At 44.1% G+C, this 144,179-nt stretch overlaps 2 protein-coding genes across 4 annotated transcripts; one reads left to right on the top strand and one right to left on the bottom strand.

Moving 5' to 3' along the window:
• Positions 1 to 40,226: 40,226 nt before the first annotated feature.
• NSUN2 (NOP2/Sun RNA methyltransferase 2) lies at positions 40,227 to 62,026 on the bottom strand. 2 transcript variants are annotated; one of them, XM_075585942.1, is made up of 20 exons: positions 62,003 to 62,026; positions 60,867 to 61,025; positions 60,043 to 60,200; positions 59,260 to 59,364; positions 58,991 to 59,096; positions 58,336 to 58,407; positions 57,782 to 57,866; positions 55,509 to 55,701; positions 53,620 to 53,694; positions 52,900 to 53,030; positions 52,551 to 52,624; positions 52,289 to 52,419; positions 51,112 to 51,208; positions 48,282 to 48,469; positions 47,676 to 47,768; positions 47,337 to 47,472; positions 46,044 to 46,124; positions 44,566 to 44,704; positions 43,449 to 43,488; positions 40,227 to 43,228 (listed from the first exon to the last, which is right to left on the bottom strand). In XM_075585942.1, the coding sequence occupies exons 1-20, from the start codon at positions 62,009 to 62,011 to the stop codon at positions 42,829 to 42,831; spliced, it is 2,472 nt and encodes an 823-aa protein (XP_075442057.1). In that variant the 5' UTR covers positions 62,012 to 62,026; the 3' UTR covers positions 40,227 to 42,828. The 2 variants fall into 2 exon arrangements, with proteins under 2 accessions (XP_075442057.1, XP_075442058.1); XM_075585943.1 differs by having other exon boundaries at positions 61,934 to 62,003.
• Positions 62,027 to 62,213: 187 nt separating this feature from the next.
• Positions 62,214 to 89,968, top strand: SRD5A1 (steroid 5 alpha-reductase 1). Of its 2 annotated transcripts, XM_075585944.1 has the most exons (5): positions 62,217 to 62,597; positions 73,549 to 73,715; positions 75,516 to 75,617; positions 88,690 to 88,840; positions 89,294 to 89,968. In XM_075585944.1, exons 1-5 carry the CDS (start codon positions 62,311 to 62,313, stop codon positions 89,358 to 89,360), a joined length of 774 nt encoding a protein of 257 aa, XP_075442059.1. In that variant the 5' UTR covers positions 62,217 to 62,310; the 3' UTR covers positions 89,361 to 89,968. The 2 variants fall into 2 exon arrangements, with proteins under 2 accessions (XP_075442060.1, XP_075442059.1); XM_075585945.1 differs by lacking the exon at positions 75,516 to 75,617 and having other exon boundaries at positions 62,214 to 62,597.
• The last annotated feature ends 54,211 nt before the right edge of the window (positions 89,969 to 144,179 follow it).

Below are 144,179 nucleotides of genomic sequence, written 5' to 3'. Positions count from 1 at the left end.
GATGCAATACATCACACGCGAGTTCCCGGATGGCCACCGTTTCTACCAGGATAACGATCCAAAGCACACCGCGTCAACAGCGCATATCCTTGAGCGCGGTATCAACTGGGTGAAGACGCCAGCGGAGTAAGTGCGGTAACCGTGTCTCATTTTTTCCCCATTGTTTTTACTGTGTACTGTATCTCTTAAACTAATTGTCCTTTTTTTCCAATGACAGATCGCCAGACTTCAATCCGATCGAAATGGTCTGGCATCAGCTGAAGGACCATATCTGGAAAGTGGTGAAACCCTCCAAAAAGGACGAGTTGTTGAAAGGCATAATGAGTTTTTGGAACGATGTACTCACCGTGGAACGCTGCAATAAATATATAGACCATATTGCGACTTTGTTGCCCATTGTGATCGCGCGTAATGGGCAAGCATCAGGAAAGTAGTTCTGTACTGTAGTATTGTAAGTACAGTATGATACAGTTAAGTATGGCACAGATTTTTTCGTTCCTAATAGTCAGAGTATACAGTAGTTACAGTTTTTTCTTTACAGAGAGAGCAGCACCAGCCATCTGGTTACATAGTATTTAACAGTAGTCAGAGTATACAGTAGTTCCAGTATAGACTAGTTTGACAGTACTACAGTAACTGCCTACTAACTGCTCAATTTTTTTCTTTCCAGAGAAAGCAGCACCAGCCATCTACAGTACAGTAGTACTACACATCACACAATGCCATAATACAGTACGCACATAACTTCACTAATTTTTTGTTTTCTTGTCGTTTCAGGAAAAAAGGGTGGCCTGGGGGTAGGTGGGGTGTTGTGTCCAGTCTAATCTGTTTGTACAGTCAAATGTACAGTAAATAAACAGCAGTAATGATGTTCACAAAACCTCTCCTCTCTCAATGAACTACTGTACTGTACACAGAATGAGGAACAAAATAAAGACGGAAATAATAATATTACTATATATATATATATATATATATATATATATTATACATTACAGTATATACTATTAAATCATATTCTTATATATACATTATTATTCATGTTTATCCATGTTTTACAAATGTTTTCTAAATGTTTATCCAATTTCAATCTGCCAGAAGAACTTAATAAAGACTGCATTATGTATTATTTGTATTTTTTGGTTCCTGATAAAATAAAATAAATATTTATTTACATTCCTGCTAATCATAATCATTGACAACACCGACCCCCCCCCCCCCCCACCCACAGTACACCAATGAATAAGAATGAATGACAAAACAACATGAATCAGTTAATGGTTTATTTAACTCTCAATTCTCACAATGCTGTGCAAATCAGATTTACATTTCAAATTCGAGAAGGTATTTTCCAAAGCGTTAACCGTAAACAAAGCCTCAAAGGGTTTGGGGGGGGGGGGGTGAGTCATGTGCAGTAATCAGCTAGCTCCCATCTCAAAGAGGAATACACGCAGGCGCAGTGAGGCTTTGTAGCTCGGCTATGGACGGATTAAGAACACAATGGCAATATTCAAAAAAGCAACGACTGTGGATGGGGGTTGGGTGACTCATGCGCAGTAAGCAGCAAGCTCCCATCTCAAAGAGGATTAGAGTACACGCAGGCGTAGTGAGGCGATTGACGCTCGGCTAGGGATGGATTAAAAACACAATGACTAACTTCAGAAAATTAATGACTCTGTGGAGGTGTCTGTCGATAAGAGTTTGTGTGTGCGTGGGGGAGGGATGAAGGATTAGTTGTGCAGCAGTTCAAAGAAATTACATAGAGTGGAGTACAGTACAGTAATTTCAAAAGGCAGTTCATCATAGTACTGTAATTTGATCCCTACACCCCCAAATACAGTACATAAAAAGCACACAAACCAACCATGTGCAGGCAAACGCACAGATTGAATATCGTAATATCAGGATTGTTTTTGCAGGCTTGTGGATAAAATAACAGTTAATAAATCATAATTAAAAAAAAAATTTGGGGGCACTCAAGCAAGCAGTGGTGGGTGAAGTTATAGGCGCATGAGCAGGAATCAACTAGCTCCCATCCAAAAGAGGAATACACACAGGCGCATAGAGAGGTGATGCTCTGTGCAAATCAAATTCGAGAAGGGATTTTCCAAAGCGTTGCCATAAACAAAGCCTCAAAGTTCCCATCTCAAAGAGAATTACACGCAGGCGCAGTGAGGCTTTGTAGCTCGGCTATGGACGGATTAACAACACAATGTCAAGATTCAGAAAATGAACGACTCTGTGGAGAGGGGGGGGTTGGGTGAGTCATGCGCAGTAAGCAGTTAGCTCCCATGTCAAAAAAGATTACACGCAGGCGCAGTAAGGCTTTGTAGCTCGGCTATGGACGGATTAAGAACACAATGTCAAGATTCAGAAAATGAAGCTCAAAGATAAAGACATACTTTAATTTCAAAAGACAGTTCATCATAATAATACACCCCCAAACACAGTACGTAAAAAGCACACAATTCAACCATGTGCAGTCAAACGCATAGGGTCGCAGTCAAAAGCTACAGCACAGATTGAATATCATAATACAATAAGATGGTTTTTGTAGGCTTGTGGAGAAAAAAAATTACAATAAATATTTTTTTAAATTTTTTTTTGGGTCACTCACGCAAGCAAGCAAGCAAGCAAGCAGCGGTGGGCGAAGTAACAGGCGCATGCGTAGTAATCACCTGCTGTCAAGGAGGAATGTGATTGAAACCAGACACACGTTCAAAGGAATGGTGTGGGAGAGATATACTGCATTGTAGAAAAGATAAGAAGTTGAAATACCCTGCAGTGCAGTTAATTATCCTGAGCGAGGGGAGAGCACTGTATATGCCGAAATGTGACACTGTTACAGTACTGTACACGCCTATGCATTTCAATAATTTTCAATGAGACATACTGTACAGCAGCACAGTACTGCAAATGCATGTATACTTTAAATATGCAAATTTACAATTATTGCGCGCGCACACACAGACTGTGTACTGACGTAGGTTGAACCGCGAAGGTATTAGACTTCCAAGACAACAGCTCGCAAACACCCCCCTGAGTTTTTACATGGCATTGCAGTATTGCAGACGGCGAGAATAAAATGCTAAAATCACGAGCGCTAAAATAACGCAGTTCACTCCGGGCGAAATAAACAGAAAACCGCACCTCACCGGGTTAATCTGAGAGCCGCGGATCTAGCCGACTTAGACTCAGGTCAGCCGCCACTGTAGTTTTGAAAGAACTTAAACTGGTGGAGGATGTGAGAGTCTCCGGTAGGTTGTTCCAGTTTTGGGGTGCACGGTAAGAGTAGAAGGAGCGGACGGATACTTTGTTGAGCCTTAGGACCATGAACAGTTTTTTGGAGTTAGATATCAGATGATAAGTGCTGCATGTGGTAGGGGGGAGGAGTTTGTTCAGATAGGTGGGTAGTTTGCCCAGAAAGTATTTAAAGGCAAGACAGGAAAGGTGAACTTTGCGCCTAGACTCGAGTGATGACCAATCTAGTTTTTTGATCATTTCGCAGTGATGTGTGTTGTAGTTGCATTGGATAACGAAATGACAAATTGAATTGTAGAGGGTGTCAAGTTTGCCAAGGTGGGTTTGGGGTGCCGAGCCATATACTATGTCTCCATAGTCGATAATTGGCATTAGCATCTGCTGTGCAATACGCTTTCTGACCAGCAGGCTTAGGGAGGATTTGTTCCTGTAAAGTACACCTAGCTTGGCATAGGTTTTGGATGTCAGGGTATCAATGTGCATCCCGAATGTTAAGTGGGAGTCAAACCATTTGCCCAGGTATTTAAAACTAGTAACAGGAGTTAGGGTGGTTGTTGCAGGGTACATGCAACTACACACGCAGGTTCTTTGGATAAGGCTTATTTATTTAGCCTTAGATTATACAGCACACAAAATAAAAATAGCTTTTCATCAGCAAACAAAAGAAAAAAAGCTGTGTGTGCTGAGCACGCGCATAGTAAGTGAAACTTCTTTGACTTTTGTCACAGAAATTGTATTTGTATTGGTGATGTTTTAATTAAAAATCAAAATACAATTTCATTGACAAAACGCAAATAAATTTGACTTAGAACATGCGTACACATCCCTTGTATTTGCACTAAGCGTGAATTCCTCGTGTGTGTGTGTGTGTGTGCGTGACTGTGTGTGTGTGCGTGTGACTGTGTGACTGTGCGTGTGACTGTGTGACTGTGCGTGTGACTGTGCGTGTTACTGTGTGACTGTGTGTGACTGTGCGCGTGACAGTGCACGGTGCACGTGACAGTGCGTGTGCGCGCGACTGACTGTGTGCGCGACTGACTGTGTGCGCGACTGACTGTGTGTGTGTGCGTGTGACTGTGTGTGTGTGCGTGTGACTGTGCGTGTGTGCGTGACCATGTGTGTGTGTGTGTGTGACCGTGTGCGTGCGTGTGACCGTGTGACGTATGCGCAGCCCCCCTGCACCTCACACATCCCCCTAACCTATTCACAGTCAGTGTGTGTATGTGTCAGTCGGTGTGTGTGTGTGTGTGTGTGTGTGTGTGTGTGTGTGTGTGTGTGTGTGTGTGTGTGTGTGTGTGTGTGTGTGTGTGTGTGTGTGTGTGTGTGTGTGTGTGTGTGTGTGCGTATGTGTGTCAGTCAGTGTGTGTGCGTATGTGTGTCAGTCAGTGTGTGTGTGTGTGTGTGTGTATATATATATGTATGTGTGTGTGTCTGTCACTGTATGTGTGTCTCTCTTTCTGTGTCCTGCCCCCTCTCTCTTGACTCCCCCCCCCCTCAAAGGCAGGCAGAGCTGCGGACCCGCGGCGGCTCTGTCTGAGACTCTCCTCCCCCCCTCTCCCTCACAGACAGGCAGAGCTGCGGACCCGCGGCGGCTCTGCCTGAGACTCTCCTCCCCCCCCCTCCCTCACAGACAGGCAGAGCTGCGGACCCGCGGCGGCTCTGCCTGAGTTTCTCCTCCCCCCCCCCCTCTCACAGACAGGCAGAGCTGCGGACCCGCGGCGGCTCTGCCTGAGTCTCTCCTCCCCCCCCCCTCTCACAGACAGGCAGAGCTGCGGACCCGTGGCGGCTCTGCCTGAGACACTCCTCCCCCCCTCCCCCCTCACAGACAGGCAGAGCTGCGGACCCACGGCGGCTCTGCCTGAGACGCCTACTCCCCTCACAGGCAGGCAGAGCTGCGGACCCGCGGCGGCTCTGCCTGAGTCTCTCCTCCCCCCCCACCCCCCGGCGAGACGCGGCCGCACCGGGCAGATACCTTAATAAAGGACCCCCCCCTCCGGAAGTGCTGCGTGGGCAGAGGGCAGAGGCAGTGTCGGCGGGGAAGGGGGGCAGCGTGTCATCGTCAGCGGGAGCTGGCTTCGAGGGGAGCGCTGCAGCGATCCCCTTCTGATGGTGCTGTGGGGAACGCAGCTCACTCTACCCCCCCCCCCCGTTCCATGCCTCGGCCGGGGGAGGTCAGCAGGAGTGGCGGCAATTAAATTTTGAGGGCTGCCGCCGCCGCATGTCAGCGGGTGGGGGGAGCAGAGCTTGTTAGGAGCTGCGGCGGCGGTTACCCTCCATGATCCCTGGGCTCCTCTCCTCGACCCCGGCGGCGCTCAGTCAGCGGGACGCAGGAAAGCGGAGGTAGGGAGGAGAGAGGCTGCGCGGCATGGCAGCGGCCGTTAGGAGCGGCGGTTATCGCCGCCGCATATGTCACGGTGTGTGGGGGGTGTGGGGCTCGGGGGGGGGGTGGGGGGTGATTGGGATTGGGAGCGGCGCCGGCGGCTATCGCCGCCGCCGCCGCCGCCGCCTCTGATTTGTGGAGCGGGTGTGATGTCAGTGTTGGGGTCGGGCTGAGCCAGAACACAGCCCGGCCTCAACTGCCAGCACTGACGTCACATCCGTTTCATCTCTGTCTCCACAATTCTTTTTTGCCCCATCACGAATGAGGTGCCACTAAGGAAGTTTCACTTCAAAAATTGCTTTTTTCTTCAGCAGACAAAACAAAACAGTTTCTCTTTAGTAGACAGTGTAAAAATAAGGCAGCTACCCTTTTCTATGCAGGAGACAGACAGTTCATAATTCATGTATTTTGCTAACAGACCTTGTATCAGTAATCTCTTCAGTAGCTTACTCCTCTCTCCTCAACAGCCAGCACCATGTGTCTACAGCCTGGGATTTTTAACACACCTTGATTAGGCAGCTGGGATCCAACTAATTGTCCTGAGGTTCCCAGCTGAAGTTAACCTAGTCACTGCTGCATTGCAGGCAAAACATATGTCTGCCAGGCATATAGCTGGTGGCTTTTATTTACCCTGTCACATTCCTCCCCTGTTAGTGTGTGGCTGGGGCTATGCACGGCTGAAGCCCGACCATCCACTCCTTCTCTAGAAAAGAAGTCAGCATTTGCGTTCTCTTTTCCCGGCCTGTGCTGAATCTCAAATGAGAAGGGTTGGAGGGCCATATACCACCTAGTCAATCTAGCATTGGAATCCTTCATACAATTTAACCACTTCAGTGGAGCATGGTCCGTCACCAAAGTAAAATGGACTCCTGCCAGGTAATGCCTCAAAGCCTCGATTGCCCACTTTACTGCGAGGCACTCCTTCTCAATCACTGAGTAGTTTTTTTCCCTCAGGAACAATTTCCTACTCAGGAAAAGAATAGGGTGTTCAACTCCCTCAAACTGTGTGACAACCCTACCCCAAGCCCTATCTCTGATGCATCTGTTTGCAATATAAAAGGGCTGTTGAAGTCTGGGCTTCTTAGGATGGGACCCTCTGATAGACACCTTTTTATGTCCTTAAAGGCTCTCTGACAATCCCTTGACCATACCACTTGTGTAGGGGCACACTTTTTTGTGAGGTCTGTTAAAGGGGCTGCCACTTCCGAATAGTTGGGAATGAACCACCGGTAGTACCCTGCTAAACCCAGCAGAGAGCGTACCTGCATTTTTGTTTGGGGGGTCGGAACTTCTTTCAGGGCAACTACCTTGTCGGCTAGTGGCCTTACTTTTCAACCTCCCACTGCATACCCTAAGTATTTGGTTTCCGCCTTACCCAGTGCACATTTCTTAGGGTTGGCTGTGAGCCCTGCCTCTCTTAGAGATTTGAGGACCGCTTTCAGCCTATTTAGATGGGCCCGCCAGTGTTTACTATAAATGACAATGTCATCTAGGTAGGCTGCGGCATAAGTCCTATGGGGCCTCAGCACCTTATCCATGAGTCTCTGAAATGTAGCTGGGGCTCCATGCAGTCCAAATGGCATTGTCACAAACTGCTATAAACCCATGGGAGTGGCAAAGGCTGTTTTGCACTTGGACTTTTCCTCTAAGGGTATTTGCCAGTATCCTTTTGTCAAGTCCAGAGTGGATATATATTCCGCGTAACCAAGGGCGTCAATTAATTCGTCCACCCTTGGCATCGGATATGCGTCAAACTTGGATACCGCATTAACCTTTCGGAGGTCCACACAAAATCTTACCTTGCCATCAGGTTTAGGGACCATAACTAGTGGACTGCACCACTCACTGCATGATTCCTCAATCACTCCTAAGTGTAACATTTCTTGTACCTCCTTCTCAACCAGGGCCCTACGACTTTCAGGCAATCTATAAGGACGAGAATGTACTTTTACCCCAGATGCTGTCTCGATTGCATGTGAAATTAAGTTAGTTTGCCCTGGTAAATCAGAAAAAACATCATGGAATTGGGTCATTATTGCTAACAAGTCCCCTTTTTGTTCAGAAGTCAACTGTTTACCCATTGGGATTTTATCGTCACTCACGATGTTCTACCGTGGAGGCTGAGGACCCAAATCTGTTTCCTCCTCCACTGGGTGAATGAATAGAGACCGCTGCATCTTCCAGGGTTTCAGCAAGTTCACATGGTAAATTTGCTTACCCTTCCTGGACCCTGGTTGAGCGATCTCGTAATCCACATCAGCCGTGCGGCGGAGTACTTCGAATGGGCCCTGCCATTTGGCCAGGAGTTTACTCTCGCAACTGGGTAATAATAACATCACCTGGTCTCCCGGGTGAAACACTTTCATGCGAGCATTCTGATTGTAATGTCTCTCCTGACTGTCCTGGGCTGATCTAAGATTCTCCTTAGCAAAAGTGGTGTTAGCGTTGGTTCTGATCTGGAGCTCAGTCACTGGAAGCTTTAAAAATTTAGTCTTGGTCCCAAATACCATTGTTACAGTCTTGTCGGTGTTTAAAAACAGTTTGTTTTGGGAAATCCAGTTTTCGAGTCTCAAAAAGTCAGACTGAAGTATGTGTTCAAGGTCAGAGAGGCTATGGCTGTGTGCATATAGGATTATGTCATCTGCATACATGTGTATTGAGGCTTCCTTACAAGCTGTGGGAAGATCATTGATGAACACTGAGAAGAGTAGGGGCCCCAGAACAGAGCCTTGCGGGACGCCACAGGGGATATCCAGGGGGTTGGAGTTAGAGCCTGAGATGGACACATGTTGGGATTTACCTGATAGGTAGGACTGAAACCAGTTTAAAGCATGCTTCCCTATTCCAGAGCTCTGGAGTTTGTTAAGCAGGATAGCATGATCAACAGTATCAAAAGCCTTTGCAAAATCTAGGAATATTGCACCAGTGAGTTGACCCCGTTCCATTCCACACTGGATTTCATTGCAAACTTTTAGCAGGGTAGTTACCGTGGAGTGTTTGGGGCAAAAGCCTGATTGAAATTGGCTAGGGAAATTTGTCTTGTTATAGTAATCGCTTAATTGGGAGTGGACACATTTTTCCATGACTTTGGATAGGATTGGGAGAAGGGAGATTGGCCTGTAGTTTGAGTGTTTTTGTCCCCACTTTTGAAGATTGGGACAACTCTGGCAGTTTTCCAGGTCTTAGGGATATGGCCTGCAGACAGGATAGAGTTGACTATGGAAGCAATTGGTTTGGCAATTGCTGGGGCACCAAGGCTTAGGAACCTAGATTGTAGTAGGTCAGGTCCACATTGGCTGCTTAGTTTTAATTTGAGGAGCGCTTGTGTAATCTCCTCTTCGGATACTGGGCCAAATTTAAAATTGTGGGCAGTGTTGGGAGGGGGTGGGGCTATATGGGTACTCCCAGGATGAGATTCAGGTTTGTGGTTTGGGTTGCGTTTCGCTAATAAGTTAGTAGCACACCCCACAAAGTAATCATTGAATGCATTTGCAATGTCGGTGGGGTTTGTCAGGGTAATATCCCCCTTAGTGATATTACTTAGCTGTTGATGGTTAGAAGGCTGAAATATGTTGTTGATAACCTTCCAGAAGTTAGCTGGGTTTGATGTATTCTGGAGGAGATTGTCAGAGTAATATTGTGCTTTTGCATGCCTTGTTTGCCTTATGCACATGTTCCGCAGGCATCTGTAGTGATTGAGATCCTTGGTAGTGCCAGTTACTTTGTAGCTTTTCCACAAGGCATCCCTGAACTGGTAGAGTGCTATAAGGTCAGTTGTAACCCATGGAAGGTGGGCCCCCGTACCCTTATTCAGCGTAGTGGAGCATGGGTATCACAGAGTTTTAAGAAATCGGACTGGAAATAGTTGAGCGCAGAATCAGGGTCGGGAATTAAATCGATTCTGTGCCAGGGCAGTTGGTAAGTTCATCCAGAAACTGTTGTGGGTTAAAGTTTCTTAATGTTCTAGTGAGGAGAACTTTAGGGCTTGATTGGGGCGGTTTAATTTTCCTTACACAGTACACTAGTGCATGGTCACTGAAAATGTCAGGAAGGATGCCAGAGGATTGGATTCTGCTGGGATTTGAGGAGAGAATCCAATCAAGCAAGAAATGGTTGTGCGATTTCAGGTTTGTCCATGTGGGTTGGGAAATGAGTTGCGATAGGTTAAGCGATTTGATTTATATCTGGATTTTGTGGTTTTTAGGGTCGAGCCAATTGAAGTTAAAATCCCCAAGAACTAGCAGCTCACTCTTCTCATTCAGAGAGGAAATGGAGCCAAGAAACTGGGTGATATCAGTCAGGGATTGTAGAGGGGCTTTAGGGGGGCGGTAGATGCCAGCAAGCAAGATGGGCTTAGAAAAGGGGAGGCATATTCTGCCAACTAGGATTTCAAAAGAGGGTGGGCTTAATGTGGCATGTCAGGAAGCACAAAGTTCAGCTGCACTTCCATGCTCCTAAGAAGACCAAAGAGCCCCTCAAGGGTGAGCCCAAGGGAGCATCCGCTCTGAAGGTTAAGGAACCCTATAGTGTGGAGGAGGACTCTCAATCTGAGCCACCTGCCGTTAAGTCCAAACCGTCAGGGAGAGTATCTCCTACCTTTAAGGCCCGCACTGCCCCCAGTGGCCTCATCTGCTACAACTGTGGTCAGAAAGGTCACTTCTCCAACGAATGCCCCGAGAAAGAAAAAAAACCTCCAACTAAGAATTTCCACCCTAACGTAATGATCTGCTGGGTGCACACCGCCGAAATCCCTGTCCCATCGGATGAAACCACTTCCCCACCCTCCGACGACCCTCCTGAGCAAAGCCCCAATGATGGAACCCCACCATTGGATGCTTACAGTCGGATAGGACCAGTCACTATCATCGCGTCATCATGGACGGTGTCAATTCATCAGCGTTGCTGGACACTGGGTCTCAAGTGACAATCGTGTACAGAGGGTTCTATAACCTACACCTTAAACACCGCCCATTGCAGTCGGCGGAGCATATGAAAGTGAGGGGGCTAAGTAATGAGGATTACCCCATTGATGGGATAGTGAAGATTCGACTGGAGATACTTCAGCTGAACACAGGCAAATCGCACCCTATGGATGTGGAGGCACTTGTATGCCCTGAGCCCCGAGAGCAGCCCAGCTACCCGATTATCCTGGGAACTTACACCAATATACTGTAGTGCAGGCAATAATAAGGGCCACCCTGCAAGAAGCCGGTGAACTGCCTCTGGATATCCTAACCCTCCATCCCATCCTGTTGGAGGAGTGTTGCAAGATATCTGCCCTTGACCGTCATGGAGAGCTCTTCAACCTGCAAGCAGGACTAACAGAGATTCCACCAGGGGCAGAGAAGCACATGGCCGCAATGTGCTGCTACCTCGACCGAGACGAGGCTGACCACCACGCCGGTGGAAGATGCCCAGCGAGGCTACAAGCTGATACCAGAAGTGCGAGAATGGACATCCAAGATTTCTGGATGAATTAAAGTTTTCGTCCAAAATATCTCTCCGTAACCCATGGCCTTCCAACAAGGACGAAGGTTGAGCTGCATATACCCCATCACTCCAGTGGAGACGATCCCTCAGATGAATGCTACTGCGGTGTCCGAACAGTCAGCCAAGCTGACATTCAACTTCAGAGACTCAACCCTACCGGCCAAATGGAAAGACCGGCTAATGGCCAAATTGGAAGAACGCCGGGCCGTATTCTGCATGAGTGAGATGGATGTGGGTTGAAGTCGGGTTGCAGTGACACTACACCCTTCCGAGAACGTTCTCGTCGCATCACCCCTCAGGATGTGGACGATGTAAGGGATGTCTTACAAGAGATGGAAACAGCGGGGGTTGTGACCGAATCCCAGAGTCCCTAAACCTCGGCCATCGTGGTGGTGATGAAGAAGAATGGGTCGGTAAGATTGTGTGTCGACTACCGGACACTGAACAACAGCACCGTACCGGACCAATACACTCTTTCAAGGATAGAGGAAATACTCAACGTGCTGAATGGGAGTCAGTGGTTTAGTGTTCTGGACTTGCGATCCGGGTACTACCAGGTACCGATGAGTGCAGAAGACCAGGAGAAGACCGCCTTCATCTGTCCCCTGGGCTTCTATCAATTTACACATATGCCTCAAGGCATCTGTGGAGCTCCCGCAAACTTCCAACGTCTAATGGAGAAAACCATGGGGGACATGAATCCTCTGGAATGCTTGGTGTACCTGGACGATATAATTGTCTTCGGTAAGACCTTAGAGGAACATGAAGAGCGGCTGCTAAAGGTGCTGGACGTCTCGGTCAAGAAGACCTGAAATTATCCCTTGATAAGTGTCGGTTCTGTCACACCTCAGTAACCTATGTGGGACATATTGTATCTGCCTATGGGATCGCCACTGATCCAGCGAAAGTGGAGGCCGAGGTGAATTGGCCGCGACCTGAGAACGTCATGGTATTACGCTCTTTCCTTGGCTTCTGCGGTTACTATTGCCGATTCATGGAGGGGTATTCCAGTAAGGCCAAACCCCTCAACAACCTCCTAAAAATATACCCAGAGGACACAGGGCGGAAGGTCACCTCTGCCAGACAACCATTCGATGATAAGTGTATGGCCGACTGCGAACGGGCCTTCCTGGGCCTGAAGAGGAGCTTAACTAAGGCACCTGTTCTAGCTTATGCCGACCCAGAACAGCCATACATCCTCCATGTAGACACGAGGCTTAGTGGCTTAGGTGCAGTCTTGCACCAGAAACACCCGGAGGGGGTCTGACCAGTAACCTACATCAGCCGCAGTTTGACTCCTAGCGAGCAAAATTATCCAGTACACAAGTTGGAGTTTCTCGCCCTCTAATTGACCATTGCAGACAAGCTCCATGACTACTTGTACGGGGTAACTTTCGACGTGAGGACGGATAATAATCCGCTCACATATACTGTATAAAAAAAAAAAAAAAGTAGAAAGGGATTGGAAATAGACCGCAATGTCCAAAAATGCATCATCAGCTCACCAGGTAGAAAGGCTTAAAAACATTTATTTAAACTAATTTTGTTTGTCCCTTTTTTCATTTTTATGTAGTTTAAATAAATGTTTTTAAGCCTTTCTACCTGGTGAGCTGATGGTGCATTTTTGAACATTGCGGTCTATTTCCAATCCCTTTCTACTTTTGCTTTGCCTTACGATTGGTCAGACGCACTGAGGATCAGAGGGTACGTTTTATGGGAGTTGGCGTTTATTATTTTCTCCCCTGTGGACCACACGGAGGGAGGGGAGTGTTTACCGGACGGACTTCAAGTGCTCTGACGCACTACCAGCACTCGGGAGCTCCACGCTGTTGATGTGAGGAGGCGCAGCTAATTTCAAGATCATCACGTCTACACTGCCAGCAGGACAGCCGAGCACAGAGCAAAGAGCGCTACAAGAGGGATCCACAGAGGTATTCATATTGTTTCTCTGTCACACACGTATCCCAGGTAGCGGTGTCCATTGGAGCTCCTTCACTGTCTGTTGCTGTCCTCAGTGATTTCTTCTATCAACTTTTATTCAACACATTTGTATTGACTTTCCCTCGTTGCTTACCTCAGTTGTCCATTACATTATACTATTATTTCTGTGACTCTCTGTTTTAGAGCTTTTAGTAGCTTTCCCACTGAATATTTCACATATACTCTATAGTAACATCCGCCAAACAGATGCTACCGGCCACCGATGGCTGGCGGCGTTATCAAACTACACATTCATGCTGAAATATAAACATGGACCCCTGAAAATTGGAGCAGATGCTCTATCTCAAAGACCAGGACTGACCACCACTCCAGATGATGACCTCTGGGAGGAGATCCCGAGACCAGGGATGAGAGCCACGTGCAACACGGCCACTGTCATAGAAGATAGAGTGGCCTTCTCAGTGTTGAGGGTTGTAGATTCCTTAGGATGCCAATCTAAAGCCATCCCCGCTACTTACTGTGACCCAGAAGGGATGAACAGGACATACTTGACATACTTGAAAATGAGAGGTAACTCTCAATGTATTACTTCCTGGTGAAATATTTTATAAATAAATAACGTCACCCATGATAAGACCATAGCATGGAAGGATATGGTTCAATATCAGATTCGGGACCCCGTAGCTGGTATCATCCGCCAGGCGGTCCAGAAGAACAAGCCTGCAATTCTCAAATGTGCCCCCGGCGACATGGTTGCCATCCTCATTAGAGAAGCCGACAAATTTGAAATAGACAACGGTTTGCTCGGGTGGTACAATACCCACCCGGATAGATGGCAACTGGTCTTGCCCCAGAATCTGCAATACATGGTTCTGAAGTCACTGCATGACGACCATGGCCATATCAGTGTAGAGAAGACCTTTGGGTTGGTCCGAGACCGATTTTTCTGGCCAAAGATGCGTGAGTCCATGGAGCGGCACTGTCGTTGGTGATCAAGGTGCATCCAGCGCAAGACTTTTCCTACCAGAGCCACACCCATGGCTCACTTGAAGAGCTTGGGTCCCATGGACTTTGTGTGTATGGACTCCCTCTGTATAGAGCCTGACGCCCGAGGTATCTGCAACGTGCTGGTCATCACGGACCATTACACGCGATATGCACAGGCCTTCCCAACCAAAGACTAGAAGGCCATCACGGTGGCGAATATACTGTGGGAAAGGTACTTTGTGCATTATGGTCTGCCCAACTGCCTTCATTCCGATCAAGGCCAGAATTTTGAAAGCAAACTAATCCGGGAGTTACTCAAAATCTTGGACATCACCAAGTCATGGGCAGCTCCGTACCATCTGGAGGGTGACGCTCTGCCGGAGCGATTCAAAAGGACGTTGCTGAACATGCTCAGCACATTGAAAGGCACTCAGAAGACAGAGTGGAGCTGACGTGGAAACCTTGGTACATGCGTACAACTGTACCCGACACGAGTCCACGGGATTCTCCCCATACTTCCTTATGTTTGGGCAAGAAGCCAGGCTGCCGGTGGATGTACGTCTGCAAGTTTCAACAGATGGGATACACAATGCAACGCATTTCAAATATGTGCAAAGGCTTCAGGAAAACCTGCAACAGGCTTACCAGCAAGACGAGAAGTCCGCCGCCCATCTCAATGCCAACAATAAGAAGAGATATGACCACGAGGTCAGACACCGGGATAATTGTCCTGGAGATGCCGTGCTTCTCCACAACCTCGGAATTCCTGGGAAACACAAACTAGCCGACTGTTGGCATGACGGTGCGTTCGAGGTCGAGTCACAAATGCCTGGCCTCCCGGTCTACCGAATAAAAGATGCGGACGGCCAGGTAAGGGTCTTGCACCGTAACCACCTTCTTCCTATCTCACAAGTGAGAGGCGATTAACCAGAGATACTGGCTGCACCACCGTACGGTGAGCCGAAACAATCCGTGAATAGTCAAGAGACTATAAATGAGACCACCAATGATCATCCAGATGGTGAAATGGCCGTCAACGAGACCCTAGAGGATCATGGATCCTATGGAGGGACCCTCTCAAAGGAGACCCCAAGGTCATGGAGCACCTCCCGGAGGAGCTACGGGTAAAGGACCTGACGCACAACTTCTACTAGGGTGGCTCCAACGAGCCAACCCCTGGATCCATGAAAAAAGTTTGGCAGAGAGCCAAAGATTGCGCCGCACCACAAACAAAAACAGGTGCAGAGGGTGTAATAAAATAAAATAATACGTAGGACGTACTATACGTCTCCTTAAACAAAGAATACAGGAACCCCTTAGACTCATTAGAAAGAGGAACCTCGATCATCCTGTTTCAAAACACGCTCAATGTGTTCAAAAGGTCATGCAAGTTGTTTACCTTTAAAGCTTTTGAACATGTCCTGTCCCCCCCTTATTAGGGGAGGAGACAGAGTCAATAAATTGGATAGAAGAGAAATGCACAGGATTTTCACTCTATGCACAAGGGTCCCATTAGGCTTAAATACAGACTAGGACCTTAGTAATTTCTTATGATTCTCCATTTCGTGATGTTCATTCCTCTTGGCCTCTTTCCCCCTCCCCCTTCCGCTCCCCTTCCCTCTCCCTCTCCTTCCCCCTTTCTCTCCCCCCCTCCCCCTCTTTCCCCCCTCTTACCCTCATCCCCCCTTCTCCCCTACCCCTCTTTTCTTCCCCCCTCCCCCCTCCTTTCCCTTTCCCTCTCTTTATTCTGCTCCCCACACCCCCCCTCTCTTCTTTTTTCCCCCCCTTTTTTCTTTCCTTCCCCATTTCCTTTTTCATTTGTTGCGCTACACCCTCTGCATTATTTGATGGATCTGCCCTAATAATACATAGTCTGTATTTACAATTTATAATTGATACTGTATGATTTTAGTTTGCCATATCATGGATTGGACTATTTTATGGGTATTTCAATCTATTGAATTTTTCCTTATAAGTGTAAATTGCTGCAGTGTGATGGTGTATATATGAACATACAAATGTAATGATTTAACTATTTTTTCTTCTTTTTTTTAAATTATAGTTGTATATCACTCTTAGTAGAACATAAATAAATGTTCTTTAGTTCACATTGCACAGACATGTATGTATTATTTTGACTCTGATATTCTAAACCAAAATTGGGATTATTGTCCATAGGAGGCATTAATACATAGTTTATAAATTAGAGCAATTTTGCTTATTATGATGAATTTGTGTATTTCAGTTATATAACACGCATCCTCCTCTGAACACATACATCAAGATTAATTATAGTAGTGGCAATTCATTGCACAAAGTTGTAGTGTTTGTCCCATCAATGTTATTGGATGAGTCATTTGTTCAGGATCATTTGTTAAAAGTTTTTCTTAAACACTTCAGTTTGGTTAAATATTAGATTGTTTTTAGTTTGTAGTATTCAAACTTTGTTTGAATTGGTGTTCCAATTTGTTGTTTTACAGTTTTTGATGGTTCAATTTGTTTGTTCATTTAAATAAAAGTTATTGTTGTTTTTAGTACCGGATGACGCTGGTGACATCATTACGCATGAATATGCAGCGCGAAAACGGGATGTTACTTCCCGTTGGGAATAAATCATTTTTATTACACCCTCTTCACCTGTTTTTGTTTGTGGTGCGGGACAATCTTTGGCTTCCTGCCAAACATTTTTCCTGTGGCTACTTCATGCAACGCACACCCCGGGAGACCAATGCCCTGCAAGTTTACAATTGTGGATACAACAAGACATCACACAGTGAGTAATATCTCATTTATAATAGAGATTCTTTCATTGTAAGGAGGTTGTCATAGTTACTGGCATATGGTTGACGCATTGCATGCTCTAGTTAGAGCTAGGGTCTAGCCTAGTAACATATTCCAATATATGAGAAAGGCGGTTACTCTACTGTATATACAGTATTTGCAGAATTTATACTTGCTAAAGGGTCAGTCTTTGTTTAAAGAAGGACTGTTACTATTATGTATCAAGGTTTTAACACAGACTACAATGTATCCCATCCCTTGAGCCCCAGTGTATCCCCTTGAAAGGATACTTTTTTCTCTGGATCCTCGAAGCCTGTGCTTCATGCCCCAAATAGACTATGTAGAGACATTCATACCCTCAATGGCAGAGGCTGAGCCTCAGGACTGTGTTTATTACTCCCCCGAGGGAGTTGCGGAAGAAACGGTCCCGACAGAGTCAAAGATTTAGGCATCCTCCAAATAGGATAGCCTATGATTCAATTGGGCCCCCCATTATGAGGCTCTGCAGTGGGCCTGTAGCAAAGTGAAATCCGTGATTACGATGTTCACTGAAATGCATAACCTTATGTAGAGTCATTATAAGTGTTAAGCTGTACTTTTGAAGACTGCATTTTTATTATATAATTTGATATGGCAATGAACATGTTCCCAAGCGAGGTCGTTCGGGTTTCACCAGGGGGAGAATGTATCAAATTCCCCCCTGTGCCCCCTTTTCATGAACCCCTTACCTCCACTGGTGCGCGGGAGGCTGCAGTGGTGCAGGTGCCGCCAGACATCAAGGCGGTCTCGTCGGTCGAGTGGGGGAGCGTGGCATTGGATGGGCTGGCGAGCCGGTCGCCAGGACTCTGCGGTAGCACTGGACTGTGAGGTGCCGCCATGTTTATGTGGTCGCGCATGCACAGTGCGGATGGAGGCAGCGGCGGCCATATAGAGGTTGCTGCTTACGCAAAGAGGATGTGCGCCTGCGCAGTGACCCTAGGAGCTGCGGATATTAGGGGAATAGGTTCTAAGGGAACTACAGTTCCCAGCAGCCCCTGGCTGCTATATCACATGACCCGCGACAGCCAATGGGGCTGCAACTGTTTCCCTGCCTACTGTTGATACATTTCACGCTACAGAAACCACGACAGTTGGAGCTGGAATGCCATCACGGTAGGGTGCATGTGCAAGTGACTGTGGCACCTGCACTAGGCCAGAGACCCCAATTAGGCCCCAGCTAGGCCCCGCCTCCCCTCAGCTTGTGGTTGCTGCAGGGACAGGCCCATATTATAGGGACACTGCCCTTGTAGCTTCAGAGTGAGGGATACAGACAGGAGCTGCTGCATCCTGATCATTGGTGGTTTGGGAACAGATCACCCTTCACATAGAGACTCATCAACGGTGGCACAGTCCAGGCGGGATACCACCCAACGTAGAGGCGGAGGCATTGCAGGTTACGGCAACGAATCCGTGGATCACATCATCATCTACAGCATTGCGGGCCTGGGTGTGAACACACCCGGCAGGTACCCAACTCCATGTGCACCAACAGCACTTTAATGGGCAGCGCTGTACCACACATTGGGTGGGGGGAATTGACCTTGTGGACACCGGGTTGGTTGGGTGCCCAAGGGCCCCTAGGTACTTTGGGGATGGTGACTCCATTGAGAGGGGGTGGAGTATTGGAAGGTACGGCCATGCGGGGCCTGGTGGGTAGGCTGTAGCTATATTTAGCTGCATATAGTAAAACTGTTCTGCTATACCAAGTGTGTATTATTTGTGTCCTGTAATGGGGAATTCCACATGCTAGAATCCTGTACAGGTGGAGGCGCTACCGAGCACCACTCAGGTTCATCCCAGATTCCAAGCAGCGCAGACTCAGATCTCCTGGGCACCATCATGTATTGCACCACCCATACACCCTAGCAATACATCTACCAGGCGGTGGGGGAAAGTGCGCTACACTAACAAATTAACCTTTTCATAGCTTGTTAGTACAGTTGAACCCTGTTATAATGCGGTCCTCGGGGTCCGCCCGATACGACCGCTTTATAACCAGGATCGCGTTAAAAAAACAAAAACTGGCTGCCGCAGTGAGGGGTTCCGCGTCCGTCGGAGGTGGAGAGCTGGGATAACTCTCCTAACTCTCCCTGAAGCCGGCAGTACAGGAGAAGCTGGTGAGTCTGGGCTGGGATGTCAGCTATCTATGTGTGTCCCCTGGCTAGGAACCAGCTCCCTTCTCTCCTCCCCGTGTTGGAGGTACAGGGAGGGAGCAGGGAAAGGTGTGTGTATGGGGGGATGGGATGTGCAGGGTGGGTGATGTGCAGGAAGGGGGGATGTGATGGGCAGGCAGGGGATGTTATGTGAAGGAAGGGGGGATGTGATGTGCAGGGGGGTGATGTACAGGCTGGGGGAGGGGTGATTTGCAGGAGGGAGGGGATGATGTGCAGGCTGGGAGAGTGATGTGCAGGCAGGGAGATGTGATGTGCAGGAAGGGGGATGTGATGTGCAGGGGGGGTGATGTGCAGGTAGGGGGGATTTGATGGGCAGGAAGTGGGGATTTGATGGGCAGGAAGTGGGGAATTGATGGGCAGGAAGGGGGGATTTGATGGGCAGTGGGGGATGGGATGTGATGTGCAGGGGGAGTGATGTGCAGGCAGGGGGATGTGATGGGCAGGGGGGATAGGATGTGATGGGCAGGGGATTATTGTGTGTGTGTAACCGTCCATCCGTTAGCAATAATGCTTTAAAAAAAAGCGCATCCGCGTTGTAGCGGACAGCACTATAACAGGGTTGAGCTGTATATGTTAGTATAAAGAGACAGCTGCTAGAACAAAGAACAAAGCATACATTCATTCTTGAAAGTTGTATGTCTGCTGTCTGTGGACCGGACCCAGACTTATTTTACTCCAATGTATTCCCACTTGTATGAAGTCAATTTGTATCTTTTGAATTCTGTAAACTTTGTCTCAACAGTTTCACAGAACATGCAAAATGAATCCTTAAATGTGAAACATTTTAAAGTGTAACATTGAAAATGTCTGGAGTTAAAATTGGAGGTGAAGAGTAGAGGAAGATCTGGACTCTGCACAACAACAACAACTCTGCAGCTGTGAAAACTTGACTTTCTAAAAGCTATGATTCTTTGTACTCTTACTATCTGGGAAGTCTCTCCTCCTGCATCTCACTATGCCCTCCCTATTGCTTTGTCTGTTTACTGTTTCCTCACTCCTTTGTGAGCGTTTCTGTTCTCTACAACTTCCTCACTCCCCATTGCACCATTGCACCATTATTTATACAGCACTCTCTCCCAACAACTTCTTTACCCCTCAATAGAAAAAACACACACACAAATCCTCTATTCACACTCTCTATCTACTCCTTCCTGCTGCTGGGGATCTCCCCTAAACCTGAACTAAGACATACACACCTGATCTCACCCACGCCTTCCTGCCACCTCTTCCCCTGTAAATGGTGTTAACCTTCTGATTTAATACTGACTAACCGTAAAACTCACCCCACGAGTTAAGCATCCCAACAGCCTGCACTCATGGTTACTGTCCCACACTCAGTCACTTCTACCACCCATTGTGGCCAAGCACTGCCATCTACAGCACTTATTCCCTCACCTGCTGTCAAACCTCTTAGATTGTAAACTCTTCAGGGCAGGGATTTACTTTCCTATTGTCTGATTTTGCTGCGCTTAATGTATTTTAATTCCCTGTACTGTATTCTTTATGAAGCTCTGAGTACACTTTTGACGCTATATATATAAAGACATACCATACAATGAAATGGATACTTCAGAGAAGCTGAATTTTTAACCCCAAAAATCTATCTACATCAATTAATCATCAACTGGAAGAAAATGAATAAATCATATATTATAGGTTATGTTGTTCCAAGCTCTTGTACTCGTATTGCTCCTGGAGAAATGCAGATTTGTTGTAGGATTAAAACCTTTTATGGGACTAATATTAGTTGTCTTCGTTAATTGAGTTATGGTGTACAGAGCTTTCATCTTTGAATGACAGTCACCTAAAAGGTATCACATCCTATAGTGATTATATACCTGAAAAACAGCACAGTGAAGCAGTACAATAAACAAACCCTACGAACACTAAAAGCTAAAAAGCTAAATCCCTCATTCAAAAATACATATTAGATCGAAACCTTCCCTAGACTAGATAAAAATAGTGATAAAAAGATGGTGTTAAACTGATGCAAAAACAATATTAGATTAATCAAAGAAAGAAAAGGTAATTCATAGCAATGGTATTTTTTTCTGTAGTTAATCTTGTGCAATGTTTTTACACCAGTTTTGCAGCTGGGAGACTTTCATAAATTACCTCCATGATCTGCCAAAGTATTTTGATGTGGGGCTTTAAAGGTGGCTTTTGTAATCTTTAACTCTTAGAGTATTTTTTTTTTTTAAAGTTATATATCTTTTAAGGGACATTTCTTTGCACTGACAATGGTTATAAAGCATTGGGATGGGTGGGAGAAACTTACATGAAATAACATAATAGAAGAAAAGAACAAAGAAATGTGCCAGATAAAATCGAAAGTAATTGGTCAAAATGTTATAAAGAAGGAAATTTAAGCTGCCATATGGAAGTGTTCATAACAAAGAGAGGTTGTACTTGGAGATATGCAATGACTTTAGGTAAAATGTAAATTTGACGTTAATAGGAAATACACATCCATTTTCCTTTTAGTTACATTATAATTGGAAGCAAGGTTTGATTTATTTTATCTCTAAAGATGGTAATAACTTCCTGTGGACTTCTGAGACAGCATTAATATGATCCAGAGAAATATAACCATTAATGTAGGTTACTAAATGTTATTCTAGGTCTGGGACATAGAGACGGACACCAGCGCTAACATTACAATTACGTTGAAAAGCTTTTATGTAATAAATATACCTCTTGTTCTATAACCAGCTGACCTTTGCTTCTTGCTACAAATATATATCCCAAGAGGTAGGGTCAAGAAAGCACCCCCGAATTATGCACTCATTGCCTAGTAAATGGTATATGGCATAATAGACTATATGGATGATTTCTGCTACGTGGTATACTATAGTCTGAAGGAGAGGGTTAAAATTGAAAATAATAAAGTTTTATTACATCTAATTCATTAAACACTCACATATTAAAAACAGATGATCCTCATAGTGGGGTCTGAGTAACCCTAAATCAGTACAAATGACTAATCCTTATTCATTAATTAATGTAGGGTCCTCACAATCTGAAGACATAGGAGTAAATATGACCCCTTAATATCCTGTACAGTAGCAGTAGTAATCACTGTGTGATAAGGGATAGTGACAATCTAATTGCTATACGGTATATGGGAGTGGATTGCTAGATAAACCAGGGGTAACACAGTATTGGGTATTACATATGATACTATTACTCTGATGGATGTACCATGGATCAGATTATATACTTGAATGTCATATCATGAACCCACTGTAAAGGGCATATATATCAAGCAACAGTCTAATGCTAATGAATCCCTCCCTGGTGTCCCATACCTGCTCAAATTAGCAAGTAAAAGTGTTACGATTGTGCTCGCCACAAACCCAGGCTCGGACCGCGGGGCTGAGGTGGGGTTATGAAATCACCGACTTTAGACCGCGCAGACTGGTCCGGAGTGCGAAGTTTGTAGTCAAACAGGCCGGATTCAGGATGGGAGAGAACAGCGTAGTCGTTGGACGACTCAGAGTCGGGAGAGGAGATATCTGGGTAGTCGTAGTCCAAGCAGGGAGACCAGTGCTGGCAAACCAATGCTTCAGCACAGGAGTCTGGGACAGGTCTCTGCGTGGAGTGTAGCAGCAGCAGACCTCAGGAACACAGGTACTCAGGCCTCTGCGTGTAGAGTATCAGCAGGCCTCTGGAACACAGTAACTCAGGCCTCTGTGTGTAGAGTATCAGCAGGCCTCTGGAACACAGGAACTCAGGCCTCTGCGTGTAGAGTATCAGCAGGCCTCTGGAACACAGTAACTCAGGCCTCTGTGTGTAGAGTATCAGCAGGCCTCTGGAACACAGGAACTCAGGCCTCTGCATGGAGAGTAGCAGCAGGCCTCTGGAACTAATAACAAGAACTCGAAAGGTTAGTACTCAAAGGAGACAAGCCAAGAGTCTTGTGGCTGAACACAGTAATATCCAGTGAAGGGTTATGCTCGGCACTAACTCAGTGCCGAAGCCCAGCACATAAAGGGCAGTGAGCCAATCACAGAGGGGAGGCGTGTGAGAATTCCTCCAATGACGGAGCACCGGCTTGGGCAGCAGAGAAAGCTAGCACAGGTGCTTATACTGTAGATTGCCAGAGGGAGTAACTAGAAACTGCACAGTTCTGCAAGGTTATAACCAAAAGCAGAACCGGATTCCTTACAAAAAGGAAGTACCGTTAGCCTCCTGCTATATATGGGTAAAAAACTCCTCCAGCAGGAGGCAAGAACGGAGCACAGCCGTGAAGTAAGCAAGGGTAACGGAGGTGGTGACTAAAAAACGTATTGGGCAAAAGTGTACAGCTGATGGATCCTCAGCTGATGGATCAGCTGTACACTTTTGCCCAATAAGTTTTTTTAGTCACCACCTCCGTTACCCTTGCTTGCTTCACGGCTGTGCTCCGTTCTTGCCTCCTGCTGGAGGAGTTTTCTACCCTTCCTTGCTGGACAGCACGCCGGGTGGTTGCTGCTTTCCTGGATGACATCACCGCCGGTCATGTGACCGCCCTATGCGACGGTGCAGTAGCGGGAGGGTTGGCGGTGCAACTCTAAACATTTGGAGGATCGAGACACGGCATCACCTTCTACAGAACCGTGAGTCATACCGAATGAAACACGATTGGTGCCCAGAGCTGGGCCAGTTGCTGAGAGAGACCACACATACATATTTATGATATTTTGCCGTTACTTATCTCGTGAAATTGATGATATACACGCATCAGCTACTATGCTGTTTCAGATGCACCTGATGGGCTAACTCTGCTTACCCGACTATACTATATATGGGTAAACACCACACTGCACCCACATGAAACACCTAGCGTAAATCTGTGTTTAGGCTTCTGATGAGTATGCCATCAGATTAATAGTATCATATGTAAAACCCAATACTGTGTTACCCCTGGTTTATCTAGCAGTCTACTCCCATATACCGTATAGCAATTAGATTGTCACTATCCCTTATCACACAGTGATTACTACTGCTACTGTACAGGATATTAAGGGGTCATATTTACTCCTATGTCTGCAGCTTGTGAGGACCCTACACTAATTAATGAATAAGGATTAGTCATTTGTACTGATTTAGGGTTACTCTGACTCCACTATGAGGATCATCTATGTTTTTAATATGTGAGTGTTTAATGAATTAGATGTAATAAAACGTTGTTATTTTCAATTTTAACCCTCTCCTTCAGACTATAGTATACCACGTAGCAGAAATCATCCATATAGGCTATTATGCCATATACCATTTACTAGGCCATGTGTGCATAATTCGGGGCTGCTTTCTTGACTCTACCTCTTGGGGTCCTTTGTTTTGTCATATATGTTTACCCTTTGCACCTGCATCTTTTAGGACCTTTTACAAAGGAGAGCAGTCTGATTCATCAGTTTTTGTACAAATATATATCCCAATTCTTTATCAAACCCAGCTAGGTGTAAATAATTGAGAATACAGTAGGAGAAAGCAGTGAGGCTACTAAAGTATTAACCAAGTAATAAAGATAAAAAAGTTCAATGTAATGTAAAGAAAAGTAAATGCTAAAACTAGATGTCTTGTTTTAAAAGCGGAAGGGTGGGAGATACAAGAATGTATTGGATTAATTGAATACTCTCCTAGTAGGAATAGCCCAGGTATATATACATTTAGCTGCGTGTGGTAGATAATATGGTACAAGGAATCTTAAATAGAGGTGGGAGGGGGGGAGATAAAGGTTAGGGATGTGAGCAGAATAAATGTGTCTATTGTAATTTCAGCGCTTAAATAGTTCTTTCCTGATATCATTTGCTGTGCTTCAGTAATTAACTTCATCATGATCCATCACAGAGAAGACATTTCTTAACTACACTAAATATCTGTGTGGATGTTTGAATGAATAGACCCCCTGCTAGGTAATGGTATCAATTTTACATTACATGTATACCGTTGCTGGCAGGACTGGTTATTAAAAATAAAATAATAATTTCTTATGTCATGGCTCTAAGCATCTCTAGGTAAATTTGATCAACTAAACTCATCTGAATGTGACATTGATTTTAAAGCAGTCAAACAGGAAAAATAGCATGTCTGCATCAAATATGAGCAATGTATTAAATAAATGTCTGACATTTGATGCAGGTGGTTAGCCAGAAAAGATCTGCCATAGACTCCTTACATACCAAAAGAAAAAAAAATACAGGACCAAACACAGAATGTAATTCACATTTTAATATCTGCATGACCTTACACCTCTCTAACTCTTGCTATAACACAAGCAGATGCACATTGGGAAAATAAGTGAAAAACAACTTGGTACATTGACAGCAAGAAGTGATTGAAGCTCTTTATAAGGAATTAGTGGTGCTATGCCTGTACTAAAATTTAGAATGATTTATACACTCTTGATTTTCTAGATATAGAAACAGAGTCTATTTAAAATGAATTTCTCTTTCTGTGAAAGAAAGTGGAAATGTTAGTGTATTCATTAAAAAATAGTGGTGCTTTGGTGTTTAAATATAAAAAAAGACGGCGTGTGTGCTTAGCACTCGCGTTCTAAGTGAAACTTCTTTGTGTTTTGTCACTGAAATTGTATTTTGATTTTGATGTTTTTGATTGAATGAAAGACTTTTGAGAGTATCATTTGTTGTTTTTATTTGTCTGCAGAAATGTTCATAGTATCAGTTGGAATACATGATACAATTGACATATGATAACAAAAGTAAGATACATTTATTTTGGATTGTAAAGTATCTAAATGCTGTTGAAAGCCTGCATCACCTGATCTTGTAGTTGGAATGGCTGGATTGATGTTGAGGGGGAAATTGAATGTTTCTTACATGAATGTAATAAGCAGCAGTGCTTCTTCAGAGTCGGTGTTTATATTAAAGTCGCCACTTAAAATGATGGGTATTTTATGATAATCTTTCTTCAATAAGGCTGCACCTTGAATAGAGTACGGTAGCAGAATGAAATGGATGAAGTCGATGATATTCTTCACTTTTACTGTGGCAGGTTTGCTTATAAAAGTACTGTGTGCTTGTGGTACTCCACTCACGACTTTAGCCTAACCTGAAAAAGTTCCATTTATGACAACGCTCTGTTGTCTGTCCTTTAACCAGTTTGCAATCCAGGTGCATATATTATTACTGAGTCCAATTTTCTTTATTTTGTATACCAACCTCTTGTGTGAAACCGTATCAAAAGCCTAAGTAGACCATATCAACTGCATTACCCTGGTCTAAATTCCTACTTACCTCCTCAAAGAAACAAATAAGGTTAGTTTGGCAAGATCTATCCTTCATAAATCCATGCTGACTATTACTAATAATTTTGTTTTCCATTAGGTATTCCTGAATATTATCCCGTATTAAACCTTCAAGTAGTTTCCCTACTATTGAAGTCAGGCTTACAGGTCTATAATTCCCCGGGTGTGACCTAGCTCCTTTTTTAAATATAGGCACCACATCTGCTTTACGCCAATCTTGTGGTACTGAGCCTGTGGAAATGGAGTCCTTGAATATTAAATATAATGGTTTTGCTATTACTGAGCTTAACTCCTTGAGAACTCTTGGATGTATGCCATCGGGGCCAGGTGCCTTATTTACTTTAATTTTTTCAAGTCGCTTATGAACTTCTTCCTCAGTTAACCAATTGGTCATTAATATGGAGGTTGTGGCTTCCTTCTGTGGCGCTACTATTGAACTTGATTCTTCCCTGGTAAACACAGAGGCAAAGAATTTGTTTAATACCTCTGCTTTTTCCTTATCTCCAATAATCTGCCTACCCATCTCACACTGAAAGGGTCCTATATTTTCTTTTCTCATTTTTTTGTTATTAAGGTACTTAAAGAACTTTTTAGGGTTGACCTTACTTTCTATTGCAATCTTTTTTTCATTATCCATTTTTGTTATTTAATTGCCCTTTTGCAATTTTTGTTACATTCCTTATAATTCTGATACGATGTCTCTGTCCCTTCTGACTTAAAGAATCTAAACGCCTTCCTCTTCTTGTCCATTTCCTCCCCTACCTGTTTATTTAGCCACATTGGTTTTGACTTATTTCTTTTATAGTTATTACCCAAGGGTATACACTGATAAGTGTTTTTCTAACAATGTTTTAAAGACTACCCATTTATCTTCTACATTTTTCCCTGCAAAAACATCATCCCATTGTATTACTACTAGATTAGACCTCAGTTTATTAAAATCTGCCTTTCTAAAGTTTAAAGTCTTTGTTGAACCCAAGTAATCTGTTTTTTGATAATTTATTTCAAATGAGACCATGTTTTGATCACTGTTACCCAAATGTTCCAGGACTTGATTATTTGTTATTACTTCTACATTGTTTGATATGACCAAATCCAGAACTGCCCCTCTCCTGGTTGGTTCCTCAATAATTTGGGTCATACAATTATCTTTAAGCACGCCCAAAAACCTGTTTCCTTTTGTTGTAATGCTAATCTCATTGCCCCAGTCTATGTCTGGATAATTAAAATCCCCCATTATGCAAACATGACCCAGTTTTGATGCCTGCTCCATTTGCAAAAGTATTTTAGCTTCCTCAATCTCACAGATATTTGGTGGTTTATAGCATATTCCCACAAACATTTTCTTTATACTTTTACCTCCACTGCTAATTTCTATCCACAAGGTCTCTACATTTTCATCATTCCCTTCATAGACATCATCCCTTATAATAGGTTTTAGATCTGGTTTAACATATAGACATATTCCACCTCCCCTTCTATTTGTTCGATCCTTCTGAAAAAGAGAATACCCCTTTAAATTAATTGTCCAGTCATGAGTTTCATCCCACCATGTTTCATTAATGCCTATGATATCATACTGCTCCCTTGTAGCTATTAATTCAAGCTCCCCCATTTTATCTGTCAGGCTTCTTGCATTAGCAAGCATGCATTTAAGTTATTTTTCAGCCTGTACTATTATCTTATCTGCTCCTTCCTTTCTGCTCCCACTTGGTTTAGTCTTTAGAAGTTTTCTAGTATTATCTCTATTTACTATGGGTATCTCACTGCTTGTCAAACTTGCACTTGCCCCCATTCTACCTCCATACCACCTTGTATCCTCACCTATTCCATTTAGTTCATTATCTGTTTCATTCCCCTCCCCCCTCCATCCTAGTTTAAAATCTCCTCCAACCTTTTTAGCATTCTTAATTACTTATGTGAATAATAATGAAATATTTAGCCTATTAGCCTCCCTCCTCCACCAAACATCGGTTATAGTACGAGTGCTTGAACTGGAGTTTGGTTGGAGAGGGAGGCTTATGTTGTGATCGGCAAAACTATGTGGTGACATTCATCCTTCTGACCCTGAGTGGTCTCAATGCAACTTTTTACTTCAGAATATATAAGTGTGGACCCATATGTTACCCTCCGATTTTGTGATATAAAATGGTGTTATTTTCTTTTTCTTTCTCTTTTTGAATATCTGTAGCATGGATAACAAATCCAAATTATCCCCGCAAGACCAGCTGATATTGGACTATACTCGTACGGCCTGATCTCTACTTATATTATACCTGGGACTGATCGAATACTAAGTATTCTTTTGCATGTACAAATGATAATGAACAAGATGGAGTACCATACGTATTTATTTATTGGCTGAGATGTTTTTGTCTCTTTGTGAACCTTAGGAAGATGGTAGAATTCCAGCACGGTGGGATGTTGGATGCTGCAAAATCTTAAATTCAAACTCAGATATAATACAATTATTTTTAGAATTGGAGAGCTGTAAATCATACATTTGCTCATATTGATCTGTAGAGTCTTTCTCCAGTAGCACATAATAATTTGTGTCTCCCAACAATCTTTAGGCTTCATTAATATAATCTGTTTTATCTTGTATGATAAGACTCTCACTTTTATCTGCTTGTTTTACAACAATATCAAGATTATCTTTACGTTCCTTTAGTGCCATTTTCTCACCTTTAGTCAGGTTGTCTCTCATTTTGGACTGTGATTGGCACGTGCTGTTAAATATCGCCAACACAAGAGTGTAAAATGAATTAATATAGCAACTCGTAGGGATAAAATAAAGACTTGGGCCGTAATGGAGAATGAACAATTGGGCTAGTGTAATAGGGGTAACAGAGACACTAATATCCAAGTGAAGAATAGTACATGCAACCTCTGCTATGGTATCTAATTCCTGTGAGTCAGATGGATCAGACTCCAATAATAAAGATTTCAAATTGAACAAATATCCCAAATCAGCTCTATCAAATGTTAAGCGATAATTTTATTTCTACCTAAGTAAAAAAAATTATAGTTGAATATAAAAAAATAAATAGTAGTACTGTATCCTAAATACTGTACCATCATCATACGTTGGCCACTGTGCTAAGAGATGCACGTTTCTACATCAAATGATGCCTAAATGTTTGCAGCACCCGGTTTTGGTAACAGTATACTTTTAAGATAAAATGAAGAATTAAGTAGAAATAGCCGTGTTAGTTCAATTGTTAGTCCAAATAAAAAGGTATCGCCTAATACTGAAGTACTCGAGATAAAATGACAAATTAATATTCATGTATCCCCTTTGTTTTGATGTCTTGTTTAGCCAGAAAGGGGCAGGTAGAGTTGGAATAACATGAAAACATGCAGAGTGGCAATTAAAAGACAATAATTGTATCATTCTGGGCTTTTCAGCAACTCTTTGACCTTTAATAAGCAAAACTGTGCAAAATCCATGAATAAAATGTAAAGGAACAATAGGTCAGAAGCGCTTAATTATGACACTGCAGGTAAAGGCTAAAAGATGGACTTTGGGGCCGCAATCAGAACAGGTTTCCAGGACAACAACATATATTTAAAGGAGCTTCATTATAATTTGCATCGGTTTATTGCATGCAAATTGGGCTCAAGTATTACTGGGATGCTGCTATGCTATGTAATTGTGACCTTCGAGGACTAAAGTTAAAGAGATATACATTAATTTGCATCTAGGTTAAGTAAAACAACATTAAGGAGCAAGCAGTGTATTCGCAACAGCTGTATCAATTGAGCAGAGACTGTTTTTATTTGTAATTTTTTTTTTTTAGGAAAAATAAACTAGAACAAGCAAAATGTATTTTAGTGCTGAAAATGAAGACAGCGCATCTATCAGGAAGATTTTGTGATCTCAGTAAAAAATACCGTACAAGATGTCAATGTACAGGATAACATTATAAATACGATATGTTGCTTATAATTTACAATGTATTTTTATACCATCCCTTTCTCAATTCCAGAGAACATGGCTGCAATAAATTGGATACTAGATTTTTTTTTCCTGGCAACCTGCTGCAGACATCTAATATCACAGTTTCCCTCTTATAATTGTCTGATGCAGCGGTGCGCATAGTGGGGGGTGGTAGAATTTCCAGGGGGAGGGGGCGCGGCAGCTACAGAGGTCCCACGCTCTCCCCCAAGGCACTTACATTAAGTGCCGGGGGGGACCGCGTGAGGCCTCTGCAGCTCCTCTTACCGGATCTTCAGCGACGCATCGCCATGGTAACCGGCGTCAAATGACGATGCAGCATCACGTGATGTCACGTTTGCCATGGTAATGTGACGTCACATTACCCCGCGACATCATTTGACGTCGGATCCGAGGAGGAGAGTGGGCACGAGGCAGGAGGTAAGGAGGCGGGGGGGGGGAGTGGGGGTGGGGTTAAAAACTTTGCACTCCCCTGCTCTGATGTAATGTATCCTGCCAGTTTAACTGTAAGGCCTCAGTCATTAAACCACAAGAAACCACAAAAGCATTTGGTTTACATGTGGTAATCCAGATCTTCCGGTTCCGTTGATCCGGGGGATTTCCACGGATCAGTCCCAAGAAGAAGAGAAAAGCAAGAAGACATCTTTAAAGTAACAAAGAAGAACTACTCACCAGAGACGGCTCTTTATCAACAGAGGATCCATTGCTTCCGGATTGGATTTATTGTTCCTGCTCGATATTTTTTTGGTTTATTTTTGTGCTATCGGGCGGGGATTAATTTTTCAAGGTTTGTTGGATTCAAATTTTTATGGGCCATTAGACTAGGATTGTTTTTTAAAATAATTTTTATGGATGGGCATCGGCCCTTTATTGGATTTATCTGATGGTTCCTCTGAGGATGAAGCAGGGGTAAGTGATACCTTTATTTATTTATTTATTCATTTAGGTTGTTCATTGATTGCCAATGTGGCTATCTAGGCCCCCCTTGATGGCTTAGGTAGCCATAGTGACAATCAATGGATTAAAATGCTAGAGTTTGATAATGTTCTTATTTTATCATAATGTATATTTTGTTCACTGTGTGGGGTTTTATAATGCTTTTCTATGGGCAATATCTCTATTAGCCACAAGTGTGTATGTGGGGGGTGTTTTGTTGGGGGTAGGGGGTGGGAGATGGGAGTAGTTGCCCCTGTGAGGGTGGTTAGGTCCTGAGGGAGGGGGGAGTGGATGGAGGGGATGACCCTTTGGTTACCTTAGCGGTTAGTAAAGCATTGCATGGAAATGCTTTACTACCCACTAAGGTGGCCAAGGGGGGTAGGTTTTGTAGTTCTATGTTTATATTAACTGATTTGTAGCCCTTTTTTGGTCAGCGACTGTGGACCGTGGACTACTGTGGGGTTAATATGTATTGTAATGTATTTGAATTTACAATTTAATCATCTATTTCAGGTTGTTTTACTTATCTTGCCTATGTATATAATGGCCAATATATTGCCCATTATATACATAGAAAAGGCAGGGCTAATGCCAGTCTGGAATAGGTGATAAAATATATACAGTATATATTTTTTAATAGATTTGAAGTTGGGCGTCTCCGGAGCTGATCTCCATTAATCTCCGCTCCGGGGACCCCCGCTTCCCAAAATACAAATCTCTGTAGGTGCTAAAACTGGTATCGGGTAAGGGCTGAGCACAGCAGAAAAAGGCAGGGCTGGAGGCAGGCAAAATGAAAATATTTATTGTGCATAATAGCAAAAATCAAGCTGACAGAAAGGTCCTCTGACGCGTTTCTCGCCTCTAAGGGCTTTAAGGCCGGACATTAGTTCCTATTATATTTATTATTGCTTATGGTTTTGAAAAAAGAACATTTATACCAGATCTCCACACCACTTTGTACTTGGAAGCACCGACCAGGGGATTCACTTCCCACCTTCTGTTTGCCCTGTAGGTGCTACCAATATCTCTCTGCAGTTTAAATGTCCCGGTCATGGTTTCTTATTGGCCGCCCTGACCGAGACATTGAAACTGAAGAGAGATACCAGCACCCCCTACAGAGGTAAGTATCTTAGGAATCACAGGGTCCCCGGAGCTGAAATGAATGGCATTGAGCTCTGAAGACCCACCTCCCCAAATCCCCTCCCTCTCCCCCATTCTCTCTCCCCCCTCCTGCATTCTCCCTCCCCCTCTCCTCTCCCTCAATCTCCCTCCCCATCTCTCCCCTCCCCCTTCCTCTTTCTCCCACCCCCCCATCCTCCCTCCGCTCTCCCAATCTCCCTCCCCATTCTCCCTCCCCCTCCCCCTCCCTCATTCGACCTCTACCCCTCTCTCCCTCCCTCATTCCCCCTCCCTCAATCCCCCTCCCCCTCTCTCATTCTCCCTTCCCCCTCATTCTCCCTCCCCCTTCCCCCTCATTCTACCTCCCACTCCCCCATCCTCCCTCCGCTCTCCCAATCTCCCTCCCCTGTCCCCTCCTCCATCCCCTCCTCCATCCCCTCCCCCATTCTCCCTTCCCTCTCATTCTCCCTCTCTTCCCCCTCATTCTCCCTTCCGATCTCCATCATTCTCCTTCCCCCTCTACCTCTCACCTCCCCCATTCTCCCTTTCCCCTCCCCCATCCTCCATCCCACCCCCCCCCTCCCTCCCAATCTCCCTCCCCTGTCCCCTCCCCCATTATCCCTCCCCATTATCTCTCCCCACTCCCTTATTCTTATTGTTCTTATTGTTCTTATTTTATCATAATGTATATTTTGTTCACTGTGTGGGGTTTTATAATGCTTTTCTATGGGCAATATCTCTATTAGCCACAAGTGTGTATGTGGGGGGTGTTTTGTTGGGGGTAGGGGGTGGGAGATGGGAGTAGTTGCCCCTGTGAGGGTGGTTAGGTCCTGAGGGAGGGGGGAGTGGATGGAGGGGATGACCCTTTGGTTACCTTAGCGGTTAGTAAAGCATTGCATGGAAATGCTTTACTACCCACTAAGGTGGCCAAGGGGGGTAGGTTTTGTAGTTCTATGTTTATATTAACTGATTTGTAGCCCTTTTTTGGTCAGCGACTGTGGACCGTGGACTACTGTGGGGTTAATATGTATTGTAATGTATTTGAATTTACAATTTAATCATCTATTTCAGGTTGTTTTACTTATCTTGCCTATGTATATAATGGCCAATATATTGCCCATTATATACATAGAAAAGGCAGGGCTAATGCCAGTCTGGAATAGGTGATAAAATATATACAGTATATATTTTTTAATAGATTTGAAGTTGGGCGTCTCCGGAGCTGATCTCCATTAATCTCCGCTCCGGGGACCCCCGCTTCCCAAAATACAAATCTCTGTAGGTGCTAAAACTGGTATCGGGTAAGGGCTGAGCACAGCAGAAAAAGGCAGGGCTGGAGGCAGGCAAAATGAAAATATTTATTGTGCATAATAGCAAAAATCAAGCTGACAGAAAGGTCCTCTGACGCGTTTCTCGCCGCTAAGGGCTTTAAGGCCGGACATTAGTTCCTATTATATTTATTATTGCTTATGGTTTTGAAAAAAGAACATTTATACCAGATCTCCACACCACTTTGTACTTGGAAGCACCGACCAGGGGATTCACTTCCCACCTTCTGTTTGCCCTGTAGGTGCTACCAATATCTCTCTGCAGTTTAAATGTCCCGGTCATGGTTTCTTATTGGCCGCCCTGACCGAGACATTGAAACTGAAGAGAGATACCAGCACCCCCTACAGAGGTAAGTATCTTAGGAATCACAGGGTCCCCGGAGCTGAAATGAATGGCATTGAGCTCTGAAGACCCACCTCCCCAAATCCCCTCCCTCTCCCCCATTCTCTCTCCCCCCTCCTGCATTCTCCCTCCCCCTCTCCTCTCCCTCAATCTCCCTCCCCATCTCTCCCCTCCCCCTTCCTCTTTCTCCCACCCCCCCATCCTCCCTCCGCTCTCCCAATCTCCCTCCCCATTCTCCCTCCCCCTCCCCCTCCCTCATTCGACCTCTACCCCTCTCTCCCTCCCTCATTCCCCCTCCCTCAATCCCCCTCCCCCTCTCTCATTCTCCCTTCCCCCTCATTCTCCCTCCCCCTTCCCCCTCATTCTACCTCCCACTCCCCCATCCTCCCTCCGCTCTCCCAATCTCCCTCCCCTGTCCCCTCCTCCATCCCCTCCCCCATTCTCCCTTCCCTCTCATTCTCCCTCTCTTCCCCCTCATTCTCCCTTCCGATCTCCATCATTCTCCTTCCCCCTCTACCTCTCACCTCCCCCATTCTCCCTTTCCCCTCCCCCATCCTCCATCCCACCCCCCCCCTCCCTCCCAATCTCCCTCCCCTGTCCCCTCCCCCATTATCCCTCCCCATTATCTCTCCCCACTCCCTCGTTGTACCTGTCCCCCTCATTCTACCTCTACCCCTCATTATCCCTCCCCAACTCTCATTCTCCTTCCCCCTCATTCTCCTTCCCCCTCTCCCATCCCCATCCTGACTTCACTCTCCCCTCCCCCATCCTCCCTCCCTCTCCATCCTGCCTTCACTCACCCCTCCCCCATTCTTCCTCCCTCTCTCTTCTCCCCAATCTCCCTCCCCCTTTCCCCCTCCCCCATCCTACCTCTGCTCTCCCAATCTCCCTCCCCTGCCTCCTCCCCATTATCCCTCCCGATTCTCCCTCCCCCTCATTCTACCTCTCTCCCTCTCCCCTCTCCCCTCTCTTATTCTCCCTCCCCTCCCATCTCCTCTCTTATTCTCCCTCCCCTCCCCCATTTTCACACACCCTCCCCATTCTCCTACCCCATTTTCCCTCCCACTCTCTCCCTCCCCAATTCTCCCTCCCTCTCCATCCTGCCTTCACTCTCCCCTCCCCATTCTCCCTCTCTCTCTCCTCTCCCCCTTCCTCTTTCTCCCTCCCACTCCCCCATCATACCTCTGCTCTCCCAATCTCCCTCCCCTATCCCCTCCCCATTATCCCTCCCTATTCTCCCTCTCCTCTCCCCTCCCATTTCTCATTGTTCCTCCCCCTTGCCCAATCTCCCTCCCTCTGCTTTTCCCTACCCCTCTCCCTCCCGTCCCCTCTCCTCCCTACCATCTCTCCCTCCCTTCTCCCCTACCCCATTCTCCATCCCCTCTCCCCATTCCCGAGAGAGAGAGAGAGAGAGAGAGAGAGAGAGAGAGAGAGAGAGAGAGAGAGAGAGAGAGAGAGAGAGAGAGAGAGAGAGAGAGAGAGAGAGAGAGAGAGAGAGAGAGAGAGTGTGTTTTCTCTCTGGCTTTGCATCTGATTCCCATGCTGTGCTTCTGTTAACAGCTAGCATTAGCTTATAGGGGTTCCATGTACAAATGGTTTCAGGCAAAAGGTGACACAGTGTGCTCATTTGCATGTCATTTCCCAGAATCCCTTGCTGCAGGGGAAGCATTGTATGCTAGGTGATAATGGTGAAAGGCAGGGTTGCAGACATGTCTAAGACATGTGAATTTGCTCACAAGCGATCTTTTTATTTGATACATGCAATATGGTGGAGGTTTCTTGCCGTCTTTTTCAGCCACCATAACTTAGAGTGTGACTGTATTTTCATCCTCTCACAACCCCCTCCCTTCAACCTCCCTCCATCATTCTAACCGCCACAGGATAGCAAGAGAGAACACACACACACACACTCACCCCCCCCCTGCTCCAGTCTGCACATGCACAGTATGCTACTTCTGTTTCATAGGAAGTCACAACTCAACCCATTTTACCCTATGAGATTTTCCAACGACCTACCATCAGCTAAGACGTTTCACTTCAAAAGTGACATGGGACCAGGCACTGAAACCCATACCCACTTTATATAAGCTGTGGCAGGCAAGTAACTCACAAACTATCTATTGAGAAATGCAACATGGTGTGGAAGTAATAGAGCAACATACATCCCTAGTCCCGGGCCATGGTGCCTTCGCCCGCGCTGAGGTGTGCAGAGGCTGACGGAAAGCAGGTGCTTTCCCTGGCCATGGTCGAAGGGCCATGGGGGGGCGTTCCTATGGGCATCACGGAGCTGGCGAACCGCTCACGTGACCTGCGTGTTGCGCCAAGTAATCAGTTTCAACTGATTTCTTGCGCAACACGCGCCCTCTCCTGCCTCCGCTCACGTGCGCCCGCACGGTCTATAGGCACAATCACTGCCTTAAGGCAGTCTGATCGCGCCCTGTGGGGACGCCTCCTCGCGGTCTCCCACACCATGGACTCAACCTTAGTTAGTTGTTTGATGCAATGTTTTTTTGCATCCACTCGAAAAATTGAGTAATGATCCTTGATTCCATTTTGTATCAACTTCTCAGATTTTACTTTTTTAAATTAAATTGAAATGAATTCAGGTATTTTAAAAGATTTCTTTCAATGTCAGTTTATCAGTTGTTCCGCCACATCAGCAACCTATGTGGGAAATATCTTAAGAAGTGCTGGAAGAGTTTAGCAGAGATAACATGTGGTGTGCAAAGTAATTTTTCTATTTGAACACTTGTGATATTTCCTCTATCTTTTGTGTCAGGCATCCATCAACTGTAATATGTCTGAACTTCAATATTTTAAACATAGCAGAACTGCTCACCAAATGGAAGCTTAAAGCAGCAATACTACATTTCCCCCCCCCTTTTTTTTTCTTCCCATTTTCATGTAAAGCATATGACAATGTTTAATTCTACATTCTTACCTAAGCTGTCGGTCGATTGGTGCACCTGTTATAAATCCTGATTGCGTGCCTAACTAAATGGCCGCCTAACTAAATGGCCGCCTAACTGATGCAGTCTGTCAAATGTTGCAGCTGATATGTAACGTATTAGCAAGTACAACACATTATTGTTACAGCTTTCATAGCCGTAGATAGTCTGCTGAATACAGAAACAGATCTGTTTGTGATACTTTGTTGCCAGAGTGCAGAGCTCAAAAAATGTCTGTATCAGAGCCGGTTTCAAAAGAGGAAGTGGGTGACTTTCTAAATGGTTGCTGTAGCAATGATAGAATGATCAATAAATAAAAAATCATTAAAATGGTATGCGTTTAAAAAAAAATGCAGACCGTATTATCTAATACTACAGAACTGATTAAAAAAAGCATTCACATTTTGCAGCTTTAAATATATACATTTATTAATCTTAACTTCAGATCCTATCTACATTTTAAATCCAATTGATGAGCAGTGTTGCATCAGAGATTCATATTGAAAAACAAACCCCAAATAAACTGAATATGATTCCAAATGTAATTCTCTAAAAGGTGAGACATGACCAAATGTAATGCTGTTGAGTAGGATCGGAACAGGGTATCTATTCATTCTAGAGTTAAAGCACACCTTTGGAATACTCAATGATTTGAGGTTCCACTACAAGTGAATCAATGCTGCCCCCTTACGCTGCTACCAATGGTTTCCTACATACGGAGCAAACTACATATTAATCAATTAACTTCATACAGTACAAATGGTAGTGATAAAACCAGGAAGGCTCACATTTCATTTATATCAAAAGTCTTGTACTGATGAGGCAAAGGGTCAAGCAGAAATACTCTAATGTTTATGGAGATTTTTTTAAGTGTATTTATTAAGTGACATTCAATTCCATAGTACATTTACTATCTGACTAAACACGTGACACTGTACAATATACCTTTTTATCCCAACGGAGGGAGGAGTATGTGGATGGACTGAAGGGAAGTACCACACGCCCTATGGGTCTGTGGGAACAGGCCTGAAGGGGCATTACACCCCGAAACATTGCTTCCCTCATCCTATCATACTACACCTTCCCACTGTTGTCTTATACCCTTTTCCCCTTCCCCTCCTCCCCGCTACCTTTGTGTCTTCCCCTTCCCCCACCCTCCCGTTTTGGTTCTTATGTGTACATACACTTTGACCAGAATATAGCTTCATGTGTAACATCTGTTTGTTCACTCAATACAGATATTTTCTTTTTGACATATACCCAGTGTCGTATCTTCATTTATTCAATGTGCTGGGAATCCTCCTATCCCTGTGTACTATAGATAGGACTTCATACTTCTCCAACCGGCATCTATCACTTTTGGGAGTGCTGCCTATACTCCATACTTTTTACATCTATAGTGTACTCAGGGAAAGAAGGGGGGTGAGGGAAAGTAATCCCTCGCTACAGCTCAGTAAACCAAGGTGGTTCGTAGGTGCTACAATCAGGGGTGAGGGTTAATCATGGACACAAAAGAGAAAAAGATCCCCTATGTGAGAGCATATACCTACAGTATGATTCAATGAATGCATGTTCAAAGATCTGACGAGCCAGCTACGCCAGCTATGTCCATTTAGGACTACTATCTAGGCATACTAGGTACTATACTTTAGTTCCCACCTAGCACTCTGCCAGAACACAGCACTGCTCCAGAGCGACTGACTACATAAATTGACACCAATACCCTACGGGTATAGACGCAGTACTGTGCTTCGGGCACACACCCCAACCAAGATCATCACGGCATTGCAATCGTTAGAGAATCATTAACTAACACTGTGGTCGCGTGCCTGGTATTTGGCATATATACAACTTGTATCAAGCATTAGATTCTGGACCTGCAGACTTATCGTTTTTAATTCGCTACTCGATCAAGGCTATTATATACCATGCTTAATAAACACAGATACCCAACAAGCTCTGAGAAACCCCTACCATTACAATATAATATATATGTGTCAAAAGGAGTGCTAGTGCGCATGGCTAGTTGTTTTTTTCAGACAGTGCTTTTGTTACAATTAATACATATATTTCTTGCACAAATGTATGTTGCAGTAAAGTTCTTTATACTCTGCTCTCTATATATATATATATTGGAAATGCATCTAATTACCAGTGAAGTATATTTAATACTATGTAGTGTCGTTTTATGGAGTCAAATGCATTGATAACTAGACACTGACATTTAGAGATTAAATAAATATATACAGATTATAGTATATGCAGTCAGTGTCCAATACTTCATGTTATCATGCACTTTTCTCCTTTTTGATCTCATCATGTGATAACATTATTTTACCAGTTATGTTTTAAGAAGTTTTATATGCTTGATTTTCACATGCACTGCAAACAGCTGTCTGATGCGGGTTTCTAATTAGTCAGTCTATTTAAATGTACTTCAGGTAATTTGCTGCTCCTTGAGAAAGTGCAACACTTACGTGAAACGCGTGGGAGGTCCTTTTTTTCTTGTTTGTGCACCTCAATGTTCCAATAAAGCCTTGTCCTGTGCTAAATTATACCTGGTTACCCCTTTTTTTGATTTTTGGGATTACGAGTGAGTGCCTGTCTTTTTCTCACTGTCTATTGCCATCTACTCGTTGACGGAGACACCCGGAAGAGGGGGGAGGGAGAAGACTTCCAGAGATCATGGAGGTCGGCGTGGAATAAGCACTGCCAGCAGCGGGATCGTAGGTGGATGTGAATATACACATAGGAGGTAAATAGATTTCTCCTGCCTCCTTTGCACACTAGTCCCACTATTATTGCTGCATGAATAAGTCGTCTCCCACTTCAGTCTCTACCCAGCTTTCAGCCGCAGTGCTGCTACTCTTCTAGACCGATTGATCCTCCCCCTCCCCTGATCCATTACAGCTCATGGGCTACTAGATACACATTCCAGAGCGCAGGACAGTACTATTTTTCAGTATTATATGCACAGCCTAACACCTTTTATTTTTCATGTAGTACATCTTCAAAACTTTAGGGCCTTTTTTTGTGCGATGCCATACTATATTCGGGCCAATACGATATTTTGCCACTTGGTGGCAGTGCTACTTCAAAGGTCATAGGATTCTGGGACATAGAACAGGGCCAAAAGCAGACATTCTGCATATTTTCTTGCAATAATCACTAAATAGATCCAAAAGTATCCAAGTTGAATCAGATCAAAACACCGTGTGCCGTTTTTTTAGAAATAAGTCTGTGATAAATTACGCACCACAAAATACACAGATGATTTGTTGAATGGGTGTTCAAATGTACATGTATGCTCCACATTTATTAAGATTTTTGTGCATTATACTTACAGGGAAAACAAAGCAATCGTTAAGGTGTTTTAACCTAGATCCATTCATAGTATGGCATTTAAACAATAACATGGTTGCAAAGCCAAAAAGAACACCAAGGCACTCTGTAACCCAGGGGTGCGCAAACTTTTCAGTCCGCGCTCCCCCTTGCCTGCTCCCCCCTCCTTAACTGCTCTCAGGCTCCACGCGTCATATAACATCACGTGACGCATTGCCATTGACGCCGCGTTGTCATGGCGACGTGTCAGGGAAGAGCCGGCTGAGAGCAGGTAAGTGAAGTTGCAGAGGCCTCGCGCCTGCCCCGGCATTTAATTTACATGCCTGGGGGAAACTGCGGGGGCTCTGCAACCGCGCGCCCCCCTAGAAATTCCCGCCCCCCAGTTTGCACACCGCTGCCATAACCACATTCCAGCCCAGTCAGTGCTTTCTCATGACAAAATAGTTCTGGTGACCTTTTCCACCATTGTGTTAATAAAGTAACCTATTTAAAAGGCAGTCCAATCGGTTCCTTAGTAAAAAAATATTTTTTTATATAGTAAGTCACATTTACCATATTAACCCAGTGGGTGTCTTTAGATCTAGCTATTACATCACAGGGCCTGGCACGCCTTGGCATAGTAACCATGTCCAGCCTACTGCTTATTTTATTTTTATGGGGCAATCTGGTGCAGTAACAGAACTTTGAGGAAATGCAACGGAAGACTACTCCTGTTCTGTCATCAGTGAGAGAACGAGCACTTCAGCAGGGCAGTGACAGAGGGGCTGAGGGTGGCATCCTAGAAAGGAGATGGACTGTTTTAGACACAAAAGTTAGAATTACCAGAAAACCATTAACAATAATAAATGTATAAAGTGCAAAGGCTTTTAAGATCATTGATAACGTTTAAGACTGCGCCCAGGCTGAGAGCTTGCTCGCGAGCGATCAAAACAACTAAAGTAAATTGTTGGGTCCATACTGCGCGTGCACACCTGAGCATGCAGAGGCGCGATACTTGGCAAGACAAATATTTTTGTATTTGTCGAGCTTGCCCATGCCACGTGCGCGGTTCAGCCAGGGAGGGCGAACTGCTCACGTGATATCACAGGCACACCCCCCTCACATAGCTGGCCAGGAATCGCCCGATCAACATGAGCGCCGGACGTCATGGCACTAGTGCCAGCACGCTCACTTATGGACGAGGCCTGAGAGTTAAAGTCATTGTTTTGTATATGTATACACAAGTATTTGTTAAATACGTTCATGAAGTCACTAAATCTACCTATATGATCAGGTTAAATGTCTCATTCTTGGCCAACATTCAAATTTGAAAGTAGTAGCCATATGGACGGGAGGAGGAAAAAAAAATGCTTAAGACAGATCTAGCCCCATTTATAGTTCCATTTTACTTTGCAAGATTGACAGTACAGCTCTTTAAGTAGATTGACCCTTTTTGGGATTGACAACAGATTAAGTACTCCCTTAATTTTCACATTGTAACAAGTCAGTCCGATAACATGGAGCTATTTAACATTGCTTTAGAAATATTTTGTTTCACGTTCGTGTCCTGTACAGTTATTTTCACCTTCCAACAAAGTGGTTTTGGACTAGCTGAGCATCAATGATCACTGAGCCATTAGTCAAGGCAATGGAACACTATTTACAAGGTCACTCCAACCAGAGGACTGGCGGAAGGACAGTCTCTCAATATATGCCCGAAGGGTAAGCACAAGAGAATAGAGAGATATCACAATTTAAAAAAATCTACAAAATGCGTTTTTTTTTTTTTAAACCAGTCTAAATCTTCAAACGATGCAGTGAAAATAAATGCAAAGAGACTTCATATTTATATCCTTGACAGAACATTAATATTGAGAGATTATGCAGACAACTGATGCAAGCATAAAAATAATAACTGCCTACACAGGCACGAAAAACAGGATTATGCTGGTAACCTGTTATGTCAGGATTCATTTGGAATGTTTTTTTCCAGTTGGGTTGGAGATCTAATGAAATAGATTAAATCACTCGCATTTTTATTGGTTTGAACCCCCACACAAAAAAAATAAAAATAAAGCTGAAGGGCAATTCATGAAGTGATTCATCCGCTAGATTAACTCATCTTTTGCATAAGTAGCTTCCAACGGCATAATGATCTAGAAAACGTACTTGATTTGACTTTTTTCAACACCCTGAAACAGGGGGGGGTGGGGGGGGAAACCTCACCACTTTTCACATTTTAAATTATGTAATTCCCCTGTGCAGTAGAAACCGAAGGAAATCTCCCAATTTAATCTGAAAGCCTTTATTAAAAATGAGTTTCAAGTTCCACTTGATTGACAAATTAAAAAAAAATTGAAATGCTTCAAAGAAAAAAAAAAAAAAGTGAAAGGAAGAGACAACAAAAATTTGTTTTAAAAATAAAGTCAAAATATTGTTGAAAGGGCAGTCATTTTAGAGTAAGGACCCAATTAATATTTATGGGAAGGTACCAGTCAAACCATTTTATCTCCATAATAAAAAAGGGGACTTCTACAAAATAAGTGTATAAACAAACATACAGATAATAGTCATCAGTTTAGTGGTTTATCCTTGCTGTCACTGACACCATTTACGTGGTCTGCAGGAGACACCTCTGGACAGGCTGGGACATCTTCCTTCTTTTCTTGTGCTAAATGAGCAGTCTCTGTAATGCCGTCTGAAGTGGCCCCAGCATCCATTTCCAGTTTCCCTTCTGGGGCCTCACTCTCCTCCTTCACACATCCAACGTCCATTTCCTCCACCTCCCCTAGCTGGTCTGTACAGACTTCGCTTTCAGAAGCCTTATCAGGGTTTTCCTTTTTCTCCTTAAATACTTCCATCCCCATCATCCGTAGGTAATGTAGTCTCTCGTTCTTTGGCACAAAAGAACGAATGGATGTTTTCCCTCGCCAGCCACACAGAATTATGGGGCACTGAAGAGTCGCAGGTTTCCTAAGAGCAAATAGTGATTGTCATTTCTGTATTTTGTATTTTTAATTTGATGCATTAGCACCAAGCCCCAGAGTCAAAGCGGGATCGATACTGAATTAGCTATATCGGCCATTCAAGTCAATGGCAGATATTGCGAGACTTCGGCGCCTTACAGCGGATCACACTTTGTAAAATGTTAAACACCACAAGCAAGCCAAGCAAAAATGTGCAGATTACTTACTCTGGATCCGGCTCATATTTCAAGACAATGCTTCCCATATCTGAAAATAAACAAACTTTTTAAACAGACATGCAATCTTACCTATGTATTTATAGTTCCACCCAGTGTTCTTTATACAGTCTGAGTATGCATCAAATTGCATTGTTCCAAGTACACTGTGGAGAACCTACTAGATGAATCGTTAAACTACAATTAGAGTGTATTGTTACTGAAGGAAATATTGGCACCAAGACAGACTGCATATAATAAAAATGCAGTATATTGCAGGAAATTAAGTATATTTAGTTTTCCCTTTTAACCCGTCAGCTTTTTGCAAGCCCCATTCCATAGCAGAGCTGTGTCAATGCAAAACAAAAATAAATATTATGTAACTTTAGTGATGTGGATGTGCTCATATTGAAACTTTCACTTAACTTCAAAAAGCAAACATTTTGTTCCGTGTTAAGTAGCTGTATATGTACAAGTTAATAGACTAGATGTAATTAACTAGTACTTAACCAGAGCGGCATACTATTTTTGGCTCTCTGGTACCAACAGTACATAGTTTGATTGCTCTGCTAAAGGGTGCAGACACCAAATTAAAACACTTGCAATCCATTACCTAGCTGCATGTAGCATTCAACAACTGAAAGCATTATCCATTGTAACACCCAACTTCAAACTTTCATCTGCTATTTACTACACTTTCGTATTTTCACAATTCAATTAGAAACATTTGCATTGAAGGCTTACAGCCACTCAAACCATTGTTAAACTACTCTGCAACTCACTACTGGCAATATTTAGAATCGAAGATAGCTGCCTGTATATGCATTTATAGTGCTATATTAACAAACACAAGTGCCTATTTCTCAAAACACAGCATTAAAACTACAGGCAGAGATTTCAGCTTCCATTTCTGTTGAAAAACACTCCTTTTTAATATCAATACTGCATCTCATTGTTCTAAAAAAAAAAAAAATGTACAACATAGTAGTTGGTCTGACAAAGATATACTACTACTATAGTTTCAATCAAGCCTTTACTGAAGTGCACTAGTATGTTACAGTTCAAATCACAACTTTTTTCCCCTTTAGAATTTCACGCGACACTGGTGTTTTTTTTTTTTTTTGCTTACCTAAATTTTTGGTCTGTTTTTGTGTCTCGTTGCTAAATTTACTTAAGAAGGGGTTTTCCTGGGTTAACAAGACTTTGACATCTTCTACAGATACAGTTACAATTCTTGCATTGATGAATGGATACAGAGTATATATGCCCTATGCAGGGAGGGAAAAAAAAAAAGTTAAACACAAAAATACACGTGCAGCAACATATAGGCTTCTATGATTTGTAAAGACAAACAGATCATTTGTAATTCATTGCTAAAACATTTCATCTCAACCTGCACTCCGGCCCTGAATATTTTATACGTGCCATATATATCAAGCACCTCAAGATTATAATTTGTAGCACATAATATAAACTGCTGATGGCATTAAGACACAAACAAGAGTGAGAGTAGATTAACAGCAATGACACAGCCTTTAAAAGGCAGAAATTCAATTTCAGCTCTTTGAACATTGGCAAAGAAAATTCTCAGGTACCAAGAGTTAGATTGTACACCCCTCGGGTTAGGGACTCAGCAGTGTTCAGACTTCCTGTTTTCAGGGCCGCAGACCAACATGCTGAAACCAACCGCAAAAAACAGCGACTATTGCGGCCTGGGAGGATTGATGCTATAGGGGTCCATACTTCTGAATGGGACATTCAGCGTTAATCCTCTGCTTGATGGACCATCTGCAGGGAGAGAAACCCAATGCTTGTTTTAGAAGAGCTGGACATACGTCTGCCCATCTGAATCAGTGCCCCTGCAGCGCTGAAGTTAAGATGCCGGGCTGTACAGCATTTCCTTCCTTCTGGATGAAGTAGATGCCCGAATATGGGGCTCTACATCAGGAGGGGGAGGCTATATGGTTATCTACATCATCAAGGGGGCTGGACAGTGTTACATGTCCTGTCCATTTGATGTAAATGGCTATATAGCCTCACTCATGATGAAGAGCCCCATATTCCTTTATCTACCTCATCCAGGAAGGAAATACTATATACAGCCCTGCTTCTCATCTTCAGTGCTGCAGGGACACTGATCCAGATGGGCAGACGTATGTGTAGCTCTTCTAAAAAGGGAGCATTGCTTCTCTCCGTGCAGGTGGCCTAAAAAGTTTAATGCTGCGGGGTCTCATTGAGAAGCAGAACCCCTGCAGAGTTAATCCTCCGGGACTGCTTAAAGTTTACTGGTACGCAATCACATGGCTGCAGCAATGAAATCAGTAAGTGTGGATACATCTGTAGTGCTATCAGAAATATAACCTTTTAAAATTGGTAAATAAAAGCATAAAATATTAAGATGCTTGATTAAGATCTCAACACCATTCATTTTTATCACTGGACCCGGTCAAATGACACTTCTGTGCCACTAATTGAGCCACTTGTGGGTTTAACCACAGAATAGAACACAGACTGGCAAAGACTGCAACCCAAAACTATGGAGTTGCTAAAAATGTAAGATATAAAAAACAAAACAAAAAAAAAAACAAAAAAAAAAAAACAACTTACCTCTTGGGCCAGTCTAAAAGCACATCCATACTGTTCGCCATCATTATTCCGGCACAGCACTTTTATGCCAGTGTTGATTACCTGACACAGAAATTTGTTTAAATAAATGAAATCAGCGGATACAATATATGGTTCGAAAATGGTTAGAGAATTAAAGTGCATCTCACTATATAAAGCAGAGAACAGTTTCTGGTTTGCAGGAGTAGACGTACAAAAAATTAAAATTAAAATGCGTTCAAAGATAGTCAAAGCTTTCAGAAGCTGTGCAAGTGTGCTAAACTAGTGTTGCTTACAGATCGCCCTCATATAATGGAAAATCTCTAACTCTCCAAGGCCTGGGACATAGTTGTTTGCTGAGTGCGGAGGCGCGCTGAGGCTCAGGGAAAGCGGTGCTTTCCCTGGCCCTACACAGTGGGTGTGTCTGGGGGCGTGTCAGTGACATCACGGAGCTGGTTCGCCCTCATTGGGCGAACCGCTCACGTGACCGGCCCTGCGCTCCGGCAAGCAGGAAAATCAGAAGACTCGGTAAGACACACGCTTCCGAAGGCGTGCGGAAGCCCCTGCTAAAGCCGCTCTCATTGCGGCTGCAGGGGCTCAGTGCCGAGCAGCAGCACGCCTCAGCACATATGTTCACCTCTGTGTCAAGATTGCAAGTTCTGCAGTACCATCCTTAACATTATACACTAGCTACCATATATTTTGAGTCCGAGTGCACACTTGGTAGGAGTCTTATCTGTGTTTTTGCTATATACTCTCCCTTCTCTGTACACCGTACCCATCATGATTAACGATATTAGCTGTAGCAGAAGCTCATTTTACAGTACACAAATAAGTGTTTCGGCTCTTTTATTAATTTGTTAAAGTGCTTCGCATATATGCAAAGTTTTAGAAAATATATTCCAAGCGCCACTTTATTAAAATTAGCATACGTGGGTAGTTAACTTTTTTGGTCAAGGAACCCTATACTTATATTATGAAATTCTACAGAACCAAAATCCTCTCTAATAGTGCCAGATCAGATGCATTGTAAATTCTTCTGTATTTGGTAAAAAAAATAATTAAATAACCAGAAGATTACAGGGAACCTTGTTTGAGAAACACTGTAGTAATGTCTACGTAGACATTACACTGCACACCTGTCTTACAAATTTTATAGTTGCATTTTGTAAACTGTAAAATAAATAGGGTTGTCCAACCACACATTAGAAATGGCTACATGGACCAAGGAAGGCCTTCATTAAATTTTCCAATTGTAGGGGCATAGGTCTTAGCTTCGATACACACAATATTTACCTTCATCTTCTCACTGTTATGAAGCAGCACATTCCGCAGCTCCTTAGAGACCATGTACAGCTGCCTCTTTTTCCCTTCCTGGGTCCGAGTTAGTAGGTTCATCTTTGGAAAAGATGGATCTAATGCATAGAATTTCCTGCCAATGATATTTTAAGATCACTAATCTGCTTTTTACGAGGAACCCTCAAGCATTTTGGTACCACTACAAAAACCTTTATCCATTAAGAGTTTTACTCTGTTTTTTTTAGGTTCTGGAAAGGATTTACATCCATTTAATTTGTTCTTATTAGCAGAAGCAGCATGGTGGTCTGTGGAGGGAGAAAATGAAAAGGGACTTACTGGATAGGGGAAAATATTGGATCATCCTCAGAAAGAAAGACAAATGGATCTTCTTTAAATCCAAACAGCTTCATTTTTTTGAATGGAGGTGGGCTAGAATACAGAGAAGTACAATTAGATTGTTTAAATGTAAGAAAGTAAAATACAAACTTAGACTGCGACTATAGTGGCGACGCGCATGCGCGCCCTGCCAGAATAAACTCATGGAGACCAATGAAGGCTCACATAGTGCGCGCAACCAAGCGCTACGGAGCGACATACTGCAGAGGAGACAAATTAAATTATTCTGCTAACTGGACATCTGTTATACAAATCTCTGTATCCACTGGGCTTCAAACATCCTCATCACCTGTCTTGAATATATTTTTATTAATTGGCAAACTGCATATGCTGAATAGTTGTCAAACAGGAGATCATGGAATAGTAAATGCAATAAAAACCACATAGAAGGTACTAGTTGTCAAAGTAAAATTAACCATTTGAAGTGTAAAAGTCTCTTCTTTTGACACTTCAGGTGTTTCCTCTTAACAGAGCTGTAAACCATAAGGACACCTTTGGCTCTATTCCTGGCTGCTTTTTAACAAAGAATTCAGTTTATGCCCTCACCCGCACACACTATCCTTTTTACTGGAATCATTCTCCACATTAGTGCAAGATTTGGCTCCCCCATTTTCAGTCTTCACAGCTGGTTCATCTGCAGGTTCTTGGATTGCCTCCTTAATAGCTTCCACACTCACGACAACATCAGTAGCCACCTTCACATCAGAAACTACTGCAGGAGATTTGCGAAGTAGCTGTTAGAAAATAAGAGGGCAGATTGCAGGTTACAGCAAGATAATTAACGTACATCGACCATGTTCATAAAGCAATAATCTGAAAAAGATAATCAATATTACCCTTGAAGTAATATTTGACCGTGAGACGTTTCAGAGTTGAAACAGGCTGAACCCAAGTAGAGATTGAAATTTTCCTCAGAACAGAGAACAACAATATAAAAGGAAGCCACTTTCATAGCAGAGGCCAGTTTGCCATTCAAAACCACATGTTACATAGTCTAGGACAGGGGTGTGCAAACTCCCCCCCCTGCGCCCCCTTTCTGCACTCCCCCTCTTATGTCTCCGGCATCAAATGACCCACATGACCCCATGATGCCACAGCAACGTGACGCCGGAGACATGGTAAGAAGTTAGAGAGGTCTCACGCGATCCCCCGGCATTTAACTTAAATGCCGTTGGGAAAAGCGCAGGGCCTCTGTAACTGCCGCGCCCCCCCTGAAAAATTTCACGCACCCAATGTCTAGGATTGAAAGAAAAAAAAACACGACATGTTAAATTTAGACCCGCTGAAAGCCTCTGAAGTATTATTCAATGTCGTATTATAAGGGGAAAAATAAACGCCTTCTCGACTCAAAATAATAACAGATGGATATTATTATCTATGTATACCTTGCTAAAAAAGGAGGCCCAACTTCTGTAGATATCTATTATATCTGCCATCACAATGTCTGTGGGTAATGAATCCCACCTTTGAAACTACCCTTACTGTAAAGAACCTTTTCCTTTGTTACTGGTGAATTCCCCTTTCCTCCAACCTTAAGGGATGACCCAGTGTCATTTGTACTGCCCTTGGGATGAATAGTTATCCCATACTGAACCTTCCAGCAGCTTCCCCACTATTTATATCAGTCTTCCAAGTCTAACTCCCCTGCTGTGATCTTGCTCCCTTTTTAATATAAACACACATCTGCTTTCCTCATCTCCAATAATGTGCCTGCCCAGTTGACACTTGCAGGGTCCTATACTCTTTTCTAATTTCGTTATTAAGGTTAAACTTTTTCTGTTGCAATCTTTTCATATTTTGCCAATTTGATTGCTGCATTCCTTATAATTCGGATATGTGGCCCGGTCGCTTCTGACCAAGAACCTAAACGCCTGCCACTTTTTCATTTTCTGTTTATTTAGCCACATTGGTTTAGACTTCTCTTTTATATTTATTACCCAAAAGGCATACACTTAAGTGTACAGAAAGTATATGGTTTAAACAGCACTCTAAGAATATAGGGCAATAAAATTAGACTGTGGTGCACGGGAACCTGGAGGAACCCTACAAAACAAGAAATGGAGGGGGGTGGGGAGGGGCGGGAGGGGGCGGGAGGGGGTACCCAGCACTCAAATGAGAAAAATAAAGTAAATGACAAATATGTTATAAAAAGATTTTACTGTGATATTGCCACAATATGGATACATAAATCGCAAAGGTCAGCAATATATGTACAACTGTGAGTAAAAGCAAATGGAGTGGGAGAACACAGGGTGGGGGAAGGGAATAAGGAAAAGACCAGGGAAAAGGGGGAGTGATCTAGACAATTAAGGGGGGCAACATTTCAGGGCAGGATGCCCTTCTGGCCTGTTCCAAGTTCACAGTGATCAAGGGTACTTCCCTTAAGCCCTATATGGACGGTAACTCCACACACTGAACAACTAAAAACCGTTGTAACACTAATCTCATTGCCCAGTCTATTTCTGGATAATTAAAATCATCCATTATGAAGACATGACCTAGTTTTGCTGTCTTCTCCATTTGCAAAATTATTTTGGCTTCCTCAAATCTCACAGACTTGGTACTTTATCGCAAAAGCTTCTCTTAAATGATCAATTAGGAGTCCAAATAAAATTCAGCTATATATCACCTAATGCTGAAGTATTCATTTACTATGCACTATCGCAACTGGACTAACACCGCTATTTCTAGTACATGGAATACCTCTTTGTACTTTTACCTCCACTGCAAAGGTTGCCTGAAAAATTACATTCCAAGACATTACCTGGTAGTGTGATTTTAGGGGGGGTTGGGGAAAAAAAAATACACAACCTAACAACTTTGCTACATCTGTATGTTGTAGACATTAACTGGGGTAGTAGCACATGCTCTCAACCATGGTTTTCAATAGCACCATTCATAAATGACATGCCTGCGTTAGGCTGCGGTCCCAGTGCGCACAAGCACCTCCCCCCAATCAGACCGGGCCCAGTACCTACCATTTGGCAGCCGCGCTGTACGTCAGGTTTTTTTCAAATACAAAAAAATGAGGGCGAACCTGCTGCGTGAGGTCATGGCCACACCCCCGCCACGCCCCCTCCCGTCACAATCTCTCCCAAGACCGCAGACCAGCGCTGAGCATGCGGCGCCCCCCACCCCCCCACCGGGCGCACGTGCTACAGTGCACACTGGGACCGCAGCCTTAACAGGTGTAATCTCTGCTATGTGGACAAATGCACTACTGAAGTTATGCAGTATTTATGGAAAGACTTCCCAAGCCGAAGCTTGAGATCAGTATTGTAACTGTCACATTGACTGCCCACAAAATCTGTATGTTTCTGTATTAGAAAAAAAAAAGTCTCCTACAGAATAGTAATCCTACCATTTTACATCTTACCTTTGGCTGTCTTCTATTCCATGGCATAGGCGCCTTCTTTATTAACACAGCGACAAAGAAGCCTCCTGTGTTCTGATGATGTGGCAATATCCTCAGGCTGTTAAAAAAAAAAATGCCAATAAGAAATTCTATAAATATAAAATCAGAAATAGTTCTCTCATGCCCTGTCCCAGTTTTATGGCGTCATTAAAAAAGAAAAATGGATTGGTAAACAATCACTATTTGACGCAGAAAACTTGAGGGCTAAATCAGTAGTAATGTCCATCTACTGATAAAAGTAGATCTTTCTATTGATCAATTTGGCCATGAAGTTTACATAAAGTTTGTTCCAACTAGGAACAATACTAGTGAAAAAAGTGAAAGATACACAGCGCACCAAATAGTGTAAAAAATATATAATTAGTGCATATATGTGATTCAGTGATTGAGTATCTAATCGATAATATAGTGCCAATTTGGGAACGAGGACCGGGGGGTCATGCAGGGGGGTGGGGAACTGATGTGGGTTGCAGGGAGAAAAGTGATGTGGGGGGGGGGGGGAGAAGTGTGATGTGAGGTGCAGGAAGAGTGATGTGAGGTGCAGGGGGGGGAAGAGTGATGTGAGGTGCAGGGGGGGTGGAGAGTGATGTGGGGTGCAGGGGGGGTGGAGAGTGATGTGGGGTACAGGGGGGCTGGAGACTGATGTGGGGTGAAGTGGGGGTGGAGAGTGATGTGAGGTGCGTGGAGAGTGATGTGGGATGCAGGGAGGGGAGACCGCAGCTGTGGAGGGGGGGAGCCCAGGTGTGAAGGGGGATAAATCCCAGGCATTGCCAGGTTTATCAGCGAATACACACACACACACACAAATAGACCAGGGGTGCGCAAACTGTGGGGGGCGGGGCCTAGGCACCACGCTCTTCCCCAAGGCATTCAAATTAAATGCCGGGGTATCATGCGAGGCCTCTGGAACCTCAGCATATCTTGCTTCAGCCGGCGTCTGGAAGCGTTTCCATGGCAACCCGCAGGGTCATGCGGAGTGTTGTCACTCGCGTTGCCATAGCAACGCGGAGTGACGTCACATGACCCCGCACTGAGCGGGGGGGGGGGGAGGGGCACGAGCAATGGGGGACACAGTAGTAAAAGTTTGCACACCCCTGAGATAGACCATACTAAATGCTAGATTACAAGAAAATCCTACCATCGGTTTAGATTCATCGCTTTCAGTTTTTCTTCATCCTTTGGTGGAAACATCGTGGGTCGGATCTGTGTATGTCTGCTTTGGGGCACGTCTTCCCATTTTTCGAACCACTGGCCATCTTTTGTCATAATCTATGAAAAAGGAACGCAGAAGTGATAATTACTTCCTTTTCTAAAAACAGTGTTATGGGGAGGGAAGGGAGATTGGGGAGGGAAGGGAGGTTGGGGAAGAGAAGCAAGAGACATAAAATCACTTTGATCACCTTCCACTGAGTGATCCCAGGCATCCACTTTAAACCAGGAAGCTCAGAGGACACATCAGCAAGCTCTAGAGACCCTAAGGGGGGGGAACAAGCATATGATTATTTAATTTAAAAAAAAAAACACAACACGTTAGCACAACTTTATAAAAGAGAAAAATATGAAATATTTTGTTGTCCATCACTAAATTCTGCCCTCAGTGAATAAATGTTACATATATTCCATATTATTCACCTAGACATGAAGATACATAATGATATTCCATTTGTTTAGCCTCCATTCAATTATGTTTTTTTTGTCAGAGTTCGTAGAAATGTTTCACTTTGAAAGATTAAGAACAGACTGCCTTACCCTCACTTTTCTCCAACAGAGATGCTATAACAGCTTCATCTTCAACAGGATTAAGAGAGCATGTAGAATACACCATCCTACCCCCTTCTGCCAGCTGTTCCACACCACGGGTAGCAATCCGAATCTGTAACCTAGAAAAATGTTCAAGTATTTCACAACTACATAATCTCCTTTATTTGCAGTGACATTTCAGTTCATAGAAGTCAGGGCTATCGTATTTAATGCTCCTTTCCAAAGAAGGAAGACTTTTTTTTTTATGAACTACAAGAATTTGAAATATAGAAGACTGCAAATAAAAAAAATACTGGTGTGCACAGTCACGACTGACAGGTATGCAATCTCCCCCCACCCCCCTGTTTTCTTAGCATGTAATGCTTCCACGGCAGCTAAGGATTCTGGGCAATGGCATACAGACGAGCACAGGGTCATCTTTTGCTTCTTATCCATTTTAATATGGACAACCCCTATAAGCTTATGCCTGCCGCATCACACAGCTTTTCAGCAAAAGAAGTGCATAGCTAGTAAAACAACTCAGACAGCCGTTTTGATATTTTAGGTTTTACTCAGTGTGAAGCTGGTTACACTGGCTATGCAACGTGAAGCGGTGATAGGTGTCAAACACACAAGTTACGGTGGGTATTTAAAAAAAACAAGAATGGGGGCTTCCAAAAATATGAAAGACAAATGAAAGAGTTCATGAACAATGGTCATAATTCTTACCCATGCAGCTGCAAGCTATTTAATGTTGTCCACTTCTTCCACACATCAATGTTTTTCCTCATGGTTCCATCACCACTGTAACAAGAACAGGATATGTTAAGCTAAAATTTCTGTCTAAATATGGTTTTGGAGGAACAATTAAAAATTGCTCCAGTACCACTGGAAGTTGATGGCTTCCTTTACGACAACAATAGCCATTGGATAAAGATAGGACACCAACAAAGAAAAGACAGGACACCGTGTACCATTAGGCACACTGGAAAACTATATTTAATACTAAATGTACAAGACTAAATTAGAATGCATAATTAAGACTGGATGTGCACAAATGGAAAACCCTAGCAATACATGTTGAGCATGTTATATGGGGCACTTCCAAGATCAATATAAAAAAAAAGTAACAACATACATTCCACATCAATATTTAGCTTTTATTGCTCGAGAAGATGAACGCATCACTAAATGTGCACAAAATTAAGAACAGTTTATGGTTTGGGTTTGTTTGCTCCAATTTTCTTCCAACGAGGCTACAATGTAGCTAAAGAACCTACAATAATAAACTATCTGGATTGTAGCGTCAATACTTGCCAAACAACAAAAGGCAGCTCTTTGCTACTTTTCTATTACCAGCCGAAGAGTGTTGTCATGAGAAGACACTGTAGAATTACTGGCTAACATACGCAATCTCTAAATTTGAGACTGTAGTCTGATAATTAGATCGGAGTAGAATCGCTATATGCACTCGGCAAAAGACTACAGCCACAATTTCAAGCGAACACAATTGTTGCGCTCTGTTGGAGACTTTGCACTTCAGATAAATTTAAGAATGACAAGCTATATTTGTATTTAAATAATAAATTCCACTGCACACCATCAGCTTATTGGATGAAGAAAAAAAAAAAGTGAATGATGAAGCCCAAAAGTTATGATTTTCATGGTTTTGAGAAGGATTAAGTTTAAAAGCATTAAACAAAAAGGAGCATGTGCAAATAGGGTTGGGTGTTATACCGAGATAATATAATCTCCTGGTGTGCAGATATGGGATATTACCTATTATCATGGTATTAAAGGGTGTTGTTGGTGGTCAGACGTACAGCTTTGACGCTGCGAAGTCTCACTGCTTCTCTCCCCCCGTCCTACCCGCTTCTGAATGCAGACGTTGAGGGAGGAGCTTTAGGCAGTGTGTTAACTGCACCCCGGGTCACTTCACACCCCCGCCCCACACTATCGCCACCTTCCCTCTTGAACTTAAGCCCATGTTAAAAATGAATTTTTTAAAAAAAAGTGAAAGTTACCAAAAGAAAACATTCTTTGGAATTGTTGAAAAATATTTTTAACATTTTATAAATTAAATGCGTTTTTAAAATGCGAGTATGCAAGGGGGAGAGTGGTGGGAGGGGTGGATGGATGAGATACAGGCAGTCCTCGGTTATTCAACGGAATCCGTTCTGGAAGTAGTGTTGGATAGTGAAACCGTTGTAAAGTGAGTCCCATGTTAATCAGTGGCGGTGAGCGTTGGATAACTCATTCAGGAGTCGGATAACGCATTTCGGCATAGAAAAACAGCCCATAGGGTTGCATTGTAAAGTGTTGGATATGCCATTTGTTGTAAAGTGAAACGTTGGATAACGAAGACTACCTGTAAACGAGGGCAGTGTAGGTGAGAAAACGTGACGTGCCCGACATAAAAAGGGTTTGGAAATTAAGGGCACTTTGTTAAAGTAAATCTAAAGAAAATATATTTTGAGAACACATTTTATTTAGATTTACTACTACATTCTGACTTTTTAAATAAAATATTTATTTGCCGAAAAATGTATTGATAGTTATCGTGGGAGTTTTTTTGTTTTCATCCAACCCTATGTGCAAAACAAAAGTAATGCTCTTACCTGCATGGTACATCACATAATATTCTGTCATAGAAAAGCACTTCTTTTTTCCCATTGTTTTCAACCAAGAGTCGGGGTATGCTGGAAGCATCATGATTTACCACCATAATGCAGGGACTATTTAATCTCTTAGCCTGATGAACCAACAGGTAACAGCGCTTGTTGTCAACATCGTTTGCAATGACAAAGCCCTCTAGAAGAAAGTGAAAATTAGGGGCCTCAAGAAAGTCAGTGGAGATGAATGAAGAATTTGTAGCTCTTTAAAACCTACAGTACAAGTGTGTATGTATTTTACATATAGAGTTAAGCATGTCATCGTATAACGCTTAAACTGACTGGATTTCCCCAGTGTCCATGTAAACAGACAATATGTTGTACAACCTTCCCGTATGTCATCAATTAAACTGGCACTCCAATCGTATGCAACCAGCCAACAAGATGGCAGAGTTTTTGCTTCAAAAGAGCAGTGGCCATGAAGTATTTCAGCCGTGTATGGGTGGTAAAGTATGACATAACAGGATCTTTAATTCATATGCCCAGTGCAACTAGGTTTTTCAGTGGATAAAAATGTTGCCCCAGCAACACCAAGGGCAGTATGTCCCACCTTCACTAACAAGACTAAACACTGGGGCCATATTTACCAAGCAGTTTTTTTTTTTTAATATAGAGACCTTTCAGCATAGCTTTGTAAAAACAGTAGAGTCTTGGTTAGCTGCCGCGGTTTTATCCGACATGCTCTCCCCCCATTCTCACTTACCATGCTTACCGGCGGCACAGCGGGAACGGAGCAGCACAGGAGCCAGACAGCTGGCAGCAGTAAACCACGTCAGATGAGGGAGCAAGTTGAAAAAGCAGGCGGCAGTGGCTTGGCGGCAGAAGACATGCAAGCGGAGCAGAGCAGCACAGGAGACGGCAGGAGAGGAACACGCTATAACACCGGCATCCGAAGTCAGACACCGGTCAACTTAACAGTGTTACAGCGCGTTCCTCCCCTGCCGTCTCCTGTGCTGCTATGTTCCTGCACCGACCGCATGTCTGCTCCTGCCACTGCCATTTCACCACCGCCCGCTGTTTCAACTTGTTCCCTCGGCTGACATGGTCTTCTACTGCTGCCAGATGTCTGACTCCTGTGGCGCTCTGCCCCAGCTGTGACGCCGCCAAGCAGTTATCCAACACGGTATTGGTCCCATTTAGGTCGGATAACTGAGACCCTACTGTATAGTCCTTAACGGCAGATTCCAGCGAGTGGGCTGTAAGGAGTCTTACGGCATAACACCAAGTTAATATGGCCCTTCCCCTGAATGGGTTTCTTCCAGCATGCAAGGTATCTTATGTGGTAAATTTGTCCCTATATCTGAATCCAAATGAGAACATTAGGATTGTAGCAACCCAAACAAGGTTCCACACATACAAAGGATGGGAAGAATGCAATTTGACAAAATATCTCCTGCCTGCACCTAGTGCTTCCGTGTGGTGAAGTACGATGCTTAAAATTATCTAAAATAAGCCAATGCGTTAGAATATTTGTCAATTACAATGACCTAGAAACAGATTTTGGCTGGCAACGAGATTCACAGCTGCATTGTTGATCCAGCTAAAATACAGTGTTCATATAATCAGTAAGTTTGTACTTACTCAAGTCATCTGTTGCTCTGGAATGATTAAAGCTCAGTTCAAGCTGCCTTTTAAAATAAAAATATATATATATATATATATATATATTCCCCCCCCCCATTCATATATGCATAAATACAATCTGCACACTGACAAGTGATCAGCTAAGCTGCAGATCGATCGCTTGTTCTGGGTTATTTAATTCAGTTCTTGCACAGCATGCTGGGCAATGTAGTCCTGGAATATGATTGGCTGAGCAGTTACTAGATACAATTGGTGCACTGCTAGAGAGAGAGGCGGGGCTCAAGAGCCAGAGCCTATCAGAAGTGGAAGGGGGCTGTCACTTTGGAAACGATTCCTACATTTGAAACATTAAAAATGTCTTTAAAACATTTTTTTTTTTTAAATGCGACAAGTATTTTCTCATTGTACAGAACTGATTTATTTAAAAACAAACCAAAAAAAACACATGGAGGATATTGCTTGAACTGCTGCTTTAAACTATTTGTTAATCAAGTCTGGCGAAACGTTAAGAAAAATAATGTCAGGATTGTGTCCTCAATTTTTGTGGATGTCTCATGAATAAGTTTTCTATCATGTAAACCGTCATTCTGTAACCGGTCAAATTATTACCAAGTTACAGTACAATGCCAACATACCAGGAAAAGAAACGTTCATATCAGCATGTAACATTTCAATAAGCTGTGTTGTTTTAGATCCTGGGGCAGCACACATATCCAGAATCTAGGAGGAATTACATTTGGTTTACAATCTTGTTTCAGTGGAAAACGTGTGTAAAAAATGATCAAATAGCCACGTCTCGAATCGTGCAGACTGCAAAAACCAACCACACACACACACACACAGTACGTAAATAAAGGTAAACATACATTTATAGGCGGTTAAAACACTTTTTTAGAACATTAAGTATAAGCAGCTGTGATGCTGGAGCAGTCCAACTTGCCATTTTTGTCCTATGACCAATAAATAACTTTATGGATAACGCACTTTACGCTTTATATTCATTTTGTCTCCTTTGGATACTCATGAGTAGTGCTCTGTTACCTCCATCATTTTCATGTTTGCAACTTGTTGATTAAGCATACAAATTTCATAAAAATGTTAAATTTACCTTTTACATTTTCCATCAGTGAAAGGTGAGAAATGCTTATAAGCAATCATATTTCATGGTTTATATGGAGCGCAAACTTACCTTGTGATGAGCCTGAACATTTAGAAGAACAGGAGGAATCATACTGACTGCCTCTTGACGACTAATGTTTCCCTGGAAACAAAAACAGACATTACTACACATGGACAATTACATATTCTCATAATATTTGGGGTTTAAAGTCCCTAGAAAAACAAATTGGTCTTACTTTCACTACTAACTGAACATATTTACAAAAACAATGCAACTAAATGAACATCTCCTTATTAAATGCATTGGCCCAAAGTACCAACATGGCTTTTAGAGTAAAAGAACATCCTTTTGATTGACTTAATGCAAATAGATTAGGTTTATGGATGAAAGACTATAAAAGGCATTAAATGTGGCAAATGACTGTTACAATCTCATTATCGTGTTAGTCACCTACACTCCACCTGTGTTTACAAAGTTCAAATAACCCATTACTGGGTTCTTCAAGTAGCAGTCTGCATACCACATCCAGCCTGTGAAAGGCTTCGTAGCAGCGTGCCGACTGCTCTCCACTTCCGCCCCAATGTCAATGCACCAGGAGAGCCTATCCGCTACCTTCCATTACGCTTTCTGATTGAAGCTAATCTGTAGCGTATGAGACGAGCGTTCCTGTGATGTTGAAGGATAAACTAGCTTCAAAAAGAAACTACAACGGCAATTATCTTACCGATTCTGTTTCGCTGACAAGAAATTGATGAAATTTTTCCAGCTCTGGAGACTTGCGTATGATTTTCCTACTCAGGTTTGTATGCCAGGCAAGCTCATCAGGATACCTGATAAAAGGGAGACGTTTGAACAATTTCATTTTACCATGAAAAACAATATTTAACAGAGCTCGGGATTAACAAGTTTTCAGATCCATGACTCAGTCAAAGCAATGTGCTTTAGTGCTTATTTCCTAACAAACCGAGCAGTTAAAAAGCACAAATGGCTTACCAGCTCAGTGGCTGAGGAGCTTCCATCTTCTGACCATCTACCTCCAAGTCCTGTAACTCTTTGAAGTATTTGTCCTTCAAACAATTAAGAATTTCTTTGGCATGACTGGAAGAAACAGAAAATAAAGTTAAGGAAAAATATTTGAATTATCTTTAAGACTCGTCTTCAAGTGTCAATAAAGGATACTAGAATCAATAAGAGAAAACAGTGCGCCGCAGCAGTTACTCGAGCCAAGAATCCGCCAAGCGCCAATGTGGTGTTCTCTGCCACCCGCACCAAGACTTGGGGAATCCCGTCCCGATTCTTGTACAATAAAACTATGTGCAGCCATTAGGCCGCGGACATAGCAGGTGCGCGCGATAGAGTGCGTGGCGTCACGGCCCCAGAGGTGTTCCGTGGCCTTTGGGGTGGGGAGGTGATGTCACGTGAGCGGTTCACCCTCATTGGCTGAACCACACGTAACCCGTCCGCTGCACGACCAAATCAAAATTATTTGTCTCTCCAAAATCACGAGCACAGCCGCGAGCTCTACGGCCTTTTAGTGGCGCCGCCACGCACAGAGTATTTACGCTGCCTTAAACTCATTCCGATGTATTCTTTTTTTTTAATTATTTCCCACCCACCCCAATCTTAAACAATAGATACAAGGTGTTTAAGATGGGAGATTATATATGGGCAGACACGCAGCACATGAAATGTGGCTGTTTATCCGTTCACATTAGAAAGCCAATAAGTGTAAGATTCAGAATGTGAATTCTGTCCTCATCATTGGGCTACATTTACCTTTTGTATCCGGTGATCCTTATGGTGGCCGGCAGGGGCTCTCGGAGAATCGACATGAACTGCTCCCACTCCCCATCTGGGACAATTTTCAGCTCCTGATAGTAATGTTCAAAGAGCTTGTTTTCCTTGACGATTTCAGGGTAGCCGCCTTCCCAAGCCTTGGAGACAAGTTATGTTAAAAAAGGTGTCAACTGAACAGTAAAACAAGAGGATTCAAATAACACTATGGTCTTGTATAGTAGCACCAGCTCGGGGGGGGGGGGGGGGGAGGAGAGCTAAATGCATCTCCAAAAACAAAAAAAAGTAATTGTCGCTTTTGCAGAAAATGACAAATTGTCAACTTAATTTTAAGGATAAACTAGGGAGTGTCTGAATCGGAGAGGAGCAGGGTGACATTAGCATGACCCCTCCCCCACCCAGTTTATTTATTTGGGGGGAGGGGGGGGAGAGAAGAGGTTAGACTTGCAGCCCCGTACAGATAGGAAAGAGGTGGTGCAATCCTGGGGCATACTACCACTTTCAAATGGGGTCTCTCTTCATTTGTCTTGTGCAGTTTATTCAGTCTTATTTTTTACCTTAATACAGTTACATGTTGTGGTGAGTAAAAACTCTCCACCATACAAACAGCAATATCCCTAGTGCGCACATTCACATGTCTCAGACAGGTCTGCGCCCTGCTTTCCCCCATTATCTCTTAGCATACAGTGCTTCCACTGCAGCCAGGGATTCTGGGTAATGACATGTAAATGAGCTCTCAGTGCGGCACTTTTTAATAGAGGAAGTTTTGACCACTATTACAAGTGGCCCCTCATCCCCCGGCTCACCGCCTGCTCACGGGCCCGGCGCCGCTCCTCCTCCTCCGCGGGGCTCCGCTGTTCTGTGCTCCGTTGGTTCTTCTGACGGTTGCGGCGGTTTTTCCGGCCCATGACGCAGAGCGCGAGGCGGCGCGCGATGAGAATGTTGGAGGGATTCAAACGTATAACCTGGAAGAAAAATTGTCAGCCAACGTCCTGTCCGCGAGAACCCGGGCGAATGGCAACACGTGGAAAGACAGCGTTCCCAGTCTAGTGACTGTGGCGGTGACGTAGAATACGGACGCCGACTGGAAGGTCTGTAATGATAGATCGCAAGGACTGGGAAAGAGAGCGGCGCCCGTACTACGCAGTAAGGGGCGGGGAATCGATTCAGCCAACCAGTGGAAAAGCATCGCTGCTATGGCACGTGACGAGGAAGAAGTATAGACCAATCGCGTTCATGGGGGACGTATTATTATGACGCAATGACGTACAGTGCGTAAAGCCGTAGACAGCCTTCTTTGATTATGGCAAAAAGGTTGTAAAATAAAGTCTATCACTATAGCTACATCATACAGTTTCTATGCTAGTTATAAAGTGGTGTGTGCACGCACACACCTTGGTTAAATAAATTGCTTTATATAGTCGCCAGTTGGAGCACATTAGTGCCATTGCACAGGGCTCGGGAGCCCTTCAAACGATGGGAGCACCAGGCCTCTCCTTGTTCGTTTTTGGACGGTTTTTTTTTTTTTTTAAACAACCTAAAGTATAGTGTTGTTGTTTGTGGCAGTTGTCCCCTTTACTCTTTTTGCCGTGAGTACGATTGATCCCCGCTCACTTTACCCATAGCATAATGCAATGAAGCATACCATTGGATCTCAGCATGCCAAAAAAGATGCTGTTTGCTATCAACATGATTAATTATTTTAATTAATATTTAAAAATGTAATATGTGGTGTTGATAACACCACCCCCCTCCCACACTGCATGTTATTGCAATCCCCAGTGATCACAATAAAATAAAAACTGTTCGTTTTCCTGCGTTCATTGAATTTTCAAAAAGGTTTTGTTACAAATACAATACACAGGCAAGTCACCTGGCAGAGAAACCGGCACCTCGCAAATATACATATATATCAGGGAGCAATGGCTGATTATACACATACGGCCAGCATAGCGCCCTACCGACCGACCGACCGCTTCGACAGTCTGTGATTGGCTGGAATGTGAAGACAGCGGCCGCCCAAGGTCCTAATTCCGAGCACATCCACGTGTTCAGATCCAGCCACGCCCCATCACACATCTCGTCCCTGATTGGCTGCGCTATGGAGACCGCGCTAGCGAGCGAGTGAGTCTGATTGGCTGGCAGCCGGTGGTGATTGGTATGTGAGGAGCATGAGAGTGACTGGCCTGCTCGGGAAGTTCTCTCGGTGACGATATAGTGGCCGTGTCGCAATAGTGACGGGCTAGCAGTATGGCGCTGCCGCTCCAGGTCGAGGATGAGCGGCGGCTCATAGAGCTGCTGTCCGTGTGCATGGTATTGATGGGGGCTGTGGCCTATGCCATGCTGCAGTTTATCCAAGTACCTTACGGCCGCTACTCCAGCCCGTTGTTCGGGCCCGCGGTGCCGGTCCGCTGGGCCTGGTTCATCCAGGAGTTGCCCTCCCTAGTTGTGCCCATCTACTTCATGCTGCACCAACCCGAGCACGGGGCCGCCACCGGGGTGCTGATGGGAGCCTTCATCTTACACTACCTGCACCGGTAACTAACAGCAGAGGATTTTTCTTTCTGGGATCACATCTCCCCCCCCCCCCACATCTCTGTTGTCCCCCCCATACACACACACACACAATATCTCTTCTCCCGTCCCCCCCACTGGTGTGAATCTAGAGAGAGGGGTGAGTGCCCCCCTGAGTTTATACATTTATGATAATGTCTGTATGTTACTGTTTTAATAAAATAATTCCTGCACTCCAGGCTGCAGGACACCTCAGGATGTATTATGGTATGAGAACATCCCTTGAAAAGTTTGGGGACAGATTGAAGGAGGTACAGCCTCAAAGATAAGTTGCCCCGCAACTGCTCATTTGCCCCTTACAGGTGGCATATATTGAGGGTCCAGTGATGCTCATCATATTATGTATGAATTATACAGGCAGCGCAATATATATATATATATATATATATATATATATATATAATCTATATACACATACATACATAGTTATGGTGGGTAAAAAGAGTGACAGAAACTCCACAATAAAGCGTATAGCAAATGGAAATATTTCTGTATGCTCACTTGCATGTCTTCAAAGGGTCTGCAACCCTGCCTTTCACCATTATCACCCAGCACACAGTGCTTCCACTGCAGCAAAGAATTATGGGAAATGACATGCAAATGAGCTTTTGCGTGCTGCATTTCACAGCTTTGAACGCAGCCTGGGTTAAGATGCATAGCCAGTAAATCCACCCACAGACATCCGTTTCGACCTTAATGGGTCTCATCAGTGGGGTTGGTTACACTGGCTTTGCAAAATTAAGTTATGCTGGGTAAAAAAGTGACAAAAACCCTCCACAGTAAAGCATAAAAGCAAATGGAAATATTACTGTATGCTCACTTGCATGTCTTAGACAGGTCTACAACCCTGCCTTTCACCGTTATCACCCAGCACACAGTGCTTCCACTGCTGCAAACTAACCTTGAAAGGCAGGGCTGCAGACCTGTTGAAGACATGCAAATGAGCATACAGTAATATTTCCATTTGATCTACATACACACAGTGCTCGACAAATCCGGTCACATGGGGCAACTGGATTTTGACCGCTGGCGATTGGTCCAAGCAGCGCACGTGGTTCTGTTTAATTTCCCCTGCACACGCTGAAGGAAAAAAAAAAATCCCATCTGATTCGTGTGACACGACCTGGCACGCTGCCATTTTTTTTTTTTTTGCCACACATCCAGGTTCTACATGAGCCTGTGCATGGAAGCGGCCTTTCTTTTCAATCATGATCCTTCGTGCGCACGTCAGTACTCTCCCATGCCCCCGATGTCCCCTGTGGCCCTCCGATGTCCTTTGCTGGACATGGGGATCTGGAGCGGGACTTCCGGCTCCAGTTAGGCCCGCGGGATTTGGAGCGCTTCCTCACCCGCTCTCCCGCGAGCAGCTCCGTTTCTTGTAGTGTGTGTGTGTGTGTGTGTGTGTGTGTGTGTGTGTGTATGCAGACACCCACCGTCAGTCACCTAATCAGTCACCTGCCCACCGTTCATCACCTCCTGACTCACCTCTCTCTCTGTCTCTCTGTCTCACCTTCTCTCCCTCAACTATGTAACAAGGACTAATTGTAGTATAATGTAATACAATAAATAAACTTATGTCAAAAACGAATGTTGTTCTTACTAAGAATTTATTCAATTTATTTATTTTTTTAAAGCGGGGCTGGGGGCGGGACTATTTGGCAAGAAGATTTTTTGGTTCGGCGAGTAGATTTTTGGGTGATTTGTCAAGCAATGCATACAGGCATACCCCGCATTAACGTACGCAATGAGTCCAGAGCATGTATGTAAAGCGAATATATACTTTAAAGTGAAGCACTACCTTTTTTTTCCATTTATCGATGCATGTACTGTACTGCAATCGTCATATACGTGCATAACTGATGTAAATAACGCATTTGTAACAGGCTCTATAGTCTCCCTACTTGCGCACAGCTTCAGTACAGGTAGGGAACCGGTATTGCTATTCAGGACGTGCTGACAGGCGCATGCGTGAGCTGCTGTTTTCCTATTGAGCGATATGTCCTTACTCACAAGTGTACTTAACGTGAGTGTCCTTAAACCGGGGTATGCCTATATACATATACATTTTATATGGAACCCATATAATCAAATGCTTGGCTGCCAACGGTGGAAGGCGACAACCTCCACTGTTGGCAGCAGAGCATTTGCTTATATGGGTTCCATGTAAAAATGGATTTCAGGCAAAAGGTAACATATTGTGTGCTCATTTGCATGTCATTTCCCAGAATACTTTGCTGCAGTGGAAGTATTGCATGCTAGGTGATAATGGTTCAAATGTAGGGTTGCAGACCTGTCTAAGGCTGCGCTTATAGTGCTGTCGCTGGCGACGCTGTGACTCTGCGGTTGCTGTAAAAATCAAATTGAAGTGACACAGCGATAGCGACCATGCCGTCGTGTCGCGCCTACTATAAGCGCACGCAGCGGCATCAATACATTTGTCACCATGGCAGTGGGCACCGTAGGGTTAACTCTATCCTCAGCTGAGTAGGACAGGAAATGGAATTCTTGCAGGTAGGCCATAAATGGCCCCTCCCACTACCTGCAGATAGTCTTTTTCCTGTCCTACAGCTAGGAGTAGAGTTTATTTTTTAAAAGGACTCACCGGACTGTAGTTATTGCAGTCAAGCCAGGGAGTCTCGGCCTCTCTACCCCTGAAGCTCCATTCGATGTACAGGCAGTCCTCGGTTATCCAACGGAATCCGTTCTGGAAGTAGCGTTGGATAGTGAAACCGTTGAAAGTGAGTCCCATGTTAATCAGTGGCGGTGTGTAAGGAATCCGGTTCTGCTTTTGGTTATAGCCTTGCAGAACTGTGCATTTCTAATTACTCCCTCTGGCAATCTATAAGCACCTGTGCTAGCTATCTCTGCTGCCCTAGCCGGTGCTCCGTTATTGGAGGAATTCTCACACACCTCCCTCCTGTGATTGGCTCACTGCCCTTTATATACTAGGCTTTAGCACTGATTCAGTGCCGAGCAGAAATCCTTATGGACGTTACATGTGTTCTGCCACAAGCCATCTGGTTTGTCTCGTGTGTTACTAACAATTTCGCTACGCTCTAGTTTCTAGTTCTCGTCTCTAGTCCTGGTTCCAGTGGCCTGCTGTTGCTCTCTACGCAGAGGCCTGTGTTCCTGTTTCCTGAAGGCTTTCTGCTTCACTCTACGCAGAGGCCTGAGTTCTGCCTGCCTGGATTCTGCACTCTCCCCTAGCAGAGGTTACCGTTTGGATCCAGTGGCCTGCTGCTCTCTCCCTTCGCAGCGGCCAGCTTTGGACTTCTGTGCTGAAGCACTGGTTTACCAGTGCTGCCTGGCGGTGTGCCCACTCCGGTTAGCCTTCTACTTGAAGTGGGACCTACTTGACTTCCTGTTGCCGATACTCCGCTCGGATAGCGTTGACCCTGAGGTCTGTAATCCTGACCCTGGCCCGTCCACTAACTATGCTACCTTCTCCAGTCCCGACCCTGCTATGTAGGACTACGAACTGCGCAATCCCGATCCGACTACGTGGTCTCAGGTCGGTGATTATATAACCCCACCTCAGCCCCGCGGTCCGGTCCTGGTTTGTGGCGAGCACAACCGGGACACGGTGAGCGTTCGATAACACATTCAGGCATCGAAAAACGGCCGATAGGGAAGCATTGTAATGCGTTGGATATGCCATTCGTTGTAAAGTGAAAGGTTGGATAGCGAGGACTACCTGTACCATGAGTGGTAGCAAGACTGAGTCCCTGGCAGTACCACGGATGCTTCTTTGAACGCAGCATGCAAACAGTTGGGCTGTAGAGCGGATCGGAGGCTCAAATTAATACCGCACAAGCGTCTGAAAACGCAGCGGAGTGGGGGAGACAGACCGGCAAGGCGTCCCATGTAATTGCATAGTGTGCGCGCTATGAGCCCATGCGCGAGAGCCTAGTGCTCCGATTTGACGCATTGACGCTGACGTGACAGCGATGGCACACAGAGCTGTGTGAAGGGATCCTGGAAGCAGCCGCAGAATAGAACGCTCGGCAGACAGGAGAAATCAGCTGCTAGAGGCTGAAAGAAGTTTGGAGGCCTGCATGGAAGCTGGAGGAAGTAAAGGGTCGCTTCCAAAAATTTGGTGACTCCTTGGCTTAGTTTGCTCGAGAATAAAATAGTGTTGATATCATGGAACTGAAAGAAGTATTGTTTTTTCACCTTGGTACTATGGTTATACAACCGGAAGAAGGAACTTCTTAGAGGGCGGCAGAGTCCCTGCATCAGAAGAAAAAAAGCTGCTAAAAAAACTAAATGATGTGCAGCCTGTTAAAAGCCAGTGTTAGAAGCCAAGAAGCATTGTGCAGACTGCCTTAAAGCAGCAGCAGGAGAGTCAAATGAACACGAATACTTTCCTAGCATGGATGAAAAATACAGTAAAGCAGAGTGTGGAGTCTGCGGTGCAACAAGCAGTGAAGCCAGCGCAAAAGAGAACAAGGTCTCAGACCAGCCTGGATAGAGTGAGAGACTCCTCATTAGACGAATCAGAGATGATATATCACCAAGCGTCGGAAGGGGAGTGTGATTCGTCAGAGCAAGAAATGCAAGCTGAAGAACCAGATGAGAGACATTGGAACTAGAGGATACAGAAGAAGTTACTCAGAAATCCGATACATTATTTGGGGCTAAGTAGAAGAAAAACAGATGTTTTCCAATTCATCAAGTAATCAAAAATATGTTACAAATGGAATTGTCACCGCCGGATAGAAAATGAAATATTCCCAGAAAGTTTAACAGAATGTATCCTTTTGTACAAGAGGAGGTAAAATACTGGGAAATCAGTCCTAAAATTGATGCAGCAATTTCCAGAATTTCAAGAAATACAACCATACCAGTCAAAGATGCAGCATCACTCAAGGATGTAATGGATAAAAAGATGGATAGTGTTTTGAATAAAGCATATGTGACAGCAGGTACAGTATGCAAACTGGCGATATCAACGACATCGGTATCGAACAATGCGTATATGAATTGCTTATATAGAAGAAGCATTGGAAAAAGGAGTCGAGAACTTCTATTCTAAAGCATTGTCAGAAATTAAATGGGCAGCCGACTGCGTGGCTGGATGCGGTAAGACAGGCAGCCAAGTCAATGGCCTATACAGTAACAGCTAGAAGAGCGCTATGGCTCAGACACTGGGTGGCAGACACAGCATTCAAAAACAGTTTATGTAATTTGCCCTTTGAAGGACAATTTCTATTTGGGAATAAATTGGATGCAATTATAACCAAAGCGTCAGGAGGTAAAAGCACATTTTTACCACAAGAAAGTAGAAATAGAAGATATGGCCCTCCATACCATCAGGCGGAAAGAACACAGTATAGGGAAGCACGAACATATCGTCCTGGAAGACCGTTTTAAAGACACACGTCATGGAGAGGCGGACAAAACAAGCTTTTTGGGGGCACCAGAGGGAGTTTCGTAATTTCCCAGAGGAAAATTCTCATTAAGGTCAAGGGGTCCAGCGGCTTTCAGTTGGGGGAAGACTGAGCCAATACAAAGTAGCGTGGAGTCAATCATTAAGAGGTGGGTACTACAGATCCTTTCAGGTACCACCTGGAATTCAAGAACATTCCAAGAAGGGATATCCAAGACATTGGAATCCAGACAAGAAAGCTCAGAACAGCGAACATCTCCTCAGCAGCATGGACTACTAGGGAAATGTACATGAACACTAAATGTGGTAAAATGGGCAGGTCTACACCTGAGACCATTACAACAAAATATCTTCCAGCAGTGGATGGAAATCCCAAAGATGTAAAACATGAAATATATATCTACCCACACACAAAGAAAGAACTAAGATGGTGGGAAAATGCCTAACACCTATTATCCATGCGTTACACCAGGTTACAATGGGTAACTATCACCACAGACGCAAGCAGCGCAGGTTGGGGAGCCCAGATGGGAGATCTACTACCAAAGAACAGCAGTTACCATCAAACCTGCTGGAACTCAAGGCAGTGCAGAAAGCACTGAAAGCATTCCAAAGCCAGGTAAAAGATGGAAATATACAAATAAAATCAGACAACAGAGCCGTGATAAAATATATCCAAACAAGGAGGAACAAAATACTGATGAAACTAACATCAGAGATTCTATCGTGGGCAGAAGGCTATGTTACAGATATAAGAGCCATACATATACCAGGGCCAGGAAATATTACAGCAGATTTTCTCAGTCGCAACCTAATTCACCCAGGAGAATGGTCATTAGACAACCAAGTATTCCGCAAATTGGTAAAACGTTGGGGCAATCAGAAATAGATCTGATGGCTACTCGCCAAACAGGTGGAGAATTATAGTGCAAGGCACTTTCATCCCAGCGCAAGGCACACAGGTGCCCTCAGTTTCAAGTGGCAGTTCAAACTGGCATATCTTTTCCCTTCAATTCCTTTCATTTCAAAGATAGAGGAAGATCAAGAGTGATCAAGCAGAGGTGATGCTGGTGATATCATATTGGTTGAGGAGACCATGGTTGGCCCATCTCATAAACATGGCAATAGACACCGTGGAATCTACCAAACATCCGGGGACTGATGCACAAGGACCAGTATATCACCCAGAGCCCTGACAATTGGCCTTGGCGGCTTGGTGATTGAGTGGAAGACTGTAAGAGACGTGTTCAGAGGTACGCAATGGAGACCGTTTAAAGTGAAACTAAAATTAGGCTTTATTGCGCCTGTCCCTTTTAACACAGCAAAACACATGAAAATAAGCCAAACAAAAAACCTACTCCACTTTGAGAGAATATCTACACATGTAGTTCAGCCCTCTCTAACTGGGTGGATAGCTAAGCTATTTACCAGCCCCAAATATATAAACATATATACAGATATCTAACAGTCCCATAAGAAAGTCTTATCTGTATCTTGTAGCTGTAGGGGAAGTCCTCTCTGCTCTCCTTGTGTGCTATAGTAATATAAGGATCCAGGTTTAGAAATCTTCTCCCCTTTGTCTTGCTGTCAGCCTGCCGTCTCTTTGCAACTCAAGACATCTGTCCTTCCTGAGTCTGTCCCAATTGTGAGCTCAGGAACCCTCTCCTCCTGTCTCTCAGAACAGGCTTTTTCTGACAGAGTTCTGATTAGGCAGGTGGGGTGATTGATTGCAGGTGTTCAATTAACCAGCACACTGCTGGATTAGAGGCAAGATTCTTAACAGGGATAAGTCCCTGTTACAAAGACATTAAGAGAAAAGGGATGTTCAGATAGAACAATAAAAACCCTGTTGGAAGCAAGAAAATAAGTCTACATCAACGGTATACTACTGAATTTGGTTATGCTTCAGAGACTGGTGTGTTAAACAAAAATAGAAGGTTTTTTCTCTCCAAATACTGTGACCCTAGTAGAATTGCTACAAGAAGGGTTTGATAGAGGACTCCGCCTCAGTTCATTTGAAGGTGCAAGTTTCTGCATTGAGGTTAAGACCGCAAATCAAGAATAGAGTGCCAGCATGGGATCTATCACTAGTACTGGATGTTCTCACAATGCAGCCTTTCAAACCTATAGATCAAATACCCTTGACGTTGTTATCATGGAAGGTTGCATTCCTGATAGCTATTACATCAGCAAGGAGAGTGGGAGAATTGCAAGCCTTGTCTTGTAAAGAACCGTTTCTGGTCATCCACCAAGATAAAGCAGTGATGTGACCAGTGTACCATTTCTTACCAAAAGGGGTTTCTCATTTTAATATAAACCAAGAAATTGTAATTCCCTCATTTTGCCCCAAACCAGGTAATAAGAAGGACTACAGTCTGTAATAAAATAAAGTGGAAGACTTATAAAATGGTTGAAACTGATATTGGCATTTGGGTTTTTGATTTCCCTCCCTACATAATACTGCTGGGGTATGTCCCTATGGTGCCCACTGCCGTGGTGAACAAGAAAGGAGAACATTTAACCAACTTACTGTAATTTTCTTTTCCTGGACCCTGTCAGTGGGCACATATTTACCCTCCCTATTTATGCCTACTTTATATCAGTTGTATTTTTCAGCTATGGGAGAATCCAAAGACTATCTGCAGTTTAGTGGTATGGGCCATTTATGGCCTACCTGCAATAATTCAATTTCCTGTTATGCTCAGCTAAGTTATGGAAAGCAAAATACCCGGGCGCTACCTGTATGAATAATAAGTACGGGATATAGGTATAATAACAACCTTAGAAGTTCGTAAGGTATCCCTCCGCTTCTTTGGCTCCTCCTGTGACTCAAAAAACCCCAAAAAGGATCTACCCGGGATCCTTAATATTACAGGGAAACAAGAGAAAGAGATGGGGGAGCACAGGTGGAAGGGTGAAATGGAATAAAATATGGTTCAGGTGTGTTAAGCCCTAAAGCAATAACAGTGGGGTTTTCAAGTGTGTATTACATTTTAACACTCACGCGGCCTTGTGCAAATGCTGTCGCATCAAGGTATCTTTTGGTCTTCTCTCTGTCTTGTAGATTCGTTCTCCACTCTGCGTCTGTAGACTTCTTCTCCTTCTTCTTTGGTGTGGTATCACCCTCGGGATAAACGAATAAACATATGAGCAGAAAGCATTCACAATATTATAATGTCCCAGGGAATACAAACAGGGTTAAGATATACTACAAACACTCACACGGACATGTGTGAGTGCACTCTTTGGGGAGGCTTCTTTAGACTCCAGGAAACGATACCGCCTCTCCAATAGAGTTTAGAAGGTCTGTAATCAAACTCAAAAATATGACAAGCAATGGGAGGTATATAACAGGGTACTACTACTCACACGGCCAAGTGTGAGAACCCACTTGGAATGGTATCTTTGTGCTCCTCCTGTAGTCCCCGGATCGAAATTCAAAGCGAGATAAGGTGATGAATTCTCACTCCAGAGTGGTAAGTAAAGGTTTTAGACCCAGAAGGTAAAAGCCAAAGTTTTTTTAAAACAGTTCACAGAAAAGCACCGCTGACTCAACAAGTGAGCCGCGCTGTAGCAAATAAAAAAGCCAGTCTGTAGGGAATATAGTGCAGGACTCGTGGTTTTGCAGCAAACTCCCTCCGCGTCTGGATGTAGTGCTGCGCTTCCCTTGTCCCACTCCCGACGGTGGCTGCAAAGGTTCAAAACATTGGGGGGTTTTGAGCTACGCGTTTCGCCCTTTTTGGGCTTCCTCAGGCTCCGTAGTAAGAAAGGATTTGGCTCATGGCTCCTACTATATATACTGCGGCCGGCCAATCTACCACACCCCCACTCTGCTGTCTTCTATTACATCGTTGAAGTGGGCTGTTACCAATGCGTTCCTAATTGAAGGAGCATTACGCCCCATCAGGTGGTTTTTAATCAAACCTCTCCTGTCGTCACATATTCCTTGACTTAGTGCTAAGTAAGAGAACCTCTATAGAAAGTACAAGGCTACCTCTATAGATGATAGACTGTTTATCAAAACAAAAGAAAACTTGTGTGGTGTTTGTTTTAAAAATAGGGGGTTAGCTGACAGATGCATACAATAAAACACTTCTGATGTGTTGGCTCATTAGTACAAATGAAAATAGGGGGATAGCTGACACATGCATATATTAAAACACTTCTGATGTATTTGCTCATTGATAAAAGTGAAACGTATAATTCGATGATAAGCTGTATAATTGACTCCCTTTTTTGAAGATCAGTATGTTATTAAAATGTACAGTCCAATCCACACAGTGTGATTGACATAGATTTACATAGTATAACGGAATAGGTGATTATCCGTAAGCATAATAAATGTTCTAAAAAACATGTTTTTTCAGAATTTTTATTAAAAATCCTAAACTCATCTCCTGAAATATGGTATAATGAGTGACAGTGATCTGAAAGAGAAACAAACACTGATATCAGTACACTATATACTTGTTATAAGTGTACCTAAAGTGTCAATTTTATCAAGATTTATGTGACGTCGTTCCTTTTATTCTCCGAGGGGGGGGGGAGTGGGTGGTTGAATTCGCTGGAGGGATGGTGAGACGTATAGGTGCTCAGATGAATGCTCCCAGGTCTATATCTATGTTTAGACCCTTAGGGGCTAAGGTCTGTAGTCTGTATATCCAGTACGTCTCGCGTTGTCCGAGTTTGGTGAGCTGGTCTCCACCCCTCCAATGTGCATATACCAAAGAAGAAGGAGAAGAAGTCTACTGACGCAGAGTGGAGAACCAATGTACAAGACAGAGAGGAGAAGACCAAAAGATACCTTGATGCGACAGCATTTGCACAAGGCCGTGTGAGTGTTAAAATTTAATACACACTTGAAAACCCCACTGTTATTGCTTTAGGGCTTAACACACCTGAACCATATTTTATTCCATTTCACCCTTCCACCTGTGCTCCCCCATCTCTTTCTCTTGATGCTCAGCTAAGTATTGTGTGTGTGTGTGTGTGTGTGTGTTTCTCTGTCTCATCCAGGAAATTAAAAAATAAATTGGATCTGGCTACATTAGTCATAGGTAATTAAAAAGCACAACGTGGTTAACATAGTGCAACTCTGTGCACGTTTTACATTGCTCCTGCTGAAGTATGACGCTATACAATGCTTTGTGGGGTCTTACTTTGGTGAACACAAAATAACAGTGCTGCTTACAAAGACATCCTTCAGTGCCTGTGGTCTTTCGGCATCACGTCACCCCCAAATTTCCACTCTTCCCACAGCAGGAGGACAACTGTTTTTATGAAGCCTAGCTAACTATGGCACTGTAATTCTGTTTTGAGGACTGACTCCAGTCTTCTGGCAAACCGTAGACCAATGTCATTTGGCCCAGGACAACTCTGTTTTTAGGTGCTTTAACAAACGTGGTCAATGACCATGGCAATATAAATGTTCAATCATAGGTTTTTTTTAGTTCTTGTAGAAAGCAAGAAAACGGGACAGGGTGCAGTACGCATGACTTATCTGTGTGTCTCCATGTTTTTCACAGGACACTTATCTACCCTTTACTGATTCGCGGGGGGAAACCAACACCATTAGCCTCATTTACCCTTGCCTTTCTCTTTTGCTGTTATAACGGATACTTGCAAAGCAGCTACCTGTGCAATCACGCTGCCTTCACCCCAAGCTGGACGCGAGACCCTCGCTTTATCACTGGTGCGTTTGAGAGAAATGTCTTCCCTGCAGCAATGTGAGAAACCATGAGTGGTGGAGCAAGGTCACAACATCAGCTTAAAGGAGTAATGAGCTATCCTGGTGATACATCTTCCCCCCCCCCCCCTTTTTTTTTTTCTTCTTAATAGGTTTGTAGCATAGGGTCTCTGGAAATTAACCACTGTGATTTCATCTCCGGGGACCCTTTGCTTCCTGAGATATACCTCCCATAGTGAGTGCCAGTATCTTTATGCTATCATGTGGCCCAATAGGAAGCCGCAAGGGATGACTTCATGGCTTCCTATTGGCCGACAGGACTCAGGAGCTTTAAAGCCACCAATTTGATAGCCTGGTCTGTGCTGCTACTGGCAGCCCCTATAGAGATAAGTATCCCAGGAAGCAGGGGGTCCGAGAGCTGAAATCAGTGCGGTTCAGATCCAGAAGACCCCTTTCTTCAACCCTGGTTTAAAAATATATATAATGTATCCACAGGAGTGCCTTTTTAATGAGATGGATGGGCCTGCTTCATAGTTTAAATATATGAAATTGCAAACACATTACATTTAAGTGTGTTAACATACTTGGTGCATGTATGACTTGATGACCCTCTTCTATTTTGTAATCAATAGCTATAGTCCTATATTTAACCAAGATACGTGGGGCCTAGTAAATATCTTTCCAAGATATATTTAATTTGCATAGGTACATTTTTTTACCTGTCTGTAGCCAGCATTTTCTTTTGATAAGAGTTTAGTCCTTTTTGCTGGCCCCATCGGTCTGTACTTTCTACAGTATATCCATGTGGCTAGAATGAGCATAAATTGTCTTGAAGTGCATGGAAGTATGAGGTGATTGACAGACAGAAGACTTTCTTGCTGTGTCTGTCAAGCTCTGCTAACTTCTCCCCAGCTGAGTGGCATGGACAGTTGATGGGAATTACATGAGGAGATTGAGTTAACAAAAGGTAGAGAATAGGAGAAGATCCAAGTTTGGTTTGAGAGGGGAAACCGGTGGGGGGGAAAAGCAAATGAAAAGCAGGGCCAGGGGAGAGAGAACAGAGTGCTACAGTGGCAGAGGTACACTAAATCCTCACAAAAGCACCAGCCTTCATCTGTCCAGATACAGGAAATAAAAACCACTTTCCCTTTTATCTCTTAGCATGCAATGCTTCCACTGCAGCCAAGGATTCTGGGAAATTAAATGCACATGCTCACTCTCAATGTCAGCTTGTACTTTTGTGCCCATTTTAACATGGACCCCTATAAGCTTATGCCTGCCACATTACACAGCGTTTCAGCACAGCCTGGGTTAAAGAAGTACATAGCCAGTAAAACCTACCCACAGACAGATGTTTCGACCTTTTGGGTCTCTTCAGTGTGAGGCTGGTTATACTGGCTTTGCAATGTGAAACTGGAATAGGGTTCAACCCCCACATTATACTGTATAAGTTATGCTGGGTAAAAAAGTGACAGAATGATTTGTATACATTTAAAATACTTTTTGTGGGAATATATTTTGTATACAAATAAAATGCATCTTTCACAAAGCCTGGTATCTTAGGGAAACTAATATGCACATTATTAGTGGAGTGTGCCCCTTAACTATTGAATTACAATTTAATTTGTGTAAAAAGTAGATTTAATCTCGGTGCTATAAATCAGTGATTTTTCAGAACTGGTGATCTCCACACAATCATCCAATATTCGTAATAAAGCTATTATTGCTGGATTTATGTTGTAAAATAAGCTAACAGCCTTATGTATTATATGTAATTTTTTTTTTTTTTTTTTAATACTTATATAGGTATAACAGTGTTTTTTAGTGGGATGTTTATCAATATCTACTCTGATCACATATTAAGACATTTGCGGAAGCCAGGAGAGACAGGCTACAAAATACCCAGGGGTAAGTAACCATATTGTGTGATAGTTTGGCAACAAAGGCTAGATTCACTAAACCGTGGAAGTACAAAAAAATGGGGAAAACCCTATTTTGATGCTACAAACACTGTTTGTCTACTGTAACAATGTCCATGTATCAATCATTGGAAATAAGACCACTGAGGTACAGTACAATAATGAAAAGTAAATCCGGAGTCATAATGGCTGAATTAGTGAAAGTCCCTACAATAAGCCAATTGTGTGTGGGATAATGCGGCAGCCACCTCACCTGAATTCCATCCGGAGGCAGCAAACAGCGGGGAAAGACAGAATGAACAAACCACCCGAGGGTTGTGCCTGTGTCACCTTCCGCTGTAGGTGAGTGGTGTGCCGTGACCACACTGGCGATGAAGGACCAGAGTGCTGATGCAGGGAAACACTCACAGTGCAGATGATCAGCTGTTATGCCTGGGGTCCGTAAGGCGTGCTTCGATACCAGAGAGGTAAGCAAAAATAGGAGCGATAGGAGGTAGAGCACAGCAAGATAATATAAGGGCTGGAGGCAAAAAAAATTAAAATAAACTATTTATTAAGCATGAGAGCCACAAAAATCGGACACATATATTTAAAACACTGACACGTTTCCCGCTGTGGAAGCGCTTTATCAAAGAGTAACACATTCTCCCGCAAACACTGTTTAAATAATGGTCAGCCAATAGGTAACGCACAGGATGGTAATTAATTATGGATTGAAGTCCAGCACACCAGGAATGTTTTTCAAATGGTAGTTTGTATTGAAGAAAAATACAGGCACCTCAGCCAACGTTTTGGTCTGGGGAGAGCGACCTTCCTCGGCTGAAAAACATTCCTGGTGTGCTGTCTCCAATTTGCTTGACTTCCATCTGGTAATATTATTACTATTTCAGTTTATGGGATAAGCATCTGGATTCTATATATAATTGTGTGCTGGTTGTTGCTTTTTACTATATATATATATATATATATATATATATATATATATATATACTGATAGTCATAGACTGTATACATTAGTTTAGTTGGAGGTGGCAGTATGCCTGCTTTCCAGTACACGAGGAGTTAACCCAGCTGATTAAGCAGTCCACAGGTGATCCTAATTAGTAAGCTCACCTGCTTTTAAGAAGAGGAAATGCCTCTTGGGCAGCAGTCTCTCTCAGACACTGAGAGAGGACAGAGGAGAGCTGACAGACAGACACGGGCTGCTCATATTTACTGTATGCTGTCCCGAGGTGAATAAAGCTCCCAGGTAAGGAGCCAACTGGTGTTGAACATTGTTGGTCTGGTCTAGGTTAGCTAGCCAGCCAGGTAGATAGGCTGCACTTCTGTTTATAGAGAGCGTAGATAGAGCACAGCCAGGGATGTGCTCTATCTACGCTCTCTATCTTCAAGTACCTACAACGGATGGACTGCACGCCGCTGACGACAAGAGTGCCCCTTGGATAGTACAGGTATAGTGCCGCAGTGCCTTATTTTATTCCTGTCTATCACGGACATTGTCCCTTTATTATTATACTGGTTGGGTATCACTATGTGTTCATGGTTGTGGATGTCAAGCCGACTCCACTAGCACACTTATCCCCACCAGTTCACAATTAACTTTATTGGGGGCACTCCATCGCTTTTCGGATTAACCCATTGTGGACTTATGCATTTGGATATTCCATTTAAGGGACTGGTCACAATTTTAGAGCATCACATATACCCTGTTCCTTGCACTTTTGTTTAGTTGGTTCCCCTAACGTGGATAGGCTTTTGGTTTGATGTTTTGTTTTACTTAAAGGGGTAGAGCACCCATTGTTTTGTTATATTTGTTGACAATTAAAACCACAACCATATTATTTATTATTATTTCACCGGAAGACTTGTGTTGCCTCCTCACTAACCACGGACATCCTGCCTCAATATATTGAGTCAATCTATAGAATGTATATATTATAAACACATTAACTTGTAATATACAAATCTACATGCATAAATAGCACAATGCAAAATCCATTATTCTAAATGAATCAAGTAAAAGGTTTGAGAACATAGATGACAAAGAATATGGGTGACTTTGAAGAACATCTTTAAAGATAAACAAATAAATAATCTCTGCAAAGGACTAACACAGATGCATTCAAAGTCATCAAATCACAGAAAATATTTAAGCTCCCAATCAATATTAATACCTGAAGGATGCAATGTATTTAAACTGAAAATCCAAAACATTTCTCGTCTATTGATCATGCCTATTCGCAGTGCTCGACAAATCCGGTCGCCAGGTCGCCCCTGGCGACAGGATATTGCCGGCTGGCGACATGCCAAGCAGTCCGGTAACTGGATACTGGGGAGTACAGGTATATATAAAAGAGAGCAAACACAAGCATATAGTGCAAATATGTCTGTTCAAGGGTTATGGTTCTTAGAATAAAATAGCCCAATGAGATTTCAACTTACAGATTTCTCAAAGGACTCGTCCTTTCCAGCCTCAGAGGGATCCGTTCTTATCCTGACCATAACGGGCGCAGTACAACAGTCTACTTGCGGGAGCGGACACATTTGGTGAGGATATTATCCCAATCTGCTTGATTTGATTTGCAGAATGTGAGTGCAAATTTTTATATTGATTTTACAGATAAAAGTCATAACAGTCTGCACTATGTTCTGTGTTTCTTTTTCATCCTGCTAAGGTCCCACCACATTTATTCAAGGGTGATTTGGATGTTAACCATCAATCTAACAAAGATACCTTTACATACACGAGTCCTTTGAGAAATCTGTAAGTTGAAATCTCATTGGGCTATTTTATTCTAAGAACCATACCACTTGAACAGACATATTTGCACTATATGCTTGTGTTTGCTCTCTCCTATATATACCTGTGCTCCCCAGTATCCAGTTACCTGACATTTCTTGGATTGAAGAAAACAATCTACACGAAGGGTTGAAGCTGCATTTATTTCTTACTGTGTCACATTCACTGACGTTTTCACATTTATACACTGCTAATATTATTCACGTGCACTTAAGTCACTGGAATTAGATTTAAGCGCCACTCTTTAACTATTTGTTCGACATGCCAAGCAGCCACACTGTTTTTAATTAATTCCCCTGCTCGCGCTAAAACAAACGGGAAAAAAAAAAACCCCCTTCCTGATTGGATGACTTAACTTGCTGGCCTGCTGCCAGGATTTTTTTGGCAGGCAGCCAGGCTCTATGTGAGCCCGCGCTGTGACGGTGGCCCCTCCCTTTCAATCCTGTTGCAAGGAGCAAGAAGGTAAGTAAGCCTCATGCCTCCATTCCCATCCCTGCCACGCCTCAGTTCCCTGCCTATCTTCCCTTCCTCCCTGCCCTGCTTAAATTCCCTGCCCTGCTTAAATTCCCTGCCTCTCTTCCCTTCCATGCCTCTCTGCCATGCGGCGAAACCCCACCGTCGTGCGGCGAACCCCCCTGCCGTGCGGAGGCCCCCGCTGCCATGCGCGAATCACCCCCCCCTCCTCCTTGCAGAGGCCCTCCTGCTGTGCGGAGGCCCCCGCTGCCATGTGCGACCCCCCCCCTGCCTTGCAGAGGCAATCCTGCCGCGCGGAGACCCCCGCTGCCATGTGCGACCCCCCCCCTGCCTTGCAGAGGCCATCCTGCCGTGCCCATCCCAGATAAATAGAGATGATCTATATATCGCCTATAGAATATAATATGGTGCCTAAAAGGGTTGTGATCACTGAAAATAAAAATCGACTCCCGCAATCCCATAAAAAGATTAGCATGTGAAGGTGCGAAAGATATGCCCATAGCAGTGCCTCTAAGGCCTGGGACATAGTAGGATCAGCCTTGGTGACCCGTGCTGAGGCGCGCTCACGCTCAGCACTGAGCCCCTGCAGCCGCAATGAGAGCGGCTTTAGCAGGGGCTCGCGCACGCTTCCGCAAGCGTGCGGAACCGTGTGTCTTAAGAAAATTTTAGATTTGGCGCTCGCCGGAGCGCAGGGCCGGTCACGCGAGCGGTTCGCCCAATGAGGGTGAACCAGCTCCGTGACGTCACTGGCCCGAACCCAGACACGCCCACGGACGGCGCGCACTCTAAGGCCAGGGAAAGCACCGCTTTCCCTGAGCCTCAGTGCGCCTCGCGCCACCGCCCGAGGCCTAAGTTGTAAATAAAATTTGTGAGTCAAAGCTGAAATAATTGTGTAAGTAAAAATGTGTCTAAATCCAATAGCAAAGTGCTGGTGAGAAGTTGGATCGTTTGAGAAAAAGTTGTATAGCAGCAATGAATATTATTGCCTTTAAGAATGACAAACTGCAGTCTGCTTTGTCATGATTTTGTCATTTTAACCCAGTGCATAAGTGGGGTAGCTGAATTACCTCTTAAAGTGCTTTCCTAGATATGCCTGGTTATGCTTTTATTTTCTACACCAGGGGTGCACAATCTTTCACTGCTGTGCTTCCCTCCCTGCTCATGCCCCCCCACCCCCCCCCTCCTTTACCTTGTCTCCGGCGTCAAATGACCCCGCGGGGTGACGTCATGTGACCCGCCGCATTGCCATGGTGACACATCGCTGAAGACAATGATAGTTGCAGAGGCCTCACACGATCCCCCGGCATTTAATTTAAATGCCTTGGAAGAGCGCAGGGCATCTGCAACTGCCGCGCCCCCCTGAAAAATCTTGCGCCCCTTGTGATAGTGAATGGGTAACCAGACTGTCAATAAAGGTATTAAGCCCGTCTAGTTACCTCTGATCCATACTTGTGATTTTAGAGTGTCAGCTCTTGAACCGGTTTATTGTACCTGCAATGTATGTAATTGTGCGACAAAGAATTTTCCGTGTTTTACCTTTCCAGGAGTGCCAGCAAGCAGAGATTGCTAGGCTATGAGTTTCAAGTGGGGTTTTACGGAGAAAGTCTTGTCAGAATGTGTCTAGGTAGCCAGGTTCCAGAGTTGCTGGATACCGCAAAAATGTACCCAGGAATCAGGTCGGCTTCTCGGATACATTGAGACACATTGCTCCGGCAAAATGTGCCCTGTAAAACGCTTTCGCAACTCACCGTTAGGATTCCCTGCTTCAGCACAGACCAGAAAGGTAAATGGAGCATAGGGATGTGTGGTATCCCTGAAACGGTCAAGGGGCCCCTAGTATAAAGGGGGATGCCCAGTTAATGCCCTGATCACCCAGAACCTGGTATAGGGGATATGGGGGTACTCCAACAATAGATAAGGTTGCTAGGGTTTTTAATAGTCTAAGTCCAGTTTTCAGTGTGATTGTGTGGGGATAAGGCTGGTGAAAATGAACCTGCACACTTTTTGATACTATTCCCCATAACCAAAGGACTTAAATAAAATGTACATTCACTATTTTTTCTAAGTATAAAAGTACAGATGCTTGTGCACGGTATATGAGCTGGGGACTTCCAGGTCCACGGTTCTGAGACTATGTGGCTGCCAAGCTTGGTGCCATCAAGTCTGCTCGGGTCCCGGACATGAAAGCCTCAGAGATTGCCAAGGTGTTAAAGCCATTTGGGCAGCGGAGTTAGACTCAAGTACTCACATCCTGGGATGAATGGAGTCATCGGACCACCATTTGCCCAATCCCGACTTTGAGGTGCCTAACTCCGTGGATGGCTTCTGACTGACAAGTGGCAGAGGTGCCAGGTTGGCGCATGCCCTTGTCAGAATCCGAATCCGTGCTTGCCCGGCTTAGATAGACTGGCAGCGCTCTGATAGGCTGGTAGGATTCTTCCCATGCTAGGATTGGCTGGAGTATTACATGAATGAACTCTGAAATACTATAAGAAACCCTCAGCCAATCCGGACGAGAGATTCACTCAGATTCTAAGCGCCAAGACAGCAGCGGCAAATTCAAAATCGCCAAAAAATTCCCACTTTTCGGGGCCAAATTCTGAGAGTAGAACATAGCGGTCGCGGCTGGGATTGCAACCCGAAAAGAGTACCAGGACGTTTGGTAATGTCTCCCGGTCAAGAGATTTCAGCATCTCCAGATCAGATACAGTGGTGATGTCAGGAACTTCATGCCGATTTGAGTTCCAGGACATTTTGGGACAAGTCCCGGTCAACCTAAAGACTTAGTTTTATTTCTTAGTAAGTGTGTTTTCTTCTGTATTTTGTAATCCACTGTGTGTATGTCTGTTTCTATGGAATAAATGACAATTTGTTTTACTATCTTGTTTTGCTCAGTGATTGATCCCGGCAAAAAGGTGTAAATACCCTTTCTCCCGTGTAAGGAATCGGGGAACACGTCCTATATGGTGTGTTCCCTCCTTACCTGCTTCATCATTGCTGATTGTGCGCGCATCCCCATTCTGTTTACAGAGTGCACGCACAGCTCTTCTAGCCGTGCCACGGAGCCTAGCTCCACCCCCTGGGTGCACTGCGCTTCTCTTGCGTATGGCGCACTCACGTGACGCCGTGCACCGCTCCCCAGCTGCGTGGCAACTACTCTTGAGTGCCCCATGTCTCCTGCAGCCTATGCTGATCTCCGCAGAAGCCGCACCTCTGTTCCGCCCCCAGCCTCATTGGTTCCTGTGTGCTACTTAAGACTTTCACTTCCTGATTGCTGAGCATAAGTCTTGTGACCTTGTGCTCCTGCATTTGTTTTGCCTTGCCTTGCTGTGTTCTCTGTTGCTTTCCTGTGTACCGACCTGGCTTGACTTTAGGACCCCCTCTGGATAAAGACCCCGGCTTGTACCTGACTACCTGCACCTCTCCATTCCAGACCTCGTCTTACGGACAATCTACCACTCTCCTGGCTCCTACCCTAGACCACAGCACAATGGACACTGACCACCCCACTGGCTCCAACCCCGGACTCCGGCAAGTACTCACACTAACCCACTCTCTCCAACCCAGACCCGGCTACGCTGACTATCGACCCTCCAGGCGTGCTCCCGCTGCTGTCAGTGCACAGTCTTGTACTTTCCCACCTTAGTACCGGGGTCCCCATTGTTCGTGGTGAGCACAAGTGTTACAGTATGCTCAGCCAAATGAACGTGGACCCCTCTGTGGTAGACCAGGCCTTAGCCTCTATTGCTGAGCGCTTTCAATATTTTGAGAATAAGATTGATTCCCTGACGCAAGATATTTCTTCTTTGTCTGCACGTCAGTCTCAGTCCAGAATTATCAGACCAGCAACTTTCTCTGATCCTACCTCAGAGGTATCTTTGCCCCTGGCACCCCGTCTTCCTACGCCCAATAGTTATGTGGGTGATCCCCATGGCTGTAGAGGGTTCCTCAACCAATGCGATATACAATTTGAGTTAATCCCTTCACGTTTTTCTTCTGATAGATGAAAGGTGACATACATTATTGCTCTGCTCACCGGAGACGCCTTGGCATGGGCTTCCTCCATCTGGGAGCTAAGACCGTAGCTTACATAGAACTTTGCACGTTTTAAACAAGAGTTTAAACAAGTCTTTGACACTCCAGGCCGAAAGGTCACTGCACTCTGTTTCATATTTCACAGGACAATAAATCTGTCGCAAGGTACGCCCTCGAATTCAGGACCATTGCCGCAGAAACAGGGTGGAATGAAGAAGCTTTATCCGCAGCTTTCTGGCAGGGTCTCTCCGAACCACTCAAGAATGTCAGTTGTTAATTTAATGATATAATGCTGCTGATCTGTGTTGCTGGTTGCTACATGAAGGTGTTCAAGTGGTGAACTCGCAAAATAAGGATGAAAACGACGGCATCAGTATATTAATGCAGGGGTGTCCAAACTTTTTTTCCCCTCTTTTTTTCCCATTCCCCCTGCTTGTGCCCCCCCTTCCTTACCTTGTCTTCGGTGTTGTGACATCACGTTGCCATGACGAAGTTATGTGACCTGCTGCGTTGCCATGGCGACGCATCGCCAGAAGCCGCCAGAGACACGGTAAGGGAACTTACAAAGGCCTTGCGCGCGATCCCTGGCAGTTCATTTAAATGCTTTGGGGAAGAGCACAGGGCCTCTAAGCGCAGTGCCCACAAGTTTGTACACCCCTGTATTAATGCATGAAAACACCATTGTATATTTGACGGAGCGGCCTGTAGGAGAGGTTCATTAAGAGTCCAAAGAATGCATTTTAGACTGTACCAAAACGTTGAGTGGTTTATTTCTCCACAAACAAAACATTGGGCACCCTGTCACTCTAAGGCAAAACACAAAGCATAAAAAGATAGCCTACTCCACCTTGGGAGACTTACTAAATAGTACAGACCCTAGCTACCTGTCTGGTTAGCTAGCCCAGTGTAACGTTGCGAACTGCAGGACAGGATATGGACCGCCAGGGCAGAGGTAGGGACTAATACACCGACATCAGAGGCCTGGGATGCAGGGATAGTCGGGTCCGGTTCCGAGTTCGCGGCAGGCAAAACAAAGGCAAGGCAGAGATCAGACGGGACAAGGTACAAGTACTTTGCACAAGCAAAGTTGGATAGCAACTGCCTGCTACTTAAAGGCCAGAGGCAGCTTTTTTTTTTAAATTTAATGTATCAGCACGATTATTGCGTCTTTGAAATCTTGTGGCACCTCAGTTTTGCTCCAAAAGATGTTGTATAGGCCTTTTAATTGATTCACGACGACTTCTCCACCCGCTTTTAGAGCTTCTGCGGGATGGCATCAATGCCGGGTGCTTTCCTATTCTTTAGGCGTTTGATTGCTGTTCGAATTTCTTCCTCATTTGGTGGGTGGTCAGTTGTATTGCTTGGAAACTCTAAGTCGACATTTTCTATTGGCTTTTGGTCTTGATTTGCAGGGTGCGGGCGATTGAGCAGCAGGTTAAAATGTTTCTTCCACCTTTCTAGTTTGTCTGCAAGCGATTTTTATTTGTGCACCATTTTGATCCTTCAGACTTGATGTTGTCCTGAAATTTCCGCTGCAGCTTCGTAGGGTACTATAAAGGAGGCGCACGTCATGCTTCCTACTGGCCATTTCTTGGGCCTTTGAGTTCCACCATATTTCTTTGTCCGCTTTAAGCTGACACATTTTAAATGCTACTAGATGCACAATCGCCAAAAACTGGAAACAACCTGTTCCCCATCTTTAAACCAAATAAATAACAAAATCTGGTATATACTCTGCATGGAAAAACTCTCAGCCTACCTAAACGGTTCCACTTCACAATTTTCAGAAACTTGGGCTCCTTGGTTTTCGACATGCAAGTATATCCCCATATTTAGATTAGATTATTTTGAACAGAGTGATTTATGTTGTATTTAACCTGTTATTTACTATGTTATATGGTTTCAAATGCTGTCCCCTTCCCCCCTCCCCTAATAACCATCCCTTCCTAATGTGTATGTTTCCCTTCCTTTTATCTTTTTGTACCCGTTTTTTATTTTTGAAAAAATTATTAATAAAAAATGTAAGTAACAAAAAAAAAATGGTATCACCTAATACTGAAGAACTGATTGATTTATTCTGATATATATAATTTTGCTTTTGTATTTCATGGTTTTCCCTGTTTCAGTCACTAATTACTCCAGACTACAGTCCCCAGATAGCCTTAATAGTAAATTTATAGCCTTTCATGTTCATGCAAGAACATGCTATTATTAGTATTATGCAGCGGTGTATTTATTCTGCTTCCAAAGAGCATCTAAAATTGCATCCTTCAAATTATTGGTTATAACCTTACGACGGGATCCATCATCAAAGTTCACTTTTCTGGGCCACTCGACACAAGCTAGAAAGGCACATGTACTGGTATGCCAACTGTGCTAATCTGTGGTTGTCCCGTGCAGTGTGCAGCATACTTTTTCAAGTTTCCCTTGGTATTCTGGACAGAGGGATAACAGGGATACATCTCCGTCTCTGTGGTTTATTTACCACAGGTGTGTTTTTGAGAATAGGCACCAGTAACTGCTCTAGGATGCCACTTTCCTGCTGGTCAGTCTCGGGAGGATGGGGGGAGGGGGTCATAGTCCTTTTCATTCAGTGATGGTATTGTGCTTGTCTATAGTGGCTATCTGGGGATTGTTGAGGCACATGGGAGACAGAGGATTCTTCCTCCAAATGTGGTGCTCTCCTGAAAGTCTATCCACAAGTGTATAGAGACCATCCATGCACCGCACAATATGATTCACCTTCTCTAACATGAGGTCCATTTATTTTTTTTTACGAGTGAGTTAATTCTCTGGTCTTGTTCGGGTACCTGTGCACATTCAGTGGCAGGTGTGGCCATCACAATTGTTAAACAGAAAACCACTTAAACGCAATGCTATCCCTGAATAAGGTACCAGTAAAATTATGCTGGGGCTTAGTCTGATGTGGTGCACGCTTGAGGTTGATGAAAGGTGGGATGAGCTGGATCCGGCGTGGAGTAAAATGGGTTTGGTTGCAATGGGGCCTTCCATGATCTTCATTAACCTAGTCGTTGCATCTGCAAGCTTAAATAACAAAAAAAAGGACATTTACTAAGGTGTCCCTTGTTTACTGTCAAGACTTTTATTTACATTCTGTAAAACCCAGTTTTGTAACATCAAGGCAATTGTACACGAGTTTACCTACCTGTTGCAGAACCAGTTTTCTATGAATGTTTGATCGCTATGGTTTTTGCTAACTTTTTCTGCCACATTGGTCCCATAGCCTGCCCATTTGTCACTTATGTTGATCGAACAGGGTTTTCTTTGCCATCTGGTCTGTTCACGACTTATTTTGTGGATAACGGGTCATCTGGCATTATCGTCAAGAATTCTACGCTTTCTTAGAACATGCATTGCTGTAACTGGTACAGCTTTGAGAAGGTTCTTGCAGCGATAGAAACTAAATGTATCCATCATTTGAAGCAAAAGATGAAGAGCGGAACCACAGTAGTGAGACGGGTTAATGAGGTCATGACTATGGAGAAGCTTACGGCCATGCTCCAAAAGAAAATGCTCCAGTTCTGGCACACGTGGGACCCCTGGATCGAGAGATAAACCCCCAAAAAGTCAAAGCACCTAGGTCTAGCAGCCACCCCCAAACAATTGGAGAGCTACACCGGGACACCTCTGGGCAAGCCCACATACCCCCTCCCCCTCTTTCTCCCCCCCCCCCTCCCATGTTTGTCTCCTCCTCCCCCCCCCCCCCCTCTCTTCCCCTTACTCTTTTTCCTACTGAAAACGGAAAACTGTTATTGGTCCTTCTCTGGAAATAATGTGCAGAAATGTTGTGGGCCCACGACACTACTGTATGTAAATTTATCTGTGACTGTGACCAATAAAAATATTGTTACAAAAAAAAGATGAAGAGCGATGCAGCAGAAGAGATCTGATTTAAAGCAGAACTTTTTGCGGTTGTATGCCACTCTAATTTGTTGGTGCTTTTTATAAACAAGCGATTAATAATTATCAGTGTTCGACAAACCTATACATTTGCTCGCCCCGGGCGAGTGGATTTAACCCCCGGGCGAGTAAATATTGGCCCAAGCAGCACACGTTTGGTACTAGGTGGCGAGTAGATTTTTTTGTGTGGCGAGTAGATTTTTTGGTGATTTGTCAACCACTGATAATTATGATTGGACGTCTATTGGAAAAAGGTGTTAAAAGTTGATCTCTTTCACTGTGGCAACCATCACACCTAAAGGGTACAAATGTAAGGTAGGTATGAACTTAGGTCCATTGTGACGAGGTTTCAAAAGTAGGACTCCTACTACTGTACACTGATAATTGTATGAAACTTGCATTATTACAGCTAAATAGACACTATATCCACAATGACCCAAAAAACAGAGTAGTCTCAAAATAATGCAGATATACAAGGAATTCTCAACCACCAGAATACAACGGTGGCTGTGGCAAGGGGACATCCAAGTGACACATTGGGTAGCATGTCTCCATGCTCTGTTCTGGTGTGCCCCCGAATGCAAATGAGTCACATTAGGGTCACTCAAGGACAGAGCACAGTGACACAGCAAATTGCCTTGAGCCTTCATATGCTGTTCAGAACAAGGAAGTACCGCTTGTCTCTTTGTGGGAATGGGCCAGAAGAAGGGCTAAATAGCCTGACAAGGTTTGCCCCCCCTGCACCAAGTTTGTTGGGGAATTTATGTGCGTGATTTTGCATGCCGGGATTAATTCAGTTTACCCAGGCCTATTTTTCAGATTTTCTTCACTTATGACATCCTTGGCCTCTTTCTTTTACAGTATATGGCTGAAAACAGTGACTCTGACTTTGTGCTTGATGGATAGTAGGCTCTATACCTAATTCACATTGCCTTGCATAAATATGCCATTTGCCTGTTTCTTTCAAACAGCATATCCTTTTTTTGCCCTGAACTTAGCCCATCTGCACTGTTGCAATTATAGCTAGTTCAACAATTACACACTGGAGACCTCTCTTCCCCTTTTATACTTCATCCCACCTCTCAACCCACACAGACACAACTTACCTTGGGGTGAGGATGCTTGTGGTGCTGCGCCTGTCTGGAGCATAGCAGTAACCGGGCTGCTGGGGAGCTGCAGGGTCACTGCTGTGTAGGGTGCCGCTGCGCCTGGGGAAGTTTCTCCCCTCTCCCCCCCCTAGCGCCGTGGAACCCCGGTTGAAAATCACTGGTTTGGTTAGTTATTTAAATGATATCATAATTGTTATAAATAGCATTTTTGAAGAAACCTATCCCTCTCAAGTGGTTGGTGCAATGTTGGGCATAATGATCCTATAAGGAGTCTTCCAGTGGCGGAAGGGGTTTTATGCCTTCGTAAATATTTTGTGATTGAGACATGTTTACTGTTTATAAAATAGTCCTAACCAAATGTTCTGGTTTCATTATTTTACCATTTTTATTCGTGAACTTAATAATGTTCTTAATTTTCTGTAAAATGTGCATATCCCAATACATTTTTAGAATAAACCTGAATTGTACACAATCACTGGCAAGTGACAACAAATAATAAACTGGTTTATGATTTTTTTTTAAAAAGTGACCTGGGTCTCAAGGTTGTGCTCTCCTTTAGCAAAATCTGTAAGCACAAATACTGAAAAGATGAATACTGCATAGAGTATATCACTTTGGAGTAACTACTGCAGGTCTAGATTGATTTATGTTGTCGTGTGCTATTTTATATGAAGCCATGGACTGTAGTTTTAAGTTTATTTATTATGTGCCCGATTCTTTAGGAGGATTGTTTGAGTATGTTTCTGGGGCAAACTTTTTTGGAGAAATCCTTCAATGGTCTGGATTTGCCATCGCTGGATGGTCTCTCCCAGGAGCTGCATTTGCCATCTTCACAGCTTTGGTTCTCACATCACGAGCACAACAGCATCACCAGTAAGTACTGTATGTGCTTTAAACCAGAAATCTCTTTTTCCGTTTTCAATCAATTATAATGGCTCATAATGTCAACTGTATATGATTTAAATACCTAGTGGTAGAGCCAGATTGCAATTATATATCTAGTTTACTTGAATCCGTTAGCATTGATATATATTTACCACAGCTTTGTTCTGTTAATTGCTTATCTTCCAATATTTATGGGATAATTACACTTGATATCCATGTGATACCAGATATCAGTGTCACAAATACAGTATATGATGAAAAATAGTAGCCATCATGAATGGAGCTTTTTACCAATTAAGACGCCCCACTGACAAATAATCGTACAAATAAGTGATGGCATTTTGGTCAGTTAAGAATTGTGCAGATGACAATAAAACAGTTGCATATAGATGAATTAAGCAAGAGCTATGTTCTCATAATAAATTATTTCTATTTTCCCAGATGGTATCTTGAAAAATTTGAAGACTATCCTAAGTCCAGAAAAATAATTCTTCCATTTCTATATTAAAGTGCATGGATCTGAAATATATGGTGCAGTACTATAAAAACCTCTGGGCCGCTTATTTTTTTTTTTTTTTTCTTCAAGTTGGGTTTATAAGGAGGTATAATTAGTACAACCATGTAATTTTTCTATTTTGTTGCTGTTCTAATACATTTCTGTTTATTTGATTGATGCCATCTCTATCGTGTCAATAACTCACATAAACCAGGGTATGCATGCGTGGATATTGGAACACCATATCTAAACATCTATTTCCTTAAGTAATAGTTTTGCCCGAATTATTATATTAATTCTTATAAGCCAGAGATACTTCTATAGATGGATAACTTATAAATGCATCTATATTCTTATGCCTGGATAAGACTAAAAACCATATATTTGCTAGTTAATTCTTATTAGCCAGCAATACTTAGATGGATACGTTATAAATCTATATTTCTACTTCTGGATAAGGCTAGAGTCGCTAGACATTATCGGTAACAGCACTGAAGCTTTTAAACAAAAAAATACCTCAAGGCTTCAGGTGTCGTTTTTTAATTTTTTTTATATATATAAACACAAAAAATAGTTTCACAACTGAACTGTATGTAAAATAAATAAATGTTTTAACTCGATATTGTTTTGACAATGCTTTGTTTTTTTTCAATGTTGAGTTATGTTTGCAACAAGGACTCAAGAAAAAAAAACCAAGGCCATTTTGTATAATGTTAAGATAGCTAGACATGGACTGTGAGGTTTTGCAGTTACCCCGACCCCTTGCACACGCACTTACTATATCACCCTCCCAATGTCTCAAAGTTTCCCTACTTACCACTTAGATTGTAAGCTCTTCAGAGGTAGGGACTCCTTTTCCTATTGTTTGTTATTTTAATGTCCTGAGGCGCTTATTCCCATTATGTGTTCTGTTATGTCACGTGTATTACTTCTGTGAAGCGCTATTTACATGGATGGTGCTATATAAAAATATACATGCATTATTACAGCTATGAAAACCCAAGTACCTGGTCAATCAGGGTGTCTGAAAAATGATGCTGATAACATTCTGGGGGGTGGGGGGTGTTTGAAGGATTCACAGGTCTGGGTGACAGCTGTAATGTAGCAATACCCTGATGCTGTAGACATACGACCATAACTGCTTCACCTCCTCCAGCATTGAGGTGAAAGACAAAGGAGCACTACAAAAGGATGCAGAGTGGGGAACATTGGTTATGCAGACAGAAACAGAGGAAGTGCAGGGGGCAGTTCGAAATGGGCCACTAGATTTGGCAGCAGGCTTCTATGAATGTTATTCAGAAAACTGCACAATTGAAATGTATTAATGTAATGCTGTGGTGATCTCCAGCAAGCTACATTGCATTATAGGCCCCGTGGTACAAAAATGGAATGAAACAATCACATCAATATATTTAAGCTCAACACTGCATAAGGCTTGGTGGAAAAATTGCAACCGATCTGAAAAGATTGTGAACATTATGGGAGAAACTGGTTTTGTCAGAAATGTAAATTACTTTAAGTGAGCTGTATGAGTCTGACACCTAAGTAGTCAGGCAGGGCAATGTTATGCTTCTAGCTTTCTAACAAATAGGTATCCATGACGAAGCCACATGAAAGTGGAGGAAACTCATTGGATTAAGCTGCACACAGATGGACTTGAGACACGCCCTGTAGCAGCCTCAAGCTAGAACTCGATACCAGCAGCAGACACATCTCCGTATACACCATTGCGCATGAAGGAGAATTCCACTTCCAGGACACACGTCACAGCCGGGTGGTTGCCATGACAACAAGGACACTGGTGGAGGACATGTGGAAGTTTCATGGAGCGCAGTACCTACCACTGCGGACTAACAGGGGTCACCACTCATCCGCAAAGCACCTCATCTCCCTCTAAATATTCTAAAGGCTCCAGCGGTTAAGTTCCCAAGCACCAGAGGAAACTGAGAAAAACAGCAGCTGATCGATACCAGAGGCAGTAAGGCTAAGATTATAGTAGGCGCGTACATGGCGTAGCAAGCATCAGTCGCCCAAGCGATTGGTGCTCTGAGATAGAGGCATGGTGGACGCGTCACCATGCTGGTTCGCCCTTATTGGCTGAACCTCTCACGTGACGCGGCCGCCACGTAAAAAAACCAAAATAATTTTGATAAATTTAAGACTTTTCTCTTGGTCAGGACTGCATGAACATACTCAACCCAGGGAGAATTTGGCCATCGCCCTGAGTTCACGAGGTCTCAGCAAATAGACACAACGAGCGCTCGGAGAAATGAAGATTTCAGACACAAAGCAGTTCTTCTTCGCTTCTAATTTTATTAAGGCTGCAAGCAGTTTTTATAGGCTTTTACAAAGGCGTTTCTAGGACATAACAGAGAATACAGTCATCAGCATTATTTCTGGTGGAAACCAGAAATTTAGGTCTACGTGTCTTTCTTAACTTGTTATCTGTAAAGAAGACCTTGTTTATGTCCACCTAGCTGGGGTCTTCAGCTGTGGCTTTTTTTCTTAACAAGCATCTCAAAAGAAAAGATAAGCCTTTTTGCTGAGTACAAAACTGGTTCAGAGTTCAGTTTTCTAAAAAGGCTCAGTAAAAACTGGAACTTAGAGCAACACAAAATGGAAGACAGAGAACATGAAGGACAGATTAATAATTTTAACCCTTTCACATTTGTCTTTTGAAAAATCTGCCGCACAGTCGCTCTGCATTGCGCGCACTATGGCCGGTCCGTATCAGCTGCTGCACTTTGTTCTTGCAGCGCGCGAAATCGCGCACACCATCGTACCTATTATAATCACAGCTTAAGAGACTGAGGTCTCTAACTACAGGCGACTATACCTATACTTTCAGTACTTTTGTGTGTGAACTTTTTACTTGTTAAATTTTATCCTTATATAACCCATCTATCCCCACCCAATCGCAGATCAGGTCCCCTAAGGTGTTCTGGGTTTGGCTACATGTCTCTGTGTGGTGCATACCTGCTGGCAACAGGAGGGCCTGAGTCTCCCACGATGACATGGGGGACAACAGGACAGGTTACTGGGGTGAATGCCTTCGTTCTCGTTCAATGGTGCAGCGCCCCCATCTATAGTAAGCCCCAGGAATGTGGGGTGGAATCCTTACCACAGAGATTCCCCACAGGGATGAGAGATTCCAGTCTCACACAAGGTTATCTTTTAAACCAGCAAACTCTTTATTCTCTTGGCAGCAGCAGCAGCCGACAGGTACAGTTGATGCACAGTCCACTAACTGCTCTCCCTTGTGATGGTCCCTGCCGCCACTCTGGGCCAAAGGACATCCAGAGTGGGGCTAGCTCTCCCCTCACCCCCTAAGCAGGGTGAGAGGTATTTGGTCCACCTATAACTTACTAGCTATATCAGCTCTACTCATGAGCTGATCACTCCTCCCTAACACTAAATCACTACTCTTGTGTCAGACTGACAGAACACACTAAATAGGAAATGCACTGCCCTTTATGATCTCAGCAGGCACCGCCCCTGTGTCTCTTTATTGGACACAGAGTCAGGTAACCTACCTCCACCATTCAGGGCAAGTGCTTGAAGTGGGGGAAACATTATAGCCCCATTTCTTTCCAGGGCTACACTTATATAAATATTTCTACACTGTCTGCGCCCATATCTTTTTGTTTTGGAGGTTCTAACAAATAGTGCAAGGAAACCACATGGAAAATAAAGTTGGTCAAAAATGTAATCCATACAAACTCTACTTGGGAGAACGTGTTGTAATGTCATGAAGGACTTGAAGAAATTATATTAATGTTAAAACAAAATATCACTGCATCCCTCCTATGCCAGAAAAAAATTATGAGCATGGTATATCAAAGCTCTCCCCAACTTTACAGTTGAATATTGTAAAAAAAAAAACTAAACTGGTACAGCCATTTCCAGAGCACAATGCTAAAGTGGAAGCAATATCTCCTTGTGGCAAATGTACAAAACCTGTTGGCATCTAAGCCAAGCAGTCATCACAAGAGTTGCAGCCCATCTATGAGGACTACAACCTGTGACTACAGAGCAAATTTGTAGGCTTGTGCTGCAAAAAATATTTTTTTTCTGCGTCCCATGACAGCACACGCCTAAGTAGGACATAAGTCTGAGCTCATGGTGGTGGTGCGGGCGCCCCCTACCGTGCACACCACCACGCGCCCTCCTGCAGCCCTAGCGATGTGTGCACTAGGCTGTAGGAGATTTGGGAGGCGATCAGGGGTGTGGTGGGGGGTGTCACGGAGCTGGTTCACCCTCATTGGCTGAACCAGCTCACGTGATGCTGACGTCACGCGACTGCAGCCCAAAATCTCCAATTGAGTTGTTTCGGCAAAATGTAGCAGCGTTGACGCGTGCAGCGCCGCAGGCACTTGAGGAACTATCATAGGCAATCAGGTAAGAGTCCCGGAAGTGCGTGCAGATGTAAGCGCGCGCATGTAGCGACACTGGCACCATGAGCTCGGCCTAAGGCTGATTTCCTGGAGACGTGGCTGTATACTGTAATGGTCTTTACCCGTCCTGGACAGTGATTTTCTGTCCCCCTCAGAGGTAGGATGAAACGTGTGTTACGTTTTTATGTTTAGGTTTTTATTTTTTAGGCTTCAACAGGGAAACTGGCCCATCACATATTTTAACACTGGATGACGCATCAAGCGTTGCTAGCCAGACTAAGTAGATTCAAATGTAGACTCCCTCCGCGGTCCACGTGTAATGGGACAGAGTAGTAGGCTATGAACAGTACAGTTTTTTGTCCCGCGCTTATGATTGTGGGGAGAAGTCTGGCAACATCCTTCTAGACATCATCCTGAATCTGAGCAAGATGGCACCCCTTGCGCATCTCCTCGAGCATTGCCTGTCCCATGCGGCCCTCAGAGGATGTCACAATTTGTCGCCAATCGAGATCCTTATAATTAAGCCAGAAAAGGTGAGCCTTGCTTTCCAGAGGTACTCTGATCTAGGTAAAAGATGGGTATTTAAAGGGCTCCTGTTGCAGGGTACATACAACCATACACGCGGGTTCTCTTGATAAGGCTTATTTATTGAGCCTTAAAAACATACAGCACACAGAAACAAAATAGCTTCTCTTCAGCATACAAAAACAAAATAGCTTCTTTTCAGCAGACAAGAACAAAATAGCTTCTCTTCAGCATTGAAAGCAAGGCAGCTTCTCTTCAGCATGCAGGACACAGACAGTTATCACACATGTACCTTGAAAAACAGAACTTATAGCAGTAATCTCTTCAGTATTTCAGTCCTGTCTCCTGACCAGCTAGCTTGCATGTGTGTACAGCCTGGGTTTTTTAAAACACCTTGATTATGCAGCTGGGGTCAGACTAATTAAGCAGCCCTTCTCAACTGAAACTTAACCACGTCACTGCTGCACTGCAAGCCTAAACATAGGTTTGCCAGCTATATGGCTGGTGACGTTCATTCACCCTGTCACAGCTCCCCTTCTTCCTCTATTGAAAATGTCTGATTCCCACTTTGTGGGGTGTTTTTTCCGGTGTCCATCTATTGTCTTTCTTAGGATGTCTTCTGTGCAGGATACCATTATGGAGAGCACACAGGTTAAATCCACTGACGTGGTAGAACCCAAATAAAAAAAGGCTACATCCAAAACGTGTTGTATATAAATGAGCATTATAATGAGGAGTTGTCATCTTCCTCTGAACATGGTTAGCACAAAGAAGATCCCCTTTCTTTTAACCCCACTGGCAAGCTAATCAAAGTCATGCAAGAAGTCATGGAGACTGAGGATTCACAAGCACAGATGAACAAAAAGGACAAACTGTTTGTGGGCTCCAGGAAAGAGTTTTCACTGTACATTCTTATATAAAAAGGCATGATCCAGAAGGAATGGGGGAAAAAAACAGGTAAGATGTTGACAATTTGCAGGTTTAGACTCATATAGTTTACCTTGATGTGGGTTAGCAGGCTTAAATCCTTTTTTATCATAAGATTCAACTAAATTACAGTTTTAGGCCCGGACACATCAAACTCCATTAAAGTAGAGTTAATATCGCACCCGGTTAAATAATTTAAAAAAAAAAGACGGTCTGTATTAGCGCAATTTTAATTTGTTATTCATCAGGTTTGTGGCAATTTACCTGGTGTGGTATTTGGGAAAAACTGCAATGCGGAAATTAACACAACCATTTAATAATGCATTAATAACCCTGCATTGCCATAATATTGCTATCCTAGGCTTCTGTAATACCTATTGTTACGGAAGCCTATGGTAGAAATATCATTAACCCGTTTACTACCTGTTCTTACCAAGGAATACCAGAGGCACCAAAGTATTGAAAGTTACATAGTGCTATTGATACATTCTATTATACGGGTAGGTCTGAGGTAAATATATATCATTATTTTTTCATTTCCAATATGAAGTTAGCTATAGACCTTCCGTGATCCATCATTTGACCTTATTAGGCTTACAGCAAGATCTCTAGTGCTTTGTGTCAGCAAGAAGAGCCCTTTGGCTTAAACCCTGGATAGCAAACACTTAATTAAAAAATTGTCTGTGCGCTTTACCATTTGACGGCTCTACCCTTTTTGGTAAAGAACTGGGACAAATCGTAGAGAAAGTTTCTGGGGGTAGAAGCAAGTTCTGTCCACAGGACCGAAGTTCCCTTTGTTTTGACAGCATTTACATTTTCAAAATGTCTTCCGTCTGACTCCAGAAGGTTAACAAGAAGAGTGCAATCTATGCCTGCCATTTCATGCCAGACCTTTTAAATTTGCGAATGACAGGGCCTCAGCGGCTGTCTTCTCAAAAACAGAGCTTTTGACATGCCGGTGGGAGGAAGGCTGAGGCTCTTCAGTCACCTGTGGTCTCAGATTACAATGGATCAGGGAGTGTTGCAGACACTGAAAAGAGGCTATTTATTTTATTTATTTATAAAATATTTTACTAGGAAGTAATACATTGAGAGTTACCTCTCGCTTTCAAGTATGTCCTGGGCACAGAGTAAAACAAATAATACAAGGTTACAAGTACAGTTACATAAATGAACAGGGTATACATTATATACAAGACATTGCGTGCACAGGTTCTACAGATCCACCTGGAAAGATGTGTCCTCTCGTCAACATTGTCCAATCACAAAAAGAAAGGCGATGAAATTATCAATGAATTCCACAGCTCGAATACAGTTATAGAAGTGCCAAGCCAAGAAAGATTCAGGGGAGCATATTTGATTCTATTTGTTGTATGAAAGTCATCAGGAGGGTTCAGAGCTGTGATGGACTTAAAGTCCATCAGACATGTGGCATATAAGCGCTTCAAGATGGAAACCGCGAAGTTGGTTATCAACAGTTTGCATGCAGGAGATTTGGTGGCCGCCCTGGATCTGAAGGACGCTTATATCTTCATGTTCCAATATGTAAAAGCTACCAAAAGTATGTGATTTACTGTTTAAGATCTACAAGGAGTCGTCAAGCACTTTCATTTCTTGTCTTTGCCCTTCAGCATGTCCTAAGCACCAAGAGTTTTCATCAAGGTAATGGTTGCAGTCTTAAAGTGACAAGGGATTTCAGGTATAACTTACTTAGACGATTGGATGCTGAAGGTAAATAGATTTGATGGCCACCAGAACATGAAGCTTCCACTTGTTTGTTCAATGATTCGAGAAAAAAAACTTTTTATCTGCACACAATTATTCTGAAAATGTAGTGCAAAGAGAGAGCCTCCAATGATGCAGTATTAAAGTGCAGCTCCGTTGGTGATCCCGCTAGCACCTTTCCCAAGGGGTCCCCGTGTACAGTTGTGGTCCGATGCTCTGCGCTTGGTTGACCTCACGGGGGCGTGACTGCAACAGCTGCTGGCATTTCACAAGACAGCGTCTTGCTTCGTCAGGGAGCAGAACAGATCTGGGACCAGGACAGATCTGGGACCAGGACAGATATGGGACCAGCAGTAGGTTGGGTTTAAATACCCATTACTGCCATCATGTGTATGGAGTGAACCAGTTGGTGAATATTAATGGAAACTATACATTTTTAATTAAGCACCAATAACTATTTTTACACATGATTAATCACTTGGAATTTTCCCCCAATTACCAATTATTCCAAGGGTCTTACAGAAAATAAGGCAGAAAAAAACAAGAATAATACCGATCATGCCCTTCTGCCCCAGAAGGTCCTGGTTTTCCAAAATAGTACATTTAGCAAAGGAGACCACATTGGAGCAGCTTACAAAATACATTTTCTAGGGCCCAATCTACCATCCAGACCTGAGTCTACTACAATTGATGGCATGCAATTTGAAAGGTGAAAATTAGAAAAAAAACAAGACCTGTCACCGCAAAGTAATTCCCACCTTTCTACGGGGATATTTTAAAAAAAATCTAGTTATATCGCTTAGAACTGAGTGCGTCCACCTTCAATAGGTGGTGTGCTGACAATTGGGAGGATCCCACAGAGGTTTCAGTCCAAAAGATTTTAGATTTTCTCCAAGCAGGATTACGGAAATATCTCACTTTAAGCTCGATTAAAGTCTAAGGCTGCATCCAAACAGTTTTCACCCACGTGGAGGCGTGCGCATCCGTGACGTCACCCGTGTGAACCAGGTGTGTTTTTTGGACATGCTAGGTGCACTGTCGGGGGGGGGGGTTCTGGTTCCTTAAGGCAGCGGTGTGCAAACTGGGGGGTATCTCATGTGCACATGCAAGCTTGCACTCACTATGGCCATGCGTTTTGGAATACACACGTTTGTTTATAGCGCGAGCTATGTAGCTCGCTCCGTATCTTGCACTATGGACACGGCCTTAGTGCCTGCCATCAGCTCCTTTAGAAAAAGAATACTTAACATCTTATCCTTCAATGAAAAGGTTCTTCAAGGCTATTGGGAAAATAAGGCACAGTATTAGGAAAATCATTGCTCCCTTGGATCTCAACATTGTTCTAGATGCTATATGCCAAAAATCCTTTGACCCACCTAAGAACACAATAGATAAGTAGTTGACTCTGAAAACTGCTTTCCTAGTAGCGATTATGTCTGCTAGAAGGGTAGCAGAAATTCAGCACCTTTCATATAAACACCCATAGCTAATAGTTCATCAGGACAAAGTGGTCCTCAGATGGTTCCAGAGTTCAGGTCCAAAGTAACCTCCTTTTTCCACTTTAACCAGTACATCAGGCAGACCAGGCATTTACACCTTTATACCGGGATCATAACACTGAACAAAACGAGTTGATGAAATAAATAGCTGTTTATTCATTTAAAATAGGCAAACACACAGTGGAACACAAAATACATAAGAAAGACACACGTACTGGGGGTCTGGGCTACAAAACTAGACTTTCATAGTTGAAATGAACGTAAAACCAAATACTTTAGTTGACCGGGACTTGGCCCAAAATGTCCTGTAATTCAAATCGGCATGAAGTTCCTGATGCCACCGCTCTCTTTCTTCCGGAAGTGCTGAAATCCCTTGACGGGGAGTTAGCTCCAAACGTCCTTGAGCTAAATTCAGCTTGCAATCCTAGCCGCGACCGCTGCGTTCAATTCTCAGAACTTGACCGAAAAAAGTGGGATTTAGAAAATATTCTGCCTTGAAATTTCTGAAGCCGACTCGCAGCTATTTCTCAGAGAGCATCTTTTGGTACATTCAAATGTGGCGCTGATGTTCTGGCGCTTAGAATCTGCTCCCTGGATTGGCTGAGGGATTCTTATAGTATTTCAGAGTTCATTCATGAAATACTACAACCAATCCAAGCGTGGGGAATTTCCTCCAATCAAAGCGATGCCAGTCTTATGAAACCGGGCAAGCAGATATTCTGAATCAGCCAAGGGCATGCGTAAGCTTGCCACCTATGCCACTTGGTATTCAGAAGCCACCCGCTGGTTTTGGCTCCTCACAATCTGGGTAAGCAACTGGTAGTCCCGAGGACTTCCATTCATCCCAGGAAGTGGGTACTCAAGCCTAAACCTCCTGCCCAAAATGTTCTTCACACCTCTGGTATCCTCTATGGCTTTCATGTCCGATTTCTGAGTAGACACGCTGGCACCAAGCTGGTAACTGGTAGTGACTCTCTCAGAACATCGGTCCGGAAAGACCCAGCTCATAATACCGTGCACAAACATCTATGTACTTTAAACACACTGTTTAATAAAATATACATTTGATACTTTCCTAAGTCTTCTGGTTATGGGGAATAGAATAAGAATTTGCAATTTATTCCTTACTAGCCATATTCCCCACACACTATAACTAGACTTAGACTTTAAAACTCCTTGCAATCTTATCTATAGTTGGAGCACCCCCAGAACCCCTATACCAGGAACCCTATACCGGGTTCTGGGTGACCTGGTCATTAACTGGGCATCCCCCTTAACCTAGGGACCCCTTGACCGTTCCAGGGACACCTCATATCCCTATGCCACATTTACCTTTCTGGTCTGTGCTGAAGCAGGGAATCCTAGCGGTGAGTCGCGCAAGCATTTTCAAGGGGAGATTTTGCTGAAGTAATCTGCCTGTATGTATCCAAGAATCCGATCTGATTCCCGGGTAAATCTTTGGGGTATCCAGCAACTCTGGACCCCGACTAGCTAGGCACATTCTGACAACACTTTCTCCGTAACACACCCCACCCCCACCCCTCCCCTTGAAACTCATAGCCCAGCGATCTCTGCTTGCTGGCACTCCAGGAAAGCTAAAAACACATCCATTATTTATTGTCACATAATTATTCACAATGCATAGACAATCACTGGACTAAGGAGCTGACACTCCCAAACCCCAATACCTGGATCACAGGTAACCAAATGGGCTTAACCTTTATTAGTGAGCCTGGTTACCCCCTCACCGTCACATTCAGATATCCATGCATTTGTTGAACTTGATGGTTTGTTTTGGTTTTTCAGCTGATGCAGCCTTCGATAGTAAGGTGCAAGCTGGTATTTAATCCCTCACCTTTTTTTATTATTATTATTATTATTTATTTATTGCTGTGGAACATCCCACAGGTCAGTGCTGCCCTGTGATGCAGAAGAAACAGTTCTTACAGATATCTTCCTTTCTTCTAGTCCAGTAACGGCAGCACATACATATATTTCCCACCTATTGAGATTTTTTTTGTGTTCTCCTTTATTGTTCATTTATGTATTATATATTGCTCAGCTATGATACGGTCGAGGAGGCGGGAGTTCCCCAGGAAATCGGCCTTCTGCTCTACCTAGAGGGAGGAGCTAGTACCCACAGGTGTGTACTGCCGTTACTAGACTAGAAGAAAGAAAAAAATATCTGTAAGAACAATTCTCTGTATATGTGGCAGTATAACCACAAGGATGACATTATAAAATGGCAAAGCACAGACAAAAGGTGCAGAGCTTTATACACAGACTGAACACAAGGGGTCAGGGCAAAAGCAGAGCAGACCCTGAATGCTCACCACAAAGCAGGCTCAGAGCAAGGCAGAGCCTTAAAGCTCAGAGTTAGGGCTGTTATATACAGCATGCGGCCGTGCGTGCCTATGCGAATGCGCGTGCACGTGCCGCTGCGAACGCGCGTGCACGTGCCGCATGCTTTTCCTGTCTAGACCCGGGAGCTGCAGGTAATGTATATGTGTGTGTATGTGTGAGTATATGTGTGTGCATGGGTTGTGTGAGTGAAAGGAAGACCTAAATAAGATTTTTTAAAGAAAAAAAAGTTTAATAAATATTTATTTTTTTAGTTCTGCACTCATTGACACACACATACACATACACATACACACACACACATCCACGGATACATGATTACACACATACACACACATACATACATTTGAGCGCAGGCAGCGGCGCGAAAAGATGATTTTCCTCATCTTCGCCGCTGTGTGTCGGCTCCCCTCTCCCTGCCGTGCGCGCGCGCGGCCCTTGTATAGAAAGACTGACTAACGTCAGCCAACTAAAATTCTGCGCGTGCGCACGGCGTTGCACGCGCCCGGCACTATAGAACGTGCCTAAAGCAAAGACCACAGACCCACTGGAGCAACGCAAAGCAACAAATGCTCTGTGCAGAACAGTAGAATAAAGCATGGCCAAAAGGCTCATAGCAGAGCACAAAGGATCACTGAAGTATAGAACCCGATGGTGCAGTGCAAAGCAGAGCCCAAAGGCTCAGTACAGATCAGTCCAAAAAGCTTAGAGTGGAGCCTGTTGGATCAGGAAAACAGAGCCAGAAGGCTTAGGGCAATGTAGAGCCTAATGAGTAACTGCTGAGCAAAGGCACTAGCTGGCAGCAGAGCATACTGTAGGCTTGTGGCAGAACACTGAGAGCAGAGCCTAATAATAGTAAGGTGGAGGTGTCATCTACACCTATGAAAACTAATTAGAATACGGTCATCTTCTTCAACTGCAGGAAACGACATTCGAGGCAAGACAAGTTATGTAACATTGTCCTACCGGCATAATGCAAAAAAGGTGGGGAGGGGAGGGGCGGAACTTCCTACTTACCTGCTTCTTGAACCATTTATATTGTCAGAAAGAATACACACATATTTTTCTCCAAAATATGGCAGAAAAACGCACAGTATCTTTAACAGACCATACAAGGCATAACCTGCCTTTGAAATACAGAGAGCACCTACGCCCATTTCCATACCAGTGATCCTTACCATCCAGACTGGTGCAGTTTCCCAAAGATCGAAGGAGAGCAGGTAAGCAAAAGGCCATAAGCATGCCTGTGTGAGAAAATGTTAACAAAATGGTTATGACCTCAGATAAACTTGATTTTCCCTCTTGGCAATAGCGAGAAGCATGATGCTATGGGTCCATTTTATCTTTACTTGGCAAGAGGGAAAGCTTGAAAGTACCCCGATGGGGGGAAATATGGAAAAACTACTTTCACTGTAAGCCAACTTATATACATGTTACAAGTGTAAAAACAAAACAAACAAAACGGGGGGTTGGCAATAATGCATAACATTTGGTTGCTAAAGATCTAGTACAAATTCATAGGGCAGGGAAACTGCTTCAGGCGAGGAGAACCCTGTTTGTGCAGCCAATACAACATAGACCAACAATTTCTTCCAAGTATCTTTGTCTTAGAGGAGACCTGTTCTTTGAAGAAGTTGGTTGCTAAAGATCTGAAACATAATGGTAAAAAATGGCTGGCGTTAACGTGAATCAATAATTTGACCCATCTTTAAATGCCTTGACCCATTCACTGTCAAAACCTTCCCATGGGGAAAGTAAATTCGGCTACAGCTGTACCTTTTTATTGAATGCCCTGACTACTCTATCCTTCCAGCACCGATAAGCGTGAGATCTTTTATTATTAGTCCAAGCCTCTGTAAAGGTTTATTAGCAAATCACAGCAGATGGGAGCTTCTTCACCTTACCCCACAGTTATTTATATATATGTATATGTATATATTATATATATGTATATATATATATTAGAAAAAAAGAGAGGAAAAGCGCCCGATCCATGTGTAAAATCCAATAATAAAGGTTTTAATGACACGAACAAAGACAAATGCACACTCACACTTTCCAAGTAAAATAAGAGCGTTATATGGAACAAGCCCATTGTCACGATTGTGCTCGCCACAAACCGGGACCGGACCGCGGGGCTGAGGCTGGGTTATGAAATCACAGACCATATACCGCGCAGACTGGTCCGGAGTGCGCAGTTCATAGTCAAACAGGCCGGGTTCAGGACTGGAGATAACAGCATAGTTGTTGGGCAAGCCAGAGTCGGGGTAGGAGATATCCAGGTAGTCGTAGTTCAAGCAGGGAGTCGGCAACAGGAAATCAAGCTGGTCCTTTTGCGTCAGTGCAATCGCTGCAGGTCGGGAACGAGGTTTACGCGAGTGGCGTCCACGACTCATGGCTCCGGTCTAGGAGAGGGAAGACTGACTGCAATAGGCACACCACCCGGCAGCACTAGTTACAGCGCAAACGAAGCAGGTCTGTAAGAACCAGGAACTCAGGATCTCAGCGTAGCAGCAGCAGGCCTGGAGGAAACTGGACAAGTACAACGAACTGGAACAAAAACAGAGATACGTAACGAAAGAACAAGGCTCGTGGCAGAAACACAGGTCCCATCCCATGGGGATCTATGCTCGGCAAGGAAGTGAAGCCAAACCAGAATATTTAAAGCGACAGTGACCAATCTGGACGAGGGGCATGGTGGAGGCATGTCGAGGAGCTGCTCGTGAGTGGCTGAGAGACCAGGAAGTAGTGGAGCACAGCTGAGAGTCTGTAACACCAGTGCAAGAATCCAAGATGGCGACGGCAGAGTTCAAGGTATGCACTGGGCGGCGGCATGGGTGGCGACAGGGGGCAGGGGCAGCAGCCGCTGCAGTACTGGTAGTGGGTAAGGAGGGGTCACACCACAAGGGACGTGGCCCCCGATTCCTTACACCCATGCGCCAAGATGTATCAGACTGTGGTAAGTTCGTTCCGCATGGCTGTATGAACTGTAAGGCTTCACTGCTGCTGCTGTCACCGTCTGTCACGCCTGTATGCCCGCAGACCTGGCTAGACCCCAGTACTGAGGTGGGAACGGTATGATACCACACACCCACAGCAGTGGGAGCAAGCCCGGAGTGTGGTATGGCGTTGCTGGGCCTGTTGGAAGAGTTGTTAGTATATACTTGCAACGCTTGGGGATGTCCGTAAGAATAGTCGTGTCCGTGTGCCAATGTTCAGGAGTCCAGAGGGTAGAATCGTCAGAGTATAAGCCAGGTCCTAGGAAGCCAGAGGTAAGCAAAGTAGAAGGCGTAGCAGGGTTCAAAGGGATACCAGAGATCAGAGTAGTCCAGGGCAAGCAGGGATCAAAGCCAGGGAAATCCAAGGTAACACAGGAGCAGGAATTCACAGGAACACAGAGGGAGCACAGCATAGGTCAGGTACACACAGGGAAACAGGAACTATGCAGAGCGAGGAAGAAGTGGACAGGGGTTATAAAGGAGGGCATACCAATAGGAGAGAGTGGAGGAGTAGAGAGAGAAGTGGGATAGGACAGGGAGAGAAGCGGAGGAGACAAAAGGGGCAGTCAGGGGAATGGCCTGTAAGGCTTTGGAGGCGGAGACCTGGGGAACAGGATAAGAAGAGCCTGTGTGCGTGCCCCCCTGTAAGCTGGAAATGCACGCGCACAGGTTGCAACATAGAGAGGCACCGCATGGAGCAGGGGAAGACTGCAGGGGGAGCACGGAGCCCAGAGAAGGGGGACGCACACGCGACACATGACCGCGAGATGGCATGCAGCGGTAGGGAGGATGAAGCAGGTGAGCCCGGGGAGGTATTGGCGGAGCATGTGCGCATGTCCTCCGTGGGCTGAGGGAGCGCACGCACCGGACGCGTCACCAGGTGTGCGGAACACCGTGCCGCGGGCACCACGCAAGGAGGAGGCAACAGACGGATGGCACCACAGGGGAAGGTTAAGCAGCTGCCGCGGGGGAGAGGGAGCGGGGAGGATCAAAGCAGGGACTCGGGGAGTGCGTGGGAATGCGAGACCTGCGGGGAACGTGCTGCGGCAAGGGGAGAGAGGTAGAAGATGAAGGAGAGGAGTGGGAAGGAGTTGAAAGGGTAACAGGAGATGGGAGAGAGGGACAAGGAGAGGAAGGAATCTCCTGAGTCGTCACACCGTCTCAGCATCTCTCCGGCAACCCGAATGAGCAGCCTGTAGTTCCTGTTCAGCACGGCTCATCTTAGGAATTGACCAGGGAACTTCCTTGCTGGAGTCTGGCTTATGGCGTCTGAACTGCTCCACCACCGTTGTTCCTTGACCACGTGACCCTACGCGTTTCTTCCGACTCAGCGGATTTCATCAGGGGAACATATATATATATATATATATATATATATATATATATATATATATATATATATATATATATATACACACACATACATAGACTTACAGAAATTTCATATTTTTTATTTAAATACTTCAAAAACACATCTGTGCACCATTTATATATGTAGAATGCTATGTAGCCTAATTTACATATAATTCCCACAGAACAAGTAATTAACCAACAGTAGATTTAACCTATTCCTATAAGTCCATGATATCAAATGTGTTCCCACTCAGCTCAGGTTTTACTAAGGATTATGCTTGTGTGTTGGTGCTCGTTAGGCACTAACGCACAGAAACTCCCATTCAAGTTAAAAAAGCGATCGATCAGCACTTACGCACTTTAGAGCATAACCCCCTAAGATCCTTGGCCTATCAATATACAGACCCAGTATTGCCTGTGAATAGTGTACATGGTTAATGCACATATGTGAAGCCTGATGTTCTCTTAATATAGTGGTTACTTTACCACCTTCTTGGAAGGGTCACACTGAAGTGGAATGGTAGTATTGTACCCAGTGAAAATATGTATTAATTCTGTATTCATAAAAAGGGAAATAGCCAAGGAGTCAATGGCGATAATGTCTCTGCTGTATTATTTGACATTACGTATCCCTCCATACAGTATATTTTGATGTTCTAGAAATGCTTTAAAAATCAGATGGTTGCACACCCCATAAAGTGTCTGTGTGTTTAGTGCATGCTGCATGTCAGTGTAAAAACTGAGAAGTAGCCTTGGTTTCCAATGAATGTTATATTTACGAATGAAAAACTTAGAAAAAACTTTGTTAAACTCCTATTGTAATCACAGTACAGTATCAATAGTTTCTTAGTCCTCTGAAGTATAAAGAAACTACCACAAGAGGGAGCAAAATACACATAACTGAATATATTTGCTGTATAAGTAAGGTTGAAACAGCCGTCTTGTGAGTAGGTTTACTGGCTATGCAGTTCTTTAACCCAGGCTGTGCTGAAAGGCTGTGAATTTGAAGCGAATGTTGACATTGTGAGCTCTTTTGCATGTCATTACCCAGAATCCCTGGCTGCAGTGGAAGCATTGTATGTATAGCCATGCATAATAATGGTATATTACTTTCCTCTCTGTTGGCAGTAAGTCCTGGTAAGTACAGGTATGCCAGCAGTAGTTATGGAGGTTTTCCCTCACACCATGGTGAGGTGCCCTATGTATGGAGGGGAGTGGCTGTATGCTCTGAGTCCCTGGATAGTGACATCAGGGATGCGCCTGCCTCTTGAAGTATATAAGGCACATCACAGTTAGTTACAGTGTGTTCCAGCAGCTGTGGAAAGTTGTTGGGAAGTTGTATTGCCTGCATAAGGGATTGTAGGAACACTTTGTGACCCTAGTGAAGTAACTAGCGGTCCAGGTTGACCAATCAGCCTGTCTAAGCCACTCTGTGTCCAGGGACCTGGCACAGAGAGGATCTCCCTAGGAGAAGAGGGAATCCCCCTTCAATACAGGAGGGCGTACCTGGCAAAGGGACAGCACGGAGAGATGTGCGGCTAGAGCCGGCAGCTGCATGGGGCAGTCTGCTACATCACCGTCTACAATAAAGATGACCTTGTTAACGATACCCCCACGGTGTGAGTGTGGAATTACTCAGCAGTGGATGGCACCACCAAGAAGGAGTTCCTCACCAGGACCATCTCCCTGCGGAAGCACAGATCCTAATGAGGTGGAGGCGCTGCACATGATGTAAGTTGAACTCGCACACACTACCTCAGCTACATGTCCTGCTGGAAATCCCCTAATACCATCAAGCGGGAGACTCAGGAATCCTGTTGCCTACAGGTGCACCACCAAACACTAACACGTAATGGGGGGATTGATTATTAGAGTACCCGGGCCAATGTGAGATTGGGGGGGGGGAAACCCGTTACAATTGGAGGCGCTGCTGAGATATATATATCTATTAAACAGGACAGGCTTTTGCTAGGCACACACTAGGAAACAGGGAAAGTGTATGCTGCCACTTTGTGCTGCGTTGGGATGGAACCGCAGGGATACCCTGGGAACCTGAGAGGAGTTAGTGGGTCTGGAGAGGGGCTATAGCTGTCCGAGTCACCTTGAGGTCACGCTAGGGGTAGGATGCCTGAAGGGAGAGCCTGTTAACAAGGTCAGGAGTCCTGGAGAGGGTCTGCACTAGGCTGACCAAGAGAGATAGATGCCCAAGTACTGCATGGAAGCCCCAGAGTACTCTAGCCATTCCAGATCACTTACCGAAGGGAGCACAGACTGGGAGGAAGGAGATACAGTAGACACTGAGAGAGTGAGCCTAGCCTGAGGTAGTGCAAACACGAGTTAGACATATGTTAGGTACACAAGGTGGTGCACAAGGCATGTTTATTGTACGGATGTGGTAGCTGCCCCGCAGAGCGGAGCTCCATGTACAATAATCCAGTATACAGTGAGCAAGAAGCGACCGTCAGAATGGAGGATCTGCAAAGAGCAGAAGGTCTAGGATGCCGGGATGAGGAAGGAGAACAAGCTACAGGAGAGACTCTTGTGTGTTTGTTATGGAATGGCGTGAAAGCCGTGGCTGCGCCGTGTTTGTCATGCCTATGTTTTCGGGAAGATACCCCGAGAATAGTGAGGACGACAGCCTTGCGAGATGGGAGGAACGAAATGGACTTTATTACACACCAATAAACAAACAGCCAGACGCTACCTCAAATATGAAGAAGATATCCAGAAAGGAGAATTGGAGCACAGCTACATAAAAAATATGCTAGAGAGTGTTTCCCAAACCAAGAGGTTTATTATGGTCAGAGCATGGTAACAGAAAAAATAGAGCCCTCAGGCCCCCACCGACATGTTTCGAGCGTGCGCTCTTTATCAAGGTGTACAATGATCTAATATTCCCCCTTACCTAATATAGTCTCCTTTTCCCGCCAAACGTCCCGTTAACCCGTCGCTTAGCTGTATCACCTGCGATGCGCCCTGTTGCCAGAGTGCATCACGAGTACCACGCTTCACGGCGGGTGTCGCGGTGACGTCAGCGCGTCAAGAATTACAACAAACTTTATTGACAATCTAAACTTAACAAACCTAACACAAATTCAAACAACTTTATTAATCTACTGAAACATAATATATATTAACTAAAGATACAGACATATAATACGAATAAAATCAATTAAAAAAACACAAGCAAGGTTTAAAGAAAAAATATACACAAGCAAGGTTTAATGAAAAAACGTTGATCGCTACAAGGTTAAAAGAAGTATTTATTTATGTATTGGGTTGTGAAACATATGAGTCCACATATCCCCACCATATCCAAGATATTATAACCAGTATATATCTACAAGCTAGTCAATATATTCACTTACTTAATCAAATATAATGAATAATTAGCATATATGCCTGAATCAACAGAAATTTCTTCAATTATATGTAAGTTATATTCCTAAGGTATGGGTATGGAATTCATATGTTTCAGATCATATTCTTAACCATTTACAGCTTTGAGGATGAATATCTTATAATGTAAGTGATATAACACAGTTTTCCCAGTCTATCCATAGCACTTATAAATATGTAATTTATTTTATCATTATACAATCAAATTTATACATAAATTGATGGTAGTGCAAATAGATTATAATATGCAAATAGAATATATATACATAAAGATATACACATATAAATTTGTATATAATGATAATTAATGAATTCATATTACAATTGATTAGGTATCAATCTTCATTTTAGATATGGGTTTAAATCCCAATCTGTATTCAATCCATATGGGATCCTAGTATTTAAAGTAAAAATCCAGAAGAGTTCCTTTTTATCCAGTAGTTCCAATCTATTACCACCCCTATATGGCATTTCAATATGTTCAATTCCTCTAAATCTTAATTTAGTAATATCCCCATGTTTACAAGTTGTAAAGTGTTGGGATACCGGATGCGTGAGATCCTTAAGTTTAATCAACCTAATATGTTCTCGCATTCTGGCCTTCAATGCTCGTGTTGTGCGTCCCACATATTGCTTACCACATCCACAGTCCAATAAATAGACTATGAATGTGGTATTGCAATTAATGAAGGATTTTATAGTGTATATTTGTCCTGTATTAAAGGATTTGAAATTAGATGTTTGATCCATGAACGTACAGGAAATACACTTCAAACATTTGTAACAGCCCTTTGGTAGACCAACCCCATGTGATTGTTGTTTAGATGTAAAAAGACTTCGAGAGACATAATTAGCAACTGTTTTAGCCTTTTTAAAGACGAAACGTGGGCCCTCCTGGTATACTTTCTTCAGTAAGGGGTCTGCAGATAATACATTCCAATGTTTCCTCACAATCTCCTTAATACCATTCGCTTGAACATTGAATTGTGTTATAAACATTGGACTATTAAAGTCCCATGTGCTCTGTTTTGGATTCCTTTGTTTGTTTAAGAGATCAACCCTATTCATATCCCTAACTTCAGCAAATGACCTTTCAAGATTGGATTTAAGATATCCCCTCTCCTCAAATCTTTTTAAGAGTTCCTCTGATTGAGTCAGAAAGTCCTCCTCATTGGAACAAATCCTTTTTAATCGGATGAGTTGTCCTTTTGGTATTGAATTTAAGAGGGGTTTTGGATGGCAGCTGTCAAATCTTAAATATGTGTTACGTGAGTTTTCTTTCCTATAAATATTTGAACCAATTTTCATGTGCATATCAATAAATAAATATAGATCAAGGTAATGAATATGGTGAAAATCATAAGTGTAAGTGAATTTTAAATTAAAATCATTGTGATTAAGGAGATTAATAAATAATAAAAGTGATTCTTCCCCTCCTTCCCAAATAAATATTAAATCATCCAAAAACCGTCTATAAAAAGTGATAAAGTGTCGATAAGGGTTGTTATCTCCAAATATGTGGACCGACTCCCACCAACCCAAGAATAGGTTGGCATAAGATGGAGCAAAGCTGGTACCCATAGCGGTTCCACATATTTGGAGATAAAAAGTGTCATCAAACAAAAAGTAATTATGTGTTAATAAAAAGTGAATACAATCCAAAATAAAAGCTCTCTGTGTTAGTGATAATGTGGAGTGTTCCAAATAAGTGTTGACAGCTGCCATACCATGTTGGTGGGTTATAATGTCTAGTGTCTAGTGTAACCCAGATGTAACCCCCTTTCCAATCAATGCTTGTGAGTTTATCCAAAAGGTCACCACTGTCTCTGATATGTGATGGTAAATCATAAACAAATTGTTGCAAATAATAATCCACATATCTAGAGACACCATCTCCCAAAGATCCAATACTAGCAACTATTGGTCTCCCAGGGGGGGAGACCAAAGTTTTATGGATCTTTGGGAGATGGTGAAATACTGGGATAATGGGATGTGTCTCAAAAAGAAATTCACACTCCTTAGAATCAAGAACTCCTAAAAGGGAACCCTCTTCTATGAGTAACCTGAGCTGTTTAAGGAACATAGGAGTTGGGTCACCACGTAGTACAGAGTATGATGAATCATCTGACAATTGGCGTATAGCCTCCTCCTTATATTGTCTTTTACTCTGCACTACAATGGCTCCCCCCTTATCTGCACTTTTAACAATGAAATCTTTATTATTTTTCAAATTGTGTAAAGCCTCTTTTTCAACCTTGCTGAGATTGTTAATCCTGCTCTGTAGAGGAGACACTTGAAACGTGTATCCTCTAGAGAGGAGGATCAAGTCCCTCTCAACAAGTTTCTCGAAAGTCATGAGGTAGTGTCCCTTCATATGTTTTGGAAAAAATACTGATTTCTTCTTAAAACCCGATTGTTGTCTACCTAGAACATTGGAAAGATCAATAGTATCAGACAATACATTTTCATTTATTAAGTTGTTCATGTCTTGCAGACAACACTGTTCTTTAAATGTCAGGGTAGGGGGTGACGGATCTGGGCCTAGAGGTAATTCTGTAAGCTCCCCCCCACTCAAGGGAACATATGTTCCCTGAGTAGTAGGACCGCTCATGTCACCACCTCCATCCCTCTCATCATCATCAATCCTATCCCCTCCATCAAAGAACCTTTTAAGGGTTAATTTCCGAACATATTTGTTCAAATCAATGATAACATCAAACAGTTTAAAATTCGATGAAGGTGCATATTTGAGCCCTTTATCCAATACAGAAAGTTCTGCCTGTGTCAAAGGAGTATTAGTTAGATTAATAACCCCTGTATTTTCAATCAGGAGTTCTTTTTCCTCTTTGAGGGATTTTTCTTGCTTTCTTTTCTTTCCTCTTCGTGTATGTTTGTACGCTCCCGGTTTTTTGAAGAACCAAAATACGTGTTAGGTTGAATTTCTTTACTTCTACTGTTGTTTTCCTGAAAGGTATGTCCTGGATAAGTTGGATCCCCTCTTCTCTCTCTAGTGTCCCTCTGTGGTCTAGGATTTAATTGATCTCCATGTGAGTTACTTGTGTGGGCAAATGTGTCATTGTCCGAAAAATCTGATTCCCCACTTGTTGTTTGTGAAAAGGAAATGTTTTTCTTGAGAATGGACTTTTGTTTATCCCCGTAATTCTTTTTAGGTGTAGAAGAATTGTATCTTTTTGTGGGCGCTGGCCTCTGCCACACATAGACCTGATTACGCAAATAGTCCTGCTTGTCTCTCTCAAACTTTGTTTGTTTTTTTAACATAATTTCCTTCTCCATAACTTCAATATTGGTAGATAACTTCTCATCCAGATCATTAAATCCCTCCATTTCAATAAATTGACGTAAATCCTTTTGCAATATCTGTATGTCTTTGTCTAATTGCAGCTTTTCTTTTGTTTTGAGTTGTATAATTAAATCCATAAGTGCAAATGAACAACAGTTAAGGGTGTCTTTCCAGTCATTCTCAAAGTCCACATTAATGAACCCAAAAGTGGGAGTTTTTTTAATTCTTAATCCTCTTGGGATCCTTTTTGTTCTTATATAATTTTGTAATGTTATAATGTCCCACCATGTGCGTACTTTTAATGATAATAATCTTTCCAACTTTGTAAATTGTATCTTTAGGTCAGACAAATCCTCACAAACCGATTCCACTGTAATATCAAATACTTGCTCTGCTTACTTTGTTCTCTTTGAATTATCTGAACAGCAAAATGCATATTGTGTGAAAGTCTCATTTTCTTGATCAATATCCTCCTCAAAATCTGTATTATTCTGATCCATAATTAAACCAATAAAAAATATACACAAAAATCCAAAAAATATATATATTTGTGATGTGTATAAAAATAGAGGGAATAGCACACTCTCTAAAGCAATATTCTAAAAAATGTAACAGTCCATGTGAGCCACCTCACAGATATAAATGCACAGTAGAAAACCAGACTGTGTGGTGCTCTAAAACGTAGACTCAGCAACTTCAATTATAATGTATACATAATGTTTGTCCTCGAAGTATCCCACATATAAATGGTGACCACCTATAGCATAAACACCTATTTCCACCAGGTATCAATAAACCGGAAGAGTATAACCCCAATTGGTAAATACTCACACTAGCTAGTGTCCAGCCAAATCATTGAATAGGAAAAACGGTGTAATAGAGTAAATAAACTCACTTAGAGCAGGTGGTCCTCCCGGGATTAACCTTCCTAGGTGCGTGCATCCGGTACTCCACAGCAAGGGCAGATATCCAGAAAGGAGAATTGGAGCACAGCTACATAAAAAATATGCTAGAGAGTGTTTCCCAAACCAAGAGGTTTATTATGGTCAGAGCATGGTTAGCAGAAAAAATAGAGCCCTCAGGCCCCCACCGACATGTTTCGAGCGTGCGCTCTTTATCAAGGTGTACAATGATCTAATATTCCCCCTTACCTAATATAGTCTCCTTTTCCCGCCAAACGTCCCGTTAACCCGTCGCTTAGCTGTATCACCTGCGATGCGCCCTGTTGCCAGAGTGCATCACGAGTACCACGCTTCACGGCGGGTGTCGCGGTGACGTCAGCGCGTCAAGAATTACAACAAACTTTATTGACAATCTAAACTTAACAAACCTAACACAAATTCAAACAACTTTATTAATCTACTGAAACATAATATATATTAACTAAAGATACAGACATATAATACGAATAAAATCAATTAAAAAAACACAAGCAAGGTTTAAAGAAAAAATATACACAAGCAAGGTTTAATGAAAAAACGTTGATCGCTACAAGGTTAAAAGAAGTATTTATTTATGTATTGGGTTGTGAAACATATGAGTCCACATATCCCCACCATATCCAAGATATTATAACCAGTATATATCTACAAGCTAGTCAATATATTCACTTACTTAATCAAATATAATGAATAATTAGCATATATGCCTGAATCAACAGAAATTTCTTCAATTATATGTAAGTTATATTCCTAAGGTATGGGTATGGAATTCATATGTTTCAGATCATATTCTTAACCATTTACAGCTTTGAGGATGAATATCTTATAATGTAAGTGATATAACACAGTTTTCCCAGTCTATCCATAGCACTTATAAATATGTAATTTATTTTATCATTATACAATCAAATTTATACATAAATTGATGGTAGTGCAAATAGATTATAATATGCAAATAGAATATATATACATAAAGATATACACATATAAATTTGTATATAATGATAATTAATGAATTCATATTACAATTGATTAGGTATCAATCTTCATTTTAGATATGGGTTTAAATCCCAATCTGTATTCAATCCATATGGGATCCTAGTATTTAAAGTAAAAATCCAGAAGAGTTCCTTTTTATCCAGTAGTATGTGTATCCAGTAGTATGTGTATGTATTTATATGTATTTATATGTGTACTGATTAAGTAAGTGAATATATTGACTAGCTTGTAGATATATACTGGTTATAATATCTTGGATATGGTGGGGATATGTGGACTCATATGTTTCACAACCCAATACATAAATAAATACTTCTTTTAACCTTGTAGCGATCAACGTTTTTTCATTAAACCTTGCTTGTGTATATTTTTTCTTTAAACCTTGCTTGTGTTTTTTTAATTGATTTTATTCGTATTATATGTCTGTATCTTTAGTTAATATATATTATGTTTCAGTAGATTAATAAAGTTGTTTGAATTTGTGTTAGGTTTGTTAAGTTTAGATTGTCAATAAAGTTTGTTGTAATTCTTGACGCGCTGATGTCACCGCGACACCCGCCGTGAAGCGTGGTACTCGTGATGCACTCTGGCAACAGGGCGCATCGCAGGTGATACAGCTAAGCGACGGGTTAACGGGACGTTTGGCGGGAAAAGGAGACTATATTAGGTAAGGGGGAATATTAGATCATTGTACACCTTGATAAAGAGCGCACGCTCGAAACATGTCGGTGGGGGCCTGAGGGCTCTATTTTTTCTGTTACCATGCTCTGACCATAATAAACCTCTTGGTTTGGGAAACACTCTCTAGCATATTTTTTATGTAGCTGTGCTCCAATTCTCCTTTCTGGATATCTGCCCTTGCTGTGGAGTACCGGATGCACGCACCTAGGAAGGTTAATCCCGGGAGGACCACCTGCTCTAAGTGAGTTTATTTACTCTATTACACCGTTTTTCCTATTCAATGATTTGGCTGGACACTAGCTAGTGTGAGTATTTACCAATTGGGGTTATACTCTTCCGGTTTATTGATACCTGGTGGAAATAGGTGTTTATGCTATAGGTGGTCACCATTTATATGTGGGATACTTCGAGGACAAACATTATGTATACATTATAATTGAAGTTGCTGAGTCTACGTTTTAGAGCACCACACAGTCTGGTTTTCTACTCTTTTTCTCAAATATGAAGAAGGACAGTACTTACCAAAATGGCGGTTCCCGCGTTCCCGGGACACCGCGTGGGCCAGCTGCAGAAAGTCTTGCAACTCTGCAGTTTGCTAATTGTTGGCCAGGATTGGCGGCAACCAGGAAACTCCACCCAGTTGGGGAGTTTGGCGCGAAAGCTGGAGCCGCGCCCTCATGGACTATGACTCACTCCGCCCCTGTGCTGGGTCAGCCTACAAAGCGGCGAGACATCCCCCTAGTTTCAACCAGAGGGAGTGGTCTGCAGTTCCACTGGATGCCGATGGAGGAAGTGGGGGGAAGGCTTGCACTACCATCCCCTGCACTTCAGTTGCGAAGAGCCATTGATCAATACAGACCGCTAGGACGAGTGCTTCCGTTGGTGACCATGGCTGAGCAAGCGGAGAAAGTGGAACAGAGTCCCTTGATATCCACCCTCCCCTATTCGGCTCCAGGAGGCTTCCTGATTATCCGCGTAGAGGGTGTGGAGACAGTGGTCTGTCTCTGCCTGCAGTGCAGACTGGTGTGGAGAAACTTGTGGGGAGCGCAGGTATCACCATAAACATGTAAGGGAAAGAATAACAAAATAGTGCAATATGTCTAAATGAATACAGCAATCTGAGCAGGAATCATGAATGGGAACTCACATTCTCCCAGTATTATTACAGCCTGTATTTGGCAATAGTTGTGATGGGTAGATTCAGCAATGTGCAGGGGGGTCTTGCTGAAGGTACGGGAAACTAGGTGGTGGGCACCATTATATGAGGGTTATGTCGCCTGGATAGACCGCACCCGTTTCATTCTAGAAAGGGATGGTGTGGTTGACCATTGGTGGGCTCCTGGGGATTTTGACGATGAGGCCTATCTCAAGGAGCTACGAGTAAGGTGGGACCGAATACAAGGAGGTCTTATTACCCCAAAGGGATCGGAAGGGTTAGATGATCCAGTGGAGTTAGATGAGCCCCTGTCATGGGTGTTGCCGGGAAAGGCTGGGCAAACTAAATTAACCCGGGCCTGCCGAGCTGAACGGGCTATTGCAGCCAAATATAAAAGATCCAATGGGCTCGAATACCCATATGTCCCTGAACCTCTGATGAGGGAAATAGAGGACAATCGAGAAAGGTGGCTTCGTAATGATATTGAATACTATATCGTTAATAAAAGAGGAGCCATTAAGGGAGTTCAGGAGGAGCAGAGGGTCTCCCAACTGATGCGGATCTGGAAAATCGGGCGCAGCATTTATATGTACAAGGTGGTGTATTGTAATGAGCGAGGCTTGCCCCGAGAGTTTAGCGTGACAATCACGATGCAGCGGGGCAGGAGGTGAAGAAACCAGACCCTCGACACTACTATTAGGTCCCGTCAAAGAGTGGTCTGCATTTTTCTTTGATGCTCTCTGCTGGTCAGTGAGCGGATGTTCTGTCATTATTATGTGAATGTGATAATGTTTAACGCTTAATTTGTGTGTTCTTTGTCAGTGTTTCCTGGAGCAAGGTACACCAAATTTAGGCCCCAGCCGGGTCGGTGGGGATTCACCAGGGGGAGTATATAGCCATGCATAATAATAATGGTATATTACTTTCCTCTCTTTTGGCAGTAAGTCCTGGTAAGTACAGGTATGCCAGCAGTAGTTATGGAGGTTTTCCCTCACACCATGGTGAGGTGCCCTATGTATGGAGGGGAGTGGCTGTATGCTCTGAGTCCCTGGATAGTGACATCAGGGATGCACCTGCCTCCTGAAGTATATAAGGCACAACACAGTTAGTGATAGTGTGTTCCAGCAGCTGTGGAAAGTTGTTGGGAAGTTTTATTGCCTGCATAAGGGATTGTAGGAACACTTTGTGACCCTAGTGAAGTAACTAGCGGTCCAGGTTGACCAATGAGCCTGTCTAAGCCACTCTGTGTCCAGGGACCTGGCACAGAGAGGATCTCCCTAGGAGAAGAGGGAATCCAACTTCAATACGGGAGGGCGTTCCTGGCAAAGGGACAGCACGGAGAGATGTGCGGCTAGAGCCGGCAGCTGCATGGGGCAGTCTGCTACTGTACATCACCGTCTACAATAAAGATGACCTTGTTAACGATACCCCCACTGTGTGAGTGTGGAATTACTCAGCAGTGGATGGCACCACCAAGAAGGAGTTCCTCACCAGGACCATCTCCCTGCGGAAGCACAGATCCTGATGAGGTGGAGGCGCTGCACATGATGTAAGTTGAACTCGCACACACTACCTCAGCTACCTGTCCTGCTGGAAATCCCCTAATACCATCAAGCAGGAGACTCAGGAGTCCTGTTGCCTACAGGTGCACCACCAAACACTAACACGTAATGGGGGGATTGATTATTAGAGTACCCGGGCCAATGTGAGATTGGGGGGGGGTGAAAACCCGTTACATATGCTAAGAGATTAATGGTAAAAAGCAGTTTGCAGACCTGTCTGAGACATGTGAATGTGCTCACGTGATATTTTTATTTGCCCTATAAGTAAAAAAACGATTCAGTAAGTTTTTAGTTACACTGGGCTGATTTGCGCCAATTGGGAATCTCCGCATATTACAAGAGTATATAAAGTATGCAATACATGTGTAACCCTGCTTCCCCCCTTCCCCCAGACTCTACGGTGGTGTCTAGGGTGCATGAGGGCAGATCACATGCGGTGTGGTGCATACCTGTGAGGAACAGGAGGGCCTGAGCTTCCCGCGATGTTATTGGGGAGCCAGGACCGGGCTTCTGGGATGGTAGCCTCTATGATCTCTTAGTGGTGCAGCGCCTCCATCTTCTATACACCCAGGAATATGGGACAGGACCTCTATAGAAGAACCCCTTGGGTCCCAGGGTAATAGCTTCCAATTCACACACAGTCTTTGGTAACAAAGGATAGTCTCTTTTATTGGCAGATCAGCAACTCCCAACGGTAGTGGCGTCCAGTAGCCGCAACAACAACAGCCAAGCTGTACTTATTACTCCGCTCTCTTCCCACACAGATAATTCCTCCTCTCCTTCCCTCCAAGTCTCTCCTCCGACAGGATGGTCTGGGCTAAGGCTTCAATACCCCGTGGCCCACCCCCGAGGTTATCCTCGCGGTGAAGCTTGGATTCTCCCCATCACCCTAAGGCAGAGGGGTGAGGGCATTGGTCCACCAGGTCTATAACTCTATCAGCTCTACTAAAGGAAGCTGAATCTCTCCACTCCTCTCTCTGCTCCTGCACTCTGCACAGGGGAGACCGCGGTCTCCTCCAACTCCTCGGACCGATCCGCAGGACTCTTCGACTCACGGCATACTAACTGAACTGTAGACTCTCACATATCTGACTGCACTGCAGACTCTCGGCATAACTGAAAACTACTCACCGGAGTTGGCTGCTAAATATAGAGCTAGCCCCACCTCTGGTGATGTCAGCAGAACCTCCCCTCTTGCTCACGCCTGCAGCAGAGTCCAGGCCTGCATCTACCACTCAGGGCAGGGCTATGAAGGGGGAAAACCCATGATGATTACTGGTGCCTGATCTTAACAGGACTTACCACAGTAGAAGGGAGATAGGTATAGCCTGTGCTGTTTACGGGGGCTACACATGTTTGCAGATGACACATTTTACACCACACTCAATACAAATCCACATCAGGAATGCCATCTTCTGTATGCAATCTAACTGAGACAGTCCCACAGAGTTCAGTAGTGCATAGTTATTGACAACAGTACATTAAAATGCCTTTGTTAATCCAACAACCTCCAAGAATCACTGATTGGAAGCTTTGAAAGGTGACAGCTCTGAACAAGGGTGAGGCCCATAGGCATAAACTGTTTGTACGTAGGCAACTAGAATAAATGGACTTACAGTGAACTCATCAAAATTGTTGATTTCAATATGTTTTAATATCTACTATACCACTTGTGGTGCATTTGCATGTCTCAGACTGGTCTACAACCCTGCCTTTCCCCATTATCACTTAGCAAACAGTGCTACTACTGCAGCCATGGATTCTGGGTAATAGCATACAAATGAGCACAATGTTACTCTTTACTTATCCATTTTAAAATGGGGTCCTAAGCTCCACAGTACGGTGGGGTATGTCACTTTTTTTTTACCAACATAACATTTTTAATGTCTGCTAATATCTACTATCAAATTGTATTTGTTGGTGAAAAGTATTGCATTTTAAAGATGGTTGTTATATTAGATTAAATTAAAGTTTATTCGTGGATTTTAGATAAAATAAAAAGAGTGCTGGCATAAAATGTAAATCAGTAAATGCTCTATTTAGCAGTGAAGCCAACAAACATGGGTGGATGCGTTGGGTTTATCATATGTTTTCCAAGCACTGGGATCATTCCATGAAATGGATTTTTTTAAAACATTTAGAGAAAAACACCACTTAATGACGATGAAAAGCAATGTCATGAGTGATTTGATAAGTACGAAAATTACAGGGTCTATGTATCGACACAGAAAAGTGTGATTTGACACAATAGTTATTTGTTTTGTTCTCCGTTGGGTTATTTGTAAGAAGTTAGTTTCTTTTAAATCTAGAAGTTTGTCACGTCAGACTTTCTATTTATGGGGGGCACAAAGAAACTGGAATAAATTGTGCAATGTAGATATATAACATGGTGTATGCAAATACCATTTAAAAGGATGGTACACTAGACGTGAACATTGCAGAAGGCTGTGGGATGAGGTATAGGGATTCAGTGCTGTGATTACAACTCCTTTCTACTGCATGATGTCTGCGGCTCTAGGTGTTTGCATTGACTAGTTCAGCACAAAACCTAAATCCTGTCTAAGCCTGTATACACTACAGATGTACAGTTATTCAAACACTACTGCTAACGTTTGCCAGAATTTTTAGAAACAGGTACGTCACTTGCCATGTTAACCCCTTCGATGTTGGGAATTTGAAACAAATTACATAGCTTTGACAGCACCACAGAAGTTAATAACAAACAATTAGTGTTGCCTGGCAGCATAATGTTCAAAAAATAATACATGATATTCAACCAGGAACTAGTGTAAGTGGTGGGGGGTGGGGGGAGGAGAGAGAATTAGTGACAAATACATTACAACAAAGAACATGTACTGTAAAATGAAGAAAACGGTAAAGAGAGCATGAAGAATAAGTTACAGCACATACAATGAAAGAAGAAAACCTTTCCACTATGATATTGTTAAAAAAAATTTTTTTTTAAAAAGCCTGCATGTACTGTATTAACCACAAATAATTAATGCAGTTCAGCACACAAATGTGCCACGGTCTCACTGACATCGAGGTTTTCAGGCTTATTGAAGAGGCCAGGTCAGAAATCTTAAGGATAAGGTTGATGACCTTGAGAACCGTCAGAGGAGACACAACCTGAAGATAACGAACATCCCAGATGGGATTTCCACGGAGGAGCTGCAGCCATTTAAAAATACCTTTTTTTGCACATTGAGCCTATGCTACAGAAAGATCACATGCAAATGGACAGAGCACATAGAGCGCTAGATCCATGATTTATTGATCCAAGGAAGAGAAGAGGTGTGGTGGTAAAAATGCACCACTATAGCACAAAAGAGAGAATTATTCTGGGCTGCAGAAATCAAAACTCGTTTGGAGTTTGAAAACTCTGACATTCAGATCTTCCAGGACCTCTCAAGAACCACTATAGCAAGGATGGTGACCAAGATCCTGAGAGACCATGGAGGTCCGATACAGATGGGCATTCCCGTTTCGTGTAGTAATAATAATAGCATGTTCTTGTATAGCGCTGCTAGTTTTACGTAACGCTTTACAGAGACATTTCGCAGACACAATTCCCTGCCCCGTGGAGCTTTCAATCTATGTTTTTTGGTGCCTGAGGCACAGGGAGATAAAGTGTCTTGCCTAAGGTCACAAGGAGTCGACACCAGGAATTGAACCAGGCACCCCTGCTTCAAACGCTCAATGCCAGTTAGTGTCTTTACTCACTGCGCCACTCCCTCTCCTGTGTAATTGTAAACAGTAATGGGAGACAAGCCTCTTTGAGATTCCCAGAGGAGGCCGATGCCTTTCTTGAGTCCTTGGGCCTTGAACCCCATCCGAGAGAGGTCCAGATACAGAGGACACAGAAACACCCACAGCACACAAAATCCATAGAGGCATTTCCAGGATGAGAAAGACCAGAGGTCCAGGAGCGGAGTGGTCAAGACCAAGAGGTGAGTGGTACGAAGGAGATTGGTTAATCCTGTGTGGCACATTTCAGTGATGGGCCACGAGCTGGATGTGAGAAATGCCCAGTGACGCCAGGTGCCTCCATCTTGAGGAAGGCCGGGTGGTGTCATCTCCGCTTTCACCTCCCGTTGGGGTAACATCTATCCAAGAGGTCCCTCCATAAAAATAAGTTGAAGTCTATGTTCAGGCAAGTCCCATGGAGGGTCAGATGCCCCTGCTCTGTACTGTTCCCAGGTCTTCTCTGAATGGGATATGGAGTAAAACTTGCTCTGGACTCTAGGAGAGAAGTTAACTGGGCCATGTATCAAAAAGGCCAAAACATTTCTAATCGCGTACTTGATGGGTAGAGCGGGTGGTTAAACCCAGTTCAATAAATCAGGGGAGGTGGTCTAACATAGCAGGTCAGTTGAAACACTAAAGGGTCAGGACCCAGAAGTCTCAGGAGGTACCTAAAGCAGGTGGCCCTCCATGACAGTCTCTAGCAGGTTCTTGGGTCCTTTGTGTCCAGGAAATATGGGTGTCTTGGTCTCAGCACACCTTTGTGCTCAAGACAGTGTCTGTGTGCAGGCTTCTCTGCTTTCCTGTGTCAGCCCAATTGTGAACTCTGGAATCTCTTTCCTGTGTCTTACATGAGGCTTTTTACAGAGCTCTCATTAGTCCAGGTAGAGACTAGTTAATTGAGTGGCTGCCATTACCTATCTCTCTGCCGGATTTTCAGAGCTCTGAGGCTGATTTATTTAAACAGAGATAAGTTCCTGTTACACGCCCCTTTAAGATGTATAGTCCTGAGAAATCCGGAACAGGCCCAACTAGAAAAGATAACCTTCCAACATGGGGAAAGGGTCGGATTCTCGGATGAAGTATGGATTAACTAGTACCTAGAAACATTTATGTAGTGTCAAATGTGGGGAAATGTTATGTTTCTGTTTCTCTTGCTATCCCCTAATACGTATGAGATTGAGATAAAGGTTTTGGAGGTGGAAAAGAGGTCGAGCGGAGTCATGTGGGATACTGTCCCATTGAACCCGGGGTCTGTGCAATGCATTTATGCGTTATGCCCGCCAAGTCGATCGATCTAGATACCGATTAGCAAATTTGGATGAGGTCATTCTTACGCCCATTTATTTGCTCCTTTACTCCTTTTTTTTGTTAACCCCCCTCTTTTTCCTTCCCAGTTTTTTCCTCCCCAGTTCTGCCATTTAATACAGGATAGGACTCTCGTCGATGTTTCTGCGGTCTGCCTCAAATTACAGTGATTCCAGGTAACTCCAAACCTCCACACTTACTGCAGGCCACAAACACGAGTATTTTAAATAATTACACTTAAATTCAAACATGACTAACCAAACACCAATAAAACTAATATCCTTGAATGTCAAAGGACTTTATTCCAATGGTAAACGAAAACTGGCCCTGAGAGAGCTTAAAAGAATGCAAGGAGATCTAATATTCCTTCAGTAGACACATGTTGATTCTTCAGAACCCACCAAATACCTTTTAAAGGGACTTTCCCAGGTTGCGGGATAATCAACTGACTGACATTTGGAGGGAATTACACCCGACAGAAAAAGGATATACATTTTTCTCACTTCCACACTCCAGTTACAGCAGAATAGATTACTTCTTTGTATCAAACAGACTGGTCCCAAAGATCTCCTCTATGAGGATCCATGATATTTCGTCATCAGATCACGCACCAATAGAATTACAGTGCGCCCACATTAATCTAGACAGACCAGGAGCAAACTGGAAACTAAATGAATCAGTTATAAAAATCCCAGAGGTGTTTCAGAAGGTCAATACAGAGAGAGACCGATTTTTCAGAACCAATCTAGGTAGTGTGGACTCCCACATCACCCTATGGGAAGTCCATAAGGCCACATTCAGGGGGCACCCATATCAGCATTGCTGCAGGACAGAAAAGTGAAAAAGAGGCAACATTGCTGAAATTACAAGCAAAATTTAAAGTGCTCTCTGCCTTACATAAACGTAATAATAGACCTAGATAATAGAACTATTCATCCCAAGGGCAATACAAAGAACTCAGGGGCATCCCTTAAGGTTGGAGAAAAGGAGATTTCACCAGCAACAAAGGAAAGGGTTATTTACAATAAGGGCAGTTAAAATGTGGAATTCATTACCCATGGAGACTGTGATGGCAGAAACAATAAATTTGTTCAAAAAAAGGTTGGACATCTTTTTAGAAAGGAAAGGTGCATACATGGATATACCAAATAAGTATACATGGGAAATATGTTGATCCAGGGATTAATCAAATTTCCCATTCTTGGAGTCAGGAAGGAATTTATTTTTCCCCTTATGAGATATCATTGGATGATATGACTCTGGGTTTTTTTGTTTGCCTTCCTCTGGATCAATATGTAAGTATAGATATAGGATAAAGTATCTGTTGTCTAAATTTAGCATAGGTTGAACTTGATGGACGTACGTCTTTTTTCAACCTCATCTACTATGTCACTATGTCACTATGTAACTATGTAACCTGACACCTTAAAAGAGTTGAAAAGATATCAGAATAGAAATAAATATGCTATTGACCTCCCAAGCTGAGAATTCCATGAGCTGGTCTAAGAGGATGGTTTTTGAAACCGCAAGCAAGCCAGATACCCTGTTGGCTAATAAAATTAGCTGTAAACAGTCAAATTATAATATACAGGCAATTCGGTTACAATCAGGTAATATGACATCCAACCCTAAATTGATAGCAGAGGAGTTTAAGAAGTGCTATGAAAATCTATATAATGGAGAGAAGGTCATACATAATGTGAAGGGGAGTCAGGCTCTGAGAGACTTTTTGTTGGACTCGGATCTTCTCATGTTGAGCAGAAAGGGAGAGAAGGGCTACAACAGGATTTCACGTTAGAAGAATGAACACAAGTAATTAAGGAACTAAAACCATCCAAAGACCAGGCCCTGATGGATTATCTAATTTATACTATAAAACATTTTATAAAATTGCTAGCCCCCCACCTCCTGTGCATGTTCAATGCAGTGCTGGCAGGTGTTTCATTCTCGGAGCAGATGCTTCAAGCGTCTATCTCATGAATCTACAAACAAGATAAACATCCAACTGACTGCAAAAGCTATAGACCAATCTCTTTAACAAACTCAGATATCAAAATGTACTCTAAAATTCTGGTTCACAGACTAAGCCATATTCTGCCTAGACTTATTCATCCTGACCAAGTGGGATTTATTAAAGGTAGTCAGGCGGCGGACAATACCAGACGAATTATTGATCTGATTGAGATAGCTAATACAAAAAAGATCCAAGTAATGGTGTTGAGTTTAGATGCCGAAAAAGCTTTTGACAGGATAGATTGGCCAAATCTTAATGCTACGTTTGGAGCGTTCGGCTTTGGGGGTAGAATATTAAAAGTAATCAAGGCACTGTATTCCACACCAGCGGCAAGAGTAACACATCAGGGCTTTCCATACGATATTTTCCAAATCAATAGTGGCACAAGACAAGGCTGCCCACTCTTGCCCCTGCTATTCCCATTAAGTATGGAGCCACTAGCAGCCCAAATTCGGAAGAATTCAGACATAATGGGAATCCAAATTAAAGACCAGAAACACAAGGTGGTTTTATATGCAGATGATATTATCTTAACATTATCAAAACCCCTCACCTCTCTTCCCAATTTGTTCAGTCCTCTGGGGAATTTCAATAAGATATCTGGGTTCAAAATTAATCAGTCAAAATGTGAGGCCCTAAATATAAATTTACCCAAGGAAGTAGAAAAACGGATATAAATTGTAATTTTAAATGGTGGCCTCGTGCCCTTAAATATTTGGGGGTTATGATTACAAATAATTATAAAACCCTATATAGAGAAAACTATCCCAAATTATTTTGAGCCCTGAGAGAAGACATTCAAACTTGGTCCAAATATAATATCTCGTGGATAGGTAAGATCTATTGTATTAAAATAAACTTACATCGCCATATCCTGTATCTATTCCAAACTCTTTCAGTGCTGGTGTTGGGGAAGGATATACTCTCAATGCAATCTGTAATAAAGAAGTTCATTTGGAATTATAAGACAAAGAGTGAAAAGGAAGATCCTACAGAGACCAACATTAGCAGGGGGATTAGCGGTACCTTGCTTGTTATCATTCTACAAAGCGGCCCAATTATGTAAAATTGCACAGTGGCATGGCGACCCTGCACTCAAACATTGGGTGGCAGTAGAGAGGGATATGTGTGCCCCTCTGGAGCTTCATGATCTAATTTGGCTACCCAAAAGGACCCATAAGTCCAGGCAAGAACCGCTCTCCTAGATGGCCAACTCATTAGCAGTTTGGGAGGCTGCTAAATTAGGGTGCTCACTGACTACTAAACACTCTTTAGCGACCCCGTTATTTGACAACCCTGACTTTGCTCTGGGTCTGAATAGTAAGGATTTTTCAATTTGGAAACAAAAAGGGTTTTTAAGACTCAAAGATCTGGAAGGTAGAACCAATAATAATACATTTGAACAAGTCAGACAAAGACATCCCCAATTCAGGATTTTTTTAGATACCTCCAATTAGGGCATCCTACAACACATTTTTACACATTTTTGCCCCGCCCTCATTAACAAATTTCAAAAAGCTCTGTATTTTGGAAACCGACACTAAGGGACTAGCCTCTTAAATGTACAAAGAGGTGAACTGTTCGGCTCAGAGTATTCCCCAAAGCTACAGTATATGTCTTAATGAGAGTCAGATTTTGGAGAGGTATTAGACGAGGAAGAATGGGATGAGTTTTTTTGGCGGTTGCGAAGAGTTCGATTTGCACGACGTTAAAGGAGAACGCATGTAAGGTGTTAATGAGATGGTACCTGACCCCACTGAAATTATCAAAATTTATTCCAGGTTACTCACCATTGTGCCCTAAACAATGTAGAGAAAGAGCTGATCTGCTACATATGCTGTAGTTTTGCCCTCGGGTTGTACCCCTGTGGGAGCAGATTAGAGATTGGCTACAGAGGATCTTGGACTGCATATTCCCGTGGACCCGTGGCTTTTCCTAATGAACAGACCAGCTCAGGAATTAGCCAGGGTCGAAAATAAATTAGTTGCTCATTTTGCAACAGCAACAAGATGCGAGATCGCAGCATTATGGAAGCACAATTAAATTCTATCTATTACAACAATTCGAAATAGAACTTGGTTTGTCTGCCAGATGGAGAAATTAACCAGTTTAGTTAAGAAACTAGAGCTCAATTCCAAAACGTTGGCTACCGTGGCTGGCTCAAACGGATATCCCAGGGGTGAACGGTGCCACTGTTATACTTTGTATACACAGTTATACGTTCTCCTTTGACTAAGGGAATCATAGTTTAAAAGACACTGAAGTTTAGTGGATTAAACCTGACCCTAGTAACGGAAATAGGTGACACATGGTGTGCTCATTTGCATGTCATTTCCCAGAATCCCTTGCTGCAGTGGGGGCAGTGTATGCTATGTGATAATGGTTGAAAGGCAGGGTTGCAGACCTGTCTGAGACATGTGAATGTGCTCACAAGCGATATTCTTTATTGGCTATAAGCTAACGGTGGAGGTTTTTTGTTGCCTTTTTCACCCACCATAACTTAAAATGTGATATGGTAAACTACACTGGTAGTATACGGCACGTACAGTGTCGTCATAAGATCGCCTCTACCAGTTTATGCTCAGAGCTCTCAGCGGTTTACTATTGCAGTGCTTCTAATGTCCCGCCCCCCGGTTATCTCTGCGGGCCAACCGCATATGGACCTTGTTTGATCCTGCGACCAGCAGTGAGGAAAGGGAGCTCCCTGTTAACACAGAACTTTTTGAGAGTTCTTTGTACCGACTACACGGGATCCTATCTTTGGAGTGTTACCACACACCGGAGCTTTTGGACTATATACTGGATAAGACGTTGATGACCAGGAGGAGCGACCGTGCCTTTGAGAGAGAGGCCAACCTACCTACCAACCTTCGGTTCCTGACCAATTACCAGCCTGGTGTTTGGTAACTCATGTCAGGTTACATGATATGCCTGATTTGATCTATTTTGATGTACGCAGAATACTCACCTTTTTAATATAATTTTAATCACTAAATTGTACTTCACTATTAGTGTTTTTGCGCTGTGTCTTTTTGTCTTTTTCTTGACTGGGTGGGTGACTGACTTACTGGGTGGGTGAGTGACTGGGTGGCCCCAATGCATTTTGAAAAGACCCCCACCACCCCAATACATATTCACAATACCCCCACCTCCCCAATACATATACAAAATACCCCCACCTCCCCAATACATATACAAAATACCCCCACCACCCCAATATATATACAAAATACCCCCACCACCCCAATATATATATTCAAAATTCCCCCACCACCCCAATACATATACAAAATACCCCCATCCCCCAATACATCTACAAAATACACCCACCACCCCAATACATATAAAATTTAGACTTACCTTGGGGATGGTGGCAGAAGGGGAGGCAGTGGATGCGGAGGAGGATTCTGGTAGGGCCTGGGGGGCTAAAAGGGGGGGGTGAGGATGCCGGTAGGGCCTGCTGCTGGGAGGGGGGTTCTGGACAGGACCGCTGAGGCTGGGGAGGGCTGCATGCCCAGAATGCTACAGCAGTTTGGCGGTAGCAGGAGACTGTGCACAGCGGGCACGGAGGATGGCTCTGCAGACTGCAGTGCTGCTGCTGGATGCCGGTGTGGGGAGGCGGGGGGAGGAGGGGAAGTCGATGCCAGTAGGGGGGTGGAGGAGGGGAAGGTGGAGGGTCTGAAAAGGAGCCGCTACCTGGGCCATGGCTGGGGAGGGTGCGCAGATGACAGTGCTCATGCCAGTAGGGGGAGGGGAAGGTGGATGCCGGTAGGGGTGAGGGGAAGGTGAGGTGGATGCCCGTAGGGGTGAGGGAAAGGTGAGGTGGATGCCCGTAGGGGTGAGGGGAAGGTGAGGTGGATGCCCGTAGGGGTGAGGGAAAGGTGAGGTGGATGCCCATAGGGGTGAGGGGAAGGTGAGGTGGATGCCCGTAGGGGTGAGGGGAAGGTGAGGTGGATGCCCGTAGGGGTGAGGGAAAGGTGAGGTGGATGCCCGTAGGGGTGAGGGGAAGGTGAGGTGGATGCCCGTAGGGGTGAGGGGAAGGTGAGGTGGATGCCCGTAGGGGTGAGGGAAAGGTGAGGTGGATGCCCATAGGGGTGAGGGGAAGGTGAGGTGCATGCCCGTAGGGGTGAGGGGAAGGTGAGGTGGATGCACGTAGGGGTGAGGGGAAGGTGAGGTGGATGCCGGTAGGGGGGGCTGTGGGGGTTCTGAACGGGACGGACACACACTACACAGACTGAGACAACAAAAAAACACAGAGAAGTACACAGACACACACACAACAGTGAGGGTGAAACAGACTCAGACAGACACAATCACAGTACAGATAACAGTCAGCATGTACTTACCGTGTGTGTTGTATTTGAATTAGCAGCTGCACAGCCAGGAACATTCAAACATGCTTCTCCCGCCTGTGCAGTTGCTTATATTAGCTTGTAGTCCGTCCCACTCCCCGCCCATGAGGAGGGCCCTGATTGGATCCCCTCTCCCCATTTTTTTTTTGACACAGCTTTTTTTTTTTAGACACTTTTTTTTGACACACGGGGCTGGCCCGGGGGCGTGCGCCCCCCCCCTGACTCAATGGGCCCGGGACGCCAACACTGGCTGTCTTCCCCTGTTGGCAGGCCTGTCAAGCGCTGTCTGGAGTTCCTGATCCCCCACAGGAGTGGAAGCTGCGCCGGGTAAGCAATTTCAGTGGCGCCGGGCACCTAGGACTGCTAGGATTCCCCCTGTATTTCCTGTTTGGAGTGAATATAGCTTGTTGGTGATATTGTGTTGTGTCTGTTGGCTCCGGTCAGAATAAATACATGTTTATTTGATCACTTTGTCCTATTTGGTACTTGATTCCATGAATGAGTCTTGCTCTCCCGTGACAATATATTCATAGTATTACTATAATAAAATATCGTAAACTGAAAATATGTAAGGAATCCACTACTGGCTTTGACTTTTGCCTTGCAGACCTGTGCAGTTGCAGGCTTCCTCTGGCAATCTATGGCACAGGTGCTGCCTCTCATTGCAGCTTCTGCCCTGTGCTACTTCATTGGAGGAATTCTCACACACCCTCCTCCTGTGATTGGATCTCCGCCCTTTATATTCTAGGCGTTGGCTCTGAACCAGCGCCGAGCATAAACTATTCCTACCTCTATGTTACTGTCTCTGCCACAAACCACCCCAGGCCTCTCTCCTAGCGTTCTTACCTTCCAAGTTCCTGAGTATCCAGAGGCCTGGTCCTGGACGTCTGTGCTGAAGCGTTATTGCCAGCACTGGCCTGCTGCTATCTCCTTGCAGTGGCCTACCCTGGACGTCTGTGCTGAAGCGTTGATGCCAGCACTGGTACTGCTGCATTCCCTCCTAGCAGTAGCTACCCTTCCTGTCCTGTGGCCTGCCGCTATTCTCCTGTAGTGGCCTATCCTGGACGTCTGTGCTGAAGCGTTGATGCCAGCACTGGTACTGCTGCATTCCCTCCTAGCAGTGGCTACCCTTCCTTTCCTGCGGCCTGCTGCTATCTCCTTGCAGTGGCCTGCCCTGGACGTCTGTGCTGAAGCGTTGATGCCAGCACTGGCCTGCTGCTATTCTCCTGCAGTGGCCTACCCGGGACGTCTGTGCTGAAGCGTGTTGCCAGCACCGGTACCTGCTGCATTCCCTCCTAGCAGTGGCTACCCTTCCTTTCCTGCGGCCTGCTGCTATCTCCTTGCAGTGGCCTGCCCTGGACGTCTGTGCTGAAGCGTTGATGCCAGCACTGGTCTGCTGCTATTCTCCTGCAGTGGCCTACCCGGGACGTCTGTGCTGTAGCGTGTTGCCAGCACCGGTACCTGCTGCATTCCCTCCTAGCAGTGGCTACCCTTCCTTTCCTGCGGCTTGCTGCGATCCTCTTGCAGTGACCTGCCTTGGACTTCTGCGCTGAAGCGTTGGTTCTTCCCGACGCTGCCCTGCGGTGAACTTCGGCCAGCCTGCTGTCTCCTCCTGCTGAGATCGGCGTCATGGGCCGAGGCCGCTCCTCGCGCAGAAGCCACCCCCGCGCTCACGCTCCTAAGCTGAAGCGGGGCACTCCTGATTTCCTGTTGCCGAACTCCTGCTTCATTAACGACGATGCTGCCTTCTCCAATCCTGACCCTGCGATGTACGACTATGAACTGCGCACTCCGGATCAGTCTGCGTGGACTCAGGTCGGTGATTATATAACCCCACCTCAGCCCCGCGGTCCGGTCCCGGTTTGTGGCGAGCATCGGCGTAACAGTATGCTCGGCCCGTTAAAACCGGACCGCGCCGTGGCGGGGGATGGCAATTTTCCAACTGAAGTTATGTCCCGTCCTGCGTATCAGTCCCACTATGAAGGCCAGTATTTGTGTGAAGTAATACCCCTGATGGATGAAATGTTTACCTATGAAGGTTTAACCCCTTTGCAAAGACAATGCCGTTGTGATCTCTTTATTAAGGCTTACTGTATCCTGAGCTTAAAACAGTCTCTAGCCGAATGTATTCGCTCCCCTGATTCCCCTTTAACCTGGGATAATGTGAACCCTATGGAACTGGCCGACGCCCAAGAGGCAATCTATGCCCTGGCCTCATCACTGGACATTCATCTAGTAGAACAGAGCGCCCTCCTCATGTTGGCTCAGTCTCAAGATACACTCCATGTATTTTCCTCAACACTAGACGCTCACATAATAGAACAGGATCCCCTCCTTGCCAGCTATGCTGCTGCTTGGCAGATTCTCTGTGCTACCAGTCCTGTTACTAAACCTGTGGGGTTACCTCTCTCTCCTAAGAATGGTCAAACCATTTCTCTGTCGCTGCCCGCTAAGGAAGAAGCTGCCACGCTCCCTAATCCTGAGTTAACCTCCCTAAGTTCTGTCCCTGAGGTTATTTCGGTCTTAACCCCTGCTAGTCAGGCTTATGCGTTCCCCACTGTAAATCCCTGCAGTACCCAGGTCAGTGTGTCTTCCCTAGCACCAGAGAATGAATCCTGTTTGCCCTCTTTTCCTAAACCAAAAATACTAAGCTCTGTTTCCGAGGTTTTTTCTGTATTAACCCCTGCTAGTCTGCTCTGTGAGGTTCCTACTGCTAACCCTAGTATTCCGCAGTCTAATGATAGGTTCCTAGGGCAAGAGGCAGAACCCCCTATGACCCCACTCTCGGAGACTAGCTTCTATTTCTCTGATTCTCAGGTACAGAGTAATTTAACCCTTGGGGTTTTTCCTATGTTAACCCCTGCAGGTCAGCCCTGTGAACCTTCCTTGGTAGATCCCTTTAGTTCGTCAGTCAGGGACACCTCCTTAGCCTCAGAGGATCAACCCCTTTTGTCCTCTGACTCGGCTAAAATTCTCGGGGCTATGCCCCCTGAACTTTCGGCAATAATACTGGCTCCAGTAAAAAGTATTCTGGAGCCGTTTGTTTCTCTAAACCTGTTCGCAGAATCCCTACTCCTAGGTATTTCACTCACCCCGTCTGCCACTCAGAGAGCTGAGACCCCTGCTTCTGAGCATAGACCCCTTTTCGTGGAATCTGTTGTCGTTTCTGAAGTCCCAGACACTCTTTCCCAAATACCCACTTCAGAGGCCAGCACAGTCGTGGTTGCCCCACTTGCACTGTCTGAGTTCTCCTTTTCCCAAATCCTAGGGTTTAAAGCGAACAGTACATATTATTCTCCTTTCCAAGTGACCCCTTCTGAGATCAGCGTATCTGCTGTTGCTCCCTCAGTACCATTAAAGTTAGGGCCCTTCTTTTTGAATGATCAGGCTTTCAAGTTTGAGACTCCCTTTATCCCTGACTTTGTAAAACTGCAGTCCCTTCTCACTGTAGTTAAAAGTTCTCCAGCAGCCGCTGAGTTAAGCTTTGCCGCTGCCAAATCTTCTGTTATAGAAGCAACCTTGCCTAGCTTACTTCTGTCTGCCCTATCTGTGATGCCTATCACCTTTACTAAAATTTCTGTTTTGCAAGGTATTTCTCCTAGTAAATCTGTGATACCTGCCATTCCTTTAATCAGTTCCAAAACCCCTGTCACTAAGTCTCCCATGGAGTCTGATGCCCTCACTAGGGATTCTCAGGGACCCAATTCTGTAACAAGCAAGATGTCCCTTGTGTCTGTTGGAGAGTTTACCCCAGTTTCTCTCACGGATCATGCCACAGCCTCCGGGATGATTAAAAATGACTTTAAGTCTGGGATGCCCATTCCTGTAATAATACTGTTTCACGCTGATTCGCCCACAGTATTCGGGGTATCCACTACTGACTGTATGTCTACTACCACGAACTCAGGGGTATCGCATTTGGAACGTTCCCTTTTTTCAGAAGATCCCGTCTTTAAAATGGACTTATTTTTCTCTGTGTCTTCCACAATACTTGGGGTACTTGCTATTGACTGTCCTGTCCCAAAACTAGGGTTACCTCTCAAAAAGGTGCCTGGAGCTACCGATGTTAAAGACCCTATGTTTAAAACAGTAACAATTTGCATTGCTTCTCCCACAGTATCATGTGAGACCTGGGTACCTGGGACCTCCACTCCGAAGCCAAGCTCTAGTTCTCTGTCTTCTTTCTCTGTGTTGGAGGCACCCAGCTTTAACCCCAAGACTTTTTTCCCTAAGGTTGATGCACCGCTTAACCGCCTGCCTTGTTTTTTGGATAAAATCTGTTTTCTCACCTTTCAAACAGACTCCTTACTCGCAGGTCTCTGTGCGGTGCCCAAAGTGCCCAATCTGTATGGCAATTGGCCTCTCCCTAAGACGAAGACACCCTTACTGGACCTCGTCGCTTTACCTGAAGCGTCCGTTCCTGTTCTCTATGGGTCCACTATGGGTATAGACATGCTTATTATGTCCTTCGCCAAGGCCACAATTTCGGATTTGATTCTTTCTAAAGATCACAAACCAAAGGAAGCGGATCCTTCTTCAACTGCCAGTACCATGAGTTGCATACACACTGCTACAGACTCTCGCAAATTGCTTGGGATAGCAACCCTGCTTGGTATCAAAAGTACCGCTGCAATAGTGTGTAGTGAACCCTCCCGCCCCATTCCCTTGCTAACCACCACCCGGAATTCCTTGGAAGCTAAAGACTCTCGCAACTTCCTCCGTGCTGATTTCACCAAAGACATTGCCTTCTCTGAAGGTCCCTCTGCCATTTTTGTCCGACAATCTGTGTCCTGTGTCCCGTACTCTTGGACTATTACTATGCACCGGACACCTGGCTACCGTCCTTCCGATGTTCCCATTCCGGAGCCCTCAGGTCCCATTGTCCATGTACCAAGAACTGCAGTACCACCGCTGTCTTTCATGGCACTCGCCAATGTACATCTGGATTGTGGACCTAATTCTCGCCGGAGACACTTCAGGAACAACTCAATGTCTCCCAGACCTATGAATGGTTCTGTTCACCCAGGCTTTTCACCCAGTGGTGGGGGTACTGTAAGGAATCCCAACAAACTATGGGCTTTCAACGCTACCTCTCGCCTAAGGAGGTTTAGGAACAATTCCATGTCCCCCAAATCTGTGATGGATCTTGTTCGTCCGGAGGTCTCACCTGAAGGGGGGGGTACTGTAAGGAATCCACTACTGGCTTTGACTTTTGCCTTGCAGACCTGTGCAGTTGCAGGCTTCCTCTGGCAATCTATGGCACAGGTGCTGCCTCTCATTGCAGCTTCTGCCCTGTGCTACTTCATTGGAGGAATTCTCACACACCCTCCTCCTGTGATTGGATCTCCGCCCTTTATATTCTAGGCGTTGGCTCTGAACCAGCGCCGAGCATAAACTATTCCTACCTCTATGTTACTGTCTCTGCCACAAACCACCCCAGGCCTCTCTCCTAGCGTTCTTACCTTCCAAGTTCCTGAGTATCCAGAGGCCTGGTCCTGGACGTCTGTGCTGAAGCGTTATTGCCAGCACTGGCCTGCTGCTATCTCCTTGCAGTGGCCTACCCTGGACGTCTGTGCTGAAGCGTTGATGCCAGCACTGGTACTGCTGCATTCCCTCCTAGCAGTAGCTACCCTTCCTGTCCTGTGGCCTGCCGCTATTCTCCTGTAGTGGCCTATCCTGGACGTCTGTGCTGAAGCGTTGATGCCAGCACTGGTACTGCTGCATTCCCTCCTAGCAGTGGCTACCCTTCCTTTCCTGCGGCCTGCTGCTATCTCCTTGCAGTGGCCTGCCCTGGACGTCTGTGCTGAAGCGTTGATGCCAGCACTGGCCTGCTGCTATTCTCCTGCAGTGGCCTACCCGGGACGTCTGTGCTGAAGCGTGTTGCCAGCACCGGTACCTGCTGCATTCCCTCCTAGCAGTGGCTACCCTTCCTTTCCTGCGGCCTGCTGCTATCTCCTTGCAGTGGCCTGCCCTGGACGTCTGTGCTGAAGCGTTGATGCCAGCACTGGTCTGCTGCTATTCTCCTGCAGTGGCCTACCCGGGACGTCTGTGCTGTAGCGTGTTGCCAGCACCGGTACCTGCTGCATTCCCTCCTAGCAGTGGCTACCCTTCCTTTCCTGCGGCTTGCTGCGATCCTCTTGCAGTGACCTGCCTTGGACTTCTGCGCTGAAGCGTTGGTTCTTCCCGACGCTGCCCTGCGGTGAACTTCGGCCAGCCTGCTGTCTCCTCCTGCTGAGATCGGCGTCATGGGCCGAGGCCGCTCCTCGCGCAGAAGCCACCCCCGCGCTCACGCTCCTAAGCTGAAGCGGGGCACTCCTGATTTCCTGTTGCCGAACTCCTGCTTCATTAACGACGATGCTGCCTTCTCCAATCCTGACCCTGCGATGTACGACTATGAACTGCGCACTCCGGATCAGTCTGCGTGGACTCAGGTTGGTGATTATATAACCCCACCTCAGCCCCGCGGTCCGGTCCCGGTTTGTGGCGAGCATCGGCGTAACAAAATAATAGTAAAAAAAATGGTTATGTTCGCATTTAAATATCTTGTAATTGATGATATCCTTATGTAAATATTATAGTAAATCATAAAAATATAAATGCTTAATGACAAACACAATGAAACATATAGATAAATATAATAATATTTATTTGGTGTCATATAGTAGGTTTTTCTTGTAAAGGAGAAAGTATTTGAAAATGTATAAACATTTGCATCAAGCAGATATACGGCACAACGCTATGTGTCACACGTCATTTCAGACATTGAACTATGCGTCATATATAACAAGTCACATAACGACCTTCATAAATACCATGCAATTTTTATGAAGGTTAATACTACTTTTTACCTCTACATTCATGACACGCAGATTGTGTGTACATGGACTCCATTGTGTTTTCATTCTTCTCTTTTAAGGTATGAGCCAGTGTAGATCGATTTTCCGTCTTGTATAAAAGTACATTACAAAGTTGCCAAATTTTAATGATCAAATGCTATTGCCTCAGTGGAAGTTCATCTTCACTAAATTCCTTTTAGCCATGGTCCATTTAGACTCATTTAGATATGATCTTCTATTGACCTTATATTTTTTTCAATTATTATTGCAGACAAAGTATTATTGAAGCTCAGAGTCAGTATTTCAACATGTTTAAACCTTAACTACTATATTTATATAGAAAGGGAAAATAAGTAGCGCCACTTGTGAACTGGTGTAAATGTAAAGGTGAATTTAATTATTATAAGTGATATATGTGTGGTGTGGTGAAAAAAAAATATTATTATAGAATTAATACTCTAAAATATATTGTGTATATGATATAATATTGTGCAAAAATAGCTAAAACAACAAAGAGTGTAAATGCATAAATACATTTCAAATGAAAAAACATGTGCAAATTGTACAACCCTAAATGAGTCCTAATACTGTAAGTTCATAAAGGACGAATTGAAAGTCCAGGGGTCCAAGGCTGCTCTCAATTGGAAAAACCAATTCCAATGGAGATTCTATAGAAACGAGAAGAAAACAGAGAGCGCACGCCCCATAGCGTAAAATTGTACATTTAATAAAAAATAGGGATTGGGGGAGGGAAAAGGAACACTCACAAAGGTAATAAAAATTCAAGCGATTTGTGATGTTAATCACTGCCAGTGAGGTAAACATCGCCCCGGATCACACCGACAGTCCAGATGAATAGTTCTTGCCGGTTCACCAGTATAAGTTAATCCTTGAATGGTCCCGCAAATAGTGCTCCGCGTGTCTGCTTCCAATACAGCTTACGAGTAAAAAAGCCTCGATCCAGCTCCTTGCATGCTCCGGCCGTAAAGCGTGCACTTGCGTGATGACGTAATGTCGCAATTGCGTACCTTAACGTGTTTCGTCACACTCGGGCGACTTTGTCAAAGGAAATCATTCTTCTCGTTTCTATCTATATCTATATAATTGAAAACGTTGTATGTTAGCTGTGCTTATGGGCAATCTGATTGGTCCGTCGGTCTGTCACTCAGCCTCTGGCCAATCATATTGGTCCGTGGCCCGGCCTCGCCCCCGCACGCCTCTCATTGGCTTGCTTGCTTAGCTGGGGGGGAGCGACACGCACAACCACCTGGCCACTCTCCTCTTCCTTACCCCGCGGCCTGGCACGCTGGAACCCCCCCCCCATCAACCAAAGCCCACCTCCCTGCCGACTCCCCCCCCTCCATCACCCGTAGCTCACCTCCCCGCTACCTTCCCTCGCGGCGCCCTTAACCCTGCTTCGCCGTGCGGGGGGTTGAGCGCCGCCGCTTCTGCTGCTCCCACAACCCTCAGGGGCGACGCCGCAGCCGCACCACCCTCTCCTGCCTCCTTCCCTCCCTCTTCACAGCCGCCTCCCCAAAGGTTCCCCTCCGCCTGAGGTGTGGGGGGGATGCCGGCCCGCCTGCCATCTACATGCCGCCCCGCCCACCCTCTACATGCTGCTACAGCAGCCTGAGGTATGGGGGGTGTGGGTGGGGGATGGCGGCCCGATACATATTTGCATGCCTCCGCCGCGTGAGGCATTGGGGATGCGGGAGGGATGCCGGCCTGCCCACTATCTTCATGCCGCTGCTTGAGGTATGGGGGGTGCGGGGGGGGTGGGAGATGCAGGGGGGAATGCAGGCCTGCCCGCCCTCTATCTTCAGGCCTCCGCCGCCTGAGGTATGGGGGCTGCGGGGGGGGGGGGGGAAATGTCACCCACCCGGTCACTAACTCACCCACCCAGTCACTAACTAACTCACCTACCCAGTCACTAACTCACCCACCCACCCAGTCACTAACTCACCCACCCAGTCACTAACCTAAGTCACTAACTCACTCACCTTCCCACCCAGTCACTAACTCACTCAAACCCAGTCACTAACTCACTCACCCACCCACCCAGTCACTAACTCACTCACCCACCCAGTCACTCACCCACACACCCAGTCACTAACTCACTCCCCCACTCACTAACTCACCCACCCACCCGCTATCTCACTCACCTTCCCACCCAGTCACTAACTCACTCAAACCCAGTCACTAACTCACTCACCCATCCACCCAGTCACTCACCCACACACCCAGTCACTAACTCACCCACCCACCCACTCACTAACTCACTCACCCACTCACTAAATCACCCACCCAGTCACTAACTCAAAGTCACTAAACTAACTCACCCACCCAGTAACACCCACCCAGTCACTAACTCACCCACCCACCCAGTCACTAACTCACCCACCCAGTCACTAACTCACGGTCACTAACTCACCCACCGACCCAGTCACTAACTCACCCACCCAGTCACTAACTCAAGGTCACTAACTCAACATCACTAACTCACCCATGTCACTAACTCACCCACCCACACAGTCACTATCTCATCCACCCACCCACCCACCCACACAGTCACTAACTCACCCACCCACCCAGTCACTAACTCACCCACCCACCCACCCACCCAGTCACTAACTCACCCACCCACCCAGTCACTAACTGACCCACCCACCCAGTCACTAACTCACCCACCCAGTCACTCACTCACCCACCCACCCAGTCACTAACTCAATCAGCCACCCACCCACTAACTCACCCACCCACCCACTCACTCAACCCAGTCACTAACTCAACCCAGTCACTAACTCACTCACCCACCCGCCCAGTCACTAACGCATAGTCACTAACTCACCCACCCACCCAGTCACTAACTCACTCACTCACCCACCCACCCAGTCACTAACTCACTCAACCCAGTCACTAACTCACTCAACCCAGTCACTAACTCACACACCCACCCAGTTACTAACCCACCCACAGTCACTCAGTCACTCTCTGAGTCACTCACTCAGTCACCCACCAACGCACCCACCAACGCACCCAGTCACTCAACCCACATCAGTGATGTGAAGGTGGGGGCAGGGACATAGGTGTGAATGGGGGGGGGGCTTGCGATGTGAAGGGGGGGGTCACATTCATGTGCAGGGGGGGGGGCCCAGATTGCTGTCAGTGGGGGACAAACAGACAGGGGGGGATAAAGGAGACGGGGGAGAGAGAGAGGGCAATGGGGAGCGGAGATAGGGGCTGAGCGGAGAGAGAGGGACCATTCAATCCCAGGCAACGCCGGGTATATCAGCTAGTATATATATATATATATATATATTTATTTTTAAAGTAGCTATCTTCAGAAGCATGTGTGTGTTTAACTCATACAATGTTAGTAGCCTGCCCCCTGAACATGTTCTGCTCATAAATGTTTTTTTTTAAAGTTAGAAATATACAAAATACTAATTTTTGTGATCCCTGGCGTTATGGTTACCTTTAACTCTGTGAGGAGCTCTATTTTAACTTCCCGGACACTTATACTTCCCAAACACAGCATCAGATTTTAAAAATAAAAACAGTGTCGGAATGGAAAGAAGGCAAGTAATAAAATGCCAAATACAAAATGTCGGTCAGCACGGGCTGTGGCTTTAAGTTTAGTAAGGGATGATCAGGCAGCTTTGTCCAATCTGAACAGAAGTGGAACCCCTCCACTTCTACTTCTGTCCCCCGGGGGCGGTCCTGATCGCTGCCACATGACTGGAGATGCCAGAGGTCCGACACTGTAAAGGTTAGGAAAAAACACTTTATTTCAGTGCTAGCAGACATTCAATTTGACCTTCTGTGAACAATAAGTAATATAAGTAATATAGTGCATAGTTATAGTGCCACTGGTGTTTCATAGCAAATAGGCCCATATTTACTAAGTTGTGCAACTTCATAATATGCCTTCTGCTGCTAGTGAATTCAAGTGGATCAAGAGAGTGGACCGCAACGTGTCTTATGGAATAGCATTGCCCAGTAAATGATGGCCCTTCTGTACATGCCTTTTGAGAGGGAATCATCATATAAACAAAATGTGGTAGTATTGTATTGGCTTATGTTGACAAACAGGTTCATACTGCTGAATAACACACAGCCATGTACTGTAGATCTGTACTTAATAATTAAGAGGAACACGTGAGGATATGCAGTAGAGTTTGCTACGTGAACACTTTCCTGCACTGAGCTCACTTTCAATGTCAAGGTCATTTTTTTCTAGAGGAATGGCACCTATTTAAGAGTAACACATGAGCCCATACACCATTCTAACTTTATTGGTGATTGACCGTATTTTTTTTCCAAATGTAGCGCTGTTTCCTCCACCCTATGAGAGATGTGGCGACTACTGAGTGTAAGTGGTGCTTTACCTGCGGCTCACAGGAGGCCTGAACCTCCGCTGCTGGGAGCCTGGGGTGTACCTGGATCGTCCGGTAACAGCGCCTCCACCTGTGAGGGATCGTGACAGCGCTGGATAACACAATTCACAGGACCCAATGCAATAATTACACACAGCGTATATAATAACAGGTTTACTGACATGCAATTGGTACCACTATAATACATATAACTCAGGCCACGCACGGCCTTACCAACACATCGTATCCCACTGTTCAACCTCCTTGTCCACACCCTAGTAGGGTCTTTCCCAATGTACTGAGGTGCCCTGTGCACCTAGCCACCCTGGTGTCCACAGGAACCAACCCACCCCAAAAGTGTATGAAATAGTGCTGCCCACCATGAGAGTGCTCCAGCAACTGGTACCGCTGACTACAGAAAGGGTCCTTCTGTCCAACGCTGTTGCCGTTAGCGAAGGCGTCCGCCTCCACATGGGGTGTTATCCAGCTGGATGGTCACACCATGAAGAGAGTCTATCTGTGAGGTGGTCTGATCCCAGAACATAGGCCGCTGATACTGCACGCGTTTTCTTGCTGCATACCTGACACTGCACTTAATACAGAGGCAATGTCCTTATCTAGAGGGGCTGTCCCTATAGCATCCACAAACTAGTGGGAGTCGGGCCTAGCTGTAGCCTATCAGGGGGTTTCAGGCCTAGTGCAGGGGCCTACTGACACCCTGCACACACACCCTCACCTCTCGGTGTCCGAGCTCCGACTGGCGTGGCCTCTATTGGCTGCATCTCATGCAGGGGGAAGGCTGCAGCCCTATTGGCTGTGCTGGCTCACATGCCCGGCAGCCCCTGTGCATTATGTGGCATGTAGTTACCTTGCGGACCTGCTCTGTAATGGCTGCCGCTATCACCAGAGTACTGCGCATGCGCACCTCTCTAAGATGGCCACCGTACCTCCAATCCCATCTGTGCATGCGCAAACTCACACCGCATGTGCGGCCAATTCCAATATGGTGGCGCCCTGCAAAGAGAGCCGCCGCAGACCACCAGCGACGCGCTCACCATCCTGACTGCTCCACTCTACCGCAGCCCTCCCCGCACTCTCCCCAGCCTCCGCTGCAGCGGAAGGTAAAGGGACGAAGGGGGACCCAGGGGGGGACCTGGCCATGCAAACAAAAAACTGCACGCTCTTCAAGGCAAGGACTTATTTCCCCCTAGTTTACTGCGATGTCCAGTATATTATCTTTGTACTACATTAACATGCTTGCACTAGTTTGAATAAAAAAATAAAAAAAGCGACTGCCTTTATAACATTAAATGAATTATTCATATGTTGTAATCATCCCTACTGTAAATCAGTGAGTTGGAAAGTTATTACGCAGCATGGTACGGTATATACAGTAGCTGAAAAGTTGCATAAAGCTAAATATATTGATGCAACTTGGTAAAACTGCACCAGTTTGTGAAGCTTGGTAAATAGGCCCCATGGGATCTGTCACTGAAATACAGTATGTTCACTTTAGCAATAGCATGGAACCAGCTTGGTGCAGAACATGTGGTGACTCACTGTTGATCTGTTAAGTGATGTCTGGAATTTTGCTGAGCTGCAACTTCTCTGAGCAGAATTATTACCAGGAGACCAGGCAGCAGAGCTTCAAACGCATGTATGCACTGTATTACTCATGAAGCCTCAGCTATACAGCATTTCACTGAGTCTGGATAGAAATGCCAACTTTAAGTTAATTGCAATACACCCTAGGTTTTGTTGGCAAATATTCAAAATGACAATCATTTTATATAAAGTGGGAGATATTAGCATAGACTTTTATTGTGCTAGAACAGAGCAGTGTCATTTACCCCTTCTGGTCAGAGGGGCCTACAACATACTGCAAACCAAAACGCTATGTCATAGGCCCCTTCTGGCAACAAATGTGTGTTAAAATATCACTTCCTAAAACTTACACCTGCAGAAATTAAGCTGAAAGTAACATTTCTTACCAGACCTAAGAGTTTAATATTCCCAATAAAGTGCTGGTTAAGTACAGGGTGGAGAGAAATGTCTGCTACAGTGTTGGTCTACAGTGTTGGTCTTCTACAGTGTTGGTCAGTGTTGCCTTTCTCAGTTATTCTCATCGCTGACTAATTTACTGCAGCTCCTCCCAAGAGCAGTTATTCAGAAGAGAAGGAGAAAGTAGGGGAAGCAGAGGTGGTGCTAAACCAAATAGCCCAACAGGAGGCCCTAATTCATAGACAACCTCCCTTCCCTCTCTAGGGGCCAGATCCACAGACATCCACTAACTCTTTTTGACATGACACATCATTCATGATGTGGTGGATGTAGAAGTTTGAGCTAGCTTGGAATGTGTGTGGTGTTCCATATAGAATGCTGACGTCACATTGAGATGAACGTGGAAGCGGAGGACACACGTGGATGCCAGGAAACCTCCAGGCAAGACGGACAAGATTTCTGCTTACCTGAGACATCAGCCCTCCATAAAGAACTGCAATAAAGGGGCCAGTGAAGGCCTGAATGTTCACACTGCACGGTTTTAAGAGGGAATTCGTGAGTGCAATTCCAACTGTTTTATCAAGGTTTTTTAGTAAAGCATTTTTCATACGTTATTGCACTATGTTTGTTATCCATTTTATTTTTCATGTGGAACACGAGCTATCATCTCTTCATTCAGTATGATTCATGCTGAAGATACTAATTAGCTACAAGTTACGTTTTTCTATCTCTCCCCATATCTTTTACTGCCACCAGGGTGTTTTTCCACTGTTTAATAAGCATCAATCACCAAAAGGATATAAGGTCTACTGAAGATTAGAATACACTCCTTCAGATATACCCTATATTCACCTGTGTAAGGTATCCTGGGGTTCACACTTTTTGGGGAATCTGGCAAGGTCATTATATTGTGTGGCAATGTCACAGTAAGGTGATTACAAGAATCCAGTATTCTACAATGTATTGAAGCACATGTTTTGTTGTCACCTTTTTTCCAACATATTCATCGGACAGAAAAAAACCATCAAGTACAAGGATTCCAGCGCCAAAGAGGACTATTTTTTTGTATATTATTTGAGTCTCATGATTTTTAGCATCATAAATCTGCTGATAAAAAGCAGTAATCGATCATACGTTAACCCAAAATGTCACTATTTCAGTTCTTACAATTTACTGTGTCTTTAAGTCCCGTTTTAATAGAAAAATAACAATATTTTACAATATAGCACTGATATGTTTCAAAGGCATCCAGGGTAGGAAGGGAGCGATGGTAACAGGAACACCCAAAAAGAAAAAATGAAAAATAATGGTGCAGCAAGTAAACACAGAGTGTGGATCTATGGCAAATCTTGGCTCTAATAAAATGCCTACTTACAACAAGTAGGTATTAAAACAGCATGTATTGATGTGGTTCATGGAGAGTTCCACTTGGAGTAGCTGGTAGGAGTTAAAGCAGCATATACTGGTATTGGGATGGGAGATATTCAATGCAGGCTTCCACTCGCAGTCAGGATCATGCAAAACAGGGAGAGGCCATCGTGTAGATCATAAAAACGTAAACTTTATATTTAAAAACACATAAGACATGTACTCACATTGTGTACATACTGTAGAACAAGATCACATAAGGTTTTACTTGAGGCAGCCGGTCAGCAAACGGGATGTAAGCACTGCAGCCACTTCAAAGTCCCTCCACGAGAGTGCCCCCTCGCCGGATCGCCGATGGAGAGCGTTTGACGTCACGTTCGGGCCTTGGACTGACGACTTCCGGCTTGGAGTAGACAGTGAAGGGGACGGCAGGATCGCTGTGTTGACTCTGTGCCTTCAAAGATGGAGCAGCTTCCAGACGGTGTTACAGCTGTGCTGCAAGCAGGCTCTACGCGTTTCGCTGTATGAAACAGCTTCCTCAGGAGCATAATCACACCCCCAATGGGCGCACAATATATATAGTACACACAATCAATTAATTAGTTAAAAAAATAATTAAACATGAACAAATTAATTACACACAGGTTCTCCCCATTAAGGGGTACATAACTCTGTAGCCAAAAACGACGACATTACTAAAACATGCTCAAAAGCACTAGGGCAATACTAATTGATAATTAGCTCAGATCGTGGGAGAGAGGAGAAAGAGAAACTTCAGTTAGTATCAGAGATGAGGAGTAATTGCATAAATCACAAATAAAATCAAATAAAAAATAAAAATAGAGTGCATTAATAGAGAATTATATATAATAAAAAATATATAATAAAAAAATGGAAAAGCAAATGGAACAAATAAAATACACATACTAAGAAATAATATGAGAGTAGAAATAAAGCTAGAGGAAGGGTATAATTTCGAAATCTGCATTTAGACCATTGGGCATCAGGGT

Source organism: Ascaphus truei, chromosome 2 (genome assembly GCF_040206685.1).
Source record: "Ascaphus truei isolate aAscTru1 chromosome 2, aAscTru1.hap1, whole genome shotgun sequence".
In the NCBI taxonomy this organism is placed as follows: domain Eukaryota; kingdom Metazoa; phylum Chordata; class Amphibia; order Anura; family Ascaphidae; genus Ascaphus; species Ascaphus truei.
Note: the sequence above shows the minus strand (reverse complement) of the source record. Positions and strands in the feature narration are given on the sequence as shown.

What these genes read in the sequence shown, in the direction of transcription:
- NSUN2 (XM_075585942.1), bottom strand. An exon ending in TTGTCAGCGAAACAGAATCG is followed by an intron (nt 58,408 to 58,990) that starts GTAAGATAATTG and finishes TTTTGTTTCCAG; the next exon opens with GGAAACATTAGTCGTCAAGA. An exon ending in AAAAAGGATAGTGTGTGCGG is followed by an intron (nt 47,769 to 48,281) that starts GTGAGGGCATAA and finishes TCTGTATTCTAG; the next exon opens with CCCACCTCCATTCAAAAAAA.
- SRD5A1 (XM_075585944.1), top strand. Translation starts at nt 62,311, where the DNA reads ATGGCGCTGCCGCTCCAGGTCGAGGATGAGCGGCGGCTCATAGAGCTG. An exon ending in AGACCCTCGCTTTATCACTG is followed by an intron (nt 73,716 to 75,515) that starts GTGCGTTTGAGA and finishes ATACTTATATAG; the next exon opens with GTATAACAGTGTTTTTTAGT. An exon ending in CGAGCACAACAGCATCACCA is followed by an intron (nt 88,841 to 89,293) that starts GTAAGTACTGTA and finishes CTATTTTCCCAG; the next exon opens with ATGGTATCTTGAAAAATTTG.